This window comes from Typopeltis vanoorti, chromosome 20 (assembly GCF_054136105.1).
Source record: "Typopeltis vanoorti isolate ZY-2024b chromosome 20, IOZ_Tvanoo_1.0, whole genome shotgun sequence".
In the NCBI taxonomy this organism is placed as follows: Eukaryota; Metazoa; Arthropoda; class Arachnida; order Uropygi; family Thelyphonidae; genus Typopeltis; species Typopeltis vanoorti.
In genome coordinates, this window is record NC_143568.1 from 111,394,551 (window position 1) to 111,538,102 (window position 143,552).

Below are 143,552 nucleotides of genomic sequence, written 5' to 3' on the forward strand. Positions count from 1 at the left end.
GCTGCTTGATGGCTGCAAGCCAAGATACTTTAAGGAAGTTTATTTTCGTCAATGCCGATTCGTATCAAAATCGCCTCCAAAAGTTAGATAGGACCAAAACGGCCTCACCTACCGTCTATAAAGGAATCAAAGGCGTTAGTGGGTTTGTTTTATTTATTTTTTTTATTCATTTTGGGCGCATCCAACGAGTTGATTATAATTCTCATTATTTCTTTACTGTCATCGGGGAACATTCAAAGTGGGGGATTCCCCGATTCGTTCGTCAGCTCATATATTTACGTGATATATGAATATTAATGAGATTTCTACGAAGCTAAGTCATGTGGCTGCGGTAGGCCAGTCAACCGATGCAGGGAAAATGGATGCACGGAAGAAGCCTCTTTTAAACTGGGTCGAAGTTCTTGCATGCGCAGTCGATAAACCCTCCTCCCATCTCAGACATCTTCGAGTCTCGTCTATTTCGGAGGATCCCAAGTCCTCATGCGTTCTTGAAATGAGTTGAGGCCTTCTGTTAGTAGAGCACATTTCTCGTTGTTCACTGTGTGTGTGTGTGTGTGTGTGTGGCAGTGGGATTTTTACGTTGTGTTTAGTTTAAAGAGGGAGCAGAGGCGAAAAGTACTGAAAAACTCCGTTTTTTGTGTTTGTGGCTGAAAGAGCTGAAGGTGGAAGACACTCCGCGTCTGACTTCAAACCGGAGATATTATCGGAGATATTACTTTTCATACGAGGAGAAATAAGACAGGGGTGTGTTCGGGGGGTCAGGGAAATTCACTGAATTATCGGCACTCTAAACGAGAAGAGCGATTACAGCTTAAGGTTACACCACTGGCGGACGGCTGAGAACGCCCTAGGATTGCGTTAAATGAAAAACAGAAATGGGGAAGGGGGACTCGCATCCCCAAGCCATAAATGGGATTTGAAGTTGCAGAGCAGTAGGATGAGATGGGATGGGATGGGAAGGGGTGTTTGTCCACTGCGATGAATGGCAAAAGAGGACTCCCAGTTCCGATAGGCATGTGGACAGACGACAGCTTTCTTAGTTCGGCTAAGATCCGATAAAATGCCTTCGAAAAATCAAGAGCGAGTGCACAAATTTCCCTATGGCACGTGTCGGAAAGAGAGCTTCGTGGGATGGGAGATCCGCTGTGAAAACGAGAGGGGTCGAATCTCTTTCACTTGTTTCTGGACAGTTTAGGTGCTTTTTTTTTCTTTTTTTTTTTTTGCACAAATTTCATGACCTTTTGGGGCACAACGAAGCTTCAAAAATCCCTTCATTATTATAAAAATCATGTGGATGTTAAATCCAGCGTTATTTCTAAGCCGGACAAGAAACTATAAAAGTTTCGTATGAAATTTGACCAGAGAGCTTGCGAGAATACATTTGCCGGTATTTACGAGTGGCCCTAGCCGGACCTTATAGGCGAGATGATCTGTCCCCAAGCGTCCGTAGAGAGCAAAAACCCTCTTCAATACTAAGGAACTCGAATCGTCGGAGAAGTGTATTTTCGTAAGCGAACTCTCGGTCGGTGCGTAAAATTGTTTACTGAAATAAAGTCCCTAAAATAAAAAACAAAACAAAACCAAGTCCCTTCTTTATATTTTTCTGCAAATCAGTTGGAATAGTCGGGATGTGTTGTGTATGAAAATAATTCTTTCTTTCGTTAAAATTAATTTAAAAAAATGTCTTGCACCTGGCGGTTCATTCGTGAACTGTGAATTTAAATCGAATATTAAATTCTTAAAATTTGCATGCAGCAATCCTCGCATTTCTCTCTCCGTGCGTGCGTGTGTGCACGTGCGCATACACACACACACACACACACACACACACACACACACACACACACACACACACACACACACACACACACACACACACATATATATATATATATATATATATGTATAATTTTTTTTTGGAAGAAACCTTAAGGAGCAAAAACTCTCAGCGTTGAGGAACTTGAAACGTCGGCGAGGTGTATTTTTCGTTGGGGCGTAAAAGTATTCACTGAAATGAAGGGCATCCGATTTATGAGCTTTGCGGCATGGACTAGAGTTGGTCCACTCCCTGGTGGGGATGGGGGTGAGCAGCGCACACGCCACAATGATGATGTGTTTCCTGCGTTATTAAGTTCGTTTTCTTAAGTGGCGCCTTCCCGCCCTTTGTGGCGAGGAGTCAATCGCTCCTTTCATCGGAACAAAAAGAGCTCAAAGCCACAAGGCCATTCGAATACACGAACTATCACGTGCATCCTTTTTTCTTTTTCTTTGTCACAAGGAATGGATCTTCACAAACCCCTTCATTTTTCTTTTTTCGTTTCTGAGTTCATTTACGATTTAATAAAATGTTAGTCGGTGCAGCACGTTTCAGCGACGACCTTCGTGAATATATTTCTGATGATTGGGGAAATGTCATCAATCCGTCTTCGATGCTTTCAAAATAGGATAAAATTCCACGACCTGCGTTTGCAATGACCGATGCACTGAGAAGGTATTTTACCTAGAAGACCCCCTAAGAGGTTGTGGCAAGAACAAAGATTCGCTAACTGGAGGCGTCTTCTTTGCGACAGGGCTGACACACGTGATCATAATATTTCGGACAGCATTTCATTGATGGTCGATGTCTCAAATGCCCAAATCGGTTTCTCCGAATGGATCTTCGCTCACGTAATTTTCCTGTTTGGCGCATTATTCAGATTTTTTTGGCAGTAATTAAAATTAGTTAATTTATTAAATTTCTACAATTGCTTCTGTTAATTAAAACGAAAGATTGCTGAAAATTCGAACGTAAAACTGTATTTGCTAGAAAAAAATCTGAAGTCCGTTTTTATGTTGTACTAATTGGGATTTTATAAATAACACTACGACACATTTGCAGGTTTTAATGCTTAAATTAAAAAAAAATACTCAATAAGCCGGCAAAGGTTGGTCGATTGGTAGAGCCTCTGCTACTAATGGCTCAGTTAAGTAAGTTTGAGCGCGGTTAGTAGTTGGAAGGGGGACAATCGTTCGATGCAGTCGGCACACTCTCCCTCGATGAGTCTTTGGACTCTCTGGAGGTGTCAAAATAATAATAATAATAATAATAATAACTGACCGTAATAGCTCGTATTAAAGTGAAGGTATGTTGACACAACACTCAAATTCCTTCACACCAACCCACGTCGAACACATCATAACTGAGAGTGATAGAAGGATGGTCTCCTGGCAAACAGGATTTCGGCATCGTTTCCGACATAAACGACATCGGATATCGACACGCACGCGTCTTATCTCATCCTATCAGTGGTCCTAGCAGGCACTCGAGCGCCCACGACCCTTCCAAGTAGTCTTGGACTTCAACCTCGACCGTAGGGTGGTTAGCCCCATGCTTCTCGGTGCTTGTGGGATGAACACCCCCAGGATAAACTGGGGAGAAAACCCTATACTGTCCACGCCCAAGACCGGCTAACTTGGCCATGGCTGAGAAAGATCCTTAAGTTCCTCACGTTACTGACGGGAATCGAACCCAGCACACTCCTTTCCCACTACACTCACACGTGACACGGAGCGAAAGCAAAAGTCACAGAGCTTGCTTTACGTCGAAGAGTATGAAAGAGACTCTGAGGATGCCGCAGTTAATCGTGCCGACATCTCTCGATTACCAATTGTCGATTGTTCTTATTTTGAACGTTTCGTTTTTGGAAATTGCGTGTGTTCTTTGGCTTGTTTGCCTTGCAAGATAAAAAATTCCTCCACCTCCGTACGAGACCGACCGACTTACTGAAAGGTCCTGATCGAGGTATTGCACGTCCTAGACGGGATTGGAACCCAGGTCGTTTTAACTGAACGGTATCGCCGACACAACGACGGCGGGCGAACAGTCACATAGAAAAAGAAAAGAAAAAACGTCACCTCAGATGGGATCCCCTCTGCGAAGAGGAAGACGTGAATAAAGGAACAGAATTCTGCAGGGAAATTTAATAACAGCTTTCGAAGCACCGCTGAACAATACGGGAAAGAGAAAAATAGCAGATTAACAGAAAACTTCATGCGTAACGATAAAAGGCCGTCATCAGCACCACCCACAACCAACCAACCAACCAACCAACCAACCAACCAACCATGATGACCAGGAATAAAACGGTTTTTCCTGTTGCAAATCTTACAAGCGAAGCTTTTCAACAAACGAGTCAAACACGCAAAGCAAAAAGAGACTTCGACTCGGCTTTATGAAAATAAAAGAAAAAATACGAAGGGATGTTTTATAGCTCGACTAGGCGAGGGATGCTCGTGTTTTGAACATTTAAAATCTTCAGGAGCGATCTTGGGAGAAAATGTCTTCGACATGAGAAGCCTCGACGTTGCTACTTAAAGATGCTCTGCATGTCGCGAGGCCTTCTTCTTTCATTTAGTCATCTTAACACGAAGTGGAAGCTTTTCTTTTTCAGCTTAGAGCCGCGGGAAGAAGCTGTTTTTAGATTAGCCGTGCGCACCTTAGAAAGAGTCGGAAAAAAAAAAGTCGCAATAAAAGAAGAATGTACGGGGACGAAGTCAGTCTGTCTTTTGAGCAGTGCAACACCAAGCAACCCCTTGAGAAACGAAGCTCCAGATTTCGTTCCCGAACTCATCGTTATCGTAACGGTTCGATTGCTTATCCTCAGACTCAGTCCAAATGAAGCTAATTCGCTAGATTACGATTTGAGGTCAGCCGTGTCCATGCGACCTTCGCCTGATAAACGAATCAAGTCGAAAAGTAATCTCAGTGCCGCAGTTACAACCGGATAATCGAAGTAATCGCGGACATCGTCTTGAAGTACACTTGTTAAGGTCCGTCGTCTTCGTCGTCCTTTTCTCAAAACTGTTCCGTTCCTTCATGACCTTCGTGGGTCATTCTCGGCTAATTTTCGTTCATCAAAACTCTCCCCGTCGTCTGCATTTGTTTCGGATTATTTTCTCCTTTTGATAGTGTGCAATACGCATGCGCGTATTAAGGTAGCGCGCACATCCCCAGCTTTAGCATCGCGCGATGAAAGCCGAGGGGAAGCGAGCCGTTTCGATGCACACCTCAGCCGAGAAACGGACGACCCTCGAGCAGATGCTGCTCACGTGAGACGCTTCTCGGGGAAAGCCGCGACTGCTCCTTTCGTCCTCTTTCCACGATGCGACCTGTTGACGAAGAGCCGTAATCGTTTTTGACCCTTAGAGAGAGCGATGACGACCGCGTGCACCCCGGACACCCCCGTCCCAAACAGCGGCGGAGTGCAGCTCCCTGAAGTCGAACCCGAGAGGGAAACGTGGAATAAAAAAGTCGACTTTCTTCTGTCGGTCATCGGGTTCGCCGTGGACTTGGCCAACGTGTGGAGATTCCCGTACCTCTGCTACAAGAACGGAGGAGGTGGGTGGTCCCTTTTTGCTCTTTTGAAAGGACTGCGAGTGTGTGTGTGTGTTAGTTTGGTGGGACAGCTTGCGAAAAAGTTCCTGAAGTTGCTCTTCGCGATACGCAAAAAGCCCTTCAAATCGCCCAACAAACTTATCGAAATTATGCAAATTTTGCAGCGCAGGAAATTAAAATTAAAATTTTAAAAATGTGTGACGTTCGTGTAAACTTGTTTGTGTATCTAACTGGCGAAGGAATTTTTAAAAGACAAAAAGAAAAACCACTCGAGCAAGTCAGAAGGAAGTGTGGTTTGCTCCTCTTAAGGAGTTTCGTGTCATCCCCTCGTTCTTTTTTCTGGCTACGCCGCAGGTCATTTAATTTCCTGACGCGATCTCAGCGAGAAAAAAGGTTTTTCTTTAGTTTCCCACCTACAGAGATGGATGTTGTTTGGGTTTACACTGAAGGAGTTTATTTTGCCAGAGAAACCGTCCAGTATGAAACCCAGTAACGTACCATCAACTGAATGACCCTTATAAAGGTCATTTCCTATAAGACATTCGAACCAATGTCTTTCCAAAAAAAAAAAAAAAACAGGCAAGCGCTGCCGATTATGTGATTAGTATCACTTCCCAGCCGAAGGTTCATCGTCGCGTTATGAAAAGGGTAAAAAAGATAATCGAAAGGTCAACTCAAAAACATCATCCTTAATAACTTGAAGAGTAGCGAAGTCGATGGTTTGACCGGAGATTGAAAGCGCTTGAAGTACTTTTAGCACTTTTCAATTTAAGATTTCGAAAAGCTATGGAGTGTCTATCATCGCAATGCCCGTGCAGCAGCTAAAAAGACAGGAACCTCCGTCAGGACGAACTGAGTTGAAATGTTCTCTGCAAAGTGAAGAACCCTTTGGAACGTTTGTTTAAAGTTCAATTTTTTTTTTTTTTAAGAAAAAAAATTACACTGAGAACAATTAACGACTGTGCAGCCAGACTTCTCACTTCCTCTATAAAAAAAAAAAAAAAAAAAAAGGAAAAGGTTAAGGGGTGATCGTTCATTCTTGGGGCAAAGGCACTTTTCCTAAGCTTTGATTTCGGTAATGAACGTTTCGCACTGTGAAGTTGGCTGGAATTATGCACAGGAAACGAAAGCCATGATGAAAATGTCTGTTATGGTCTACTTAATCGTGTGTGTTCTCCGGCTGGTTAGTCTCTTCAGATGAGGTGGTTGTTTGTGGGTGTTTCAGACGTTTAGAAGTTTAAACAATTTAGATTTTTGATATTTCAACATCGCCTGCTTTGGTGGACGAAACAAAAGGGATTTCAATTTCAAATATTGGATTTCAATCTTTTCTCTTGCATTTCACTGTCCGTTGCTGCGTTATTCGGATGGCAACTGAGAAGAAGGATATTCCTTGCCATCCTTTGCGAGTAGATTGGAGAGCAAGATGACTCAGTTTACATTCTTATTAAATTGGTTTGTCAATTTTTTTTCGAAAATGCAATCGGATAACTTAAAAATTAAACTTGAAGATTCGTTCAATATCCAACGCCACCGTGAAGGTCACGACTCGGTTCGCTAATTTAACTGGTATAGTTTAGAAGTGGTGGATGTCGCGTCCCCACTGCAAACAAACAAACAAACAAAAAAAAAAACGCATCCTATGCGGTCGTGTAAACTCCGTCACGCAGAATGAGGGTTCGAATTCTTTTTGTTTTGAGTAACCACGTCTGTTCACACGCAACATGAATATGAACTGCGTTACAAAATTATACGAACACCCCGTTCTTCTCTGGTTGTCTTCGTTCTAGTAACAAACTACTCAATGCGTTCCCTAAGATGGTCACACGAAAATGCAGGCTTTTATCCCGCAAATCAAAAGAACAGGCGTAATTTACAGACACAATATATTTGTCGCATAATCCCAACCAGTGGGGGCCCGTGCAGAGGTACTGCGGAACTGCAGCGCCCCCAATTTTTCTCGATATATAAATATATTTATTAATTTATTTATAGTTACTTGTAATATTTAATTTTATCATCAACAATCCTATACAATTCTCTTATTTTGTATAAAAAAATAATAAAAATCCATCTTGTAGCACTTAGGAGGACGCTAGCAGCACTGTGTTTACCACAGTGTCATACTACTACGCTCGCAAACATATGCACGTCATAGTGAGATGCGAGCTATTAGCGTAATGCGGCACTGTCCGTCGCGCAGTTCCACTGTTGTTTAAATGCAGTTTGCGCCAGTAGTAGAGTGTTCGATGGTGTTTACTCCGTCTCTTTAAATATTTGGACATTACAATTAAAGGATTTAATTGTAATCTCCAAAAATTGTAAATCCATTCCTTTAATTACAATTAAAGGAATGGATTTACCACGTCCGCTTCTGTCGGTCGGATGGTGGTTCGTGCAAGTGGTAGTTAAAATAAGGGCGTCAGTGACCAACTTTCCTTTTGAATGCCTGCCCGGGAGGGAGGGAGGGAGAATGACCAAAGGCGTGTTTGAGTTGGGGACACAAGCGTGTGCACACTTATCGCGACATAACGCATGGGTACCCAGTGGCGAACAAACTAATCCGAAGAAGCCGAATTTTCATCAACGTTTTGGTTTGGCTTTTGTTTCATTTTACATTTTAATTTTGGTTTCCAATTTTGGTTTGAGTGCTGCGTGTTTTAACTGTCTCTACGATGTTTACTAATAGTGTCGTGCGTTTTTAAGAGTGTAAACAAATTGACATTCATAAATTTACAGTGTTTTATTCATTTTGTGGAGTATGAAATGGAACCATCGCACAAAAGAAAAGCGTTTTAAGATAAGTACTCTATCTCAGCACACCTTCCTGACTCAAAGACAAATTGCCAACGAGTGTGGTGTTGCTTTGGGTTCTGTTAATGCGATTTTAAAGTGGTTTATGGAGACAGGTATCTTTTCTCCTGACAGAAAACGAAAATGTGGGCGAAAAAGGAAAACTACACTAACTCAAGATCGTTTACTAGTTTGCAGAAGAAAATCTTCGGTTCATTTGGCTGACTTAAATAGACCTGGAAGCTACTGAAATTAATGTTTCTGACATGACAGTCCGAAGAAGGTTGTAGGAAGCAGGCAGGACTGCCCACAGACCAAAAGAAACAACTGTTGACGAAGGCCAGGCAGATAAAGAGGATCCAGTGGGCTTCTTCTACTTGAGAAGTAGAAGAAGGTCGTATTCTCAGATGAGAGCCATTTCTTTGTCCAAGGAGAGCGAGCGCCCTATGTTGTTCTCAAATCAGTGCGGAGGAGACTTCTCCCGCCCACCTTCAACAAGCTCCTAAACACCCACCCAGCGAAACAGATGTTCTGGGAATGGTTTACATTATGATGAAAAGTGATCGACACACGAATGTTGGAGAAAAGAGTGGTTCCACAGATTCAGAAATACAAAGAACACATCTTCCAACAGGACCTCGCTCGATGCTCCAAGGTTAAAAAAAAAAAAAAATTGTGAAAGAGTTCCTCAAAAATCCCAACATCCAATTGCTTCAGTGGCCAGCTAGCTAACACTCCTGACATTAACCCAATGGAAAATTTGTGGGCGTAGTGAAAAAACGCACTCGGGAAATTAGATTGCGATACAAAAGATAACTTAATACAATCCTTTACAAAAGAATGGTTTCGAGATGCAGAAATAATAAAAACATCTATGCTGGTAGAATGGATGCCTCAGCGAGTTAATGAACTTATTAGGAACTGAGGAGCACATAAATTATTAGGGAAAGTTGGAGTTCAATTTTTGTATTTATTTTCTTGCGAACTTAAAGTTTTTCTTTAAAATGTGAATATTCGGATTAATTTGTTCGCTCGTGTATATGTGTATATATTTCTCTCTATCACCCCCCCCCCTACACACACACAAGCTTTCTTTCTTCTCCAGAATCTCAAAATCCACACTATTCGGATTGGAATTCCATTCAGAGTGCAACAAGTTGAAAAGTTCTAATCTAGCTTGAGGAACTTCCCAATTCCGTGCTCATCGTAAGAGGACTTCATCCGTGTTGTTTCCTAGTAGTATTCTTCTATGATACTATTCCGTACAGCACCGCCATCTTGCGGAGGTATACGGAATTACTGATCCAGATATACCGCATAATTTGGACAAAGGGATTGGTTTGCGGTTTTTTTCAATTGGGATTGTTCAACCATAAACAGAAAGCCGAAAAGACAGAACAATCGATTATCAGTTGGATTTTAATAGTTCTTGCGAAATAACTTCATCGTTATCATCATCATCATCAGACCTCCATGGAGTCAAAAGACTCATCGCGGGAGGTCCTACTGTCACACACACACACACACACACACGCACGGGTTTATCATAACCCGACTTAAAAATGGTCACCGCCTGCGCACCCACAACACTCTCAGCTAATGCATTCCAATCACTCTTCGTGCAAAAAATCGACTCTTCACACCCACGTCCAGGGATGGCCTCTCCTTCTCCCCCTGGTCTATGAAAAATCTCATCCAAAGACCAGAAACCAACTTAGCCAATCGTCTCTGGACCCTCTCCAACATCTCATCGTCCCTTTGAAAATCTGGCGACCGAATTTTTGCACAGGAATCCATATGCGGCCTGATCAAAGTCTTGAACGATGGAATCCCAACATTTTCAAATGAAAATAAAACAAGGAGCTCCATTAATAAGTGTAAACCTTGCTTATGTATCGTACAGCTTTTAGAAGTTCGGGAGATAAGAAGAGATGTCTTTCCCTGAGATATGAGAAGTTGTGTCCGCAATACTGAAATCGAGTCAAAGTCGAAGTTTCCTGTTGCAGATTTTATTCGCAACAGGAAAACGTTTTCTTTCTATTGCCTCTTAACCATTCAAAAAACAGAAAGTATAAATATGATAATAATTCGGAAAACTGAGTGGCAAAGTGACGTCAACGGAGGTCACTAATAAACTCATTATCATCACGTGTCTGCTGTGACCTTCGTGAGCTTGACTGCTGCATTGTGTGCCCTCTTTTGAATGCCAAAGTATTGCGTCAGCTGTTGCTGCGATAATTTCTCCGCTTCGTAAGTGTCTTCGAGTTCTTCCTAAACACGTCCTAACAGCCGTTTTGTGTTTCTTGCTTTGATGAGGTTAATTCGTGGAAGCCCGCAACGGTTACACGCCAAGTCATTAGTTTTATTAAACAAAAAGCTGACTTAATGTGACACGTGCTTCGATCTCGTTCTGGCTGATGGCAGCGGATTAAACCAGCATCTTCTTTTTTTGAAAGGGGAAAAAAGCCCTTCGCAACGTTCCTGTGTATTCCGACGAACACTGTTTGTCCTTGAGGGGACCGATATTTCGAATTTGAACCGCACGTCCCCCCGGGGGTGGAGTCGGAGTAGCGACCCATCACGCTTATGAGGTCGACAAGACACCTTTTCCATTTTGAAAATTGGACAGCCGCATCGCTTCCTAGGGGAACGTTCCCTGGAAAGACTCCTCCTCGGTTCGCCTAACAACTCGGCAGCGTTATGGAACACCTTTCATTGTGTGGGCAATCACGAGGCGCGTGCTTGTAATCGCGACCCTGACAGGAGCTGATCGATAGAGCCTTTTGGCGGTTTTCGCTTTCTTCGCAACAGTCGCCTCACTTCTTTGCTCGCGCGAGCCACGCCTCGCTAAACTCAAACAATCTGCGCCTTTGTGTGACGTCAGAGTTATGGGCTCGCGATTACTTGGGATTAAAAGCGATTATTAGACATTCATTTTTTATAATCTTCTTACCTCTTCTAAGTTTTAGTAAAACTGTAGAACAAACGATAAAATCTGTGGCACGTTCTGTTGAGGACCCTTCCCAAGAATGACTGATTACCTGGAAGTTGAAGCCCATTTTGAGCTATCTCAAGCGTAGAGTAGTTTATTTGCAATTTTCACAAGATCTGAGGATTCATCCTGCACATGCGCATCTCTAGTGCACGAATTCCATTAATGCTTGCATTATTTTAAGGTAGGATCTCCTTCGTAAGTCTTTGGTGGTGAGGAGAAAGAAGACCGTAATAGTCGGAAGAAGCATCCAAGAATATTTTACCTAACAAAAGACGCTGCTGTCGTTTATCAAAAAAAAAAAAAAAATCTTACATTGCTGTGCAGCAGTGTTTCTCAACGTGGGGCGTACGCCCCACAGGAGGGACAATCTGAATAATTTGAAAATGTACCTATTTATACATATTTCTATTATACTCTTTCAGAACTTGTCTGACTATCATGCTAGAGGGGGGCATCAAAATCTTTGAGACGTTGTGGTGGGGTATGATCCAAAAAACGTTGAGAAACACTGCTCTATAGGAAAGAAATTTGAGTCTTACACATGAGACATCTTAGGATTTTTAAGTTCTTATTTGATTTTAAAAAATAAAAAATCTGTACATTTTTATTGGTGCAGCGTTTTGCCACTTTGGGAAAAAAATTTCGGGAAAAACTTGTCAAAATTTTTGTCTCACTCAACAGCGCTCACTAATGGGGAAGTGGGGCGGGGTGTCCCTTCTTCATACGCTCGTCATGAACATTTCCCCATAAACGTCCAGATTAATGACAACAACACCAACATATCGTTTTAGTTAAATCTAAATCGAATTGAGTTTCTTTACATTTCGCATTCAATAATAAGAACATTAATTGTCATCACCGTATACTCCGTTAATGGATGAAGAGAAAATAAGCAAGGTGTAGAATCCCTTTCTCCCCTTGCTGAGGGAAATATGCTTCTTAGGGCAGAAGCAAAACTTTTCGGAATTATCAAAAAACAAACAACATTGAGAGAGGTTAAAGAACTCAAGAGAGAGAGAATCAGGTTTCTGCAGTATAACATCGTAGGAGCGATTAAATGATAGAAAGTGAAAATATCATGTTGAAAGAGACGCGAGTGAGTTTTGTTTGGTCATAAAAGGTGAAACGCATTAATTGCATATCACCACTGATGTGAACATTCCAGGAACTTCAAACAGAAGTTCGAGTTCATACCGGGAGAAACAGCGCCAGACTGTTCTACTCCACCAGAGTGAGCAGTTGGGATGGCGCAAATCAGATTCGGAGAAATCAGAACATGCCGAAGAGCAACAGAACGGAGAATGAAAAAAATAAAAAAAAATGAAAAAAAGGTAAAAATTCAGATGTCAGACAGATCACAAAAGTCAAATGCAGCGGAATTGAGATTGCAAGATGAAAGATGGACAGTCCCTACTACACTTTGGATTTCCATAGAAAGAAAGAAAGAGATGCAGAGGACGATAGATCAAGTAGGAGAGGAGATCATACAGAGCAGGAAATAAATGTTGCTGTTACTGCTTTTCCAAACAGTAACAGCAACTCATACCAACAATAAATTGAGCGTAAGCTACTCACGGCATCTGTCGCCACCCACATTGCCCATCCGATTGGAAAAGAATGGAGCATCATCAGGCAATCTACAGACCAGTCACCACACTGTTTATATGAATGTGGTCTGCGCTGTCCATTGCCGTGTTAATGTGTAGTTTATATGTAAATGCCCTTTGTAGGAACCGAGATGAGATCGTTCGTAATGTTAACGCCCTTTTAATTCGAACAGAATCGTCCATTGACTTCTGGTCGATTCTGTTCAATTGCAGAAACTTCTGTCGCTCTCTTCCAAACACAGTTTGGTCTCTTCTTGGTTCCGCGGGTCTTCTTCCGTGCGTGATGAAGCGATGTTCTCAAGTTTTCATTGGCTGATAATGTCGTCAATCTTTTGCAGTGTCAAGAATGAACGGCCATTTAATGCATCCTACGATCACACCTCTTTCGAATCCGGTCGGTTCTCGACATGCCGTTGGCGTACACAAGATGTACGCGCTGCTCTATGATGATGCCTTTTCTGCACGTGGCAATGTCCTTCGGAGGGACGCAGAGAAACTGGATCAGCGCTTTTTAGTCAGTCTCGAAAGAAACGAAAACTGTGTGGAGCAGAACAGACTCGCTGCTCAGAAGAACACGCGCTGTTAGACACAACCCGCTCTGCAGACAGGATTAATCTCCTTATCAGAGCATTAATTACGTTTCTAAGACGTTACTTAGTTGTAACGTCACGTGTCATGTGTTAAGAAGTCACGTGACATGCTAGGCCAGGTAAGTGGTCTCACTTGTCACGAAGTTTGTCGAAAGAACAAATCTCGTGAAGTTTTCGAGAAAACTCAAGAATGCTAAGCTGTGAAAGTTGGAATGAATTTTTCTTTTTTCAAAATAATAATTACGGCATTACAAGTTTAGTTACAACAATTATTTTGTGGTTGCTTTTATGAGCACTGATTTTAATGCCCAATTAGAATTAAAAAATTTTATTTTTTAATTCTTCAGAATTAATAAAAATTATTAAATAAAAACGACTGTGCGGAACCAATTGAAAAAGAGTGAAAATCTCTGTTAATAACGTACAGTCTTTTTTTTTTTATCCTTTTTGAATTGTTTCTGCAGCAGGGCCGCCGAGAGGGGGTGACATCTGAGACTCTTGTCGCGGGCCTGGCATCGAAAAGGGCCCGACCGTCGGGCCCCGACGTGTCACATAATTGTGTTTATAATGCATGGTTTTAATTCTCGTAATAATACAACTATGATAAAGGCATATCGAGAATGAAACTGTGTTTTGTTTTAGACAGACGGCTACGCTCTTAGTGTCTTCGGAAGACACTGATTCTCTCTGCCCGGATCGCTGTAGTTATAGCAGCTGATGACGTCAATAGGCGTTCGTGAAAGGTTGTTGCAGTCGGCTGCGCTAGCGCTAGCTAGTAATTGCATTCACGGTTATGTTTCCTACGAGAACGCTTCATTCTTGTTAGTATTTTGATAGACGAAGGTTTTGTGATTGTTTGGAAAGTGTGCAACTGTATAGTGTAGGCTGTGCGCTGAAAAAATAAAAATAAGTATTCTTATTAATTTGATTTTTTAATTATTAAAATTATATTTTTAATAATAAAAATTTGACCAACAGATATGTATCATCATAAATCTCGAAATCAAAAACGAAAAGAGAAACTTGTGGTCCATGCCCCACTTAAAAAAGTGGGGCCTACCACAGACTTGTCACGGGCCCGAAAATTTCTCTCGGCGGCCCTGATCACTAGCGCAGTTCAACAATTATGTTGCAACTAGGCCAGAAAGATATTCATTCGTTTAATTACGGAAGGATTTTTTTTTTAAAGTCCTTGTTCCATTGAACTTCTTGGTGGCTTGTACTTTTTAGAAGCTTTGTGGAGAAGATCGACAGAAGATGGACACACGTAGAGGTTTATTGAACTACCCACGGACATAAAAAGCCACTTCGATATGGAAATCGGTTATGTTTGTGTCCTGAAACGTGTCTTATTTTTACAGGAGCTTTCCTTATTCCATATGTGATCATGCTGGCAGTCGGAGGCATCCCCTTGTTTTTCATGGAACTCGCCCTTGGCCAGTATAACAGAAAAGGTGCCATCACGTGCTGGGGAAGGCTGGTCCCGCTGTTTAAAGGTGAGAGCCATTCTTATTTCAAATCGAAATTAAGTAAGCAAAACTGAAAATAATGGAGTGCAGTAATGTTTTTCTTATAAATAAATCGCCATTTTTAATTGATTATTCCTACACATTACAGTTATCGTTTACATAACGAATCCTCGTCTTCAGAACATTTCCATTACATCCTTTTCTTTTTATTGCCTAGTTTTTATAAACGTATTTTCTTTACGTAAATAGACTAATAATAAATAAGATTTAATGCCTGAAATTAAAAAAAATTAAATTAGTTTAATAGCCACAAGAATAATCGTTTTATCATTAATACTACGGATAAAATACATTAATTGGGCTTGTTTTGGGACATAGAATTCCTCAAATGGCGATCTTTCTGGTACATCTGGTTGAAATTAACAAGAGCGACACTCAGTGATATTCGTTGGAAAATTATTTAGAATCGTTAAGTGCAATTTTTTTTTTTAAAATTAAAACTTTAAATGTCACGCATTTGAATGTACCCTTTTGGAATTTATAAATGTGATTTTGAAATGTAGTAAATTTGACTTTTAGAAACACTGTCCGCGATAATTTATACACTTCGGTTTCAGAATTATGCCGATTGCTTCGGTTTATGTCGCAGACGAAAGTGTCATAGTCGAAAAATGATATTCGGGTATCAACTACAGAACTGCAGCGATCGTTGCAAAATGTACATAATGCTGCGCTTCAAATTATATAAAAATATACTCATTAAAAATACGACAATATTGCAATAAAATCTTAAAACTTAGAAGAAAATAAATTAAATAAAGCCGCTATTTTTAAAATATGAGATCTTGAATTAATCTTGACAAGATTAAATTTTGATCTGTACGATGAAATTTCATTAAAGTACGGCTTAACAAACGCTATCTAAAGTAACAGATGGCGCTTAATGTAAATCACTGAACTGACAATAATTACAATGACGCATTATAGGGTTTTCTATGGCACCAGTGCATGTTTGTCTCATTATGAGGAAACGGTTTATTTTTAAAAAAGAAAACATTTTCTTAACGGAAAAAAAAAAAAAAGTGAAGCTCAGAATAAATTGCTATCCCTTCATGAAAGGTAATTCTTACACATTCTCTCAGTCATGCATTTTCACTTCAACTCGCTAATGACACATGCAGGAACACTTTACGTCCACCCCTATACGAGCATCGCCTTTGTTTCCAGATAGGGACAAAAGAATCGAGGCTAATTACCAGACTTTTTTGGCTTTTTATCTTCCAATTCCAGGAGAGACCCTCTCACCCCTCCTGGCGTCTTGTTAGTCAGCTGATTGACTACCCCACATAAACCGTGTCACCTTCTCAGCATTAAGAAAACTGACGCAAGCTTATTAATTATTTCTATGGTTCGCCGAGTTAATCCTGCCTCTCTTTACCCAGATTACGAGCCCGGGATTAACAAAGGTGATCTGCAACCGTATCTCCAGCACTGCAGAAACGAGGAAGTTCGGCGCTAGCTTAATACGAACTATTTGATCTTCCAGTGCACTTCGAGAACATTCGCGTAGCAATAGAAATTAGTATTTATTGCTGGGTGGGTTGCACTGGGATTCATCAAAGGCTTCAATCTAGAGAGCAATTTACCTATAAAGCCTTGAATTTTCCTGACATATTCAGCTGAGGAGGTTATCTCGACTGGGTTTCAGAGAAAAATAATTAGCGAAGTTTTATCATAAAAAAAGGGGGAAAAAAGAAAAACGAACTCTAGCCTTAGGTAGGCGATTTATCAAGTCAAATGCTGGCTTCGTTTTCGATCTATCACCTAAGATTTTTGAAGTAAAATCCAGAAGCCAACCAGTAGATTTATTAGAATACCTCTTCGTTGGAGAAAGAGTCGCGATCCAAGCTAAGCAGTCAAATGAATGTTTACTTTATTTATTGAAAGTGAAGGAGCGATGCCGAACGAGCCTGCTGGTTTGAAAAATTCGGAGTGCATTCCTTTCATAGGTGGTTCTGTAGCCACGATGAGTCCAAGGCTGTGTTCCCCCACATTCCGTTCAATGTTTTGGAATAATCCCCGAAACATTCAGAAAAGCCCGTGCTTTAAATAATTTAGAGGCATTTAATCGCTTCATTAAGCACACAATTTTCGCTCATTTTATTTCTAATGGCGAATGCGAAACGTGTGCTAAATCGACAGCTTACACGTCAGCGATCTTGCGACCGGAGGAGTGAAATACGCCCAAAGCATTCTTATCGATTTCGGCCCCAAACGGGAAGTTTTATCACAGCGAGTCAAGCCGAGAGCACATCCAACGAATATTCCTTGATGGACTTTCGTCAAATATTTTTAAGTCAACGCAAAGTCAAAAGAGGTTTCTTTCTTGCCCATTACCTTTCCGAAGGGGGGGCATTTTAGCTAAATAAGCAAGCTTGGATTTTGCTGAGGTGTGTAAGCAAATGCAGGTTTTCTTTAATGCTGCCTAAAGATGTGCTTTGAGCGCAACTCGCAAGAGAGAGAGATGGGGGGGGGGGAGCTTCATTATCATTACAGTCTAAGGGCAAATTTAACGCAGGCTATTCTCACTAATGTGTAGCTAACAGAAGCTGAAAATGAGCTGGCAAGCAAAGCGGAATTTTTCTCACTACTCTCGCGACAAGTTCGCGATGGTGATGTCGTTATTCTGAGAACGGTTCCCTAGCATAAATCGCGTGAGTTGCTACATAATTAAGAGCTGTTAGAAACGACTAAAGCACTTCTCTTTTGTGGTCTCCCTTTATTTTTATTTATTTTTATTTTTTCAGGTGTGGGATATGCCGTGGTATTGATTGCCTTTTACGTCGATTTCTACTACAACATCATCATCGCTTGGGCCCTGTACTTCTTCCTGGCTTCGTTCACCTCTCGTCTCCCGTGGGCCAGTTGCAACAACGCGTGGAACACCCCTGACTGCGTGGAAGTGGACTCCAGCAACGACAACTTCGCCAATGCGTCCGCTTTCTTTAACACGAGCGGTCAGAGCTCCGAACACGTGTTGCCGAAAGGAGGAAGTTCTACAGAATTCAACTTAACTCAGGAATTCAATCTCACCCTAAGGAAAGTGGACCACCACAAGAGTTCTCCAGCCTCCGAGTACTTCAAGTAAGGAGTTTTCGATATACCACTTCCTTCTCTCTCTCTCCCTTCATTCTACAATCGTCAGTTTTAACATTTGTTTTTTCATTCCTCCCCACTCATGAAAGCAGTACACTTAGAGTATCACGGAAACCGGATCAGGGTGGTTACTGATTTCCTAATTATTGAAAACTGATTCTGCGATTGACGAACCGCATTATTATCAAAATAAAAAATAAAGTTATATCATTTTAAGTAAATTGCTTTAATTTTTTTATTTCTTACGAATATAATCTGATAAAACAGAAAAAAAGAAGTTATTTTTTATTTCATTCCAATATGTGTAGCTCAGTCGAAGTGACGCTTCGACTGAGCTACACTTCTTTTTCTTCGACTGGTTCCCGAGTAAGTCGATCTCTTGCATGGGAAAGCAGGTTTTTTCTCCCGTAAACTCGGGATTTTCGTCCCGTAAACTTAACCAAATCGACCGTAGAACCCACATTATTTCCGACAGTAACATTTTTTGCCAGCAAAGGTTGGTCGATTGGTAGAGCCTCTGCTACTAATGGCTCAGTTAAGTAAGCTTGAGCGCGGTTAGTAGTTGGAAGGGGCCCAATCGTTCGATGCTGTTGGCACACTTTCCCTCGATGAGTCTTTGGACTCCCTGGAGGTGTCAAATAATAATATATCCTGTTAGGATTAGGTACCAAGAGATGGCAGCACTTGTTTTCCCGTCTTTTTTTTTTATCGGTGGCTGCTATAATTAGTGATAGACATGGGCCAGCTTTCTCTGATTGGCTACCGGTGGGGATTGAGCTGCCCACTCAATCTCCAAAAGCTAGGTAGGGTTAAAAGGTCTCGCCTACTAAAAAGGAGTTAGCTTATTATTTTTTTTTATTATTTCAATATTATTTTATTTTCTAATTATTATTTCATGTTGTTCCTGGTTTGGTAAACAAGTTTCGCTTAATCTGTAAATTGTCAGACACACTTCTAAATACGGCAGATTGCGGTCCTATTAATTAAACTTATCTTTTATATAATTCAGTTAATTTCAATGTAATAATACGCATATCTGTGTAGCTCAGTGGAAGCGGCATTTGCACTCACCCAGGGGCGAATGCTGGTCTTAAAATTCACGCTTGCTCTTGTTATCATTCAGGGAGTGTGATTGAAGTCTGATTAGCGGAATAATGAATTATTGATAATTTAAAACTAGGTACAGGTAACCCTCGTATAACGCGGATGTTATGTTCCATAGAAATGCCGCGTTATATAAATCGCGTTATGCGAGACTCAGATCACATACGAAAAGTAGGGTTAGGTTCCGAAATCGTTTTTTTTCCAAAAAAAAAATATAACAACAATGACATATTTTTAACAAAAATATTTTTTTATTTAATTCAGGTAATTCATGTAAGTTAAGAAAACATATAAACTATGAAACAAATACATGGCATAAAAGTATAAAAATTACAGATTGTGCTTAAACTTCATTGCACATAATGCATAAATGTTTTAGGCAAAATAAAAATAAGCGCATATTTTAATCTTTCATAGCACGAGGATTTGAGGATTGGTTAATAAACACTGGTTTTGTCATGTAATCAGCTGATGCATTATTACAAAACAGTAGAGCAGGGGTCGCCAAACTTCTTTGACTGTCGACCCCTTCAAGAGTTTCTTGTTGTTTTATCGACCCCCTATATTTTACTATTACGTAATTATAATAGGACAAGCGAAAAAAGACGCTATTATGAGTTTTTAGATTGTTTATTTTATAGTTACAGTGTTTATTGTGTGTATAATATAGTATATATTATTATATTACTATTACTATCACTAGTAATATCACTGGTATTACTAGTGATATTAATAAACTACTGGTATTAATATCACTGGTATTACTACCAGCCCTGCTGAACTCTTCAACATAGAGAAGTTCAGTTCGTGAATGAATAACGATTGAATTGCAATATGTATGTTGATGAATTTTAGAACATTAACGCTCACTTGTATGTCGATGCGCAAAAATGAGACCGGGATCGAATACGTGTAAGTAAATAAGAACAGCGCACGTGTTGCAATCTCGCTCCCACCGCGCCGGCAGGGCAGGAACCACCAACATCCGCTTATTGGTAAATACGTCATTTTGGCCTACTTGATTGGCCTCAGTAACTATTTTCATGATCTTACTCCATCTTACAGGTCCTATTCATGGACCTGTAAGATGGAGGTACTGATCCCACGATTCACTCTTAATTGCGTTGTCATTACCTCCATGTCTTTTGTCATGGAGGTAATCCAAGCTAACCGAATTAAATATTACCCATACAATGATGTCTTATATTTTTCTGTCGACCACTTTGGCGACCACTGCAGTAGTGTAATTCTGTCTTTGGATTAGGGTTGCCATCTTTTGGTAAGTCCAAAGAGGGACACACTTATCGAATACGAAAGTCTTCCTCTCCTCTAAATGTAGAAAATGAAAAAGCCAAAGTTGAATATGTAATTCTAACCTTATAAAATATTAAAAGATTGAATACTTTGGTACGGTATTAGTGATTTAATAATATTTGTATTTTAATATATAAGTTGTCCCGCTTAGGTGTAATTCGGGAATCTTAAAATTCGGGATGTCCCGCCTAATTCGGGACAGGTGGCAACTTTACTTTGTAAACTTTGAATCCAGGAACCGATCTTTCATTTTTCGAAATAAAGGTGCGTTTTTTGCACTTTTTTCCAATATAACCCGGATTCATCTTCACTGAACACTGGTCTGCATTATAAATGTTTATAAACGTTGACAGTTTTTTGTTTAATAAGATTTCCATCCAAAGGAATTTTCTTTTGAATGCATTTTCTTTCCAAATCATTAGAGATTTCTTCATTTTTCTCTTAGAAAATGGCGTACACGAGCAACGAGCTTTCCACTTACTGTTGACCCAGCAATAAACACTTTCTCGGATTTTATGCTCATTGGGTTTGCTTGTTTGAATTGTTGATTCATTTAAATTCAAAGTCCTTACAACAACTGGTTTTTCTCCATTTTTCAACCGATCCATGATTTTAATTTTTTTTCTTCGAGACGAATTTTCTTTTCAATATTCATTTCGCCCCCCTTTCAATACAATTTGTGGCCATTAAAAATATTTTTTTTTACATAAAAAAGCATTACATATTAATTATGTATGTAACTCACCAGAAAATAAAGTGCTCAGCTTGAGATGAAGACGCTTATGATTTTTAATACGCTTTCTTGGCAGAAAACGAAGACAATTTTCAACAATAAATACTTTAAACAATTGCCGTACATGCTTGCTAAAGGGTGTTTCCACTAATATAAATTCCCTACTTATAACTACCTGCGCGATACGAGCAGACACAAATTTAACGAAGATAAAATTTGATTTTTAAGTCGCGCCGTGAAAAATATATGAAAAGATAAAGGGGTTACTACAGTTTTAGACCGCGTTGTATAAGTACCGGGTTATACGAGGGTTACCTGCACTGACCATTTAAAACTATGTATCAAGAAATTTATGCACATTTAATCATAGAAATTCAACATTTATTTTACAAATGATATTCTATCTTTTTCAATTTAGCTACTGGAATACAAATTCTTCCCTTCGGTTCTTCTTTATGAACTGGTCAATAACATCGTCATAAAAAGTTGGTTGTAACTTAATTTTCCAAAGCAACACGCCCGCTTGTAAAAGCTAGATGAAGCTCACTGGCTAGAGCTACGTTGACTGCGTATGGCCTGTGTTTAAGCAAAAGAGTGAGACGACGTCAAATGGTTATGCGCGCGCATGAAATCACAGTGCTGCTGCGAGGACCTGGAAGCTCTGACAACCGAGGAAGCCAAGGGAGCTTTCACTAGACGAGCAAGCATCGGCCTTCGATACACAACGCAAAGTTCAATTATTGCCGCGCAAGCTTAAGACGTCTTCTGTCTACAAAAATAAAAGCCTAAATGGAATGCATGCATTTATTAACAAATAAATAGTACTTCTTTCTCAATTAATGAGCTTGCACAGCAAGCATGGAGAATTCGCCACTGTACTCGCCAGAGCTAGGCTGCCCGAAGATTTGCACTTGCCAGCGCCTTAGAACTGAACCCAGGTTCAATAACTTTTCTAAGCCATTCTTTGACCAGTTCCCTAGTTAATCGATCTGTTACGAGCAAGTTAGCTTTTTCTCCCGGAAACTCGGATTTTTCGTCTGCAAACTCATCGACCACAGAACTCACGCTATTACAGACGACAGCATATCGTGTTAGGAGGGACCACGAGATGGCAGCACTTATTTCCCAGTTTCTTCACTGGATACTGCTTAAAATTAGTGATAGTCTTGGGCCAGCTATCTCTGAATGGCTAACAGTGGAACTGGTAGCCAATCAGAGATAGCATATCATATATATAATAATATATATATATATATATATATATATATATATAAATTCTTTAGACTTGAAACATAGTTCAAGTCTAAAGATGGTATAATACCAGGGCAATTCATTGTAAAGGTGGGTAAAGCTCTGATCACTATTCTTAGTATTTTCCCATAATGTAAAGCTACTCGCTGAGGAGACCTCAAAAAAGGTTGAAACCGGTCTGGATGGTGACCCCACCCATAATGTATTGCAGTATACATCTTTTAGTGAAATGTGCTTTACATTATGGGAAAATACTAAGAATAGTGATCAGAGCTTTACCCACCTTTACAATGAATTGCCCTGGTGTTGTACCATCTTTAGACTTGAACCTTGTTTCAGGCACAAACTTAATTGTTTGCATACTTGGGATTAGGAGTTAAATAACCATGCTTATAAAATTACTTGGTAACCCTAATATACAGTATCCCCAAGTTAAAAAATTTATTACATCTATATCTCCTCCAGAGATTCTTATTAAAAATAAAAACATCTTGCAGCAACTTCTATAGGTAAGGTTGATAAGGCTCGGTCGACCATGAGATTAATACCAGAATTAAGTCTCTTGGAGGGTAATGGATGGCAATTCTGTAGCCAATGAAGTTCTAACTGAGGCTCGGTTATTGCTGCTACCCTCCTGCCATGATCAGAGCTTTAATAACCTTGGTATTTAGGGTTTAGCTACTCACTGAGGAGACCTCAAATAAGGTTGAAACCGGTCTGGGTAGTGACCCCATCCATAATGTATTGCAGTATACATCTTCTAGTGAGATGTGCTTTACATTATGGGAAAATACTAAGAATAGTGATCAGAGCTTTACCCACCTTTACAATGAGTTGCCCTGGTGTTGTACCATCTTTAGACTTCAACTATGTTTCAGGCGTAAACTTAATTGTTTGCATACTTGGGATTAGGAGTTAAAATAACCAAGTTTATAAAATAACTTGGTTATCCTAATATATATATATTATATAATATATAATATATATATATATATATATATTATATACTGTATATATATGTATATATATTGTGGGTTGCAGAAATTGGTTGATAGGCAGAAAAGAGGTGATATGATTGAGACAATCAAATTACTGAAGGGTTTCTAAAAGATTAATTCAGAAGATGTTTTTGATAATAGGACTGGTGGTGGGAGGACTAGGGGCCATACATGGAAGCTGGGCAAGAGTGTGGTCAGTAAGGGTGTTAGAACTAGGTTTTTTACTTGGAGAGTGGTGAATGAGTGGAATAAGCTGCCAGAGTCTGTTGTGGGTGCCATGACTGTAAATGAATTCAAAGCAAAGCATGATCGACACTGTGTGAACACCGAATAGTTGTTCTTGACATGTTGTTAGGGCCTCCCTCGATGAGTCAGTCGACTCCTTGGAGTTGCCCGTAATTTTTTTTATTTTTTATTTTTTATTATTATTATTTCTCAGATAAATTACATACATTATATGAAGACAAATATGCATAACAAATACTTTCCCGTACTTAAAGTTTTTTTTAAATACTAGTAATAACTGTTTACAACATATATTATAATAATGTTCATAACGATGATTATTACAGATGTTTCTTTGCAATTTTACACTCTATATATACAATATCAATGGATATAATCACTCTATATTGCATACTTTTGTTACAGTTATTACATACATTAGATACATTTGTTTACATATGATACATTACTTACATTTGTATACATATGATACTTACATTACATACATTTGTTTACATATAATACATACATTAAATACTTTGGTTTACATGTGATACGTACATTACATGCACTTGGTTACATGTGATACGTTTTGGATGAGAATTAATTTCTCTGCTTTCATCCTCGAAGCTTATATGTAAGCTTATCTGAGGATGACACCAGTTGGTGATTATTTATTCATTTATTCATTCATTTATTTATTTTTCCCTGTGTTGGGAAGCTACGAAATCTATGATTGAGAAATTCGCGCGCGCGCACGCACGCGCACACACACACACACACACACACACACACACACACACACACACACACACACACACACACACACACACACACACACACACACACACACACACACACACAGTAACTTGGAATGTATCGATGCGTCGCTGAACTGGAAGCCAGAACGAATATATTGTGTTTCATTAAGTTTGTATGGTATTTTGGGTGCGTGTTTCTTGTTCGTAGTCTACTGTAGTTTGTAAGGTTTCTGTATTCAAAAGGTAATTTGTTTATCATGTCTGGGTGTAGAAGTTTCGCGTGGCCTTTCGGTAGTGATTATTGTATTTATATGTGATATGATTAGTAGTCTGAGGTCTTGTTATACGGTATGTATTTCTGACTGTCCTGTAGTTGGCATCGAAATGATGTTTTAGGCAAAAGCTGCATAGTGACATAAATGTTTTGCTGTCAGTATTTTGGGTTCTGACATTGCGATGTACTGTATATAAGGTCATGATTTTCTCTTTGGTCCCAAAAGATCAGTTTTATCATTTTGTACTGTAGCGACATTAATCTATTTAGTTTGTAGAGTGCACAGAAAGCATGCGTTGTTATTATAGGGTATCTTAGTATATTTTGGCATACTGATTTGTATATTAGTGTTTTTAGGCGTATGGGAACTATGTCTTTTAACCTGTAGAGTTTGCCACTTATTGTTCGGAGTTTGTTGTGTAGATGGTTTATGTGGCTATTCCAGTTCATATCTGCATCGAAGTAAACTCCAACGTATCGTATTGTTTCAACCTGAGCGATTGTAGTGGTTTTGCTGTTCTGTGTTTTTTTTTATGTTGGAAAGTGAATGTTCGATGGTTATATATTTGTTATCGACTGGTCGATTCAGTGGATTTCTGATTATCATTAATTTTGTCTTATCTGAGTTTAGGTGTATGGAGGTTTTCGTGAGCCAGTCTATGATCAGATTTATGTCATGTTGCATATTTGTTTGAGCTATGCTTGCGTTATTATGGATGGATATTATTGCTGTATCGTCTGCGTATTGGAATATCTTACCTTTGAGTGGTAGCTGATTAATATCGTGCGTGTAAATGTTGAATAGAGTTGGGAAGAGTACAGCTCCCTGTGGCACTCCACAGGTTACTGGTAGTAGCTCTCTGCTTCGGTTTGACCCGATACGTGTGATATGCTTTCTATTTTGGAGGTAGTTTGTAAACCACCTGTGAAGAAGCCCGTTTATTCCAACATGCCTCAGCTTTTCTAACAAGGTTTGATGTGTAAGCGTATCGAATGCTTTAGTTAGATCAATAAAGACTACCATGGCAATTTTCTTTTTGTCTAAGTCGGTATTAATTACTTCTGTAAAGTCTTCCAAGAGAGATGTTGTTCCCTTATTTTTCTGAAAACCATATTGTGTTTTGGGGATAATTTGAAGGATCTCAGTGTATGCTGTGAGTATCTTCAGTATGACCCGCTCCATAATTTGATTGATAACTGGTAATGTTGCTATGGGTCTGTAATTGCTGATTAAATTTCTTTTTCCTTGTTTGTATATGGGTGTGATTATGGCGGTCTTTAGCATACTTGGTATCTGTCCTGTTTTAAATATTTTATTTATTAATTTTAGTAGGATAGGACTCAAACTAGTTGCATGTTGCTTTATATCTTTAGGTCTTATATCATGAATTCCTGGGCCTTTGTTTGGTTTGGTTTGATTTGATGTATTGCAGAGAGAAGTTCTGCTTCTTTTATGGTTGGGAACCATAATGTCTGTTTTGATTGTGGTCGAAGTAGAGGGTCTCGTTTTGTGATTGGGGGAATATTTCTATGTCGTTCTTGGATGGAATCTGCAAAGTATTGGTTAAAGTCATTTGCTAGTTGTTGGATAGGTTTTGCGTCTTTCATGAAGCTGTGTTTTATGGTTTCGGAGGCGGTGGTGTTGGGAACAAAATCTAGCATCTCATTGATCAGATGACAGGTTTGTTTCATGTTGTTTTGTGCAGAGGTTAGTTTGTCTCTGTAGTAGCTTCTTTCTGCATTTCTGATTTGTGTTGTAAGGCGATTCCTTGTTATCTTATATTCAGTTTCTAAAGCTGTGTTATTTGGATATCGCTTTACTTCTTTCCATAAAGCGTCCTTTCTGTGTATTTCTAGGATTAAGTTTTGTGTTATCCAAGGATTTTGTGTTGTTTTTGAACGAATTCGGACTTTCTTTGTAGTTTTCTTATATATTTCCTCCAGTGTGAGTTTAATGTTGTTGTATAAGATATCTGCTAAATCTGATGCCAGGTGTTCCCAGTCTATTTTTCTTATTTCGTGGTTGACTATTTCTTCGTCTATTATTGTTTTCTGTAGCTTTTCTTCTGTGGGACATTGCATAGATATTGTCTTGGTGTGCAGGTTTAGAGCAGTGAAGTAATGGTCTGCTACTTTGCACTTTGTGACTGATGCAGTGTAACTGTTTGGTGGTGCTCGGACGTTTATATGGTCTAGACAGGAGGCAGTGATAGTATTTCCGAATATTTCTTCTCTAGTACATGATGTTATTGTTGGTATTAGATTATACATGGATAGAGTGTCTAGATATTGTACAGTGTTGTTCTAGTTTTCGTTTGCAATATCTATGTTTATGTCGCCAATTATCATTAGGTATTCGGTTGAGCATATTTCTTGGCTTGAAAGCCAGCAACTGAGTTCGTGCAAGAATTTTATCATGTTTAGGTTTGGTGGCCTGTAAATAGCATTTAGTATTATGGGATGCTGTCTATTGGTGGTATTAGTGATTTCAAGGTTTCAGCATGCTCAAACTGATAGGCTATTTCTTTTGCTATTAATTTTTATTTGATAAATATTGATATTCCACCCCTCTTTTTGTTTGGCGGCATGATCTGTGTTGTTGGAAGCCTGGAATTTGGAAAGCAGTCGCTTCGTCATTAGTTGTAGATACTTCTGTTAGAATCATTATATCAATAATATCAGTGTAATTCCTCAGATAAGCCTATAACAATAATCAATGTTTTCGGATGCTTCTGATGTTAATATGCAAGATTGAGAGACCTCTCACTTGTACTGTGTGTTGTTTCCATGCATCAAGCGATTCGAAAGTACAATTACTGATGTATTCTGATGGTTTCACATTAATTTTTGTTGTGTTGAGATTTTCTTATTGAACTAAGTTGGAGTCTTTTGTTTCACTCTGGCAACCTGTCTATATCTTCCGAGCTTTTTATTTGTATAGACTTTGAAGTCTGTGACTTTTTCAAGAATATTTTACCGTCTTTGATCCATAAAAAGTGATACTTTTTTTCTGTTTTTTCTTTTCTTGCTTGGTACAAAAGATTCTGATTGAAAGGTATTAAATACTCAGATAGAAAGATTGGCGTATTGTCTTGCGATGCATTTAAATCCTTGACTACTGGTTTTTTCATTCTGCTGGCTTTTATGAGATTGTCTCTTGTAGCCTTGCTTGTCAGACGAACTTTGACTGGTGCGGGTCGTGGCGAGCCTTGTTTTCTATTCTTCCTGGGAAACCGATTTATGGTCTGAATATCATTATGCTCTAGGGGGATGTCAATTGCATGGCCTAACTTTAAAACTACAATAACAACAACAACAACAACAACAACAACAATGATGATGATAATAATAATAATAATAATAATATTTGGCACAGACGAGTGGAATTTTTCCTCCTGGAAACTCAGGTTATTCATCATATGAAACAGGCCACAGAACGCAAGTAATTGAAAGGCATAATAAAAAAAATGGCCCGCGTTGAATTTAGTTTGTTAAAAATGTATCAAATTTTCGAAGCCAGCTGATTTTTTACCCGAGAGGGGAATACAATTTCAGTAAATTCCATCACCAACACAACGAATTTGCATCAGCAGTCCGCTAAGGAACTGCAATAAAATAGCATTCGCCAATGAAAGTGGAAAAAAGTAGAATGAGTGAAGTAAAAGGAAAACTTAATTAGTCAGAGATAGTTTTCTTTAAACTAAACAAATCCATAATAGTTTACCATTTTAGAGGAAATTAAGAAAGTTATATATTCCCTATATGTTATATAAAGATTCAGTAATAGCCCAATGAACATAGTGGTACAAATGTACACAGTTTTGAGTGTACAATTACATACACTCATTTGTTTGTACGATTAGCATTCCTCGGCAATTTCCTAGGAGTATTTTTTGTTTATTCAAATTCAAAAATCGTTCAAAAGAACGTGTTGGTCCAACAACCGGAAAACGTTGCACATTCACAAAGACAATGTGACATCTTCTCTTTAGGAAGACATGAATTCAAATTTTCTTCAGGACATGAAGAACCTTTATTTTCAACTCTCACACGTTACAAATTCTTTACATTTGTGAAAGTTTCAGCAATTATAGACATGATAAAAATATACACGACGGGAATGCATTACGTTATTTGTGGATTGACATCTCGCACCATCTAACGTCTGCAATTTTTAATTGGCACTGGGAAATTAATAAAAGGATGTGTGTAGAGTAGCTGCCACACACACTAAGGCTTATGTCCTTAGCTAGAAGGATTTATGCTAAGCACCCTTATACCGAGGATCCGCCTCTTCCTAAATATGAAACACAGGGTACGTACCTCTTTCCAAAGCATCTGTGGGCTCTTTTTGCTAACAAACTTGTTCTTCCAGGATGGCCTTTAATTTCACTGGCACAAGTGTTAGGTATAAAAATGTAATGGGAAAATACACACATCGATATCTGTTTGTTTGCTGAATAATATTTCGGATCCACAAAAGTAAATATCGAGATGAAAAGTTTCCAAAAGTGGGGGAAATTCTCTAACCAAAGTAATAATGTACGCTCTGTTTTATTTAGGTCAATGGCCAAGACTTGCCTTCGAACATCTTCCGCCGGGTTTGGGGATTGCTAAACGCAAAATAACCACGTTAACTAAAGAACAAATCTCCCGAAACCTGAAATTTAAATGTCTGTTTGAAGCTTATCAAGTGATAAGTGAAAATTTCTGGGAATGATCTGTGGATGATATCATTAACGGTTACTGAATCATTTGCACTTTGCAAACGAGATTCCCCCCTAAGTGTGATTCCACGCAATCCTCAAACATCGCGAGATTTGCACGCATCGTTTTAAGATAATTTAGTGGCTCTCAGTGCTCACCGGGAATGTCTTAAATGATCTTTCCATTCGAAATTAAAACCTCAACGTTTGCGCAAATCTTGTGCGTCTGGTACAAAGTAGGAAGAAAACGGGGTCCTACATCGTCTTATGCTTTTTTCCTCCCTTTCTTTTTCAATCTTTGACTTGAGTATGCAAAATGAGCAGTTTCAGTGAATAAAATGCGAGGGGATGACGCTCCTTTCCCGTCGTGTTTATTTTACGCCGACATTTGGTTCTTGCTGAAATCACCTTCCATCAACATCCCCCTTCTCTGTTCGCTCTACGATCCTCGCGCCACAGGGAGGGTCATTTCCTGACTATTAGCATCCTCCTATCTCCTAGCGGACACCCGAGTGACGGATCAATTACGATGAAGTTCGAGTGTAGCTCGATACCCTTCGCATATGAACGCCGACCATCGAGAGTTTCAAGGCGCTTGTGTGAGTGCATTAAAAGAGACCCACAACATTCTCGTACGTTTTTGGTGACCTTGTTTCGCGTCCATAACAGAATAATTATTTTGAAGCGCATAAAATAAAAATCATTGGGGATTGTCATAACCTCATCGCAACAGAAATTCAGTGTCCAAAGGCGTATATTAAAATGCAGTAAAGCGATGCCCGTTTTAGCAATAAAATCGGGAAAAAAGACTAAGAAATAGTCTTTCTAATTGACTGTTATTTTGTTAAAAACCTTAAATGAACTAACTGGGAACGTATAAACTCGTGTTTGTCTTGCAGACTCTTTATTGATAAAAAATAAATAATTATCCGTTTTTTTTAACCAGATCTGCGTATAACATTAAATCTGTTATTATAAAATAAACGCTATTTTATACTTTAGTAATTTTTTTGTAAATCTTTATAATTTTATTATTTGTCTATAATGTTATAAACGCGATTTTTGCTGAATACTTCGCAGCTGTGTGAGAGGGCGCTCTCGGCGTCTACCAAAAACCAACAGATATGCGATTTGTGCGTGCTTTATCTCGTGAATTAAGTTCGCCAAATAAATTAAATTTACTAAATAATTAATTAGCGACTCAAAGTTTTAAATCGATAAGGACTGTTTCGATAATGAAAAAGAATCGGAAATATGCGAACGAAGTTTAACTTCTAATATAATTTAATGGCAAATATAAAATCCAGTTGAATACACAGCTCATTTGAATTATCCACAGTTTGAGCTCGATTTAATTTTTTTTCGAAGATCATTTTTTTTCTTTATGGTAATCGTTATCTAAAGTTTTGATGGATTCGTATTCCTTTTCTCATAGCGGCTTCTGACTTCTGGTTGATGTGAGGTATTATATAATGTCATTATAAATTTCGTTTAATCACGCCCAGTCAGTAGTTCTGTCGGTTTAGTAAACAATCCCACTCACGAACCGTTTTAAACCTTTAAGACAATCTGAGAGCATATATTTAAACTTTTCCAAAGGCAAGCGGCCAATGAGGTGTGGTAATTAATTGAAGCTCATCCTTCTGGAACCATTCTCAGACGATGTATGGTGCGTGCTTTGTCCTTCTTGAGATAACCGTCACCGGATGGATAACACGTGAACACGAGCGGATGCATCTTCGTCTGACTATGCCAAGGAAACAGTCTTCGGTGTTGCCTCCCGGTAAGACTCCATGGGTTCGTGCTGCTGTTGCAATACGTTAACACTGCTGCCAACAACGTGCTAGTTCTGATTTGAATCGTGCGGATCAGCATCCACCAGTCGACGCTGGTGCCTCGCTCAGTCGCTCATCTCTGGAATGTTCTTCTGTCTAATTGGCACCTTCTGAAGGAACTCGTTTAACTCGAATCTTCGGTCGAAGTTAGATCATGTTTCAAACACTGAATCTTTGATCAGCTGAAGACATTATTTATTCTCGAAAGCTTTTTATGCATTTGATAAGTTTCTATAGCTTTTTTTTTTTTTTGCCACGTTTAACGTACTGCCTCAGATATGATGTTGAAAGTCAATGTAATATCAACCATGTCGTTTAAATCAACATGCTTTTAATACGCCAAAAAATCAAGCTTTATTGGGAAAAACTGAAATGTTTCTCTCCAGCGAAGCTTAGTGAAATGGGGCTGCTCCAGTAAGGTGTAGGTGGATGGAGGGTGGAGATGGAGAGTTGTAGAGTAGGCGTCCTCCCTCGATGAGTCCTCGTACTTCTTGGAGATGTCACGAAATAATAATAATAATAAAATACTAATAATAAATCCAATCAATGAAATTCCGATTTATTTCAGAAAGATATATTTTAACGCGATCTTCAAGATGAGCCAAGAAATCCTTCAATTTATATAAATCAGGAACAAATGAAATAGAAAGAAAGACGAAACATTAAACTGCGAAATAAAAGGTACAAGAAGATTAAAAGCATGCAAAATATCTCCGCACCGAACACGACAAGCCAGCAGCATTAAAGAGGGTGTGCTGGGGTTCCGAGGAGATCGTCATCAGAAAAAAGGGAAACCACTCGCGAGGTTGCGATTCGGGTTTCAAATGGGGGCTGCGCGAAAGAAGTTTTAATTTACTGGAGGGTTTCGCTTTTTGGAATATAAAAAAAAAAATTATTATGTTTTTCTAGTATTTCTTTCTCTCTATCGCAGCTTCGCCCTTCTAGAGCTGCACAAAAGTTCCGGCATCGACGAGATCGGAGTGGTCAAGTGGGACATCGCGTTGTGTCTGCTCGCCGTCTACATCATCTGCTACTTCAGCTTGTGGAAGGGCATCTCCACCTCGGGGAAGGTGAGTACACCAACAGGAAACTGTTTTTCAGGTGGCGGGTTGGGCTCTTACTTTCGCACCCCCCTTCCCCCTTCTGAGTGTGAGAAGGCGCTTTCCCGGCCTGGTTGGTCGAGTGGTCAGCGTATCCGCTCTCCAGCCGTAAGGAAAGATAATCCGTAAATGAAATTCTACTTATTTCGTTAATTAATTCCTATTTTAATTATAAGAATTTCTTTATTTTTTGACACCAGATGGAGCGCGCAAGGGTAAATGAAAATGGCCGAGAGGAACAATCCTACGTATCAAAATACATTGGGAGAGAAATATAATGATGGAAGAAGGAGCGTACGGAGACTGGTGGGACTCGGTTTCAGAAACAAGAGAGAGAGAGAGAGAGAATATCGGGGTCTTAAATATTTCTCAACGAGGGCGCATCTCAATTCGATTTTATTTCAGGAATCGACGAAGTGACCTTCGCGGCTTCTTTCAGCGAACGGAGCACAAAAGGATCCTTTTGGTTGTCAGTCCGACTGCGCGTCTCATCCGCGACATTTTTTAACCTTCCCCCCCCCCCCAGGAGTGCGTTTGCATTCTCCCGACCGTTAATTGGGGCCCTTCTTTGATGCGGAAGGAAACTCGGCAGCGGCAAGAAGAGGTTTTTCGTGTAAGCGGCGTAGCCACGGAAAGCCACGTCTAGCGACGCGCGTGTAATTACGTGGCGGAGAGGAGAATTTTCCGCAAGTTTCTTTGAATGCGCTGCAGAAACGCCGTGCGTGTGCGGATTAAGGGGAAGAAAGACCCTTAACCGCGTCCGGCAGGCCTCGCCGTGTGGAGCGCGTGCATTCCGAATGGAGCTTCGCCCCTCGTAAAACTCATCGCTTCCGCCTTTTCTCGGAGCATTTCGGCTTTGTTTAATGGCGAGATTTGCATGCACGACACTCGTTCTTTTGGCCGATTCGCTTCCTAATGGGGTGGCCAACAATGCCTGATAACCCTCTCTCTCTCTCTCTCTCTCTCTCTCTCTCTCTCTCTCTCTCTCATAGTAGCATCACAGTTTATGGTTTCGTTTCCAAACGAACTTTCGGCTGATGAGGTTTCCGCGTCTTTAAATGGGCCGAAGACGAGAAAGAGGAAATGCAACCGATTATATTTCCGCAATTAATTGTACGAATGAACAGCATGGTGATGGATGCAGTCACGAGACAAGAAAGAAGTTTGCCGATCACCTGCCCCTGCACTGCGAGACTCGAAAATGTTACCGACAGCAATGATCGAGACTCACGGGGGCTGAATTGCGGTAAAATTCGAAGTAATCTGCGAATGATGGTTGGCCCACGTGCTGCCGAGGAAATTTCACGGGTGGGAGGAACCGAGCTGTGTTTACGATCCCAAAATGTTTCACCTTTTAGTCGATCAAAGAAAGAGGTTCTTTCATCGCGAAAACTTCGTCATTCTGACAAGGAAGAAAGGAGAAAGAAAATCCCCAAGAATACGCAGAGAGAAAAAGAACGGAATATGAATAATGAAAGAGGAGAAAAATCTCACGCTGATGTTGCTTTTAGACTCTTGGTGGGTTCAACAAAACGCGGATTCCAAATTTTCAGTGGGCCCGAACATATTCGGAGCTAAACATCCGATCATAAGGAGAGAAGAAATATCGTTTGAAAAACTTCTTATTTAAGCCCCCCCCTCCCCCCTCTCCCGCTAAAAATAAGCGACATTTGAGGAAATGAAGACGTTTGGAAAAGGTGATGCCGAGGGAACCGTTTGGTCATTGCTAACCCCGAATTATCGAACAAAAATAAAAGTAGATTAATAATGTTGCTTATTTAATAGTTAATGGCAGTTAGGATTAATTAACTTTAATTTTAAAATTAAAAAAAATCCAAAATTAATTTTAGGAATAATAAATAACCAGTTACTAAGAAATATTTCGTAAAAATTAAGTACGAAATGCACTTCGCGCTAATATGATCGATTCACAGCGATCAATCGTGGTGGATTTTGACTTGATCGTAATGGACTGTTGCTAGGGTCGGTTGCGGGCGTGTTTCTCACAGAAAAACAAACGCTTTAGCTGCCCTCCAACACACGATGATCATCATCGGCGAAATCGAGAATTTTCCAATGCGATGTTTTGTCGTTCCGAATGATGACGGTGCTTGTGTGTCGTTGCAGGTGGTCTGGTTCACCGCCTTGTTCCCGTACGTGGTGCTCTTCATCCTCCTCATCAGAGGAACCACCCTGCCAGGAGCTGCCGAAGGGATCAAGTTTTATCTCACCCCCAACTTTTCGGCTTTGGCGGACGCTAACGTAAGTATTTCGCTTCCTTTCGCAAACTTTTTCTTTCGCGTGCAAAATTGTTTCTTCTCGCTACGGAAACAGTTGGAAGAAAATTCGGTCCGAATTCCACCAGACTGGTTTGAATTCCGACCGAAGCCAAACAGACTTCGACACGCGTGTGTTCTTCCTGCTGCTTTGCGGATGAAAACTAATTTGAATAATTCTCACCAAATACGTTTCTTCCAACAAAAATATTTATAATTAAAATCCATTCTTACCAATAAACAAAATGTATTTAGCAAGTTAGAAAAAGTTAATGTTGACTGACATTGCGCAGTCGCAATGTGGAGATCATGCAAATCCATCTCTGATGGATTGGCATAATATCCGCTATGCACAGAAACATTTATGACTTTTCAACTCAGTCAGTGCTGACCAGTCTCGTCTGTTTGTAGGTGGCGAGGTAGTTTATCATTCGTAAAAAGGACAAACCGACCAGAAGAACACACACACCATTTCACAGACAGACAATAATGCATTTGGCCTCCTCGGCTTTTTAAATAAGACAGTTAGCTTTCGCAAACAGAATGTAGTTAAATATTACGTAGTTTAATCAAATGAATACGTTTTCTTAAATTTCACAACACAAAAATCAGGATCGTCATAAAAATCCATTTAATAATTTTAAAAAAATTATTGGAAGTGACGTAGCATTTCATCATTCAAGCATTCGCAAATCTTAATTCGTTCTGGGCCATTATTCATTTGAATTCCTCTCTCCCCATACACGCCACCCCCTCATAACAGTAATTTCCGTGACTAAAAAAAAGAAAGATCGTCAGTAAGAGATAAATTCAGCGTAACTCGCAGCCCTCAATTCCCATCCTCATTTGTTTAAGTGGTCGCCTAGCAACGAGATGCAATACGAGAATTGGACATCGCATCAGAAATCCTAGACCAGGATTTCTGACGCGATGCAGAGGATCCTGCACCCCCCCTCCCCCCAAACTAAAAGTGTAGAGGATCGTGTACATCTTTTTGGGTGTGCATACGGCAATAAAATCTTTTGCTAAGCGATCAGCGACAGTTTTCTTACTAATTTCTGTTCGGAATTTGAAATGTGGCCACTTAAAAAAATACAGCGCGTGCCTTACCCTCGTCCTACCTCTTTTGCGTTTGTTTCTTTCGTTAGGTGTGGGTGGATGCAGCCACTCAAGTGTTCTTCTCTCTCGGACCAGGATTCGGAGTGCTGTTGGCTTTCGCCAGTTACAACAAGTTCCACAACAACGTGTACAGGTGCGTCGAACCGTTTTTTCATTTAAAATCAATATCAGAATCGTTTCCAAACAACCGTTGAATGAAGCAATTTTTTCCTTGGTTTGCCTTTCAGAGATGCCCTTCTTACAAGCCTTGTAAATAGCGCAACCAGTTTTCTCTCCGGGTTCGTCATATTCTCCGTGCTGGGATACATGGCGCAGAAAGTGCACGTGGAGGTGAGAGACGTCGCAGCCGAAGGTAGGTAGTGCTGCCATCTGGAGATTCCTTTTTAAAATAAAAATAGATTTTTAGGGATTGCGCGATATGTTGTAATTATCATTATCATCATTATTATTATTATTATTATTATTATTATTATTATTATTATTATTATTATTATTATTATTACGTGACACCTCCAGGGAGTCCAAAGACTCATCGAGGGATGACACCTACTCTACAACTCTCCATCTCCACCACTCAATCCATCATCTACAACAACTAACCGCAACGTATTTAAATAGCAAAAATATTTTTGTCATAAAATGCACCAATTAAATCGCACACATTCATCTGAAATGCTGTTACTGATTTAGCGAAAATATAATTTAGATAAATTAATGATACGCTTATAAATCTGTTCTTCTCATATGATTTTTTTTTTTTTTTATTTGTGATGACTTCGTTTGTAGTTGTGCGGTCCCTCTCAACGCAGCGAAGTTCGATAAACATCTTTCTACCCCGTTTCCCAAGATGACATTTTTTTGATGGCGTCAACTTTTCTGTGGCGTTTTTCTTCGCTCTATCCTCGAGGTTGGCGGACAAGAGAAAAAAAAAAAAGATGAATATGAATTGACCTATATATATATATATATATATATATATATATATATATATATATATATATATATATATCAGGGGCGAATATTTTAGGTGTGCGGTGCTCATCCACGAAATATCAGCATCACCGATATTATATTTTAGCATTTATTCCCGTTAATTACATACTTCGCGCGATTCCTAAAATTGAACACAATATACTGTACTAATGCTTCATTGCCCTCTTCGCGAGGATAATAAAGTATTAGTGCTTCATGAAGAAGGCCCTTTTCGCCACGTCACATTCGCGTTAACAGTCCGGTTGTGCTTTCAAAATGCATACACCTTCGAGCCATTAGAAAAGATGTAAAGAGGGCGCAGCGTGTCAAATTCTTAGCGTCGTATTATTTTTAAACCGCTGAGAAGGCGTGACTAGGTGAGCTTAAATTATGAGCTCGCTCAGCATCTAGCGGCTGTGATTGGTTATTGTGTCGACCAATCTAATTGAATGTGGTCATGAGTTGAGAGATTACTATATCCGATGGCTTTATTACAAACAGCTGTCACACGTGTTTTCTGGAACTGAAAAATTGAAAGTGAATGTGAGGAGAAAAATGCTAATTGTTTTTTTTTGTTGTTGCTTGCGCAGTGCAGCATCTGATGAGGTTGCAAAGTTTTTTTAACGGTATAGAGACATTTTTATTCTAGTCTTCGGAAACAACAGACAGTAAAAAATATCTATCCCTGAATAAAAATGAATATTCTGTGTATTATAAAACGTTGTTGATCTACAACAAAAAACCATCATATGTGAGATTGATAAGACAGAAGAACTGCTGATGCTAAAGGAAAAAAAAAAAGGATGTTATGTATACTGAGTCTCAGTAAACGAAATAAAATTCTTAGAAAACGGAGCAAAATATACACAAACCAGAGAAATACATAACATGGGCAACAAATTTTATGGGATGATTTGATGCTCCATCAAACCATATTTATTATTACTATTATTATTACTATTATTACGGGCAACTCCAGGGAGTCATTAGACTCATCGAGGGAGGCCCCAAATCATATTCATCACAACTATCTGACATTCATACAGTATCTATCATACCTCGCCTTAAACTCATTCACTGTCACAGCATCCACTACAGACTCAGGGAGCGCATTCCACTCATTCACTACTCTAAAAGTAAAGAACCCAGCTCTAACACCCCCTGCTAACCACACTTTTGCCCAGTTTCCATGGATGTCCCCTAGTCCTCCCACAACCAGCCCTGTTCTCAAAAATATCTTCTGAATTAATTTTATAGAAACCCTTCAGTAATTTGAATGTCTCAATCATATCTCCCCTCCTCCGCCTATCAACCAATTTTTGCAACCCACAAATCCTCAACCTGTTCTCATACGGTTCATTCCACAGACCTGCTATCATCTTGGTCACTCGCCTCTGGATCCTCTCCACATCCTCCCCATCAAGAAGAAACCTAGGTGACCAAATCTGAGCACAGTAGTCTAGATGGGGTCTTATCAAGGCTCGATAGAGAGGAACAATAACCTGCTTGTCTCTGCTTGTCAACGTATTCTTCAGCAACCAAGTGATTTGATGAGCTGTTTTGGTCAATTTTGCAATGTGTCCCCTAAATTTCAATTCCCTATCCACCAACACTCCTAAATCTCGTGCCTCATCAATTTCCTGGAGCAGGGTTCCACCAATGAAGTAAACTGCCTCCAATCTTTTCACCCCAAAATGCATAACCTTACATTTTGCCACATTAAACTGACATCCATTCTCCTTAGCCCAGACCTCCAATCTATCCAAATCATCCTGCAAAATTTTGACGTCATCTGCATTCACTATTTCCCTACCCAACTTCGCATCATCCGCAAACAAATGTACTGTTCCTCTCAGATCATTTCCTATATCATTTATGAACAAATTAAACAGCATTGGTCCAAGAACAGATCCTTGTGGCACACCACAAGTCACAGGCCGTCTTGTGGACTCTACTCCCGAGTAAACCACTCTCTGATATCTCTCCGTCAACCACCCTCCTATCCATCTCACCAACCCTATGTCCATTCCCATATGCTGCAATTTATTGATTAGAATTCCATGTGGAATCCTGTCAAAGGCCTTGGCAAGGTCCAGTAGAATCACCGTAAACCCATTGCCCTTATCCAGTTCAGCCGTCACTGTGTTATAATACGTGAGCAAGTTACTGAGGCATGACCTACTCTTCACAAAACCATGCTGTCCCCGATACAGTATCCCATTTTCTTCAATCCAATCTTGTATTTTCCTTTTGACTATTTTCTCTAAGACCTTTACAATGATTCCTGATATGCTAATCGGTCGGTAATTTACAACAGCAGTCTTGGAACCACCTTTATGCAGTGGAACTATTTTCCCCTCTTTCCACCCGCTCGGGACTAACCCAGACCCGAGACTCAAATTAAACAAAATGGTCAAGGGTACTGACAATTCTTTAGCTGCTTCTCGTACAACACGAGCTGGTATACCATCCAATCCCACAGATGTATTGATATTGAGGTTATGCAATAGACTACTCACCTCCACTTCATTAACCACAATTCCCGTATAATCTACTGGTTTATTCGTTTCTGCAATGTCACCACCTTGATGATATACTTTTGCAAAGTGCTCACTCAGTAACTCAACTATCTCAACTGATTCAGTTACCTCCCTACCATCGGCATTCTTTAAAATCAATCTGCCATGTGCATTTTTCCTTTTACTTGCTACATATCTAAAAAACTGTTTAGGATTCTCTTTAGCCTGCATGGCCAATGTTCTTTCGTAATCCTTTTTTGCTTTTCTTACCACACTCGTCACCCTTCTGGCCTGCGCTTTATACCGTTCATGTGCCTGCCGGTCACCCTTCTCCTTAAATTCCCTCCATAGTTGTTTCTTTTTTTGCAACTCAAGCTTAATGGTGTTATTCATCCATTTAACCCCTACTTGATTTATTATTCGGACTCTAGGTATACAGTCAGCCATTGCTTCATGCAAGCACTTCTTAACTACCTCCCATGCACTATCAACTTCTAGTCCTTGCAGTTGTACATGCCATGGCACTGAACCAATCAAACTCCTAAGCTTGTCATACTTTCCCGCCCGATAATTCCACATGTACCCTGTCTTAATTGAAAATTCTACACCTTTAGCCACCTCCCAAGTTAAGACCCTATGATCACTCTCACCGATTGGTGGCAATGTGGTCATATTTGTTACAGCCAAATCCTCAGATGTAATTACTAGGTCAAGCACTCTCTGACCCCTAGTATTTTCCATTACATGCTGTCGCAGATAGTTATCCCTTAATAACCGCATAAAATCCAGTTCCTTCCTCCCATGTGTCCTCTCCTCACTCCAATCAATGCGACCATAGTTGAAATCTCCCATAATAATCACCCTCCTTCCACCCATTTCTTCTATTTGCTTGTGCATACTGTCACCACCATCTTTTCCATCACCTGGTCTATAGCAGCACCCAATTGTATATTTAGTTCTGCTGGCCACAATCTCACACCAAATGGCCTCAAATGTGCTCTTTTCTCTATCCTGCAATTCAACTTCTATTCTCCTTGGCTGGAGCTCATCAGCTATCATCAACAATACTCCTCCCCCCATTTTATTCTCTCTGTCATTCCTGAACACACTATACCCATCACATTCAATCCCACTAGTTATATCATCTACAGTCAGCCATGTTTCACTAATACCTATAACCTGTGGTCTGGAAGTGCCAACCATGGCCAAAAACTCTTCCTTCTTGTTCCTAATACTCCTAGTATTAGTGTACATGAATTTAAGACCCCCATTAGCCCCAACCCTACCTTGATGCCTTATATTAACTATCCCACTCTGATTTGTTGTCCTTATTTGCTCTGGCATATTATATTCATTCTTACATTCAACTGCCTCCATAAGGACTGTATCTCTACCACCCCCCTAACAAATCTAGTTTCCCTGAATTTGCACATCCACTACATTCAGCAACACTTTCTCAAGTCTTCTTACACCGTAACCATTCAAATGCAAGCCATCCATCTTATATAGATCCTTTCGCCCATCAAACTCACTCCACAAATTCCACACCACTCGTCATACATAACCCACGCATAAAGTCATTTGCAATTGTAGCCCTCCTTTAAACATTTCACTGTCATACCGTGGCAAAAGACTAATCATTCTAACTCTCTCACTCTTTTCTTTTGTTACCTCAAACAATTCATTCAGGTCTTCTATCATTTCCATTTTATCTCCTTTCAAATCATTCGTACCTGCCACAACAATCATTTCTTTCACCCTTTCCTTTTGCTCTCTAATAGACGCAGTTACGTCCTTTATGGTCGCACCAGGTTGGTACGATTTTGTCAAATCCTCTACTAACACACCTCGTACTAACGAGTCTCCACACAGCACTCTATCCTTCATTTTGTTCATGTTCACATTCATACGTCTATTTTTCCTGTCATACCTTTTATTATTGGTTGGTTCATTCAGTCTACTTTTGTTCATGCACTCTAGCTGCTGTTTTGCTCTTTCTATCGCACTATTCAACAACGCGATCTCACTCAATGCATCTATCTCATCTTTTTTGTTCTCTGAGAAACCATTTATACTAACATTCACACTTTCTACATTCACACTCTCACAATTTTCATGTACAACTTTGCCGTTTCTTGTCATATCCCTATTTCCTTCATTTTGAAGGTTGACAAAAATATCACACTCACGATCCGAAATACGCTTCAATTCCGCATTCTCCCTACATTTTCTACACACATTCAATCCTTTATCATCATCTAACCACACTCCGACCGCACTCCGCAAAGCGTACATTTCACAGCTAGTACACTGACTCTGATACTTTCTCTCTCTCATGTTTAGAATTTATAGGATCGTGCTATTCGCTCCACCCAGCAAAACTATAAGGCAGACATCTCACAAATGATAATTATTAATTATTCGTTTACCATTAATGAAAGTGTTTCTACTCACACTTATTCCTTCCTATTCTCACATGACTTATAAATGATGGTTCACATATTTTCCTCTTTGAGTATTTCAAAGATACCAACCAAATATAGCATTCTTCTTCATTGTGGTTTTCTAATTAATTCTAAAACAAATTGCCCCCCTACTCTGCTCAGAAATATTCAAATCTATCCTGCAATTAATTGCATTGGACCAATTGAGATGAGTGCTGATGCGTTATGCCCTCTCAAAACTTTCACACATCGATAAAATGCAATCCCACAGTCATGGGCGTCCTCAGGGTGGCACTTCCCCCGGGATCGAATAAAAACTTCGGCAAATTATAATGGTAAAATTGATTGAGATATGTAATCTTACACCCTCTACCCTGGGAACGCTTTGTCTGTCTTAAAATTTTATTGTGGGTTGGCCTGTTGTGGGGTAGCCATAGAACACGTGTTTTATGGCAGCAATAAAACACGTGTTCCTGTTTCGGGTTCATCTTTTTCTGATTTGTGAACAGTGACCGGTTAGTTTGCCCTGTCTAGTAAGTTACAGAGTGAAGTGTGAATTGTAAATTTATTTTAAAAAAATCATTTCAGGATATATATATATATATATATCCTGAAATGATTTTCGTGAATTCTCCGACTCCACGCTCCTGGTTCCTAAGATTTTCATAATGTGAATAAAATGAGTTCGATCCGCGATATGTGGACATTGGCGGTAAAAATCACCCATTAGGCATTTCGTGAAGCCGAATTGAATATGAAGACGAAGCCAAGTAATATCTGGCCGCTCAACCAACTCCCCGTGATATTTTCTTTTCTTGGCAGAAGAGTTTTCAGTGTCGGAAAGCGAAGGTTTGCCTCAAATGTCGCGTGCAGAAGAGTCTCAGTTTTCACGTTGGAGACTTTCAGTTTCTTGTTGACATTCTCGTTGTCTGGTGATTATTTATAAGGAGAGTTCGGGCAATAAAAGTCCACTTCTGTGACGCAAGAGCTTCGTAAAGGTATGAGTGTTGGACTCTGCTGATGTTTTGAACTCGTCCGTTACTTAAGCCGAAACAGCAATCAGCGGAGAGATTATTTCGCTCCTTTTCGGATCGCAGAGGCCGACAGTTGCATCGCCCTGTTTGCCTCTCAACCGAAGCAAAACATACACGAGAAATCCAACTTTCATCTTGGTTTCAGATGTTGCGTTCAACATATACGTTCTCTCTCTCTCTCTCGATATAAGCAGTGAGTGACAGATGGAGTGGGTTTTTCTTTTGTGATTTGAGTGCTCCCACAAGCGAGCAACCAGAATGTTGCGATATTTATGGGATGGCATCGACGGAGACAGAAAGTTAATCCAGTTGACCATTCGTTTATATTCTGTCCCATCAAATGACAAACAGAGTCGAGAGACTGCAACACAGTTAATGAAACCAAAGTGAACGAAATCAACCCCCGTCTTAAGAAGCCAATTCCTGTGTTTGGAGTGGATGATTTGTGTTAGGACGGGTAAGAATGCAACTTCCACTGTGAACCTTACAAAAGAAACTGTAAACGTGATGATGATGCTGGAGGAGGAGGATACAAAATATGGTGCAAAATTGCCACAATCTATTAATAAAGAAACTAAATATTACACAACCATCGTGGATGCTAAGAAATTCTAAGACTTTTCGAGTTTAGATAAAAACTGAACTTAATGCACCATCCGACCGACAAAAGTTACACTTTTTTCTTCCTCGTTCAACAAAATAGTAGTAAAATTGAAAAGACCGATCTTTTTAAAAATAGAAGAAACTAGTGGCGCCACTTGTTGTATCATTTGTTGTAGAAAGCGACAACCTTCATTAGCGTTGTGTCAACTGTTTATGACATTTGTTTCATTAGAAGCCGAGTTATAGTGCCAAGAGTGACAGTGGGTTTTGATGAAGGATCGGAAAATCAGTTTCAAACAGCTGCGATTGACTTTCGTGTTAAACTTGGCAAACGTTTCGAATAAACGCATCAAATGCTTCAAAAAGCATACGGTGATGAATGCTTATCCCGGACTCAAGTTTACGAGTGGTTTAAGCGATCGTGGTCGTGAGACGCTTGAGGACGACGAAAAGTCGGGCCATCCAAAAACTGGACTGAGCGAAGTTGACATCCAAACAGTGAGTGATTTCATCAAAGAAAACCTGAAATCGCCCGTGAGATTGATTGAAGGTGAATTGTGGATTCCAAAATCAACTGTGCACAACATTTTGACCGAGAGTTTGGGCTTTCGTAAATTGAATAAGCGATTTGTTCCCCACAAGTTGACCGACGACCAAAAATGTATCGAATTGAACTCTGAAAAGACCAAATTAAAACCTCTCGTAAGGACTCAAACTTCCTTGACACGATCCTTACTGGCGACGAAACGTGGTGTTTGGAGTACGAGCCCGAAACAAAGCGCCAGAGTGCTGAATGGAGACCACCAGAAGAGGCGCATCCGAAAAAGAGTCTTCGAGAAGTCAAAAGTAAAGACAATGCTGATTTGTTTCTACGAATTCCAAGGACATTATCCACAAAGAATTCGTTCCGCCTGGCCAAACGGTCAATGGTGAGTTTGATCTCGAAGTTTTGAAGCGATTGATAGCCAGAATTCGTGGCGTACGGCATGAATATCGTGCGACCGACCGTTCGTAAAAACACACTATCACTATAACTCGACTTCTAATGAAACAAATGTCATAAACAGTTGACACAACACTAATCAAGGTTGCCACTTTCGACAACAAAAAGATACAACAGGTGGCGTCACTAGGTTCTTCTATTTTCGAAAAGTTCGTTGGACAGAGGGTGTACAAAGCATCAGACAGATGTGTGTTGTAAATGTCAGAATCCAAATGATCTCCGTGAATCACAGTTGAAAATTGTATCTCGTAACTTCATGAAACGCACACCTTTCAGTTAGTCTTAATACACACAAAACGCACGATGAGCAAATTCGCAAATCAATATTGAAAAATAGGCCACATTAGGTTCATGGTTTTACTCGTGTAGAAGGAAAGAAAGTTAGAAACCGGAGTGCTGCTTATTTTTTTAATCATCTGCATGAAAGAAAGAAAGAAAGAGAAAAGAAGACATCTTCTGTGTGTCAATTTGGAAAATATCACTAATATTTCATCTACAGGTCACACACGCACGCACGCACGCACACACACATTATCGTTTAGTAATTTGGCTACAACCTTTTCCCATTAATCTTCCCAGAACTTTACGAGAAGCAAACCAGGACGAGTTGCTGTTTGGAATCAACGGATTCCAACGTGCCTGGTTGTTCTTCGGGAGAACGACTCTGCCACCTCCGTATGATACAGGCTAACTTCTCTTCAACTGAAAACCCTTCTGGTACTAGACGGAGGAGGGTGTTCTTTTCACCGACAGGGTGTACCAACCGAGCTAAGGAGGATCAGTTGCTGGGTGGGAAAAAAATGCAGTCTTACGTTCACTTCTCTTTCCATTGAGATATTCTTATGAAACGCATCGAAACGGAAAGAAACCTGATTCAGCTAGGAGAAGCGCCGTCAGCCGCATTAGCAACGATCACCACTTCTTAACACGCAATTTGAAAACGCCTTTTTGAGTGCACCAAAAAGACAAAACATGTGAGCTCTGTTTGGGAGAAGAGCGACATAATCCAAGCACGGTATTCACTAGAGAACATCCACTTCAGTCAGCGGATTTACATCAACAACAACAACAGACGCACGCTGGCTGATTAAAAAAAATAAATAAAAAAAGCGGATAAAATAGAATCTGAGTCCACTTTGCATCGAAGAATTGTGAAGAAGCGAATGGACTCGTTTAAGACGGATCCTCGAATTCTGAAGTGCGGTCAGCGTAAGTACCACTGCGCGGCGAGATAGCAGAAATAAATCAACCCCAGTTGCTCTTCTAACGATACAAAATAGTTAACTGGCTAAGAAGTATTCAAACTGAAATATCCAATCTATAATCCGATTGATTAAATTCGGTTCAAACTAAAACTGGCTTCATTGTTTTCACGATTAAAGAGATGGCATTTCTTATTCCTTTCACAAAGTATTCGTTATTATTACTCAGATTAGGGTAATGCGCAACAGACGCGAATTAGCAGAAGGTACTTTGCAAATAAACGTTTATAACTTTTACAGGTTTTGAAGCCGAGTTTTCATGGGAGGTCGACTTTCCACCATTTTCTGGACGCAAATTAGAAAAAGAACAAAAAAGGATTTTAAAATGCTTCTTTCACTATAATCTTAATCGGAGAATTTCAGTGTCCACGCATTCGACTTCTTCAGTGGTTATGATGATAATAAGAAGGGATTTCTTGATGATGTGGAATGTTTCAGGAGGGCTCCAATTGCTGCTGCTCGAAGAAGCGAAATCTCCTCCTGACTTGAGTGGAATTAAACGAAGAAGAGGCGATTCTTTTTGAAAGGTCTTTTCAAAGGTTTTGCGTGCTTGGTCAGTGGAATGACCTTGGCGTCCGTCGTAAGCCAGACGATGAGTGAAACGACTCGTTCGTTTTTCTTGTGTTCAGCGCAATAAGGCTTCAAAATGGAGAAAGAAGCTGACTCGGGTCCGATATTGTATGACAATGCGAGTTTCACGTGAGATGTCTGGAATTATGATCGAGGCTGTGAGAGCGTCTGTTGTGCGCCTTGCTAGCCTGTTTGTCCATTTTAAGGGGCGAGAAACGAGTTCCTGGAGTAAAATCCTCCTGCCCAGCACGAGAACAGCTAACTCACCTCCTAAAGAGATCTTTTCAATCCAAGGATATCGTAAATATCGACTGAACCGATGCGGAGGCTTACTTGCTGTTAGAGTAAAGCACGGATGACAAGCGCTTTCTAATTCCTAGTATGGCCATCCAAACTTCATCTGTTCCCTAAGTTGAAAGAACCCGTGGGAATCGCTTCGCCCCATTTTCTGAAGTAACTCGACTTATCGAACACAATAAGAAAACAAAAAAAGTTTGCTGGGAGAAATCCGAAACTAAACCTAATGTTGGCCTGTAAATGCATTTTTCTGTTTGGTTTAACAACAGAGAGGAGAACTTTCGAACTGAGTCTTGTACGAAGCCAGACTAAGTTCTCGAGGGACTGAGTTCGACCTTTATTTTCTCCTATTAGAGATTCGTATGGTTCGAAGGCGTGTTTGTTCACCGGGTCCTGTTGTTTCGTTGCAGGTCCTGGTTTGGTGTTCATCGTCTATCCAGAAGCCATCGCCAGGATGCCCGGGTCGACATTTTGGTCCATCATCTTCTTCCTCATGCTGCTCACCTTGGGTCTCGACAGTTCGGTAAGCTCGCTCTCCGCTGCAAGGCGCGCTTTTCGTAAAGACGTCGCTCAGCATCCTAAACTCCTTCTCTTACAATCTTAATGAGCTTCCTGTTCGGAATCATTTATTTTAGTGTAAATGAATAAATATGGATTCGTGGTTTAAACAAAGGCAAACAAAAAAGTTGTTAATAAGAAATAGTAAAAAAAAAATAGTTAAAAGGAATTAGTTGAATGTGGCAGAAATGATGAGTTGAATTTCATTACGAAAGGAGGAGATAAACGAATTTCTTCTCGTTGCAGTTCGGTGGGTCGGAAGCCATCATCACCGCCCTCAGCGACGAGTATCCCGTGCTGAAGAAGAATCGCGAGTTGTTTGTGGCTTGCCTCTTCACCCTTTACTACTTCGTGGGCTTGGCCAGCTGTGCTCAGGTGAGTTGCCGAAACTGACTTCAGTTCGCTCGCTTTCAATCCGCTTAGTTATTTTCGGCCAACGGACGATCATTCATCGGTTGATGCATTGACATCCCTAAAACGCAATACAACTTTTGGTCGGATTTTTGCAGGCGTAATCCGTGCCAAAGGTTTCTCTCCACAACATCTGTTTCCCTTGCAGGGTGGCGCATACGTCGTTCAACTCCTCGACAGGTATGCCGCAGGGTATTCCATTCTGTTCGCCGTGTTCTTCGAGGCAGTGGCAGTGTCGTGGATTTATGGTAAGTAGCAGACAGTGTCTTTATATTTCTGGGAAACGTACTATATCTTCGAGTTAAAGAGATAATATTTAATACTCTATCCCGGCGATTTTCAACCTTTTTCTTAATATGGCACACCTAGACTAGTTATTAAAATTCTGCTGCACACTAAAATGTATTCTTTTAATTTTTTTGACGATCTGGCAAAAAATAGGCATAATTTTGATTGATTTACATACAAAAGATAATAATAGTAATTACGTATCCTTTTTGGGAGCTTCAAGGGAATAAATGCGCAAATTACGACATTATTTCTTTGAATTAATTTGTTTTCACAAATCTCACGGCACACCTGAAGACCTCTCGCGGCACACCGGTTGAAAATCGCTGCCCTATCCGAATATCTTCAATTTTCCTCAGTGTATTTGACAATTCAAAGAGTACGAAAATTTCCAAGTTTTATTATCATCGATCAAATATTCTGAGAACTGCGAGAGAACAGTTGAGAAGAAGCATCGAAAGCATTTAAAAGGACCAAAGTGAGGAATTGAGACCAACTTGAATCGAACGGAAATCCGGTGAACTCCATCGCAAGGAGTCGAACAGAAGGTTGCTCAACACACTTTTCTGTGATCGAAGTCAAGCGATGCTAGAAATTTTATTATGCGCTGTTAGAAATTTTAAGCCTGAAGTTTTGAGGGAGTTTGGTGGGGAGGTTTAGAATTATGGCCAAAGCAACTGAGGGCTGTGTTGTGAGACACCCGGAGACCTGTGGGATGGTCCCTTAACTGCGCGTGAAACAAGCAAAACCAAGCAGAAGCGTTGCTTTTGCTTGTTTGCTGATTTGATTTGCGTACAAAACTGACAGTAGAAAGAGGTCGCCTCAGTCGCGTTAAGTGAAAAAAATCGATTGTAAAGTCTGATGACCACGAAACACGCGAGGGGAACGTGGAACAAGGATCAGACTTAGTCCTGTCTACATTTCATTACTATGTCACTTGTGGTGTTTAATTCCTTTTCTAATCTTTCCAGGAATCCGGCGTTTCTCCCAAGACATCAAAGAAATGTTGGGTTTCGAGGTCGGCATCTGGTGGAAATTCTGCTGGGTCTTCGTGGCCCCCGTCTTCATCATGGTCAGTAATCGATTCGTCATAACAATCCTCGTTTCTAAAAGTTCGATTTTTAAAATTCCACTTTTAAAATTTCAATGCCAGTAAAAACGTTCTCCGAAATCAGTTCGCGTCGCACATTTTTCCGCTTTCGTTCGATTCTACTCGTCCTCAATAATTAGTTTCAGTGTTTTGCGCATGTGAAGGATCCATTTCGCTCTCTGCAAAGGAAAGCTCATTAAAACTAGGGAATACGGCTTGGTGTTGTAGTGAAAAATATTCAGATAGAAACGAATTAATGGGAAATAAGGGGATTTTAAGGGGGGGCAAGTTTATTTTTATTTCACATTTCGTCAGCTGTCAGCGGTAATTTCAAGAATCCTTCTGGGCGTGCTTAATTCGTGTTAGCTGCTTCCAGCTGTCCACAATACCTTCTGCGATCAGTCCCTTTATCACCCCTCCCAAGAATGAATGAAACAAGTGGGGGAGGTAAAGAACATCTCTCCATTACACCCCTCCCCAGCAAGGGTAGCGGCAGTTGATGATTTGTTAATTGGATTCAGTTTGTTTGGTTTTAATTCAAATGCAAGTGAACCGAGAACAGGAGCTAAAACATCCTCGCTTTGGGCTTTCATGCTAATTTTAAATTTAGCCCACATTTTATAATTCCCGCATTATTATCATCTTTATTTTGGCATTCCCAGGAGATAAAGCGTTGTGGATGACAGTGACACGAATTCCAAAACCTGGGAAGCACGTGCGACTCACAAATGTCCTGAAGGTCGATTTCATGTTTGGGAATCCGAACAAAAAAAACCAATCCACACAGTTCAAGACAGACCAACTCAATACCAGGAGATAAATACGCATAGTGAAACCACGTTCCGAATAATAAATCAAATGTCACTGCCTAAGTACTCCCTCTCTCTCTCTCTCTCTCTCTTTTCGACCATGCCGAGTTCATTGCTCAAAAGTTTGATTAATCTCTCCACCCATTAGCCCCCAAAAAAGTTAGTGAAGAGGGTCAGACCGAACAAAGCTGCCTTCTGCAAGAATAGAAAATATGATCCAGTCAAAGAGCAAGGGACGATTGAACTGAAGTTAGTTCAATGCCTCTTTATTTCTGTCTATTGAACCTCCAAAATGGTTTCGTAAGCCTTCCTTCAGCGATTTTTTCTGGGTTAGTAGAATGTGTGGCGCAAGTGCGGTTTTCTCCCGTCAGAAATTCGGGATTTTAATGTAGCAACTTCAGAAAATCGCTCACACTAATTACTGATTACGAGAAAAAGCCTGCAAGCACAGGCTTTTACAAATCCCGCCGTGGTCGTGGATTTGAACCCGCCATCTGTGGGCTGGAGAGCGAGTGTGCAAACCAAGCTGGCAACTTATATTCAGTTTAAGGACTAATTCTTGGCTAGACTTTTAAAAACACCTAAAATTCTGAAAAATCAGTTTAATGCAAATAACAAACCACACCATTTAATGGACAAGCATTATATGTAGGAGTATATTGAGTTCAGTGGATTGGGATCTGTTGCTGGATGGCAGGAATATCGACAGTGCGTGAGAAGCATTTAAACAATACTGAAATGATGCGATATCAGAATTTGTCCCGAGAGTGCGACGAATAAATAGAGCAAGAGACAAATGGATGTGTAATCTTATTAAGCAAGAGATTTCGTAAGAAAAGGACGATGTGGAAGGAATACCGTCTGCATAAGGATGACGTCCGTTATGAAAGTTATAAGCAGCAGGGTAGAATAGTCACAACTGTTGTACCGAAAGTAAAGTCTGAGTGTGAAAAGAGACTGGCTCTGCTTGCTAAAGACAACCCACAAGAATTCTGTCGATATGCTGCAAGTAAAAGAAAGAATGAATATGAAAGAATAACTCTTCTAAATCCAGACGACATGAAGGTTATAGATGCAGAAGAGGTTGTTCAGTTAATGAGTGCCCATTTCTTTAAAAGCTATCAACCTGGTGAACGACACATTGAGCTCACTGTTACCTCTTCACTGGATGAAGAAACGCAGGTGTGTGAGGCCGAGGTGTTAGAGATGTTGCACAAACTGAATAAGGATTCAGCAATAGGGACTGACGGAATATCAGCACGTGTGCTAAAAGAGTGTTCAGCTGAATTGATCATTCCTTTGACCAGGATGTTTAATACAAGTCTCAGAACAGGGAAGAGTCCGTAGGAATGGAAGGAATGTATGGTAATTCCACTGCACAAGGGTGGTGCAAAGACCGATGCATCCAACTATCGACCAATTAGTATCTCAGGAGTGGTGGTGAAGATTTTGGAAAAATTGGTTATGGCCCGCATTCAGAAATGAGTTGACAGTGAATATGTACTTGGCAATGAGCAACATGGGTTTACTAAGGGAAGGTCATGTTTTAGCAACTTGCTCATATTCTATAACAATGTTACCATTGAATTAGACAAGGGGAATGGATGTACCATGATACTTTTGGATTTTGCTAAGACTTTTGACAGAATACAGCATGGTAGACTGTTGCATAAATTGGAGAAAATGGGTTTGGGTTATACAATATTAGCATGGATAAAAGGATGGCTGACTGATAGATATCAAAAAGTGGTATATGGGGGATGTGAGTCTGCAAGGTTTAAGGTAACAAGTGGTGTACCACAAAGATCAGTGCTTGGTCCACTGTTATTCAATCTGTACATTAATGATATTGGGAAGGATTTGACAAGTGACATACAGTTATTTGCTGATGATGCAAAGATAGGTGGGGTAATGAGGACTGCTGCTGATATACAGTCTTTGCAGAATGATTTGAATAGGCTGGAATGGTGGGCAAAGGAAAATGGGTGTCAGTTCAATGTCAGTAAATATCAACTCTTTAACTTCGGCATGATTAGATATACAATGTCGTATTATGTCGTATTATGAGGCTTGAGATCTTGGAGTGTTAATAGATAGGAAGTTGAAGTTCAGGGGCCATGTGGCAAAGATTGCAAATACAACTCAAAAGATAATTGCAATGCTTAAACGAACGTTCACATGTAAAGGTAAGGATGCTATTTTGCCCCTTTATAAGGCCTCGATAAGTTCTCACTTGGATTAATGTGCGCAGGTCTGGTCTCCTGGTTTCCTTTGTGATTCTGATATGTTAAAGTAAAAAGGAGAGTGTTAAAAATGACATCAGGATTGTGGAATACTGATTATGAAGACAGATTGGGAATTTCTAGACTGACACTAGCAAACAGGAGAAAGAGGCGAAATATGATTGAGACTTACAAACTTCTAAAAGGGTCATACAGGATTCAATTGATGGAATTTTTCAATTTATGGAGAGTGGGGAAAGGACGAGAGGGCATCCTTGAAAGCTGATAATGAAGGCCGCCAAGAATGGTGTGAGGGCGAGATTTTTCTCTCAGAGGGCGTGATTTGAACGGATTTCCATTGGGTGTTGTGAGTGCAAGTCGTGTGAGTGAATTCAAGAATAAGTATGATAGCTGGTGCGTGTAGTATGTAGCCTCCCTAGATGAATCTCTGACTCCCTGGAGGTCTCTCTTAAAAATAATAATAATTATTGGGTTGTTTTTCCATCCTTCACCTTTATTTCCGTTTCTCAATGAACAAACGTTTCAAGAGATCCCTTGTGCAGTCATCGCTGAACCACTCACTGAAAACATTTACTCGCTCCATTTGATTTGGTGTCCCCCCCATACTAATTCCTTCCAGAAGGATTATCATCATTATATCTCTATGGAGTTAGAAGCCTAATCACAGAAACTGCGCATTATTCCCACTCATTATTCCCATTCTTCTTCAATGTCAGAGCACTCGCAACTCATTTAAATCATCCCGCACGATATTCACTTCATCAATCGTTTTCCCTTCCCAGTTTTGCATCACTAACAAACAAATGAATAACAGAACTTAGTAAATAATAGAGCTACTCCCGGATCTTAGAACAGAAGCTAATTAAGAAGCTTAATTAGCTTCTGAAATATAAAAACATTTACTTAATACTGAAGATATCTTATTTCCAATTCTTTAACAACTACTCCTGATATATTAGTTAGCCTGTGGTTTGCTACTCCTGTCTCACCCTGGAACCCTGCCGGAGATGCCACTTAGATTGACCAACTTCGTCATGCCAATTCTCTTGCACATTTTTGTAGCACACGAGCAGCCCCACTGCTGTGTTCACATTCATATTTTTTAATATGCTGACACCTCCTGTTCATCTACCTCACATTTAATTTGCATCTCGGTCACATCAGCAACTGCAAAAACTCCATCTGGATGACACACCTTTGCAAAATGATCACTCAGTAGCCCAACTGTTTCTTCTGCCTCTGTTACCTTCCTACTATCAGCATTGATTTAATTCATCCTTCCGTAGTCATTTCTGCTTGATACGCAATGAGAAAACTCTTTTGGGTTTACTTCGGACTGTTTGCCTAATTCTCTCTCATAGTCTGATTTGGCCTTCCTTGCCATATTCGTCGCTCTTCTTTCTTGCACTTTGTACTGCTCATGATTAGGCTGATCACATTTTCTTTATATTTTCTCCAGAATGTTTTCTTTTGATGCAGTTCTTGCTTTATATCCGTACTCACCCACTTGATTCCAACTTTGTTTATCCTCCAGACCTTAAGTATTCCGTCTGATACTCTCAAGCAACACTGACTTTCTTTTCTTGTAGCTACATTTGAACAAACGTTCAAATAGACCATCAGCCATATCTGATTCCTTTGGTCCATCAAATTTACTCCGCTCATCCATAACAACCCTCCTTCCCAATCTTCTCGCTGACAATCCTGGCTCTTCTTTTCAGTTCTGTCCTGCCATACCGAGCCAGCAGACTCACACTCTTTACGTTCTTATTCTTCGTTTTTGCTTTTATCAGCAACTCGCATCGAATCATTCCTAAGATCCAAAAAGTCAATTCTTTCTCTTCTCAGTGACGAAAGAAACTAACAGCAGCATCATCGCACTTCATCTTCGCACCTGGAAACAAGCTTTCGTCGTGTTTTCATTAAACACGCCTCTTATCGTTCGCTTCTCCGTGCAATATCTTCTCCTTACTCCCCGTTTCTCTTTCTTTTTATCGCTTACCTCATTCACTGGAAGTGAACCTCTCGCCTCCTCTCATCCCAACTTTCTGCAGACAACAAATTCAGATGTTTTCGATTGAAAACAACAGATGTTCTGATTGTATCGAGCAAAATAATCAGAGGGGTTCTCTGATTATGAAATGCCACTCTTACGGATTTCAAAATGTTTCCTTGCCTGCTTATTTAATTCGTTTCCTGTTTTAATTCCATATTTTGTCGATCTGATTAGTGGATTAGAGAACACGCCCCACTTTTCACCCAAGAAGTTGCGAATTCGATTCGCGCAGCGGATATGGATGGATGTGATTGTTTTTGTGGGGAAGCTGAAGTTCGCCCCCTGATGTGACCATAATGTCCTTCCTGTAGGATGGAAATGGTTCGAAAATGCAGGTTTCGTCTGTACAGAAGGGTTTCCGGGTTACAGTTGAGAGGACTTTATGATCGGAAAAATTGGAATACGTTTATTTACTTAGAGACCTAAAATTTTTTCTGGGAGTGGTTTATTTTATTTTTGTTCAGCCATTTCCCAGGCTAGTCAATCTTTTGCACACAAGGTAGTTTCTTCCAGAAAGTCGAAGTTTTCACCATCCAACTCATCGTTCTTAGAACCCACTTACAATTTCAGCCAATGCGTGTAGTATTAGAATTCTGGACCACAAAATGTTTATTCTGAGGTGATCTTGTGTACTCTCTCTTGAGACTGCTAAGAACGAAGATTAGCAGCTAATCTATCTTCCAAAAATTAGAGAAAAATACCTCGATCGATAATACTAAGCGACCCACAGATGCTCGGAAGGGTGGTCTTGCAGTCCAATGGGGAAACGATCAATCAAAGGAGTGCAGGTTAGTAGCGAAAAAGAGGTAAAGGGTTTCGTGGACTCCCAGTGCAACAGGGTGGCCATTTATGCTGTCCTACACTTTTGTACACTTTTGTTAGTGTAAGTGGAGAGGATGGCTAATGCGTCATCCCAGCTGTGAAGTTGAAAATGGAGCTGATTCTCCAGGCACGGTTATTCCCAGGCACTGTATGCTAAGGCAGCATCAAAGAACACAGCGATGTGTCCTTCAACATGACAATGATGCGAAAAATTTGTCAATGTCCTACACAGAGCCCCGTTCTCGACCAAACTTTGGGAAAGATGTGGCCCTGGGGTGTGACCAAAAGCCATATTTACATTCCCAGTAGAGCGGCAACACCAAGAATGTAAAAACGTCTCTTTAAGACTTCGTTAGTTCCCTTCTCGTGGCCATTTCGCTGGAACAAAGTTGCACTGACTTCGATCATCACATTTCCTCCAATTCACACCGGCCATCAACACGTCGCTTGTTACTTGGAATGGTACACCTCGTCCATGCCCGTTCGGACAATTAGAGGGTAAGCACTTGTTCATATGAGAAATCGCGACTCGAACGGAAGAGAAAGCCGAGATTCTTTGAATGCGGAGACGGCTACGAGTTTCTCGTGCAAATGCTGGAAACGCATATCGGTTGAAAGGTTATTGTTATGCTAAGAAGTATGTTTTTTTTCCAACTGAAGACCTTTTTTCTATCTCTGTTTGTTATCTACTTTCATACATAGAGAGAGAGAGAGAGAGAGAGAGAGAGAGAGAGAGAGAGAGAGAGAGTGATTAGATTCGACTAAGCCGAAATCTGAAGCAGCAGTGGAAAACTGTATGTGGAGCACATTATTTAAAGAGTGCTTGTAATGAGGCTTGAGACGTTTTGCCTGACGATCAAGGAGTGCAGTCTCATCGTATATACTCGATTGCACTCAGATAATACTTGCATCGTTTACAGAAAAGGAAGTTGAGGTTTTCTCTCCACTAGAAAATAATTGAGACTGCAATTTGAGTCACATTTGGATAGCTGATAGATACGAGGGTGGTTTGAAAAGTTCTCGACCTCGACCACAGATGGCAACACTATCAGCACAATTTTTTTCAACGTTGGTACATGTGGTATAAGCATCTGTGAAATTGCAAGCCATTCTATTGAGTAGCTTGTTTTATACAGCTGTCTGAAGCAAAAGTGTTGTGTTTATCCCTTGAAATGGATAAAATTCAGTATCATGCAGTTATAAAATTCTTTGTTAAAGAAGGTTTCACAGCAAAAGAAACCCATTCAAAGTTCTTAAAGTTTACGGGCACTCTTCTCCTTCATTTTTGACAATTAAAAAATGGGCTGCTGAGTTTAAATGTGGCCGTACCAGCCTTGAAGATGATCCACGTGAAGGATGTCCAAAAAGTTTAACAACACCTGATCAAGTGCACGATATGGTATTGGATGATGACCGGCGAGTCAAAGTGTGTGAAATTGCTGGGACTATAGGCATTTCAAAATAACGTGTAGGATATATTTTGCATGAAGAATTGCAAATGAAAAAGCTTTGTGCAAGATGGGTTTGCGCACAGCATATCAAAAACGCACTCGTATGAAAATGTATGAACAGTGCTTGGAGCATTTTAACAAGAATAAAACTGATTTTGTGCGTCGATTTATTACTACGGATGAGACTTGGATTCACCAGCACACATCAGAATCCAAACAGTGGACAGAAGCCGGTTGTTCAGCGCCAAAGAAGACAAAGACAAAGCAGGAAAGGTCATGGCATCTGTGTTTTAGGATGTTAAAGGCAATTTGTTTATTAATTATCTTGAAAAGGGTAAAACAATAACCGGGGAATATTATTCCGATCTTTTAACCAGACTAGACGAAAAAATTCGTGAGAAAAGACCCGGTTTGCAGAAGAAAAAATCATCTTTCATCAGAATAATGCACCTGCCCACAAAGGTATTTTGGCAATGGGAAAATTAAGGGATCTGCACTATGAATTGTTGAAACATCCCACCTATTCCCCAGATTTGGCTCCCTCTGACTTCTTTCTGTTCCCAAAACTAGAACTCTTCCTTGCTGGTCAGCGTTTTTCTTCGAATCAAAAGGTGATTGCAGCTGTAGACGGGTATTTTGCAGAGCTTACTGAGAACCACTACAGGGACGGGATAATGGCGCTGGAGCATTGTTGGAATGAATGTATTAGTCTTAAGGGAGATTATGTTAATAATAATAATAATAATAATAATAATAATAAATCAGCTAACGCCTTTTATTGCCTTATAGGGAGTAGGCGAGGCCTTTATACCCTATCTAGCTTTTGGAGACTGAGTGGGCACTTTAATCTCCACCGGTAGCCAATCAGAGATAGATGGCTCATGTCTATCACTAATTATAGCAGCCACTGCTGAAGAGGCAGGCAAACAAGTGCTGCCATCTCTTATTACCTAACAAGATATGTTACTGTCTGAAATAATGTGGGTACTACTGTCCATTTTCTTGAGTTTCCAGGAAGAAAAACCCGCTTGCCAGTGACAAAGATCGACTAACTTGGGAATCGGTCGAAGAAAGGCTTAGTTCCTCCAGTCAGCGAGTAGAGTTGAACTTAAGTCTATCTTCGAGCGACCAAGCGCAGAGGATGCAAGCGCCACTTCCACTGAGCTGCACAGGCCTTTGGGAGATTATGTTGGAAAATGAAAATAATTTTGAAACTATAAATTCGTTTTTTCATTGGGAGGCTGAGAACGTTTCCGACCATCCTCGTAGGTGCATCGATAGATAGATCATCAATGGAAAATGAATCTTTTTGTTTTCCCCTATTTTTTAAGCTCCAGACCAAGACTCACGAAGACAACTCGAGAAGATCTCATATCCGCTAATGTGTGCGACCCTTCGTGTTTTTATTTTCTTTATCATTTCACAGTTAATTTTTGATGATCAAATTGTACTGGAATTGCATAAACTTTTCGGTCGATAATATGGAAGTTGCTTAACTTTACTTAATGCCTCATTATGGGCACTTGCTGTATTCAAATATAAATATGTTCAATAAATATTCGTTCCTCTTGCAGTTTATCATCGTGTACGGCTTGATCAGCTACGAACCGTTGACCTACGAGGACTACAAATATCCCATGTGGGCCAATGCGCTGGGGATGTGCATCGCTGCGTCTTCGGTGTTGTGCATTCCCGGCATGGCCGTCTGGCAGATAATACGCACTCCCGGCACCCTTTCTCAGGTGAGTAAGGAAAAAATTCTGTAAATCTAAAAACGCTTAAGTCGAGAAAGGTTAAACCAGCCTAAGTTTCACTCAGAGTCTTGATACGCACTTCCGCTTTCGCTTGTTTTTGTGTTCTTTATTAACCGAGTCACCCCTGGCTGCCAAATGAAGATTTCGTGGATTACTCGCTTCTAATCCAAGACCGGTTTATTTTTCATCCCTCATTATTTGTTGCCTTAATAACTTTCATTAAACGCCTTACAATAATAAGTATGGAAGAATCCCATTACGGCACTCGAAGACCATGTACGATGGTGGAACGTGTTGCAGTAAATGCATCACAGAATACTTTCGTGGACTGTGCAATCGAAATTCTCCACAGCATTTTAACACCGGTTTCAGCATTATCCTCAACACTGAATGGACTTCAATATTTAGATTTCTCGTGCTAATTTTTTCTTTTTTTGTTACATATCTGAAAACGATTGCAGGACTTCATGGACTACACTTGGGTGAATGTTTCACATGATCAGCTTCCTTCACTCGTAGAAAGGGCGGATGACTTAAGGACAAGACGTTTGGCAGAAGTCGTAGCTGAATATTTGAATGCTTCGGTCTTACTCAACAGACGATTATTCATCGACATTTTGAATACTCAGGCCTTTCAGCCTGGTGGGGATCATCAACTGCGCAGAACATAATGGCTACCGTTGGGAAATGTAAGAGGTCTGGAAAATCTCTCAGCGATTCCGAATGTGTCACCAGTGACCAGGTGCTGTCACGCTCATCAGAAGAGCAACAAACTCGACTGAAGTGTCCCTTACTTTGTGTAGGCGAACAGCAAATGGGAAAAGATGAACTGGATGCAGAATCAAATGATTTGTTGAAAGTTCTGTCCGAAGTCCGTTTGATGTGAGATAAAAGTAACTAACCAGTCATCTATTCCTTAATCTGTCGAATTAGTCAACACTCACAATCATCTTCCTGGAGAACGGAAGGGCTCTGCAGAAACCTGGCAAAAGATTTCAGGTTTGGTGCGATGTTAGGCACTCATCGCAAGTCCTTCCATCAAGATTGAGATAAAAAGCCATTCGGTGGATCCGCTATTCCCTTCTAAATAATTATCCAATCACCTAAACGGCGATTTCAGTAACAAACGACTTCCAACAGCATTTTGAAGGAATCATCTCTTCGTAAGTGAACGAAACGGCATCAAGAATTTTGGTCTTCGTTCTATTCAACAGTTCAAAGTGCAGCCGTCTGTTTCAATTAAGAAGAAGTCATCTGTTTCGATGGGAAGTATAAAGCCGGAAACTTGGAGGACAATTTGGAGTTGGTTTCGTGGCACGCGAAACTGTTAGAGAAGGATGGTAACAGTGCACGAGAAGTGATCACTTTGATCTATTGCGATGCTAATCCATTTAACTCAAAAAGAAACAAAAGAAGAAAATGTTCTGGACGGAATATAAGTGAAGTGTGAAACGCCAAGTTAACGAACAGTAAAATGTTCCGCACAATGCAGAAGGATCTCTGGATTCGTGTGGAAGGAAAGTCAGATTGCGGGAGAATCACACGAAGTTTTGCGAGTGAAAAGAAAAATGTTATCTTTAGTGAATGGTCTGAGGATAACTGAGCCCGAAGAAATAGTTGAAGTATTTTGCACGGCACTTCTTACGGGAAGATCCTACTTTTGCAGTTTACTCTGTTTCTACAACAGTGACAGTCATTCTATGGTATGCTTTATTGGACTAGGAAGAAAGTGTTTGACAGAATACCGCATGTGTTAAGTAAACTAGAGAAGACGGAGCTGGTGAAATAAATAAGACGATGGTTGACCAAGAGACAGATCAAAGGAGACATTATGGCGGAGTACAATCACAAGATAGACAGGTGATCAGCAGCGTGCGCAAGACTTTGGTCCACGGCTGCTTCATCCGTGTGTTAATGTTATTGGAGGTGATTTGATGCGTGATATTCAATTGTTTTCTTAGTTGGGGTGGGATATAAAAGTGATATAGAGAGATTCTGCACGAAGACTTGAATAAGCTGATATGTGGACGAAGGAAAATGTTTTCCCCTTTCAGTGTGGCGAGGTGTAAAGTTTTGCACTTTGAGTTGAAAAGGTTTCCGTGCTGTGCATTAAATTGATGGAGTTGTGCTAATAGAAACTGAGAAAGAGATCTTGGGAGTCATAATTGGCGAGGAACTAAAGTTCAGATATCAAATTACAAAAATTGATGGGAGCGGGGGGGGGGAACAGCGATTCAAAATACTCGAGTAGCAGAAACAAATAAGTCGTTATGCTTCTTTATAAGACCTTAATGCTTCCATATCCGGAGTACTGAAAGATTTGGTCACTGGGGTATTTGGGGGATGCGGAAGTGGTGAAGAGGATTCAAAAACAGGCGACAGGTGATGCGTAATGATTCGTATGAGAATAAACTGAAGAGATGCGAGTTGCAAAAACTGGTTGGGACGGAACAGCTGGGAAATGATGCAAGCACATTAGGGGTCATATTGTATAGACGGAGGGGAATTTTTCAGTATGTGGCATAAATGTCATAATTGGCTGTTGAGTAAAAATACAGGAGGGCTAACAAGGAAGCTTATGATTTTTTGCTATCACGGTGATGAATGAGATGTTGTCAGTTTAAGGAGAAGTATGATGGATGTCATGCTATTAACGATTAGCATGACTGAGCCTACCGCGATGAGTATTTGGACTCCATAGATATTCTCGGTTAATAATGAGTGGTTTTTTCTTCTAAAATTCTAAAAAAAACTTTACTTCATATTCAAGTACAAAATTTTGAATAACGATATGTGTAACCTAAGAGCAACCGCTCATCCGGGTTACCACATGAATTCGGTTAGAGCAGTTATATAAGGTACCATCAATACATAAACCGAGAAGGGTAATTTGTCGATATATACAATATATACAGGGAAGACAGCTAACATACTAATGTATAAAGAAAAGATTTGTTTAGGTTTTATTCCAAAACCTAACATTAATTAGGTTTTGGAACAAAATGAAACAAAGTAGTTAATAGCATTTCAATTTTAAATTTCACACATGACACTGCATCTTCGAACAAGAATATGCTGGAAACCATAAAAACGAATAATTTATGCAATTATTTATACAATCGAAATCTATCTTTAGGCAATAATCCAATGAAATTTTCAGTTCTTCTTTGAGTGCCACTCGTATCGGAGTTCGGCGACCACCTTGGCAAATTTTGAGCGATTCGCAGCCACTCTGAGCAGTCTCTCAGAGTTCATGCCAGTCCACTGTCTGATGTCTTCCAGCCAAGATTTTCTTCGTCTTCCTTGTCCTCTTCTTCCATTTATCTTCCCTTTTATAATCAATTGAAGTATCTTATATTTTTCATTACGAAGTAGGTGACCAAGATATGCAGTTTTCCTTCTTTTTATGGTATCTAAAAGTTCACATGGTTTCCCCATTTGTTCCAGTACTTCCTGATTGGACATTTTTGCTGTCCATGGGATTTTTAACATTCGTCTGTATGACCACATCTCAAAGGCTTCAAGTCTTTTTATTGATGTTGTCTTCAAGGTCCAAGTTTCTGCACCGTACAGCAGTACAGACCATACATAGTATTTAACCATGCGTACTCTAAGCTCTAAGTTTAAACTGCGGTTACACAGTGTTGATTTCATCAAGAGAAATTTTTTTTCTTGCCATTTCAATTCTAACTTTTATTTCCATTTCTGGATTGCATTCTTCATTTAACCAGCATTCGAGATATTCAAACTTTGCCATTCTTTCTATCTGTTTTCTGTTTAAAGAAAGTGCTGAATTAAAAATTGATTTTTTGCTTATGACCATGAATTTAGTTTTGGTGATATTTATTTTTAATCCCATTTTTCACTCTCTTCATTCACTAGTTCCAGAAGATCCTGAATATTGGCAGCCAGGAGAGCTGTGTCATCAGCATGTTACTGATGATTTCACCATTTACGCTAATCCCTTCCTATTTCATATTTCAAAGATTTTTTGAAATATAGCTTCTGAGTATATGTTAAAAAGAAGAGGTGACAGTACACATCCTTGCCTTACTCCTCGTTTGATGTTAATGGAGTCTGTAATAATGTCATCAACTTGAACAGATGCCTTTTGGTTCCAATATAAGTTTTGAATGATCCTGATGTCTTTACCATCTAATCCAATTCTCTTTAATAGTGCAATCATTTTAGTATGTTGGACTTTATCAAATGCTTTCTCAAAGTCAATGAAGCAAATGAATACTTCCTTGTTTTGATCAATACACTTTTGGAATAAGATTTGAGAACAGAAAGAGCCTCTCTTGTTCCCAAACCGTTTCTAAAACTGAATTGGGTATCACTGATGGTGTCTTCACATTTTCTGCATACTCTTTGTTAAATTATTTTCAGAAACATTTTGAGAACGTGACGCATTAGGCCGATCATTCTATTACAAGTTTTCTCATTTGCTTTTTTAGTTAGCGTGATGAAGGTCGACTGTAACCAGTCTTAAGGGATTATGCCTGTAAAGTAGATCTTATTAAATAGCTTTACTGATATAGCAATGTTGTCACCTTCTAATAACGTTACTATTTCTGGTGGTATTCTGTCAGGGCTTTACCGTTTTTAGCTGAGTTCAGCACACATTCTACCTCTGATCTTACAATGCATGCACCTTCCAACTGTTCATAAGTATCTGCCGGGGTTTTTGTCTGCTATCAGAAAAGCGTTCTACATATTTCATCCATTCTTGCATTTTGTCATCTTTTTCGGATATTATTTCTCCCTTTTTGTTTCGAAGGACACATAGTTGTTTTTTCTTAAATATACGTGAGGTCTCTTTCAGCTTTTTGTGTAGATTAAAACTGTCATGCTTTTCTTGTAGAATTTCTATTTCTTTACATTTTTCATCCATCCAGATTTCTTTTGCTTCTTTGATCTTGTCTTAATAATTTTTTAACCTCTTTACATTTTTGTAAAGAGGTTCAGAAAATCATTCTGGTTGGACTATGATTTTTATATGATCTGCATTGATCCACGAGAGAAAGAATGTCGTCAGTTATCCAGTCTTTATTTTTACTGCTCTATCAGGACATAAGGTATTGGTATATTTCTCTATGAAGACAGATTTTAATTTGTTCTTCCATGATTCATCAACCCTCATGACGTCATCATTCTTGCTGAGTGCTATCTCTTGATTCAGATCTTGACTCAGTGGTTTTCTTATCTCTGGTTTTTTTAACGTTCCTAGATCAAACGTTTCTTATTGATGTTTCTTACGTATAGCTTTCAGTCTAATTTTTAACACTGTCACCAGTAGATTATGATCAGAAGCAATATCCACACTAGGATAGGTTTTGTTTTATTCGAACTTCGAAATCGTTGATTAATTAGCAAGTAATCAATTTGGTTTCTGACTATATTGTGTTATTATCCTGTGACGATCGCCAAGTATATAGCCTTCGGGATGGTAACTTAAACCATGTGTTTGTGATTATTAGTTCTTCTTCATGGCAGATAACATGGCCTCCTCTCCCATTTCTTGTTTCCAGTCCATGTTCGTTAACTACATCTCCACTTCTACCTTTCCCAACTTTAGCATTGAAATCACCCATGACGATGTTAATATCATGTTTCTCTGTGTTTTTTATTAGTTCTTTTAATTGGTCATAAAATTCTTGGATCTCAGTATCACTCTTGTCAGCAGTAGGCATAGACCTGTATAAGATTGATATCTAGTGGCTGACCTTTCAGTTTTAATAACATCATCCTAATGGATGAAGGTCAACTGTGACTTATTGACATCTTTGGTTAATATTATTCCAACTCCGTTTTGATGATCGTTTTCACTACTCCCAGAGTGGTACATTGTTATGTCATCAACTTGAATTTTGCCTGATCCTGGCCACCTAACTTCACTCATTCCTAAAATCCAAATTTCTAGTTTTTTTTTTTTTTTTCATTTCCTGGATAGTTAGCTTACCTGTTCTGACATTCCAGGTTCAGTTAACGATGAAAAATTGACAGAAGTAGAAAGATTCGCCTACTTGGGAAGCGTACAACACAGAAATGGCCAGTCTAAACATGATATTAAAGCACGCACTGCTAAAGCAACTATTGTAATCTTCAGAAGTTACAGCCGCTTTGGAAGGACAATAAAATACAGCTGGTTACAAGATTCTACCTCATCGATACCCTTGTTATCTCCGCTCACTACACAAATGTGAGTTGAGCATTGCTGAAGGAAGATCAGAAAAGACCTTCGACATGAAGTGCTACAGAAAAACTTTTGAAGATACCATATACGGCACACATAACCAGGGCCGGTCTACCGAGGATGCAGGACGTGCATTTGCACTGGGCGACAAGTTTTTTTGGGGGCGGCAAAGTTGGCATAAACTATACGAAAAATAATGGAGAAGGGGTAGCAAAATATGCTACTGCAGAGGGCGACAAAATTCCTAGGGGCGGCCCTGCACATAACAGATGACGAGGTTAGAAGGAAAATCCGCTCCATTACCAGAAGAGAAGAAAATATCACCTAAAATACGTCAGAAACATCTCCGGTGGCTTACCTAAAATAGCACGAGAGGTCTTAACTTCTGGTAAAAACATCGGGAGCGACATAGGATCACTTGGACAGATAATATGTGAAGGGTAGATCATGCCTCAGTAACTTGCTCAAGTTTTATAACAAGGTGACGGCTGAACTGGATAAGGGAAATGGGTTTACAGTGATACTGCTGGACCTGGCAAAGGCGTTTGACAGGATACCACATGGAATTCTAATCCGTAAACTACAACATATGGGAATGGATATAGGGTTGGTGAGATGGATAGCTGGGTGGTTGATGGAGAGATATCAAAGAGTAGTTTATTCAGGAGTAGAGTCCGAAAAACTGCCTGTGACTAGTGGTGTGCCACAGGGTTCTGTTCTTGGACCACTGCTGTTTAATCTGTTCATTAACGATATAGGGAAGGGTCTAAGTGGGTCAGTTCATTTGTTCGCTGATGATGCAAAGTTGGGTAGGGCGATAGTGAATGCAGAAGATGTCAAAGTCTTGCAAGATGACTTAGATAGATTGGAGTTCTGGACTAAGGAGAATGGATGTCAGTTTAATGCGACAAAATGTAAGGTGATGCATTTCGGAGTGAAAAGATTAGCAGCAGTATACCACATTGGTGGACCTGTACTCCAAGAGATTGATGAGGCCAGGGACTTGGGAGTGTTGGTGGATAGGGAGATGAAGTTTAGGGGGCACATTGCGAAAGTAGCTAAATCAGCTCATCAACTCACTTGGTTGTTGAAAAATACCTTGACAAGCAGAGAAAAACAAGGTATTGTACCTCTGTACCGAGCCCTGATAAGACCTCATCTCGACTACTGTGCCTAGATTTGGTCACCTCGGTTCCTTCTTGATGGGGAGGAGGTTGAGAGGATCCAGAGGCGAGTGACTAAGATGATAGCAGGTCTATGGAATGAACCATATGAGAACAGGTTGAAGATTTGTGGGTTGCAGAAACTAGTTGATAGGAGAAAAAGGGGAGATATGATTGAGACATTCAAATTGCTAAAAGGATTCTATAGGATTAATTCAGATGATATTTTTGAGATCAGGACTGGTGGTGGGAGAACTAGGGGACACCCATGGAAGCTGGGCAAGAGCGTGGTTAGCAGGGGTGTTGGAGCTGGGTTCTTTACTTTTAGAGTGGTAAATGAGTGGAATAAGCTGCCAGAGTCTGTTGTGGGTGCTATGACAGTGAGCGAGTTCAAGGCAAGGTATGATAGATACTGTGAGAATGTTGAACAGCTGTGTGAACATGATGTTTAGGGCCTCCCTCGATGAGTCTAAGGACTCCTGGAGTAGCCCGTGGTAATAATAATAATAATAATAATAATAATAATAATAATAATAATAATAATAATAATAATAATAATAATATTAGAAAATGGACTAATTCTTCGTTCTCCACCTTGTAAAGGAGATTCCAAGACAGAAACATCTGGAGAGAGGATGTTAGGACTGTCACCTTTATAGTAAATATTATATAGTGCCTATCTAATATTTAGGTATTCATTATTGTTTTTTATGAATAGCAGTAACATATGAACGTATAAATATCTAATGTTTAGGATAGCGTATTTATAACAGGCTATTTAAATAATGCAAATTATATGAACTGATCCAATCTTTTGTTCTTTATCCTTCAGCGCCTTCACATACTGACCACTCCGTGGAGAGACAGCCATTCTTGTAACAGCGCTAATCCTGAAGTAATTCAAATTAAAGCAGCAGTCGAAGTTGACAGCCTGCCTGCAACGCCACTGTAAAAAAAGACACTGCCATTTGATTCAAAATGAAAATATGAAAATCGTAAACTGCTAAAATCGAAATCGAAAATACGAGAATAGAGAATACAAGAAAATTATTATTTTCTTATTTATTCCACTGTTCTTCCATAAAGTATACGAACTATTTTTTTGTTTGCTAGACGTTTGAAATGTTACTCGGTGTATTTTAAAGAATGCGTATGCATATAAACAAATACTGTTTTCGTCTGTTTCAACGATGCGCTCGCAGCGCCATCCTGCTGGAATTCTTGTACAAATAAATATATAACATTAAATCTACGGACTGGATAATAACTTTAGGGTGTATAGGTTTTCCTTAATATCATTACATGTACGATTACATAAATGTTGTTTATTGCATTTCTTGAAATGATATAATACGCATAAATATTAAGTTTTAAAAGAGGTATACCTCTTTTATCTTGGATCTCAGTACGTGGTTAAAAAGTAGAATTTTAGAGTGTTATTAATCAATTATATGAAGCGTAAATTACAAAGAATTTAATGGCTGTTGAAGGATATTTGTGATTATGCAGTTCTTCTGAAGCAAAATGATTTAGATACGTTTTCATCATATTCTTGCATTTTGATACATATTCATATTTATTGCCTTTATTATGAAAATAATAAGCAAACGACCGTTCCTGGAAATCGAGTTGTTATTAGAGACATGCGCTTTAGACACACTATTTTTTTAAATAATTGCTTTACACATCTAAAGAAAACTAAATATAATTTTCACTCCTATATACGCTGAGTTAGCTTTGCATTAGGAACACGCCCCAGATTTACATATTCGGCACGATAACGAAATACAAAGTGATATCAAGGTCACGTGCGGCTACTATAAATGGGCACACCTATCCTCTGTACGTAATCAGTAAATGCTTGCCAGCAATGGGGAAACGTGGCGAAGAAGCCAATTTGACTGGGGGCATATAGTTGGTGCCCGGAGGGCAGGTGCCAGTATTTTGGAAACAGCCACACTTATTGGTTGCTCGCGTACTCCTGTATAAAGGCTATACCAGGACTGGATTAACCATGGACAGACATCCAGCAGAAGGGCTCACACTAACCAGCCACACGTGGTTGATCGTAGAGGTGAGCGTCGGGTGTCACGACTGCTATCTCAGCAACGACAGGCAACAGTCACTCAGCTCACCGGCCAGTACAACAGCGGGGCAGTTCGATCCATTTCCCCATTCACCATTCACCGTACCTTGCTTCGCCTAGAGATCCACAGCCAGACACCAACAAGGGTCATGATGACGGCTAGGCATCGCAAGCAACGCCTCGCATGGGCCAAGGAATGTCAGCAAGGGTCCCTCGAAACTATTAAAACACTTTGCCACTTGCCTGCTATTTATTTTCTCTATTCTTACCAGTCTTTTAGGCAATTTACAAAGTACTTTGCTTTCTTAAACTTTCTCCGTATTCTCAACGAGACTTATTTGCTAGGAACTTTCGATATGATCTCTTTTGTTACAGAATTGCATCTTCAACTTCGAATACCTGAATCTGGTTTATAAGAAATTTGCCCGACTTTGAAAACTTGAAAACAGCTCAAAAGTGAAGAGTAGAACTTCCAGTTTGTATCCTGAACCAGTGCGAAGATATTACTGCCAACTATAACATACCGGATGACACTTTTCTTCTGTCTTCTCTCTGTGAATTTGCGCACACGTTATGCTGGAACATGGTGTAAATCATTGCTAAGCGTCAGAACCGGCGGTTGGGTCTTTGGCGCCCGCATGCAATTTCTATCTAAGCGCCCCTGTAACGATGCGGGCGTGTGTGGTTCTTTCACGGTAATAAAACTTTAAATTATTTGAAATTTCTTAAATAAATTTTGACAGAACAGAAACACGTTGGTTCGCTAAATGTAACGAACCGGGGGTGTTGATTAGGCAAGATAATCGTTAAAAACCAGAATATTCAAAAAATTCTTAAGAGTTAAAGCAAATTTTGATAAAGCCACTTCACTTTAATCGTTTGATATAATGATACAGGGATTATAGCCTTCTCACCGACCCGAATCGCTAACAAAATTAAAATGAATTTTAATTAAGGTTAAAAGTTATTTGAACTAAAGTTTAAATAATTCTTTCATTTTTACAAGTCAGTAAATTCTTAGTAAGTTGTAAAAATGTTTTAATAATTTTTATAAGTGGAACTATCTTTTAGGAAAATAAAATAAACTCAAGATAGTTGAGAAAATAAGAAAAGAATTCAGAAATAATTAGAACATTTAATATAAGTATTCAAAAAAATAAAATCTTTACAGAATAACAGAAAATAAATTAATTACATAAATATACTTGAAATTTTTTTATTAAAATTTTATGGCTTTTGATTTCATATTCACAAAATTAGAAATAATGGTCTTAACGTCTAATTCCGCACATATATCGTTTTCAATAGTATTAACGCCAAACTAACAAGCTTTTTTGCATACTTGTTCTTAAATATGTTTAATCAATTTCAACTTGGAAAAGGAACGTTCACCGCTCGTTGATGCTAGTAGTCAAATTGTCGTGTCTCCTTTCGTCGTCGAACTTCCGTACCAGTTTTAAATTCTTGTTCTCTATCCACCTCTTCACTCCATCTACCTCTTTTAGAACTTCTTTAAAATTTGTATCTGATCGATACTCTTGTAAGAATATTTTTAAGTTTTCGATAGATTCTAAAGCAAGTGTAATGTTCATATTTTTGTCTTGAAGCATTTTACTCACAGGTTTATTCTGTTAAGTAAATCGTGCCAAGTTATACGAGAGCAAATAAATTTGTAGTCCTTTATTTTAGCACATAATGTTTGTGCTTCATGCTGAGTTTCTTTATTAAAATTTTCATTATTTAAAATTTCAAAAAAGTGCATCGTAAATTTCTCCTAATTGATATCGTAGAGGGCGGATTGTATTAATTTTACTTTCCCATCGCGTTTTTGATGACTGTTTCAATGTTAAATTTTTTACAAACTTTAAAAGGATTGCCCAATGTTTGTAGGAGAATGAAAAGAAATTGTATATTTCTTGAATAATTGCAAAGAAACTAATTGTATCTGCATTCACTTTGGCTGCATCGTTAATGATTAAATTTAGAGTATGAGCAGCACATGGCACGTAAAAAGCTCGAGGAAGGATTTTTGTTCAAAAGGAAATTTTGGGGCCCATATTATTTTTCCCTTTCATATTTCCCGCATTGTCATACCCTTGACCTCGCATGTCTTCAATGGGAATGTTCCATTTTTCCAGTTGTTCCATTACTGTTGCACATAAACCACGTCCTGTGGAATCTGATATATCTACAAAACCTAAAAAGTTTTTCCTGATCTTCACAATTCCATTATCACAGGAAACAAAGCGAATAATAATGGTCATTTGTTCTGTTTTACTTGCATCGGGTGTGCAGTCTAAAATTATGGAATAATATTTAGATTTTCGAATTGATAATAAAATTGTATCCCTGATTGTGTTATGTAAAGTTTCCAATATTTCATTTTGACTGTCTTTACTCAAATAGTGTTCTCTATTGTTTCGATGTAGGGCTCTTTCAACATGATTTTTCCATAACGGGATCAAACTTCGCAAACAGTTCGACTAATTTTAAAAAATTGCCGTTATTCCTTTCATATGATTTATCAGATGATCCGCGAAAAGCTAAATTTTGGCTACCAAGGAATGTTATAATTTCAATCAAGCGTTCTAAAACACTCGTCCAATGTTTCTTTTCCATTTCATACATGCTTTGAGTCTGGCAATCAATAGTAGTTTTGATTATTAAATTTTTATCAAGTTCCTTCCATTTTAAGAAACTTTTCATGTGAGCTAAACTAGTCTCATGTCTATGCAAAGTTGTACTTACATTTCTCCAATCGTTATAACCTTTTACAAGACTACTTGATTCAGTACGTGCGAAAAGTTTGCAAGAAAAGCAAAAAACAGAATTTAAAGTTTCGAAATAAATGAGCCATCTTCTTGGCATCAGCTCCCCGTTTTCCATTTTTCTATTATAATACGTGTCGTCAAATTTACGACCATATGTATCTCTGGGATATATTATGTTTTTCTTTTGAACAGGCCCGATTTCAATTAAAACACTCGTAATTTTTCATCAATATTTCCCCATTCACCTGGATCTTCTAAATTTACAGAGACTAGACTCACTACAACTAAATCTTCTCCTAACTGTTTTTCACTTAAATCCTGCGTCTTGTTATCTTGTTCAGTTGCAATAGTGTTTTCATGCAAACTGGATGATGTGCACAGTTCTTCAACTCTGATTTCTGATGTATCGAGTTGGTTACAATCTGCATCAGAATATTTTAATAGTTTAACACATTTATTAAGAGCCCCAGTTTGTTTCTTATTATCTGCTTCTTTCGCAGCATGACGCTTATGATTTTGTGCACCGAATAACTTTGTTTTAATTTTTGATTCCATTTCTATTTTATACCCACAAGAAATTATTACACAACACGACACTGAGACGAAATAATAGTCCGCACTGCGCTGCTGTCAGTAGCCTACTGAGATGCGTACCATATGACTGGTTAACTAGCAACAAATGTTTTGTACGAAAATTCGTTTCTGCGCATAAAAACCGTTCACCGTTTCACTTTAGATAGATTGCAGTAGACACAACATTCTGCAGGCAAGCATTTAGCCTGCGCTAGCTGCAAAATTGTAATCAGCCGGCTGATCAAAGAGACGGCAATATACAATTTTTAAAAAAATTTATTTGGTGTATCCGGCCTTATTTATTTTAATATTGATCATTCTAAGAATTTTTTGTTTTTATGATAAAAATTTTGTTTCCTAAAAATGAACTTATTAACCATGCCCCGGCAGTGGCGCCCGCATGCCCGCTTCCGCCGACCCTGCTAATCATGAACAGAAAGCCTGTAGGTGCCTATCATTATTAGTGGCTCTGTTGTTTCTCTAAATTTTTTCCAAGCATTTCTGTCTGGTATTCATTTCTGGCTCTGATGTTTAGATCTCGAACAAGGACAAGTTCTCCATTTTAAAGGTTTAATGTTGATTTTAGAAGTGGGTGTTAGAAATGTTTTAATATCATCTTAAAGTTTAATCCTAAGTTGGAAGCTAATTATGTAAGAAGTGAATATCAGTAAACGTTGTACAGTTATTGCTAAGAATGTCTGCTTTTCGAAATATTTCAGATACTTTTTGTACTACTCGAAGCATCTTATTTCTAATTCGGTGATTGAAGCAAATTCCAGCCAATTACAAATGATTTCCCGCATGCACTTGAATACCCTTGTGTTATGAAACTTGTTGAGTAGTAAAACTGTGTTCACGTGGTTGAATCAACAAAATTCTACACAAGGAAACATAATTGCAAGTCTGAGGATGCTTTCGAGAGCTAGAAAATACTTTGCCACTTATTAATTAATAAATAATTAATTATTTATTAACTGGACCACGATACGTACATATCTAATTGTGCTACAGTCACTAGCTGCCGAAAAGACAAATTAAAAGTTATCCTAACATTGGATACGAATTGGACCACGTCCAAAATTGTTTTTTCTTTCAAGGAATTAACCCTTGAAATCCTTTTATATTTTAATTTTTGAATTAATATATTTTTATTATAGATATCATACACGCAAGTCCTATAATAATACCATTGTGAGGGTGGTTAATTATTTATTAACCAGTTAATATGTTAATTTTGTGATGCAAAAGATTTGAAACTCAACAGTCTCGTGTTCATAATAACACAAGTACTGTACTTTATAATAGCTCTTAAAAAACTTAAATTGTTTTTAATATAGGGGGCGCTCTTTTGATTTTGCTCTCTTTCAGTACACTCTAAGGAAGTGCAAAATTAGATTTAACTTGGGAAACGCGTTCGTTAGATTTTTATGGTTGATTTTCATTACACCAGCGAATTAAAAAGGCGGTGTGGGGGGGGGGGGGAGAAACAAATTCCACAGAAAAGAAGGAAAAAATTTAGAGTAGAAAAAGATTAATATTTCTGATTTATAATGAGTATAAATAAATTTTTGTTCAAAGGTCATAAAAAATTAAATTTTCAACTTAGAAAGATTTAAGAAATACTAAATTTCTGGAAATACAAAATTTTATTTTGTATTTCCAGAAATACAAAGCTGTTGTTTACGGCAAAGCTCGCCTGGGAGCTTCACCGTAGAAGGGCGAACACGTGATTAACCTAACTCGTTTTCCTATTTCCTGCTGGTTGCCTGGGAAACAGTAAATGTGCGCGAGTGTTATTTACGGCACAGTTGCGTTATCGTCATGTTACAAACTAATAACGGACAAACATTGCGTGCCACCAGCGAAAACAATGTCGGAAAAATTACCAACTGCAGCTTAGCAGTGCATTTCGGGCTGAATTTTTTAAGGCAGAATTTGATTTGTTTTCCTTTGAACCAAGTTATTATTATTATTAAACTGTTAATGTTGGGACCTGTTAATGCATTTTGAACTGTTAATTTGACTCGAAGTATTAACGTTGTTTTCGCGAATTCGGTGGTTCAGTCAAACTTAACAGGGTGCGGTTATTTTTTCTGCAAAAGTTTGCTGCGTGTTGGGCAGCAGTTTATTAATGTTAATCACTGCTTGTGTTAGTCGCTACTTAGTTACTGAAAAACGTTTATTAATAATAGTCAATGGTGGATATGGCGATGTTTTTTTTATTTATACTCATTGATAAATTCAATACGTACATGAAAGCAAATAATAATAATAATAATACGAGTATATACAAGAACCTCTGTTAATCATGAATTAAATCTACGTAAAAACAACCAGGGGAAAAAAAGAATGGAAAACACATAATTACGATGATTGTGATCAGATCAAGAGTCGCGTTCTGCAAAGAGTCACTGTTATTACAACAATTATTGGTTGATCTCCACTTGAATTGGAAGCGTTAATAATAATAAGAAGAAGAATAAGAATCTGCAGCACTTTGACAATAGCGAAAAACATCTCACCACGAATAAATAAATGAATAAAAAAAAAAAGAAAACGTCGTTTTCTTCTTCGCCTCCTCGTTTGTCGCATAGTTCGATCGTTTTTGACTTCACTTGTTCTATCTACTTTTTCTAAAAGCAGGCGATCCTTCTGCCAAAAAAGTTTCTTCGATCCGTGATTCAAGAAACAGCCGAGTAGCTGGAATTGAAAAGCGGCTACTTGGCTGACATTATTGTTTTAACCGTTCAGAATGAAAATTGCCCGCTGAAGGAAATCGTAATACCGAACTGCCAATAAACATAATAACAACCAAGTTCTGTTTCGCCAGCCTCGTACTTTTTCAGTGCTTGACTCACCTTTCTTACTCATTGATTTCTTCCCCTATCAGGAATATGACCCCCTAAGCAGACGATTTTCTTAAGAATACTGAAGAAGAAGAAGATGATGATGACGAATATCCGATTCTGATAACAACAGTAAAATGCTGTTTCAGTTTGAGCGTAGATTTGGATTGTTTTGTTATATTTTTAATTATTTTCATTTATGCATCTTGAGTAACCCTGGGACCTTCGTGTTTCAGAAAACGAACAGCATATCTTAAACCTTAAATAAATAAATAAATAAATAAATAAATAAATAAATAAATAATAATAATAATAATAATAATAATAATAATAATAATAATAATAATAATAATAATAATAAAAAAAAAACGTTGCATTTTAACGTGCGCGCGCACTGATTCAGCTGAGTTGGGCAACACTAGCCGTCGCGGCAGGTCATTCAGTCCCCGAATTGACCGAGCGAGAAAGAAAAGTGAGAGAAAGTCAAAAGTTTTAGCTTCTTATCGAGAGGAGAAAATACTTGAGAAGTTCAGCTAAGGCATGAGAACGTAATAATGATACGAATGCCATACGAAAGCATGGGGATGATGAAGGATAGAACTGCATGCATTGGGTTCGTGTGTGGATGGGAAAGCGAAAGCTGTTCAAAGGGCCAAGCAGACGGCTGATGATGCTACAAGTACACGAAAAAGCCAGGAGGTGACATCTTAACATATTAGGGACAAAGGAGTCGAGTTCGTTTGCGAAATCGAGTGTAAACGACGTAGCAATTTCAGGAAGAACAGAAGACATCGGAGAGGTGCCAATGATAATATCAGATGATCTCAGTCCAGAAAAAAAAAAAAAAAAAATCCGCTAACACCTTTTATTCCCCAAAGGGAAAGACCATTTTAGACCTATCTAACATTTGGACACTGAGGAAGCAGTCAATCTCCGCCGGTATCCAATCAGAAATAGCTGGTTCAAACGAACAACGATCTCAAACAGCATCCGCTGAAAGAGGATGGAAAAGAACCGCCACGTCTTGTGGTCTCAATATTATATTACTCTGTTATGGAATGAAAAACCCGAGTTTCCGGAGGGAAAAACCTGTTTGCCCACGCCAGAAAAGGACCAAATCTGGAACCAATCGAAGAAAGGGTTGGAAAAATTTCCTCTAGTAGGAGACTAGCAAATCAAGCGACCTCTTTTTTTTTTTTTCTACCACCAATATTAACCTACGGCTGAGAAACACAGCAAACAATATGCGTTTATCGTACAAAATTATCACATTTGAAAGAAGTAGCGAGAAAATATTTTGGACCATCTTACAATCAAAATAGTGGACTAGATGAGCAAAGACATGATGAGGAACTACAACGGAACAGCTTCAACATGCAATCATTTATAAGAAGCGAGAGAAGCGGGCGGTTTGGTCGCGTTTGGAGAGCAGAGTTGATAAAAAAATACAACGAAAATAGAAAAGAAAACCTCACAGGAAGAATCGGAACATGATGGATGGATGGATGTAGTAATAATGAGAGACTTAAGACTTTACACCAGATGTAATAATTTATGACAGTGACCGATGGCAGCATTAGATCTAAATGGTCCATTAAACTGAGAAGAAGGCGACTAGAATCGAACTTAGAACAGTCTTTTTAGGACGGCCTAGCGCTATGGATGCGACGACATTTCCAAGGTGCTACACAAGGCTTTGAGTTCTAATTAGGGTAGAAATTCACGAAACCTTATAACGTTTCGTGTAGCAGTGAATTTGAGGATATCTGGTGGGAAGTGGAGGCTAACAGGACGAAATGTATGGTGGGATGTAGCTGCAAACTTGGCAGTTTAATTGTTGAGGACGATGAATGCATCACTAGATTACCTTGAAAGGTACTAAATTAGTGTTAGAAGGGGGGACGGGCGCTTAAGGATGTGACTGTTTTGCCACCATTTGGTGACATGTCAAGCTATACTGGACTGAAAATTAGATAAATATGCGGATGGTCTCGTTAGGACATTCTATGCTACCGCAAAGCTGTGTGACAAACTCGGAAGAATAAAATCTTTTCTACAATGCTGTCCAGCAGAGATGCTTGGGAGAGGTGATTAAATGAGGCAGTGACCCTAGAGTTCACCGTACAAATAGAGTGGGAATGGGTGTGCAATCTCATTGTACAAGAGACCATAAAAAGAACACGACGCAGAAGAGAGTTGTGCGAATAATAGCGGAAGCAGTTACGAAATATTCGAACAAAAAATTTGCGAGTATTGCACCGAAAGCTAATTTGGGTGGGAAAAGAAACTGGCGCGCACCTCGAGGCAACCAACCGGAAAGAATTTTATGCTGCACGTAAAAGAAGAAATGAATGCAGAAGAAAACTTGACTGAATGCTCAGATGAGAATGAGTGACCACTTCGCTGAAATCTACGAACCAAGCGTACGTGACAGAGTGCTGCCGCCGCTACATTGGACGAAGAGGAGGAGACTCGAGAGTGGTTTAACCGGAATAACAATTTGGGTTAAACAAGTAGCAAAGGTTTACTAAAGGATCTGCGCTCATATTTTATGACGATGTTACTGCAGAGATGGGACACCAGCACATGTGCTAAAGGAATGTTCAGCTAAACGGGTTAGACCCGCGACGTATTTGTATAAGTTGAGTCTCAGCTCAGGGACGAATGCAGGATAGTCCAGCTGTATCGTGCAGAAAACTGATGCCTACAGGCAGCGGTTCGGTTGTGAAGATTTTACAGACGTTGGAACTTTGCAAGGAACAGCAGAGGTTTACTCAAGGAGGGATCTGCGTTCGTCTTTTATAACGATGTTACGGCAGTCGGAGGAAAGAATACTGTTGGACTTTGCTAAGGCATTTTGATAAGATACCACACGAAAGGCTGTTGCATGAACTGGAGACTGTGGGAGGGGAAAGAAAATTTGTTGCCGATGGACAGATATCGGGGTATGAGGGATGTGAAGCCACTCGAATTAAGGGACCAGTGACGTAAATCAGGGATCAGCTCATTATTTAATTTATACATTAATGATATTGGAAAGGGGCTGACAGAAGATATTCAGTTTTTTATTTATTTATATATCAACCCCCATACACACTAGCGGTACCAAGACCTACGATACGACGGAGTCGTGTGTGGGTAAGTGAGAGATGGAAGAGAGGAATTTGTTGATGCTCTTTTTGAAAACCTGAATAGCCATTGGGAAAGACAGTTCGCGGAAGACAAAGAGCAGAGGCGTGGGAAGCGAAGGCAGAGGATAAGAAGTTGGTTCGATGAGTTTTGAGTTGAACTGCAAATCGGTGTTGACTGGCAGCTGCTGATGTTCGTATGTGAGTACGGGAAAGTGAAGGGAACGTAGCGGCCAGTTCGGAGGAGCAGTGTTCGTAGAAGAGACATAATGCAGCAACAGAACGTCTCTGGGAAAATGACCGGAGGGAGGGAGGGAGGGAGGGAAGCATCGTTAGTTAAGAGAACTGCTCGCTTCTATATACATTCCAGCATTCTGAAGGAAGTCTGTGGTGTACCACCCCAAATGGGAACAGTATTCTGAGGGTGGGCAGGTTTGAGCCTTATAAAGTGTCAGGAGTTGAGGGGGAGAGAAATGATGTCTGGAACAGAAAAGAATACCGAGTTTATTATTTTTTTTTTTTGAGGGTGAAGAAGCTATGGACTTGATGCGTTAGTGCTAGGATTGACTGGACGTGAGAGTTAACCCAAGTTGAGAAAATTGGTCCTGTTGGAGGGAGGAACATTGTCGAAAAGTGAGGGAGAGAGCAGAATGGACTTTCTGAAAATGAGACAAATTTTGGGGGGATTAAATTTCACCAGGGTATCCTCAGGCCGCTTGAGAGTAGAAAGGAGATCAGTGTTTAGGAGATCGGTGAAAGAAGATCTCAAAGCATAAGAGCACTATAAAGGTTCGAAAATGAAAAAGAGGAGTGGAGAGTGCTGGCGTCAGCAAAGCAGCGATGAATAGGACTGGATGTCAGAGAAAGAAGATCATGAATATGTAGAAGGAAGAGCGTATTGAGTCCTGGAGTACACTAGCATTAATTGAGAAATCTGATGAAAGAAAACGATCCACCATAATTCGCAGTGAACGACCAGAGATGAAGCTGGCAATCCATTTGCAAAGGGAGTGAGGAATACCATAGGATGGGAAGGAGGCCACGATGCCAGACTCGATGAATTGCCTTGGAAATATCTGGACCGGATACTTGAGTTTCTCCGATCTATTCCATGGCTTGCATGCAGAGATAGTGATGCTTGCAAGGAGATTCGCTGCGGAACGAGAATTGCAGAATCCATATTGATGTGTGCTGATAATACAAATATAGACACGGCAGTCTGGAGATGCTACTGATATTCAGCATTTACGGGGTGATTGGAATGGACTGCAAGTGTGGGCGAACGATAATGGCTATCAATAAGCATAAAGTTATGCACTTTTGCATGATGTGATATCCAACACCATGTTATGTTGATGGATGCTTGGAGTAACTGATGAGGCTAAAAGATCCTTTAATTATGTGGATACAAAGTTAAAGTTCAAAGGTCACATAACAAAAATTGCAAACACGACGCAAACGACCAATGCGATGTTTAAATGAACGCCGACAGGTACAAATAAGAAGCTGTGGAAAGGGGTGCAAAGAAGAGTTACAAAGATTATATCGGGATTATAGGATTATGAGGATAGATTGAGAGTATGTGACTGCAGACACTGGTAGACATAACGCAGAGGGATGATGTGATACAGTTCTATAAAACTGTATCATACCACCCCTCTTCATATTAAGGATTCTTCTATAAAACTGTATCATTGAAGAGGCGATTTGGGACAGGTGGAATTCTATAGCCCAAGTTTTTAACATAATAGGCGGGAGACTATCAGGAGGACTGGATGCTTTGTTTTTGTCCACATCATTAAGGATTCTTCTGATTTCGTTCTGGCGAAGACCAGGGTAGGTATGAGGGTGAACAGTTCTTTGTAAAATGGAGTGGAGGTGCTTTGTCTTGGTTATGATTATGTAAATTATCATTAACTGGGAGAGAACGACGATGTAAGTCGGCATTCTATTGGAGTGATTTACATACTATGGTACCACCTGGATGTGAGGGTAGGGGAAACAAGAATGGGCAAAAGTTAATCACATCACGGCCAGAACGAGGCGTGATTGTCATTCAGATAGGAAACAGCATCCAAATTGAATTTTTTTTTTACGGCTGCTTCCAGCTGATATGCAGGCGGATTTGGTTTTGAGACATTCGTTGTATGTCAATTTTTTTTTTTTTTGTAGTGCGTTAGGACGTTTATTCGATGCTGGGTGGGTTGGATGGGTAGAGGGATGAAGGGTTTCATTCCAGTTGTAATTATTTCTAATATTCCGCCTGAGCAGGTGATCAGAAGAATTGTAGCAGTAGTCCGACCAGACTATGGAGAGCAGAAGTCATGGAGGTCATCCCGTTTGAGGTGTCTTAGTGTCAAAGGACATGAGACTAAGATTTGTTGGTGGATAGTTGCTCCATAGTGGAGACATATCAGATGGCGGTCTGTTACCGAGAGGAGAACTGAGATGTATGTTTCGAAGAGGAGCTCGTAAGAGGTCGGGTGCGTTGGCAGGTTGGTAGGCTGTCTGTTGTTTGTTAGGTCGTGTTAACGAAAAATATCTTGGCATCCCTTCCAGCTTTAAGTGGAGGAGTGGAGCCGACATGAGTCGTTGACGTCACCAAGAAGGATGATCTCGCTATGAGGGTATTTCGACTGCAGGAAACCTAGCGAGAGGCCAGAGTGGTTAACGAATTTGGAGAACGACAGCATATGAAAAAGGCAGGCTGGTTTGATGGAGAAATTTTGAGCCAAAGTAGATCAGACGGGGATTCGAAATTTTGCATTCATCAGAACTGACAAGAGATATCACTTCTGATGAAAATGCCACGTTCATGGCGGAAAGAGCTCTGCAATGAGGACGCCGTGGCTGTTGATGATACCAGGTGGGGTTCTGAAAGGAACAGTATTTCTGGTTTAGATGACTGTAGGTGGCGGTGGTGCGCATCGTTTATTGGTGTTTACGGCTCGGATGTTGAAGTGGATGCGGAAACGTTTTTTTTTTTTTTTAGTAAGAAGCGATGTTTGTGTTTTTTTAGTTCGACTTCTTTTGTTTTCTATTATCTAATTCTAACAAAGCCAAGCTACTCTTCAGTGTGACATAATTCATTACATAAAGGGGAAGAAGACAAGAGAGTGCATTGGGAGGCGATAGACATACCGCCACACAAAGCTCTTTGTCCACTTACTCCTTTATTGTGGGTGGGAGGGAGGGATAAGGCGTTAGAGGTTTACTTAATAGGCTAATTTAGGATTAGGTGAAAGTTTTTGACGAGCACGAAAATGGCCCACATTGGGATGTTTCTTCTGTTCATCGCTTCGTAACAGGAATTAAACAGTTTACCATTTCGATTTTCCACTTTTGGGAATTTGCAAGAATGGCCTGTTTCTTAGATACAAGCTCGCCTATTTTTTCGCCTTTAACTCCTAAAACACGCTGCGTGGGCGTGGACTCCTTGAAGATGTCGAATGCGCTCTAAGGAATGTTAGCCAACGTACACTCGATTGCATCCTGCACTTCAGAAACACTTCATTTTCCTGTCTCAGAAGTTTTTTCGCATCAATACCACGCACGAAAAGTGTTCATCCTGTCGCATGCTGGCCACGAGTGGTCTAAGAGGAGAAGGTAATCAAGCTCCCTTGCTCTAGAGAGACCCAACATGTGGTGTTTTCAGCCATTTCCATCTTTAAGAACTGTGATGGGAGTCGTGTGCTAGCAGCGAGATCCGTCTTAAACCTAAATATTTCACAAACGTCCACAGTTGGATCCGAACCACCAGGTCAGCAAGGCTGGTAGCCAGTGGACAGCGAGTTCCATCACCCAACTAAAGACATTCACACATCCGTAGTGGGATCCGAACCGACAGCTAAAGAGTAAGGACGTTAACCCCCAGGTCAACGAGGCTGGAAGCGTGGTTGGGCAAGCGGAAAGATCTGGCAGAGGTTAACTGGAGATCCGTTGAGAGAGTAGGCTAATGAGATCAATCCCGGTGATGTTCGCTAAAGCATTTTCAAATGCCTCGTGTGCATGTGCCTTTTGGCATTGCACACGAGTTGTTTCTGTTGGAAGTAACTCTTAAGAGATACACCGAATGTGAAGGAATGTACTAGTAGGTGCACGAGTAGGGTCTGATGTTTGCACGCAGTCCCACCGATATAAGGAATGCAACGCATGCCAACTAATCATCTTCCTCCACCACTGTTCCGATTAGTTGCCAGCATATCTCGATCATATGTTTCCAGTCGAATAACCGGAACCGGGATTTCATCAGTCTCATTTTCTTTCAGCTTAATAAAAAACTGACCAGGTATCACCAGGTAAATTGTCACTTGTATCCCCCATTTAAACATTGCAGATTGTAATAATCTCTACTCCAGACGATTGCATTGCATGCTTTTGATCGACTATGGTCGCTTTTGTAAAAATTTGGCATTTTGGGGCTGTTAACGTTATCAAAGAAATGGATTATCATCACGACTCTCTGAGTGACGTGTGAAGCACTGGATCTCGTTAGGTTTGAATTAAGGCTGAAGCAGTTATGGCTGCGCATTTTGTTTGTTAACCGCGTGTGTTCTTCTGGCTAATCTGTCTGTTTTGCAGAACGAAAAATCCAAGTTTCCAGGAAGAAAACCCTCCAACTGTGTACGAGACGAAGCACCAGCCATTTATTCATTCGTTCTCAATCCACAAACGAGCTTGACTCATCGGAATTCAGAAGCACTGAGAACAACTCGTAGGCGCGCGCGCGTGTCTTTGTTCGATTAATCATTATTTGCTAAATGGTTAGACAAAAGAGCCTTCATTTTGGAAAATAATTACGCAATCATCATTCAAGAATGTTGATCTGGCACTAAGGAGATTCAAAACATGTCAAGCATCAAAAGGTGGCACCAAGGATTTAAGAAAGGGAATTTAAAAAAGAAAAAGATTCTTAAAAAGTTGTCGACGACTCCACTTATGTAAGTGCCAAGCGTTATTCGCTGGTTCGTGCGGCATCATTTAATGACATTGAAGAACTGGATCCGGACAGAGAAGGGTGGTCTGGAGGCAGCAAGGAGAAATGATCGACTATGACAAGCGAGAAAATTTCCCTCATTTCACGAATCTTCTCTACGGAAGCATAAAGAAGTCTCACGAGACTTCTGGTGGGCTTCCAAAATGATCGAATCATCGTGAAGAAACCCTGTTTTCTTTAATGCAAGAGCATGAGATTGAGAGAGTTGGAGAAAGTCCATCATCCCTCTCCGCTTCGTTGATTATTTTTAAGTCCGCTTTTCATAGTGGGTATCTGACTTTGAAAATGTTTGTTGCCCACAAGCCATCCGCTCTTTTACTGAAAGAACAACAAGAACTCAATAGAAACTCAATTCAACACGCATTCCACAGAATGTTCTTTAGGTTTGCTGACGTAAGCGACGAACATCGCGGACTTCTCTTCCAACAGCAGCAGAAATGTGAAGTCGCCTTCTTCTTCGAGTACACATCTTATGTGCGCTATAACGAATGGATACTAATAAAATGTCACGTACTGTGACTGTCAAAATCATCAATAGTTCCAAGTGGTACTTAAGCGCCCACAATCTTCAACGTACTCCTGGATTTCGTGCACAGAATTCTCGGATGGGCAGTTGGTTCATCTTCCAATTGTGATATTTTATGGTGAACTGGAACGCCCACAATCTTCTTTTCCCAGTATGAACTGGGATCTCCAAATATCACGCGGAAGGATGAAGGCCGATTGTAAAACGTAATGTTTAGGGACAAGCAACTCTTCTTATATTGCAGCAGATTCGCGGAACAAACCCGAATCTCATTTTGACAAAACTCCGTCACACTCGAGGTGGAATGTTGCGGAAAGAGGTCTCGTGACTGATCTGCAAATGTTTTCTGATTTGAATCCCGTAAAACCAACGAATTAAACAGCGGTGGTCATGATGAAGGAAGAACGGGCCCAAGATAAGCCCCTCATTTCATTGTAGAGGAATGTACAGAAGAGTGGAAAGAATGATCAGGACTTTCGGGCATCTGCAAATAAAGGAACAGTACACGGATATAAAAATGAGTTACTAATTAAAAACTGTACTTTATTACATGATAAATAAAACAGGTCTCTGTTCGGGCCTGGCCCAATGGAAATAATGCTTACATCAACAGCGCTAGACCACCCGAAGAAACACTGCTCTCATTTCGATTCTAGCCGCCAACTAGAACTTTTCCTAAGCCTTTTATCGACCGGTTCCCCAGTTAGTCGACCTTTGGCACGGTAAGCGAGTTTTTCATCCCGTAAATTCAAGAAAATTGCCGACAATATTGTTAAGGATCACGAGACAGCGAGCAGTTTGCCGTACTTTCCTCCCCAGAGTACAAATTAAAATCACTAACAGCGTTGGGTCAGCTATCTGTGATTGGCTAAGGGTGAAGGCCAGCTGCCCGATAGTATTCAAAAGTTAGGGCTAAATGGCCTCGCTTACTCCCTTAGGGGAATAAAAGGGGATTAGAAAATGAAAAGTAATCTTATGTGACAGAATTCCTTCTGACACTGATGCATGCGGAACTCAGTTTTGGTACCCACATCCCTTTTGTTACCCTTTTGTTACTCAGTTTTGGTACCCAGTGGAGAGCGTGCTGCACAATATTGAAAAGAGCACGAAGAGAGCTCTTCCGTCCAAAGTATTTGAATGAAAGAGCAGCAGCAAACGGGCAACTGAAATCCCATTCCAAGAGCTTGCGAGCACCCGTGAGTTTGTTTAATCCCGTGCGTTTAATCTTAATCTGCAGGATTAAACCAAAACTTGATTAAACTTGTCTGTCGAGATTGTTACGAATGCCTCCTTCAACCGTGGCAAGCATCTACTCGCCCATCGCAGACAATGCAAAATATTCAATTTTTGCATTAAAAGGACAGCAATTCGTCTCACTTAGCAAGGACACCGCATTAACCTCGTGTCTAATCGGCGACGAATTGCTGTCCTTTTAATGCAAAAATTTGGATAGTTGCTTGCTCTCGTCACTTGACTAATCGTGTTGCATCTCTGCTGGCGCGCGGGGGAGGGGGGGAGGGCAGCCTACGACTCCCCACATATCATCTCCGGCTTACTCTTAACCTCGGGAAGACCGCTTTGATTCTAATTTGATCTAATCTTGGCACGAAAGTATTACAAATATTTCTGCCTCTACACCCAAAATATTAGGTTTTTCTCTTTCTCTCGAGGCTTCACTTGAATATTCCTCCCACATCCGCAGTGGTGCCCGTAAGAGCTCTAAACTACTATGCAAAGAAAGGCAGTAAAATTAATTGATTCTTTCTCTCCCTCCCTCCCTCCCTCCCTCACTGTGTTCAGTTTTTGCTACCTGGATCTTCTATAAATACTTCTATAAATACGCTGTTCATCAAAATCGGGATCAATAATCCACCCTTCTGCCAAATCCATCTAAACGCGTGCAGCAGCAGCAGCCAATCAACACCTTTTCACAGTTCAGCTCCAAATCAACAAAACATTCTTTTCTTCGTTCATCCCTTTCAGTGATACCTTCTTGAACGGTCGCCCATCAGGTGTATTCCCAATGAATAAAATCCACAGCTTTTCAAGTCCAATGTGAACAAGTCCCTCATTGCTCCTGTATGGCACCATTGGGTATCAAACCTTTGGTGCATGGGTTTTCTATACAAGAAGCCGTTATTTATTGTTTAAATAGCTTTGTATTAAAGATTTTGTGCACTCTTTCGGAGTCGAATTCAATTCACTTGAGTGTCAAACGGGTGAAATATGTCTCCAATGTGGAATGCTGCACGCCAACTAATAATGCGGCACCACCCAACTGGAGCGTGGTCTGGTCTGTGGTTGTACGAGCGCTCCAGCATTGCCTATAAGTGAGACGGCCTCAGCAGAAGGAAGGTGCAAGATGAAAAGAACCTGTGGGCAGACTAGTAAGAACTTTCCTTCTTCTTGGTACATCTATGGTAATATTTTATTTCATGAGGTCATCTTAGTGTAGTCAATCTAACTCGTGATGTTTGCCACTGATAAGTTAATTTTTATTTAGGTAACCACGTTTAACGTGCCAGTCAGTCTGTAATTGGAGCAGCAATTCGCCTACTTGTATTTGGAGCCTTCGTTCGGATGTCGCTGGTATCCAGCGGGCGAACAAACACTGCGTCCCTGTTAAAACAGCTGGCTGATTTCAAGAATGCAAAACATGAACCAAACATCATACGCATTCAACTTGCAAGTTCCAATCCCTCTAGGGACATCGATATTAGCGAAGGTCTTTAGGAGAGATGTCACTGCACCACCACCACCACAACATAATGGAGTCTAAGTGGTTTGCAAACGTTCTCTCTAGTAGGACTTTGGAGTATTTAATTAATGCAAAAGTTCGAATTTTTTGCGTAGAAACGTGGGTTAGCATTGGATCTTCATCTACCTTGTAAGTTAGTCGATGCTCCCACAAGCAATTGTCCTTTTGGTGTAGAGCAGAGCATGGCTGGTTTCAATTGGAGCCAAACAAATGATTTTGGGCTACCTGTTGAGTGCGTGTGATCTCGAGCTAGTTTGCCAATTTTGTGTGATAAAAAACTCCTCCACCTCCGCATCGGAGTAGCTACGACGCCTTGGGTTAAAAACTTTTATAAGCATTCCTTTTGTTTTAGCGGAATGCTTGAGTGCGTTTCATAGAACTGCTGGAAGACGAGGAGAGTTGTTGAGGGTTTCGTTATGCTACACAGCGAGAAGCAAGGTTGATTTATAACAGCATGCCTACGTAGTAGGGTTTCGTGGGCTGCGCTGACGACATCTACCAAGATTAGAGCTTGAATGACATCATGCATTTCAAAAGGGTGTAGGGAATTCGAAGAATTTGTCGACAGTTTCGAACTGTGCGTTGTTATCCTTGAAGAAATGAGGAGTTGAAAGATGAAGAAAATTCAGTTCAAATGATTACTGGACTGTGTGTGGATCTCGCGCCAAGATTTTTTGGGAAAAAGGAGGAAGGTGGGGATTTCATGGTACTTCCCCGAACGTAAAGTGAAGTAGAGAATATGGAAAAAGAAGAAGAGTGGTTCGAATACCTCCCACAGCGGAAGAGGACTTTTTTTATTTTTTGAGGTTAGCAAGTCATGGACGTGACGTGTCAGAAAGGGATGAAAAAGTTAATATTAACCGGGGATGGGATATTGTCTGAAATTCTGACTGCTTTCCCGGATAAGTGGGATCTGTTTGTCTTTACGGTTCAAGAAAGAAGATTTTTTTGTTTAAGTGAAGTTGATTTGATTTTGATCAAATCCTTCGGCAAACCTTTTGAACAGCAAATCTCGAACTGGGAGACCAAACCTGAATACCGCGAATGGCTTTCTAGTCTGAGATTAGAAATCCTCTCACGACGATACCTGATTAGCAGCAGGGAGAAGAAAATAGCATCCAATCGTAAAACTAGAAGAAATCCCGAGGATGTCCAACAAAGTACAAGCCACCGAAATGTCAAAGAAGCAAAACTTAAATTCCACGAAACGTGATGAGACTAACAAAAGGGTAACACGAGATGCACTGGGTGTCGCATGTGGCACCGCCTGCGTTAGAAAAGTGTTCACATTATACGTTATGTCTCAAGGGGAAGCAATAGCAATGTCGGACATTTCGACAGTAGATTTTTTTTGTTGTTGTTGTTTGGACCGGATGGTTGCAGGCACACTTCCAAACTATATACGGAACGATACACAATAGGAGTTTCATTTAGCACGCGGGTGTTGATTACATTCTGGGTGTATTATTAGAGCCAGAAGACTGTTTTCGATATTAAAACCGGACGTGAAGTTTCTAATCTCGTTCTAGCAGTAGATCAAGGGATTTCAGATGGCCAACGCAAGAGGTAACGGGGATTAGCCATCTTCTTTAAGCGATAAATCAGTACCATCTTGGTGAGGACAAGAAACCAAAAGAAATAACGAACTGACAAATAGCCATAACTGGAGGGAGGTCGTACGATGGTCCTTTGGGGCACAAAGAAACTTTCTGGTTATATCCTTTTAAGAATGAAATTTATGCAAAAGTCTGCAGATAAAAAATTGGGGATATTCAGGGATTGGGAAAAAGTGTGATTTATATGGATATAATATCGGAGAGAGAGAGAGAGAGAGGGTGTTACAGTTATCCATGGAAGAGAAGGTTGGTCGAGACTTTTCGATGTTATCGGAGTTAGAACGGATGAGAGTTTTTCTTGTGCGTGTGTGTGTGAACAGTGAGTTTTACTATCGCAATTAGAATATAATATGATAGCAGCTGATATCCTGGAAGTGATCCGGACTGGTGTGAAGCTTGTAGAAACAAAAAAGGGAGTGATAGAAAGAAGAGAGGAGGTGAAAGTGGGTCTTGTGGAACCACGTCATAAGGTGCAAAGTTCAACATTCGTCTAATATCACGAGTAATATGCGACCAGAGAGGAACCTGGAAGTCCAGTTGCAGAAGCAGAAGATAGACCACATGATGGAAGCTTAACAGGCCTTTGTGCCAATCCCCACCAAGTTCCACCACTTGGAATTCCACAATATTTGTTCAAATATGAATGACATAAGCAAGAAGATCCTCTTGAGGAAGGATGAAAGCACATCTCAACTGAAGGTGCGTTAATACCAATTATATGGGGGAGGTAACAGGGAAACTTCGGTTGCGCATTACGCAAAAAAAGACAAAACCAAGGCCTTGATGGTAGCAGTGTCGTATTATGAGATAGGAGGATTAAGTAAGAGAGATGGTGAGTTGTAGTGGAGTAGTGCCCTTCCGCGATGCACGATGAGTCCTTGGACTCATTGAAGGTGTCACCTAATAATAAGTATCCAGAGAATATATGCACAGAAGACAAACTGCCCTAATCATTGCATTATTAATTTTCAAAGAAGCCTACCATTGAGCTAACACGTAAGGGCAAAAGATGTGTGAACACGATTATACCATTTATGCGCTGTGTTGACAAAAGTTATTTGGACAAGTATTTGTGATAAAAAAAAGCCTATTAATTGCATTTCTAGTACCGGATGGGACCATCACCTTTGGCCTGAATGATAGCCACTACCCTTCGGGACATGCCTTCAACCAATACGTAGCAACAGGAATATTCTTCCATTCCTCGTGGAAAGCTGCCCTCATCGCTGATGACAGTCGCTGTGGTCTGGAGCGAATTTGGCGTTCTAATTCGTCCCAAAATTGTTCGATGGGATCCAACGCTTCAACGTTGTTTTGTGGAACCAGTCTCGGACATGCAGTGAATGCAGCACGGCATGGAGCACTGTCGTGCTGCAACATGCAAGGGTCACTACCGAAGTTGTCCAGGATGCTCAGCTATCAGATCATGGCTTTGGGCACGTCCACCAATGGACCAAGCCCCATCCAACTGAAACACCCCCATACCATCACTGAGCCTCCACGAAACTTGACAGTTGGAACGATGCGGTCCTGCCAGAACCGTTCCCTGCGTAATCTCCATGTCCAAACATCAGAGTAAAGCATTTGGAAGAGTGATTCGTCGCTCCACAGCCCCCTTTTCCAATCCCTTTTTCCAGGAACAGTTTGAAAGACCCCAATCCAAACGTTGTTTAGTGTTTAATGGGATGATATGTGGCTTGTTTGCAGCAGCTCTGCCATGAAAACTTAAGGCATGCAATTTTCTGCGGACAGTTCTAGACGGATGCCACTGCAGCATTTTTCCGGTTGACTGCTGGTCCACTGCTGACGATGTGCGAGATGTTCGAACATTCCGAGACAGTGGCCTCCCAGGGCGATTTCCTGCGGTGTTAGCACCATCAACTTCCCATCTACGAATTATATAAACAACGGTGATTTTCGGTATACTGAGACGAGTAGCAATGTCGTGGACAGAAAAACCACTGATGTGACACCCAACTACCATCCCACGTTGCAAGTCTGTCCGTTCAGCTGAGTGTGGCATCTTGACGTCGAGTACGGTGCAAAACAAGCAGCGCATCCCACCTTTTATTACAAGACACTCCCTGAATATTTGCATGTGGTGGGATCCGAAGTTTGCATGCCACGTAAGGTGTCCAACTAATTTTGTCAACAGCGTGTATTTCTTTTAATAACCATGCGGGGTTTCTGGAGAAATTCGTGGGCTCTCCGCTCTGATGACCGAACTGTTTATTATCTCTCCGGCCAGGAAGATAATGAAGAGGAAGACATTTTGATGGTTGAAGATTCGTTGCTCTCTTTTCGCGCAAATGTTAACACATTTTCTAACAGCAGGGGGAGGGGGTGGTGTCAGCGAAGAAAATGAAAAGTTGCTACAAAACAGGAGCGAATTCCAACATTCAGAATAATTGGAGTTTCATCGAGGTAGATCAACTTTATCCTTTATTAAACGAAGAGCTCATTGTTAATAAATGGATTACAATTTCATTGCGAAATTGTCATAAAAATAATGGTAATAATTTTTATTCTTAACGAGATATATTATTATAAATCTTTCATAAGATGCTGTCATTGAAGTCATTCTCAGTAGTCGTATTAATTAGCAATAGATGGCGCCACCTTCAAACATGTTTTACAATCAAAAGCATTCTCCACTAGCTACTTCATAAACATCGCTTGCCGAAGACTTCATACATTCCCAATAACGTTCAGAATAAAGTTTATAATAAGCGCCCACTTTTTCGTTCAAAGACCAGTTAATTAACGAGGTTACTGAAGCGTTGAAATAGATTACTGAAAGGAATGCGAGGAAAACCTAGTTCGGCTTCTAAGACTAATTTTCGCCCTTTGGGGGTGCACCTCGTTAGTATCGCATGGAATCCGAAGGAAGGGGGAGTTGCTAGCAATTTAAAGGCGGCTTGTTGGCTGCTACTAATTGGGTTCCGATAGCACGTTTGAAAGAAGGAACTGTTAGGGCGATTAAGCAATCACGCGTCGAGTCAGGGACGAGGACGAACTGCGAAAAGTATCGCAGTGGGCTCCATCGGTAAGCTGGAAAAGAATTCACAGAAATGGCGAATGGATGTAGTTGACACAAAGAATTTGGGACCCTCGTCTCGGATTGATTGTAGATGTAAACGAAGACAACAATAAGATGACTGATTCGGGCAATGATTGTCAGAGAAAGAAAGAAAGAAAGGAGAAGCAACAGCGGGTTAAACTTCTGAATTTGGAGTCGACCTCAAAACAGGTTACGACGAAGAATTTGAACCCTTCGAAATCGTCACACCGAAAAGGACGAGAAAATGAAGGAGGTGATCACCATTTCGAGCAGGATTAAATTACATTTTCTATTGAAAAGAAAAACAATTCTTAAAAATAAAAGAAAACTTAAAAGAGAAATAAAAGTATCAAAATAAAGTTCTAATCAAAGAGCCTTCTGACTTTTATTCCCTCCCGAAACAAACAGCCAAAAATATTCAGCACACCTCCCTTCATGATAAGAAATGAAACGAACCCAAAGAAATACAAAACTCGAATGAAAGAATGTTTAGGGTAGCGAACAAATTAAGTTCATTCGCTCTACGAACTTAGAACATACTTTTCTTATTTCTGCATCTCAAAACCATAGTTTTGTAATGGATTGTATTAAGTTATCATTTGTATCACAATTCAATTACCCAAGTCTCTTTTTCCCCATGGCTTACAAATTTTCTATTGATTTAATTGTCAGGAGGGTTATCTGGCCAATGAAGCAATTGGATATTTGAGGAACTCTTTCGCTTGTTTGAAGTGTGGTACGGAGCGAGATCCTGCTGGAAAATGAGTTCTTTGTCCTTCTGGATCCTTTCTCCAATACTTTTATGTATTGGTCATTTCTCATCGTACCAATGCAAGGACAAGTGGTCCTGGACCGTAATGTGTAAAACAACCCCAGAACATCTTTTTATCTGGGTGTTTAGGAGCTTGTTGAAGGTGTGCGGAAAAAGTCTTCTCAGCTGCTGATTTGTGGACAACATATAGGGTACTCTCTTTCCTTCGACTGAGAAATGGCTCTCATCTGAGAATGCGACCTTCTTCCACTTCTCAACAGTCCAATCTTTCTACACCTTTGCCCATTGGAGCTTCTTTATCTGCCTGGCCTTCGTCCACAGTTGTTTCTTTTTTGGTCCGTGGGCAGTCCTCCCTGCTTCCTACAATCTTCTTCGGACTGTCATGTCAGAAACATTAATCCCACTAGCTTCCAGGTCTCTATTTAAGTCTGCAGAAGACAATCTCGGGTTCATTTTGCTTTTCTTAAGTAGTAAACGAACTTGAATAAGTGGAGTTTTCCTCCGTCGCTCACAATTTCCTCTTCTGTGAGGAAAAAGGTACCTGCTTCCTAAACCTCTTTAAAATCGCATTAACAGTACCCAAACCAACACCACACTCGTTGGCAATTTTTCTTTGAGTCAGGAAGGTGTGCTGAGAAAGAGTACTTATCTTAAAACTCCTTTTTTTTGAGAGATGTATCCATTTTATAGCTCCACAAAATGAATAAAACACTGCAAATGTCAGCTTGTTTACACTATTAAAAACGCACGACACTATTAGTAAACATCGTAGAGAATGTCAACACATGCAACGCTTGATCAAAGAAGTGAACTAAAACTAAAACCAAACACTTGACGAAGATTCGGTTTGTTCGGATTAATTCGTTCGCTGCTGTATTTTCACACAGAAATGAGGAAGTTTTGTTCGGAATAATAATAACAGAGATGACTGGTGTTAGCATATTTGTATTCGAAGATCAGCCTCATGAGTAAAATGCTAAATTTAAATGCAACTTAAACTACTTTGTTTTATTTTGTTCCTAATTCATGTTACGCGACTTTCTCCGCAAACAGTAGCACGTGTCCTGCGATTTTGTTGTTGTCGCGTGGGATTTCCCCAATTTTCCTCATCCGTCCTTCAGGACCGGTTCAGCCCTCCAATGGAGGATTTCAAAGGATGTATTTTTGACTGTAGGAGGTGCGTGCGATTTTGTTAAGTTATTACACAGAGGGTGTTTCCCAAAGAATGACCCAATTTCAAATAATTATATTTAATAAAGAAAATGTGGTACGAAATAAATTACCAAGTATCAAGTGAGGCCTAAAGTTTCACTTACCAGAATTAAAACCACAATTTGTGTTTCGTGGTTGCAGAGATATACCATTTTTCCAATCGGGACATTCTTTTGGAAACGCCCTCTATTATAATAATATCGTGTGTGTAATGATGGATGCATTAAATAACTTTTTCTGACTTGGCGCATACCATAACCTGAAAAATAAAAGTAGCAAGTTAAACATGTGATTACTGTAATATGAAGCTCAGAATAAACAATAATAATAATAATAAATTATCCACGCTGCGGACTAACCTTGCAGTCATAACTAAAGGTCTCCACTTGGCTGCCACCAGTTTACAAAGTCGGAGCTAAAAGAGCTCTGGAATCAAAGGCTTCAGAGGAAAACGTCATTTCTTAATCCATTGGCCTTCTTTACTCATTTTTATAGGACCACCTGAAGACAGATGAAGCTACAAAGGACTGCAACAAATATTGGGCTCGGGTCAAGAGCAAAATAATCTGTTGATGTTGAAAATAGTTCTTGTATGGAAATGCTGCACGAGAGAGGGAGGGAGGGAGGGAGGGAGGGAGGCTGTTCCACAGAATTGAGATGGAAGGAATGGAAGATGTTACACTGGGAGTAGTAGGTTCGGGGAGTACGATTGAGCAGCTGTTGCTCGAGTTCCTGCAGAAACTGGAGGCATAATGGATGCTTGTGCTGTTGACCGTGGAATTATCTGCGGATGAGACCCAATGCAGAAAGGGATCTTCTATGGGAAAGTGGCTGAAGAGAGCCTGCAAGAGAAGTGTCGTTTATCAACCGAAATGCACTTTTCTGAACAGCGTCAAAACATCGCGAATATTCAGGAAGATCCTCATTCCAAGTAAAGGTAAATGAAGTTCTCTGTCGCGAGAAAACGGAGCACACTGTTTCAGAAGCATTGAAGGTGAGTACAGTGTTGTTGCCCCGCTGCAGGATGATCAATGTTTAGGTGTTCTTGAAGCTTGAGATGTTTGTGGATGAGTGGAGAGTGCCATCGGGTCATTTCTATGTAAGGGAGAGGGTAAGCCCCGAGGAACACCTGCATTAAGAGAGAGAACACGCGAAGTGAATGATCTGCAGGAAAAACTAGAAAGCCACTTACAAAGGGACGAAGGCAGACCATACAATGGCATTTTGCTGAGAAGCCCTCAGACCTTATCAAGTACCTTGGAAATATCAAGTAATATATTGTATGGATAGATATCATACAGGTTTAGATTAGCGAAATCCATATTGATGGTCGTTGATTAGTTGATAGCTCTCCAGATGCTGAAGAAGTTGATGCGGACCTTTTCCATTACTCTGGACAACACTGACGTGAAAGCAACGGACGGATAGATGATGGACGCTTTTTTTCGGAACTGGCTGTATATGGGCTTGCTTCCATGCTATGCGGTGGAGGACAGTTGAGTAGCATATCGATGACAAAGAACACGTGTTAGTTCAGAAACATCTCTCGAGCACAGCTGGTGGAATCCCATCAGAATCATAATCCTTTTTTTATATCCAGGTTGTTCAAGATTTTCTGTCGTCCTTCAGGTGAAAGGTTAAAGAAGGTGTGAGAGTTGGACGAGAAGAATTGTGCCAGGTCAGCCTTATCTTTGGGTGATGTTGCAACATTTCAATGAAAGAGGTGGAAGCAGAAGAGGACGAAAGTTGCGATGGGACCAGAAGGAAGGAACAACTACCATTGTGGGTGAAGCGAATCTATTTGTAAGAAATGAGATTCACAATTTATAAGGAACTGTTTTGCACTGCAAAAATATCCAAAGTGGCTTACAGATCCCAGGAGGAACGTGCGAGTAAATCAGAAATGGCTTGAAGCTCTTTCTGTTTCCAGTTCTTAAGAGACCTCTCCACTGCAACTGATGAGACACTTTTTAAGAAACCATTGTGTTAATTCTTCTCTTCAGGGTGTTTAAAAACCTTCCAAGAATTCGCTAGCAAAACTTTAACCACGGTATTTCCTATCGTAACGAACCTTGATGAGATGTGGAATTCACTTCAGGTTATTCAAAGTGGAGGTCCAAATATTTTATTGAGTTTTTTTTCCTAATTAATCGACCAGTGCAATGCTGAGTACCACCTCAATTCGTTTTAGTTCCTTTTATAGTTATATTGGCGTATCATCCGGCTTTGCTGATGATAAGGAAACAGTTTTCTCATGAAGTGACTCTTGATGAGAAAACTGCCAACTTTAAAGCCTAACAGGGAATCCGATTTTTTAAGCGTGGATGCTTTTGAAAATAAAATCAAAACGTGAACGTGCAGAAAACGAAATTTATCCCATTCGAACCGTAGGGTAGAGAAGCAACCCCTCCATTTAAATTGCATGCCACGTCCTGCAACTGCAGAAGTGACTGTAGTTGCAAAACCATTCGGAGGGGCCACAGCTACCAGCATCTGGGCATGCACGTGGGTCATAAAGTAAAATGGAAAAACGTAAACCCACATCCAAGCCAACCAACGGAGGTCTGCATTGAAGGATAATAAACGCGAAGCCTCACCTAAATCGTAATATCATCGTAATTGAGCGAGCATACTCATCTTCTAACATCGAAATCCACACAGGATTAGCCTCACCGAGCGGCCCCGTACCCCCGGCAGGATCTACTTTTCGAGGTGCTCAGGCAAAAAAAAAAAAAAAAAAAAAGCATCCAGCAGCGCCATTTCACCAAAACTTATTTCCTTATCTGTTAAAGCTGATCAGCAAGTTCTTCAATCCATTCCATCAGCATTGCTCAACCACTTTTATTTTCAACGTCTCGTGGTCTGTGTGGTGTTCAAAAATTCAAAGGATGCCTCGGCGGATATTGATGAATGCTGGGTCATCAGCGAATGACATCATTTTGCCAAATAAGCAGCGTTCACAAGCCGGCTGGACTTAACTCTCTACGGCGCATCAGAACCAGGATGGCTCCTGTTCTGTTCTTTATGGAGAGAGAGAGACACTCGGGGTCAGCGGGGTAGGCAACCGAACGCATTCATATGGAATAAGAGAAATTAGCCAAACACTAAATTAGCTGCATACAAGACAGCGTTGAAGCCAATTTTAACTGATGGATCCGAGAGCTGGCTTAGAAAATAAAAATGTGGACCCAAATCAGAGGGGCCAAATCCGTTCTGGCTAACAAAAACTGTTTTCATTGTGGCGTTTCGTTTTCTTTCCATTGTGCAGGACGCGCACACGTTCTGCCTTAACCTAGTCATGAGCTGATCCGGAAATACTCAGAATCGGATATTTTCTCCCGACTAGATGTCGTGTTGTCTTCTTAAATGAATCCCATACAACACGGGTGGTCCTTTCGTGAACGTGCGAAACAGGTCACGCGATTTCATTACTCGAGAACACTTTGCGCGATGGATTAGGCTCTTGTGTGCAGCACCCGTTCGTTTCCTTGATGCCTCTAAACTCATCGACATGAGTTTAGAGGCATCAAGGAAATTTTGGAAAAGCGGCTTCAGCGAAAGCTGAAGCCGCTTTTCCAAAATTTCCAGAGCTGAAATAGTCCGTTTCTTTCTATAGACATAAAAAGGGTGTCAGACAATTTATTTATTTTTATTTGATCCTGTTTGAGTCTTATTTATCTGACGCTACTTAATCTTCGGGGACAGTCCTGCTTCATTCTTCCACGTAAATGCACACATGGAGAAAAAGAAGAAGAGAACGGGATTCAACGAAGCTAGAACTTCGATACGGACTGGCATGAAAATGATATTCGCGGTCTCGGAAAGTAACCCGAGGTCTTAGGGGTGTTCACACCGCCCCACGAGTAGCAACAAACCGCATACGTGACTATGAAATAAAAAAAAAAAAATAGAAATAGAAATAAATAAAAGAGGAGAAGAAAGGAAAATGGAGATGGAGTGAAACCCAAAGCGCCAAACTCTTAAATTAACGAAGGAGGTTTTTTCTTCGTAATTTTTCGAAAGACGAGCACCCCCAGAGAGTGTCGGTGACTTATCGATTACGACTGTGCAGAGTCACCGGATAAGCTAATTACCATCTCTCTCTCTCTCTCTCTCTCTCTCTCTCTCTCTCTCTCTCTCTCTCTCTCTCTCTCTCTCTCTCTCTCTCTCCCGTCCGTAAACAGCAGCCCTTAACAAGCGAATTGGGGGCCCTCCTTTCGCGATTATTTCGTACCGAACGCGTTTAAGTAAACAAACGCTCCGTCCGAGTCTACAACGCATCTTCGGCGTCCATTGTCACACCTGAGACGCAGAATTGTCTCCGCACGACTTTCTTTCCGTCGGCATTCCCTTGGCATCGTTACAGGTGAGCTTTCATCGCGTGCCGCGGGTGCAGTCGCGAGCGAGTAGGCACACTTTTGTCCCGAACACTCTCTTAGACCTAATTATTCGGCGACGCGACTGCTCGGGGAGTTTTTTTGTCCCACAATAAGACGGAAACGCACTCAGCCAAGCGCGGTTCCTTTCTCACCTGAAGCGGTTGTTGACTCTCTCCGATTGCGACTCCTTTCCTCGAGACGCCTTCCCTCGGTGAGTGCTGAAAGGGGGGAAATGGGAACCCTTTGTGTGCCTTCCTCTCGTATCAAACGTCTTGGCGTTCTTCACAACACTTTCTCGAAGAGTTCCTAAGAAACCTCTCTCGAACGTTGTGTACTCAACTCCAAATTTCTACTTTCTATTTTTCTTCTTCGTTCTCTGATTGTGTTTTATTTGAGATCTTTCGAAGATGTTTTTGTTTGCAACCCCCATTCCTCCCCCCTTCTAATTAGCGGATATTCTCCGCTGAGAGCTTGTTCGTCGATCCACGCAAATGCTGTTTTTGCGAACCCAACTTCTTCTTCCCTCTTAAACATTTCTTACAGTTGCGCGACATTCTGTAGACGTATAAAAGCTAAATTGAAGTCGATTCCCACTGACGCTTAGAAATTTCCATATGAAGAGAGAGAGAGAGAGAGAGAGAGAGAGAGAGAGAGAGCTGAGAGCTGCTAATGCAGGCCGAAAGATCGGCACCAAGTTCGGTTTCATTTCTCCCGAGGTGAGAGCCCCAGGCGATAAGAATTCCACTGAACTCTTATCATTCCTTCATTCAAATCAAAATAATTTAAAACCCACTGCTTGTTGGAGGCCTGAAGTGGCTTCAAATAATTCGTCTTTATTCGCTGGAGTCGATTCTCCAGGTTATCTCACCCGCGGTGCTTTAAATGTCCTGTGGACAGACGAAGGCCCTTCGCTGACCCGCAGCTTGACTTAAGAAGTTCCGAAGCAGAGTTCGTTGCCAAGAAAGCAACGAAGGAGAGCAACCGATGAAAGCAACGGAAAAATGACCCGGTTCGAATCCGTCATTTTTCATGTGAAAGAGAATTAACTGATCTCATGGGGGGGGGGGATTTTCCTCTCGAAAGATGAGAGGAGTTTGGGAACGAAACCTGTTGATTTCTAGAAGTGCGAGGAATCTTCTTGCGTTTCCTCTCTGATTCCTCGAGCAGCAGCGAAGCACGTGGAGTGGTCCGACGATTACTGATTTTGTGTATCGAAAATCATACTGAATCCCTTTTTTTTTTTATTTCAATCGGTAAGCCATTAGGTCTCCATCTGTCTGTCTCTCTAGAGGCGATATTCTCCTGACACTAACTGGTATTCTTCGTTACGCTTCAACTAATTCTAAGTCGGACTGCGCTGAGTTCACTGATTAAAAAAAATCAGAAATGCGTCCCTGTGGTTCGGTGACTGAAACCTTTTATAACCCGTAATGTCGGAATAATAATTTTTATCACATTCTATTTTCATATATTAAATCGCATTCGGTAATTTTCGTATTCATTTAATTACGTTTGATGCAATAACTTTTTTTTTGTTCATTTTAATAAGGTTTATAAATATAATTATAATAATTTGAATAAATAAATAAATTTTATTTTAATTACTGTTATGTAGATGGCGCTGTAAGTAACTTGGAATTAAAAGAGAAACACGCGCACAAAAAGTACGCATCGGACTTCATCATTCACCAACTAAACGAACTCGTTTTCAAGATTGAATTCAACAGTCATCGAGATATCGCCTTCCGGTCAAAGTTTATTTGTGTGCTGCGCGAACTTTGACCGGAATGTACAACAGAAATAAAGGGTCTCGTATGAAAAAATAAGCAGTTACGTGACGAAACGGAAGTCAGAAATATAAATCAGCAGAGAGAAACATTTTGAATAGAAATGAAGAAATGATGACAGCGAAGCGATGAGAACAACCAACATTGCAAGATGAAATACAAAGTTTATAAAAAAGTGTACAAACCGGTTCTTCACTTCAGTAACCACGAAGGAAAAAAAAAAAAAAGAACAGCTATTGTCTCGAAGCAAGCATTTCGTAAGAGTGTCGCTGAATATTTTGTATCTTTTGGTGAAAAGAAAAATCCTTTGCGGAATATTCATCAAGGGGAAATTTTGGAGCGATTTTGTAACACTGTTTTGGCATTTGTAGCAAGTTATTTTCTCTCTCAAAACAAAAAATCAAAATCAAAACAAAAAAATAAAAAATGATGGTACAAACCCAAAGCAATGGTATTCAAAGTTAGAAGTGCATTTTAATTAGAAAAAAATCCTTAAGTTGTAGCGTGATTTCTAAAGTTATCTCTTGGAAGATATTCTTCGATATTAAAGGAAGAAATGCGCAAAAAATCCGTTTTCTTTAAAAGGGTGATTTATTAACCAAAATAAATTTTTTACCGTCTTTCATTCTACAACGGGATCAACTGTTTTCAAGAAAAGCAGATCAGCGTCCTTCCTTCGCTGATAGTGGGCTCAATAAACCAAGTCATATGAGAGAGAGAGAGAGAAAGAGTACAGCACAAAACCATGACCGTTTGGTGGTCCTTAACGCTCGTGTTTTTTTTCTGTAATAACAGCGTCAGTCCTACGGGCCACTTTTGAGATGCGGGGTTGAAAACCGAAGTGTGTGAAGACAACTCGAGAGTGACAGAGATGGAACCTGTCGAAGAAAGGAAAAGTTCGCGCAGTCGGGGTCTGGAATCGAACCAAAAATGGGATTTCTTTCATGGGCGTTAAACGTGATGAAGTCGCTCTTAGCAACACACTCGAGGAGCAACTTCGAAGAAACCCCCAACAGAGGAAATATTCACATCTGATAGGAAATGCGATTCGTGTTTGTTTCCAATTAAAACTTCATTCAGAAATATTGAAAAGATGAGCAAGCAATCATTTCCACAGCGGAGTGATGAAAACCCTGATTCTATCACTACATTTTATAATCCCTGCGTTTTTTAATCAAGATTCAAGATGGATGCGTGTTTCCCATAGATTTGATACGCGTGTGGAATTTGGTTTCGCATCAAATCCACGCAGGAGAGGCGCTCACGAGCGCGTGGCACAAGTGGAGAAGTGATTAAAGAGAAAGAAGAAGTTAATCTCTTCGTGTGTTTCTTGAACAGCAAGATGTCACCATCCTTACAGAAGTAACAGATAGAGACCGATCAGTAATTGGGATGATGGAGGTTGAAGCTGAATACACGGATAGCGACTAGCAGAAGCTGCACGTGTTCAGAGGAAATGGCGATTTGGACAAAGGATGAAAATCATCCAGAAAATCGGCAAACACCTTGATAGACGCGTGTGTGTTTCTGGTCTGTTTGGCTCTGCTGTCGAATTAAACAACCGGGTTTCCGAAATAAGGCTGGAAACGTGCGATGCTTCATTGGATCTAAAGAATGGCAAAGAGATCAGTGTAAGAAACTGGTTGTGGAAGAAGATTGTGTCTTCAATTGATGTACGCTTTGGTTTACGTTCAAATGGAGAGGAATGGGGACTGCTATCATTAGCAACGCTGGAGATAAGATATGAGGCAAGTGAGAGAAAGACGTGCAGAATGAAGAGTTCGAAATGAATGAAGAGGGGGAAAAGCACACAACATTAGTAGGGAAATAGAAAGAGGGACACGGATCCAATCGCCATGACACATATAGTGAACTGCAGGAAATCGATGCGCATAGCGGTGATCGCACTTGGCATTTACCTTTGACTGGTGAGCCACCAGACAGAACGCGATGATAACCACATTCTCGATTGAAGCAAGAGCGACGAAACGAAAATTCAGCACGTAATTATAAATCGTTTCTTCGGTGAGGTGTGAATGGCTTCCAGAGATGGTTGGGTAAATAAACGATGAAGGCTTCAACAGGCTGCGTGGAATGGGCATTAATTCTGGAGCTCAAATTGAAGCACAACTGGGAGATGCCATGAGGACCACAAGAATTTTGATATCCAAGCTTTTGCTGATGGTTTTCTGGTGAAGGTCCAGAGGCCAATGGGCGATGAGCTATTCCTGGTATAGTAGGAGATGATTTATTTTGATCGTCTGAGGGGTTGGAAGCGAATAATGATGCCAGCAGGTTGCCCTTAACTTTAATGTCACCATCTGGATGTGCAGGAGAGAGAGAGAGAGAGAGAGAGAGAGCGATGAAGAATGAAAGGGCATGAGTTACACTTAGCAATCATTGCAGGGATCCAAAAGAATCAACCGCCTTTTGAAGAGAAGACAGATTTCATGAGTTTCAAAGGCGAAATGTTTGAGGCTGCAGTGATGAATGAGCTCGAAGTTGGGTTTTTGATTTGCGCCAACTGAAAGACGCAGAATTGTTCGATCTTGAATTTCACGCTCGCAGTAAAAATCAAGATTCGGAGGGTGGTTCGGAATAGTGGAAAGGGTGTTTAGAATTACGGCCGAAACAACTAACGTTAGAAGGAAAAGGTATTAGGACCGCCAAATAAGTTTGTTCTAACCCACTTTTGAGTGACCATCCCCCTGGGAAGGTTTCTTCGTGTTTTACAACCAAAACTTTTCAATCAAAGCCATTTTCAAACAAAAAACATTCGCTATTGACTAAGCTATGGAGGATGAGGATTTTAGGTGGAATTGAGAGGGACATTCAGTCATTCGAATGGGTTGGATTACAAAAGTGAAATCGGTAATCAGTCCAAGAGAAGGGGGGGGGAGAGTGGAAGGCGTCGCATTTGACATATTTGCAATTCGGAAATTTACTAGAATGAGTTGGTGAAGGACGTCCCATAGCCAAGGATGCTTGAATAGTTAGGGAGTGGGTTAGCGAGAGGAGTAACTACCGTGTACTGGGATGGATATCTGGCTAAGAAAAGATCAAAGAGGTTAGTAGGATAGCGAGGATTATCCGATATTCTGATGGGTGGAAGGTATGACCCCTCTGTGTTAAGTCACTGTTAACGGGGAATTCCTAAATCTCAGAGACAAAAAGACTTTTGTAAGGGTATTCTGCAGAAAAAGAGGCATCGATTTTGAGACAGGGGACAGAGCAAAACGAGGGGATTCTCTGCGCTTGTAAAGGAAGGAATCACGTAAAGCTTGCTTCGGATAGCCGAGATGAGAAACTGGTATTGAGGCTGGCAGTTCAGGTTCGAATAGAAAAAAAAAAAGCCTGTCTTCGATGACTGCAAGCGGCCCTTCGATGACTGGTGGTGGGACCCACGACTTGCACTGAAGTGAATGTAAACGAGAGGGGAGGGTGGTAGCTGTATTTCGTTGTGTTTTGTTGTCTTTTACGTGTTAATAACATCAAGTTCGGTTCCTGCAATCAACAGCCTTCCCAGTTACAATGTATTACTCAAGTACATGCCCTTATTACTACTAATGATAATAACTCTTATTACGTGATGACGAGAAATAAAGACTCAGGGACTGAAGAATATAAGATCTAAAATAGAAAACTCAGGAACGCCATTTGGCTGGACATGGAGAATTATCATGCTAACAAATGTAAAGGGAAAGAGAGAGAGATAGAATTCCAGATGAGAATTATGAAAGGATGTTTTATTTAGTTTGTGAACTAAAGCAAAGTCTAAGTCCAAATTGAATGTCATCTGAGACAGGAATGGAGCATGGAACAGAAGAATTGGAAATCAAAAACAAATGGAAAGAATACTGTGAGGAACTGTACAGCAGAGTGGATAAAGAAAATGTGGAGCCCTCCCACTAGGCAAATTTTGATTTGGAACCTCCTCCGCTTAGGCATTAAGTTGAAAGAGCAGTTAAGCAGCTTAACAGCAATAAGGCCCCAGGTGCAGATGGAATCCCAGCAGAGTTAATTAAGGCCACAGGGAACGGAGGGATAAGAGTGTTTCATAGATTGATTACAAGGATGTGGGAGACAGGATCAAGGCCTAGAGACTGGAAGAAGTCAGTTTTCATACCACTACATAAGAAAGGTGATATGAAGGCATGCAAGAATTATAGAACTATTAGTTTGACATCTCGTGCAAGCAAAATTTTATTAAAGATCATACTAAATAGGATTGGGGCCAAAGTTGAGGCAGAGATGCCCGAGGAACAAGCTGGTTTTAGGAAAGGTAAGGGCACCAGAGATCAGATACTTTGCTTTAGATAGATCACAGAAAAGTATAAAGAATTTTGATTCCCTCTGGTAATGTGTTTCTTAGACTACTCCAAAGCTTTTGACTGTGTTGAGCATGTGAAACTGTGGGAAGTAATGAAAAGAATGGGTTTTCCTCAACACACTATCAGGTTGATGGCCAATTTGTATAAGGAGCAAGAAGCCTCTGCAAGAACAGGTGTTGGATTAACTGACCGGCTTCAAGTTGGAATAGGAGTTAGGCAAGGATGTTTACTTTCTTCTCACTTGTTTAGTATATATGCAGAGGACATCATGCGAGCTTTGGACAGGAATTACGATAGGAGGTAGATTGATCAGTAATTTCAGGTATGCTGATGATGCAGTACTCCTTTGTAATGACATGGAAGAACTAGGACTAATTCTTGACAAAGTTAACAAGATCAGTAATAACAGAGGACTTCAACTCAATCCTAGCAAGACAAAGATTATGCTCAAAGGGAGAGGAAAGTTCCTGAGAAACAAGTGTACCTAAATGGAGAAAGAATGGAGGAACTCAGTTCGAGTACCTGGGATCCGTTATTGATGTGAAGAATTGTGTTTAGAAGAAGATTAAGAATGGCTGAACTAGTCAGAAACGTGTATAAAATCGGGAAGGATGGATCTATCTCCATGGGCACAAAGTTGAAGATTTTGAATGCAGTTGTTTTGCCAACAGCGACTTACGGATGTGAGGCCTAGAATCTAAAGAAGTCTGATAGAAAAGGACAGGTGTTTTTGAGATGTGGTGTTACAGAAGGCTGTTGAGGATATCATATACTGAAAGGGGGTCAAATGAATGAATGCTGGAAGGGATCGGCAGAACTCTAAGGTTTAAGATATTGGACACATTTAAGGTTCCTTAAATATCTAGGACACATTGAAAGGATGGAAAGAGGACTTCTCAGAACAGTAATAGAAGTCAAAGCTCCTGGGAAAAGAGGAAGGGGTAGACCATCGATGAAGTGGATGGATGGTGTGTCTGATCTTCAGAGAAAGAGAGAGAGAGCGATGAAGCCTCCGGAAAAGCATAAAACAGGACCACCTAGCGAGCACGGAGTGGCCCAGCACGGAGATCGCAGAAGTTGATATTTCAGTGATTTGTGTAGTGCCACAAAGCTTGTCGATTGACGAACCAGGGCATATATTATCATAAACACAGCTGCTGTGTATATTGGACTTTAAGTCTACTAGAAGAGGTCTTTGATAAGTAGAAGAAACGCCGTGGGCAAGTGAAGAAGAAAGCATTGTGGAATACCTGCATTAAGTACAAAATTTGAGGATAAAGATCCAACCATCACCACACGTAACATCCATCCAGATAAAAGTCTAGCATTCCGACTGCAGAAGCCAAACCACTAGATCTATCTCGTGAGATTTGAGCAGATGTGGGCCACCTAAGAAAGAATTGATCAATAGCGAAAGAATCCACACTGAAAATCATTTAGTAGTCGAGAGGATTCCAGGGCGCAGAAGTTAAGCGGTAAAAGCTTTTTTTTTCATTATTTAGAAATAACTCAATTAAGCGAAGTTGGACGGTAATTGTGTGGCAAAGATGCGTCGCCTTTCTTAGGAATAAGTTGAATACGAGCTCCTTCCTGGCTACAGGAAAGATCGGGAATATGCGAGAACGAAAAGGCGACGTGAGGAGCAGTTCTTGACCTTCAGAACAGTTGGAGGAGTCCATTAGGAAACGTTTATGGTATCCAATTGGAGTCTGATTTCACAAACCAAAGGATCGTTGAATATTCTGGGGTTGGAATGAGAGGAGCGCATCGACCGAGATCTTGTAGAGAAGCGTTTGCTGCCAGTTCATGTTGAGTTTTTTTTTCCTTTCAGGATTTTACGTGCGATGTCTTCGCTGTTTGCCAACAAGGTCGAGACACATTTTAGTGCATTTAAATCACAAACGCTTCACCATGGAAAACCAATCACATGACTGTTTGCCCCTCCCAAATACACTAGTAATACGTCTTCCGAATGGTTCATTATCTTTTTCTATTCACGGGAAACTTACGAATGCACGGAGATATTTGCATAAACACACCATCATCCAGCATCATTTAGTATGTTTATACTAAAAACACTGGAACAGGTGTTTTTCTTAAGAGTTAACTCCTCTGCCTTTGCCACACTTTTTAGACGACGCCTGTGATCTCCAGAAAATAGAAAATACTAAAATTCCCCGTCTTCCCTAATACTCAAGACCACAGCAAACTATTACCATCCCATACATTGAGATCGCATCCGATTATCCAGAGTGCTAATAAATGCAAGCTGCGCACTATGTTTAAACCATATATGATTCCACTTGGATTCGTGTAATGTCTGACAACACGTGGATGAGAGATAACATTGGAAAAGAAATCAAGATTCGATTGGGGACTGTCTAGAGACAAACAACATCCACAGAATACAGAAGAGCTCGGGAACAGAACAATTTGGCATCTGTGGAGCGTTCTGGTAGGCGAGAGATCAATTGGTTTGAGATCACGAGCGATGAATGTCTGGGCATCCCAACTCGTCCGATCACCGCAGTTTGAAAAGGAAAGCCAAGTGGAGTCGCTAACATTCGCGTACAAGGAAGAGGGTCCCACCATTGGTTTAAAGAAAGGAAATCGAAATTTGTGGATGGCATCAGGAGAGGAATTTCAATGAACGAGGACTTTTTTAGTTGTAGCGAGGGAGAGAAATGTTCAGCCAGTGAAGATCAAAAAGAGGAGATCGAGAGGGATCTTAAGTGGTTCTTTGACATGTCGGACACTGATAAGCAAAAATGCCGCGTTAAGTGAAGGAGGATAATTGGGAAAAGCGAGGCGAGTGAGGAAGGTTAAACTTTGAATTCCTCTCAGGAAAGGTGTTGCGGTTTGGGTGGATCTTTTGAGTGAGATGAACTTGGTAGGAACGTGGAATGGACAGATTCCTTACTAAGCCATGAATGGGCAATTCCCCTTCTTTTCTCTCCACACACACACACACACACACACACTACTATGTGACTCCCTCCAGGCACGCCTGGCAGAAAGAATAACGGCAGCATGCTAGCTGACCTGGTAACCTCCTGACGCGTTACCGTTAGGTGTTCGGTACTGCGCGGTACATCACACGTAACGGCAATTGAATTAGCAACTTTTATTTAGTTTCGTCTTGAACCTCCTTTATCCGTAATTACGGCATATACGCGGTTTAGATTCCACCAGGTGTTCGACGGCATCTACATCTACGACATACCAGGCGTTCAGAAGACAGTCCTTTAACTGGCTGAGATTCGACTTCGTTGTCGGATCTGTTTTTCTAACACGTCCCACACATTCTCAATGGGGTTCAAATGCGGAATTCTGGCGGCCAGAGAAGATGGTGGAAGTCGCTGTCATGCTCGCTAAACCACTGCTGAACAACTCTTGCTCGATGGACAGGTGGCATTGTCGTCCATAAAACAACCGTCACCTGCTGGATAAAAAGTCAACATTGCAGGATGGATTTGATCGGCAACAATGTTCAGATATTCCTTGGAGGACGCTCGACTTTCTAGCAATATCAGGGGACCTTTCCCTCCTTACCAACAGAACATGGACCACCTCCAGAACCTTGAGTCATGTTTACAAGGCAAACTGGGTTGGTTCATTGCTTCGTGGGACTGGTGCCAAACTCTCTGAACAAGTTGTACCGTGACTCGTCGGACCACGTGACTTTTGACCAGTCTTCCAGTGTCCAATCACAGTGTGTCTGACACCACTGTTCCCGTGTTCTTCGCAGAAATCTGTGGTATAGGCATGCAACTACCAATCCTCTTCAATTCCCGGTGCACACAGCTCGGTGAGATATGGTCGGGAAGAGCCTTCATGAAATGTTTTAGTCAATTGCTGCACACACGAAGTTCTGTTGGTCCGTACAAGCCCTCTCAGATGACGGCGATCTTTTTTTTTTCTGACAGTCTTAGGACCACAAGTAATGGGATCTTTTTTTCCACTGATTAAACACACGGGATATCTCACCTTTTGATAGACCTGTCAGCTGCTATTTTCAAAATCGTGGCTTCAATTAGACTGGCACCTACACTAAGCCCTTTATCGAACTGAACTCCGAAAGATTCTTTGTTTTTCCCATTACGATCAACACTATTGACGATTATTTGACATTTGACATTAATGGCTTTAGAGGTGAAGCAAGATGCTTTTCATATTGCCCGCTATCTGTTAGGGATACAGTGAGGGAAAAATTTTATGAACAGTTTGCTCGCCCTGAATGGGCATGGAGATTATGTATCGCTAAAGGAAATTAAAATGGCTTTTGGTCTTTTATGTTTGGATAGATCCGTTGCCTCGTAGGCTACAGCTTGCTGAACCAGATCATTAAGGTGTGTGAACGTTTTTAGGAAAACTTTTGTTGCTAAAGAATGTAGGAAAGAGAAAATATAAGGAATATTTGTATCTCGATGAAGTTGATTGTTTTTGATAAACCATGGGGCGTTTAGAACCATTCGCAAGCACGTGTTTTGTAGACGTTGCAGTTTGAGAATGTTAGTGTTGGAGGTGTGGCTCCAGGCTGGAGAAGCGTAAGTGACTATGGGACGAATCGTCAGCTGGAATAAAAGTAATTTGATTCCGATGTTTAGCTTGCTGTTCCTGTTAATTAGGGGGTAGATCTGGGCGATGGCTTTAGATGCCTTTGCACACGTAGTCTTGATGTGCTGGTTAAAAGTTATTTTTTTGTCGAGCAAGACACCAAGGTATTTTGTTTCTGTCTGCGAGGGAATTTTAGTATTGAATAGTAAGACGTCTTCTGCAGGACATATCGATCTATTCATGAAGAGAATGATGAGCTTTTTTGGGGATTCACTTGTAGTCTCCAATTGGAGAACCATTCTCTAACTTTAGAAGGTTTTGTTGAAGCTTTTTAGTGAGAAGGTGTGGCAGAAGAGATCTGGCTAATAATGCTGCATCATCTGCACATAGGGCCACGATGGATGATATTGGGTTGTGCGGAATGTCTGACATATATATAAAGAGAGAACAGTAATGGAGCCACTAGGGATCCTTGTGGCACTCCAGCCAAGATATGCCGCTGGGATGAGGTAGTATCATTGATCTTGAGTTGCATGCTTCTATTCTGTAGTTGTGATCTAATTAGATGTACCATTTTCAGTGAGATACCGGCTGAGATAAGTTTCTGTAGCAATCCGAAGTGCCATATTTTGTCAAATACTTTGGATAAATCAAGAAAAACAGCTCCCGTGTATTGATTCCAGTTGTAGCTGGTGGTAATATATTCAACTATTCTGAGGATTTGCTGGGTAGTACTATGGCGTTGCAGAAAACCGAATTGCTCTTTAGGAAGGATGTTTAGTTCATTTACTGAAGCTTGAAGTCGTGAGAGGATGACCTTCTCTGCAACCTTACCCAGGGTGGAGATGAGACTGATTGGACGATAATTTTGAAGCAGGTGTGGGTTCTTGCCTGGTTTATGTATAGGGATTACATCAGCCTGTTTCCAGGTGGGAGGAAAGTCAAGATTGCATTTATGATTAGGGTCAGGTGCACTACAGCTTTTCGGGGCAGCAGCTCGATCATTTTATTTGTGATGCCATCTGGACCAGGAGCTTTTTTGTTCTTTAAATTCTTCATGATATCGTATATTCCAGCAGGTGATGTGTGTGCAATATGGTCAACACCAGTATCGGGAGTTTAATGAGTGTGTGAATTTGAAGTCCAAGTTTTCATATGAAGGTTTGCACTGCTCTTTTAAATTTTTTGCTGTGGCGTCTGCCTTTTCTGCGTCTGTGTGAACAAGGCCAAGGTCAGAAAGTAGAGGGGGAAGGGATTGCCTTCCTTTGTTTCTGATATTCCTCAGTAGTCCCCAGATAGAGTAATCAGTAGATGAAAGAGAAGTTCACTTTGCTTCCCATAGTCGATCTCTGTAATCCTCGAGTGTATCTCTCACTGCCCCAGTTAATCTCTTAAGAACTGTTTTGTATTGTGGTGCGCAGTATTGTGAAATCTTTTCCTCGCTCTATTTGTTTCCCTGATCAAGTTCATAATGTCTTCAGGCAGACGACCAGGCTTGGGGGCAGATTTGTAGGAGGTGGCTGCCATTATAGCGGAGTTAATTTGTTGGGCGAGGCTGGTGACTGCGGTTTCGACATCTTCTTTTGAACGTGGATGACTATTGACGATAGCTGACCAGCAGCACTCTTAAATAGTTGCCTAGAACACGCGGTGCTGCACGTGACCGATGATTTTGTATAAAAGTGGGAATCTAGTAGCCGATCTTTGTGCCTACGTCAAAGCTATCTGCTGAAGAATGTGGGATTTTTCCGTGATGTACGAAGCGATGCGAAACATCATTCATTTTGTATTCCGAAAGAAACGGGGGGGGGGGGTTGTAACTAGAACCTTAATCTGGATCCAAACGCTTATTGGAGAACTGACGCGACGTAAAAGAGCAAGTTGCGGTGTGTTGCAGTGGAGATTAAACTCGTCTGGCGATTCGCAGTAGCAAAAACCTTTGACGTTTGCTCTGAGGGGTCGCATCTTCTCACGCGACCACGTTAACTCCCTGCTAGTGAGTTTCTCTCAATGAATTGGTGCGAAGCCAGTTTGGCTGGGCGATCTGTGCAGGTCTGCCTGCTGTGGCGGCGTAGATTTCGTTGCTCACCGAATTTTATTCAAGTTTAAGTTCCATCGGCGTTTTACACACTTTAGCTTGGACGCTGCAATATCCATCTTGGCTATCCCCAGAAGAATGTCTTTAATTCCTCCTCCTCCCCGTATTTAAGGACCAGTGGCAGTCACGTGATGATAAGAAAAGACGACCGAACATATCAAAAGCCCTGAAAAGCGCATATTTGGGGATTAGCAAAGAGGGATTACGAAATGAGGGGAAACCACGCCAATGCGAATAATGCTGAGAAATAAGCGGAGCCCACGTGATGATTAGAACATGATTTGTTGATGTCATTTTTATTATCCAAATTGTTTTTATCCTTTCATTCGCATCAAAGTTTAATAACATAAAATAAATTAAAAAAAAAAAAGATAAAGAACGAAGTTTTTTTCAACTGCAAAAAGAAAAAAAAGGAGATCTTCACTCATAACATTTCCCTGTACTGTCGTTTTCGCAATTTGTCGCCAGTCATGTCGTAAAGGAAGTGTACTTGTAATTGTCGACAGCTGTTTGCACTGGTTGACCGAAATAAGGTAAACGCCAGTACTGTTCCGTTGCAATAAGCACGAGCTAACGTTCATTTAAAATGGCGGCTCAACAATTCGTTGATTAAAATTGAAAAATCGAGCAATAAATTATTTTTTTGTTAACAATTGGATAAATAATCAGAGCGACAAACGCAAAATCAGAAATGCCCGAACAGGAAGTCGTCTGCTAATGTTTTCCATTTGGCGTTGAAATGCGCCGCCATGAGCGAAAAATTTGAAACGTTTTTTCTCTTAAGCGATTGTTTTTACCCTCTAAAGAGCATGCGGGGGATGACCAGAGTGAACTCGGTTCACGCTCTGAATTTCGGTTTAAGCCAAACTTTGAGAGGGAAGATCGGAGATAATGTAACCCCTCAAAACACAAACAGCGTTACGTCATCCACCTTTTACCAACTTCAGCCCGTTCGAGTTCCCATCCCGTATTTTATGTTCGAAAAGAGACGCCTTTGAAGATTAAAATGAAAATATTCGGATCGGATCGCGAACAAATTTTTCTCGCGTTTCTAAATCGAGCAAAGCTGATCACTCGAATCGTCTGCCGCAATCGCTCGCTTACGAACGTTTTCAACCGAAGCACGTGACACTTTCTCGTGCTAATCTATAAACGGCGGTTATTATTATTTAAAAGCGACGTAATAATCGAGTTGGATGCAAATAAAGGCCGCGTGTCAGACATCTCGCTCACATTCTGGAAAACCCCGCGTGCGAAATACGAAGCAGCAATGGCTCCTCTTACGTCTGCATAAACCACCAATACTTCCTCCAGCGCCACCTGCCACTACTACGAGGGGAGCTTCAATTTGCCTTTTATCATCATTTTGCGAGTCGGTTTTCGAACTGTGGATCGGTTTGCTCAATAACACGAATCGGTGAGCGCGCGCACACACACACACTAGAACTGCATAATTAGCGTTCGTATTGTACGAGTAGAGGCAGCAGTACGTCATTCCATCTTGGTGTCGTTATGGACGACAGTCGGAAAGGTCACAGCTCCCCGAGTATCGATCAGTTCCCATGACTCAACGCTACATCCGGGAGCCTGATAGCAGAGCACCGCAGTCGACGGAGCAGGCAAAAACAGGGAGGAGGAACTGAATTCGCGTTCGTTGTCTGTCCTCGCACAATCCTGAAAGATGTCTGCTTGCTGGAGACCCCGTTAGACCCTCTGGGCCCCCTCCCCGGCGATGCATCACTCAGGTAAGTGTCGAGGAGATCTTTAATGGCGTCTTGTTGTGTGTGGGTGCGTGCGTGCGTGGATTTGAGCGTTTTGTAATGCGACGTGCCACTCATTCGCCTTTTCTCTCTTTTTTCTCTGCGGCGCCTCCTCCACTCGACCGACCTGAACATCGACTGGGCTTCCGTTCCTTCCCGTAGAGGTAAGCGATTCATTTTTATTATTTTGTTAACGTTGAAAGGTTTTTATTCTTGCGCGAGCCGTGACGTGACGGCAGGTGTTGTGCCGATCCCACCCAAACACCTAAGACTAATTCGCAGTCGGAGGAAACAGAACTGTCGGATGAGGTCGACCGAAAGGGAATTGCGGCTTTTAAATCAAAGACCGAAAAGAATAAATTCGTTAATATAAGTAAAAAAAAAAAAAAAAAAAAAAAAAAAAGCACGTGAGGTATCTAAGACGCCGTGGATTTTTCGTTGTAGCAACGTAAATGAAAGCTCTGTGGATAAAGAAGGGTGGGCGACACAGCGCGCCGTTTTTTTCCCCTCTTTAACCCGATGTTATCCCCACGCAATGATGGCGTGTTTATCTTCGCCAACTCTCCAGCAGATCCAAGGACACCTGAAGTCCGGCTAATAGCCGAGGGAGGGGGGGGAATCCTCTGCCGACACCGATGGCATTTGTCCGTTGCAGCCCAGGAGGATGCAGAGGGATGTTCGCCGCCGTTTTACTGCTCCCCTCGTCGTTCGAAATGTTTTCGTTCGTTTTAATTGTGACCTGCGAACATTTTCATCAGTCATAAACGCATAGAAATGATGCGCACGTTTTCTGTTCAAAACATTCACGTTATCGTGTGTAGAGGGAGCTAGTGGGCGCTTCCATGCATCATTCGGAGTATAAACTTAATTCAATTAAAACCATTATTTCTTTATCGGGATGAGATTATCGTTTTGCGCAATTCAGCGTTTGTTGCGTGAAACGAGAGCTTGAAAATTGGGTTTAAAATTATGCGACGAAAACTAAAAAGTACATTTTTTATAAGAATAGAAACAGACCATAATTGTTGTTACGTCATCGCTGCAATCGGCTTACAGAATTTCGAAATCGTTCGTTTTGAGTTCTTTCAAAAGTGCCTTTCCCTTAATCCGACTTTTCCCGAACAGTTCTGTTTCTTCCTCTGAAGCCTCAAACTGAGAAAAATGTTCCTTCTTTTATTTTCTTACTAAACAAGGAAGAGCGAAATTAATAAAAGCTCGTCGTTTGCGACTGAATGCAAAGAAGTCAAATATTTACGCCGTGACCTCCTCGCCGAGCATTACAATCGCGTTCAGGGTCACGTGGTTTGAATCAAGCCTTTGTTTCCGACTGCGTCGCGTACCTGATCACAATGGGAAACACAATCTGCGCGCGACGATGTCGTAATTGCTAAACTGGGTCACGGAATAGTATGGAAGCGAGAGGGTGACTAAGCTTTCTTTCACGGCACGCGAACACTACCTCTACGAGGGTTACGACTGCGCTTTCAAGAGGAAACGAAAGAAAGAAAGAAAGAAATGGCTTTGCAGCCAGCGGACGGCAATTTGCAATTCATTCCGGGACTGATTCCGAGTCAAAACTCTTCTGCGAGACCAAAAAAGAGAAACGGGGGGGGGGGAGTGTTCGCCGAGGAAATTGATTTCCAGTCTCGTGCGACGGTCACTTCGCTTGGAGCCGTCCACCAACTTCCGTGTGGTCGCTTCGTTTCATCAAGCTGGACGGAACAACCGCAGTTCAGTGTAACCACACGCGCAGGGAGAGAACCCCTCGCAACTAAGAAGGGAATTGAGCGAAGAATAAACTGCGTGAAGGGACGAATCCATTCGGATTCCTAAAAGCAACATTCAGACGTAATAAGCATTTCGCATTCAGAGCGCAACTCTCACTGCGGAAAGTCCCTCGTCACGTGACACGCACGCCGAGGGGGGGGGGGTGAAACGGGGTCTGATCTGAGATCAGAAAAAGTTTAGAATTGAAACCAGAGTGTCTGTTAAGTGCTGGTTCTTAATTTTTGTTCTCACGAAACCCTTTTGTTTGGCTTTTCGTGATTGGCCGAGTTAAGACGAGAAACGTGATTCTCCCCCCCACACACACACCCACGAGGGCCCACAAAATACATCCCAGGGTCACAATGCGTGTGCACACGAACCACGAGGACTGTTTAGCAACGAATTCTTTTATTAAGCGACACGATGGGGGTCATCGGAGTCGTGCGGTTTGACCCGTCGTGGTTTTGTCAGTTCCCTCCTCCCGCATGCATCTCTCCCAGCAACCCGGAAGAAGAGCGGCAACAAGGTCGTGGAAGTTCCGACCACATTCGGTCCAGTACTGGATGACCTTCAGGACCCTTCATCGATAACTTTTAAGCTCCTCGCGCGGTGAATCAGCAGCACTTCTTGAATTATGGGAGGCATGAAGTGGCTGACGTGTTGGATCTCCGGAGCAAAGTCTCCGGTTTTTTCCTCTCTTCTTACATGCGGTGCAGGTGACACTTTTGTGGCCTGTCAAACACGCGGTGAGGACTCAGTCTCACCAGACGAACTTGAACCAGTTAAGTGATTTCGCAGGTGATCACCAGAGGGCAGCCTATGGAATCCAACCCGACGGCAATCTTGGGAGGCTTCTTCATAGCAAATTCTCAGCCTGCCACTGCAAATTTGTTACGAAGTTGCTATAATAATGCCTTGAACACTCCTGCTAAGCATCCACTTGCAGTATCGAAGCGAGCCTGTTGTTTAAGTCCATCCCACAAAACGGGGATAAAAGTAATCCATCCAGTCATCGTCGCACTGTTCCCACCCTCTTAGCCTTCTGAAAGTAATCATCGTCGCTTTGTAGAGTTGAATTAGCGTTTAACATGTCGAGATTTTTATTTCGACAGAAACGAATGCCCTTCAAAAATATCACTGCAGCGTACTCGACTTATTCTGAGCCGCATATCGCAGTGCAATAATCACGTGTGCAACCTAAGAGCAACAGCTCGTCCGGGTTACGATATGCATAAAGTTACGAGCATTTATGTAATTAATTTTCATTATATACACATGCGTACATCCATATAACATACATATTACCATAATATAATAAAATCGCAGGAGACACGCTAATATGTACAGAGAAAGTTGCATAACATTAATTAGAAACAAAATAAAAGAAAGCAGTTAAATAGTATTTAAATTTTACGTTTTACACATAAGACTGGATCTTTGAATAAAAATATGCTAAAAACCAATAATTTATTCAATTATTTTGAACAGAGCTTCCTCATTTCTGTGGGAAAATAAATACTCTTTGATTAGCGTTTTGCAATTGTTTGGGTTAGTTTCATTTCTTATTGTTAAAGGAAGTGTGTTGAATACTTTTGGAGCTAAATAAGTATGACGTTTGTGTGTTGCTTCTTTATTTGCTTTCGGAACTAAATATTTTAGGCCCTTGTGTCTACTAAGGAAAGCATTTTGTTTGATATTTACGTATTCGTTGTTGTTTTTTATGAATAGCAGTACCCTATAGACGTATAAACATCTAAGGGGTAGTATGTTTAGTATGGTGTATTTATTACACATTGCAGTATCCTTCTATTTGTTTCTATTTGAGATTTGAATTACTTTATTCTGAGTCGAGACTAAAGGTTTCAGCGTAGTGCGATAGATTCCTCCCCAACTTAATATACCATATTGTAGTGTGCTCTGAATCCAGAAAGAACATAATATTTTTAGCATATTTAAATTTAAGAATCTGTTTAGGTAGTAAAAAGTCTGTTTAACATAATCCTTATTTTATTTACGACATCGGAGATGTGCGGTTTCCAGCTTAAATTACTATCAATTTTTAATCCCGAGTAAGTTATTACACTGACTTTTTCTATTTTCTCGCAATTGCCATTTGAATTTGTCCTGCAATTCCAATTGTGCAAAATTAATTGTGCAGTGAAGTTCATTTTGCCAGTTGTATTTCGCGAGTTAAAATTTACATATTTAGTTTTTGAGACCTTCAGACTGAGACTATTTGACTATTTGACTGGAACCAATTTGTTACTTTCAATAGATCAGCATTCACGATGGTTTTCATTTGTTCGGCTGTGTCTGTGGAGAAAATTAGTACTGTATCATCTGCAAAAGTATTTATTTTACTGTTTAGTTTAAGATTGCAGAAGTCATTGATATCAATATTAAATAAAATTGGTCCCAAGACAGATCCTTGTGGTACATCGCAGTCTACTGTTTTGGAGCTGCTACAGCTCCCCCCCCCCCCCACCCCCCCCCCCCCCCACCCCCCCCCCCCCCCACCCCCCCCCCCCCCCACCCCCCCCCCCCCCCACCCCCCCCCCCCCCCACCCCCCCCCCCCCCCACCCCCCCCCCCCCCCACCCCCCCCCCCCCCCACCCCCCCCCCCCCCCACCCCCCCCCCCCCCCACCCCCCCCCCCCCCCACCCCCCCCCCCCCCCACCCCCCCCCCCCCCCACCCCCCCCCCCCCCCACCCCCCCCCCCCCCCACCCCCCCCCCCCCCCACCCCCCCCCCCCCCCACCCCCCCCCCCCCCCACCCCCCCCCCCCCCCACCCCCCCCCCCCCCCACCCCCCCCCCCCCCCACCCCCCCCCCCCCCCACCCCCCCCCCCCCCCACCCCCCCCCCCCCCCACCCCCCCCCCCCCCCACCCCCCCCCCCCCCCACCCCCCCCCCCCCCCACCCCCCCCCCCCCCCACCCCCCCCCCCCCCCACCCCCCCCCCCCCCCACCCCCAAGGTGACCATGGCGACCCGATCATGACCAAGGAGAAGACGACGGTAAGTCCCATTCTCGCAGTTTTATCCCAGGAGGGGTGAAGGACCCTCCCTTTTGTTTTAGGCGTGGTATTCGCAATTGCGGTTCTGATCGCCGAAGCGACTGCATGACTCCCCCCTCCCCGCTGCACGAGATCGATTTATTGGCACCTTCTGGGAGACGGAAACCCAGGGTCGGGCATTCACCTTTCGGTTTTCGTTTATTGCCGAGAAATTATTTGCGTTCACCCCCCCCCCCCCAATGAACGTTTCCTAACTATGGGGGTGCTTCCCCTAGAGGGGATTCAGTCTCGGTCCGGGGGGGGGTTAACCTATAATTTCAACTGCTGCCTCAGCAGAACGAACAGTTTTCGCAGCGCGTTTGTTTACGAATTTCGTTCCGATAAATTAAGCCCGAATATAAAAGACGAGTTGGAAACCTTCGACCTGTCAGCATATGGATTGAGTGATTGTAAGAGCGCGAGATTGTTTTGGATGCTGCTGGAAGACGACGAAATGATTGCCACGCTGTGAAGGAACGTGTTGTAGCTATCAGAAATGTTTTACACGATAAAATAAAGATGGCGCTGTTGGCATTTTATGCGCAATTTTGCTGCCCCTTTCATTCCGACACTCCCGAATGCTCTTTCGGTGATGTCACGGGAACATCCGAAGGCAGTGCGAAGTTCTTTTGGGTGGTTTTCTCTTTCCCTTTACTGCAATAATAAAAAAAAAAAGTTCTTTTCGCCCTCAACGGGGGTTCGACCCCACGTATTCTTGACCATCGTCATCGATCCGGACTCAGCAACTGTTTTGGACGAGGAATTGATTGGGTGACGATTTATGAAAGGCAGAAGAGAGAAGTCATCGCTTTTAAGACTTGAACGAAGGAGTGGATGCGAATTTGAGATCGCGTCGGGCTCACCCCGAGTTAAGTTGATTTCTGTGTTCGTCGCACCTCGTTCAGCTGTTCTGTCTGTCGTCGCCTCGCGAGCAGCGGAATTTCTTCTCCCTCGAACTAACAACGACCTCTTTTAATTCGTTCGTGGGGGTGCCAGCGGGGAGAATCGCAAAGTGCATTAAACACGTGACCATCAATGACGCGAGTTCATTTGTGAGCGGCTTGAAGATGCGGAAAATCCACTCCCGCCAATTCCTGGAGGGATCTCTCGATTAATAAAAAAAAAAAAAAAAAAAGCACTTGGGTGCGAGAGTGTTTGTCGCGACATTGGAAGACTTTTCTTTCGTCCTATTCTTAATGTGGGTTCAGCTGAGTGTGAAGACTCCGATAGGACGCACAAAGTCGCTTCTTTTCAGCGACCACCCTCGTGAGAGGACATTCCGTTGCTGCACGTACTTAAATGCGCTACTTGAGCGAACGAGACCCGAAAGCAAGGCCCCGTTCGGCATTTATTACCTCTCCGTCACCGAAGTGATAAATTAAAAATTCCGAGCTAATTACAGTTTCGGTGGAACTTCACTCGAGGCTGAATTCACGAGAGAACGAGTTTGGCATCGCTCTCAGCTCACGAGATCTTCCTCGCGGCCTTTCCTTCTCTCTCGGCAGCACGATGGGAACCGCACTTCTCTCGATGTCAGCAGAGAAGACGATGAGGCCGCGCCTGCTTCTTCCGGTCCTAATAAATGACTGCGTTTCACCGGTGCGTCCTCCAATAAAAGCAAAATGTCTCGGACGGTTTGTAACCATCTCGAGGTGGAAAGCGTCGAGCTGAGCCACACGCCACCGTCTCCTCGCTTCAGACATTCATTTTCAAGTCACTCGCATTAAAAGCTTTCGCGTTCGATGCAAAATTTTCAAAATTTCGGGTTCGAAATGTTTTGCATTTCGCAAAATGGGTTGCTTTAGACGTTCTACCTATTTCACGAAATCCGTGTGAAAACTTATCTGCAGCGTGATTATTGCAATTTGTCGTCTTCATTTTGGCGACTTTTTAATGGCAAAAAATCATTTGAAACCCGTCTGTCATGTCCAAGTTTCCCATTCTGTTACTTCGCCGGAATGTTCTTGAAATCATCTTAAAAGGAAACCCGCATTCACTTCGTATGTCTTAGGATTTACTATGGGGGGAGGGGGAAGAATACAAACTGTATTAAAAGAGTGACAGTGAGGGATGGACGGGTGGCTGATGCGACGAGAGTGTGGGTGACGTTTTCGAGTTTCGTGTTTGGAAATTGAAGTCATTGCGCGGGTGCGTGGACTAAGCCGCACCTGGACTACTGCGCGCTCATTTGGTTTGCCGAAACGAAGGTCAAGGCGAGTGTGTACGAAGCCTGCGGAATGTTGCCGATGAGGACGGACTGAATCCCCGTTAGCAGAAGAGATGGGACCGACGCAGAGGGGCTGCGGGGGTTTCCGAAAGGAGTAGACGATGTTAATGAAGTGGCGTATGGAACGGAAGGGCCTTCCCTTAGGCGAGACCCAAACACGCGGCAATGACGACATTTTCCACTTTTCCGAAGCGCGCTTACTGCTTTGACTTACGGCGATATCGTTGCCGCCATTGCGCGAGCTGACTCGAAACACTTGAATATTAAAACAGTTTTCTTTCTGCTGAATTCTCCCACTAACCGTTAACTTTCCATTCCTTTAAGGGGGAGATTGGGTTTGCAACCCTTCCGGAGCAGGTCCACAGGAAGTCCGTGAAGAAGGGATTCGACTTCACGCTGATGGTCGTAGGTAAGAACACTTCGTTAGCAAATCCATAAGAGCTTTAAGTAAATCGAGAAGATTAAAGATGACGCGAAATTTACACTTAATGCCGGTTTGCACACTTTTTTTTTTATTTCATTTGTTTTATTAAAACGCTTCAGTCAAGAAAAAAAAAAAAAAGTAAAACTCATAAAGTATACATTCGCAATTTCTCTTCTTGCTTTTAAGATGTTCCCAAAGACATCTCGGTAAAAAACGAACTTAAACTAACTTAAAGACGCGAAGTTCTCAACATCCAAAGTACTGTGTTGGTTATTTAAGAAAGAGACGTTAATTCCTTTCTTTCGACGGCACTTTATTCGCAGGCCACCCTGAAGCGATGAATAAAGTGGGTTTTACGGTCGGAAGATGTTTCTTGCAACGCGAACAACCACCACGAGACTTTAAAGCGCGTTACATTTTTGGTAAAATATAAAGTAGTGGAAAGACGTGCTAAAGTTTAATCTTGTTGCAGGAGAATCCGGCTTGGGAAAATCGACCCTCATCAACAGCCTCTTCTTAGCTGACCTCTACAAGGACAGGAAGTTACCGACAGTGGAAGGTGCGTCTTTCTTTCAAATTCATCTTGTTTGCCGTTAAAATACTCTTAAGTATATCCCGATTAGTATTGTGATTTCTTTTTTTTCGGGGGGGGGGGGTGATAACACAGTAGTGGGTCTTCAAATGATGACCTCGTGTGATGAGGTATGCCTGATCCTTAGAGGTTGTCTCTTCTTTTCAGAGCGTGTCGACAGGACGGTGGACATCGAGAAGAAGGCGATGGAGATCGAAGAAAAAGGGGTGCGGCTGCGATTGACGGTGGTGGACACTCCAGGATTCGGAGACGCCGTAAATTGCGAAGAGAAGTAAGTGGATTCGTTATGAATCGATTTGCCTTTCACTAATCTGGATTCGCATTTGTTTGTTTCATTTGTTTCTTCGTTCTTTCTTTCATGTGTGTGTAAATTATAATCCGTTAACATTCAACCTTCAAAAGCAACCCTCCTCCCGACGATTACTCTCCTGAACTCTTCTCGCATCCCCAAACGCCAGCTTTAACTTTTCCTTCCGTAATTTGTGATCTTCTACGGTGACAACGCAAAAGCCCCCAATTTCGCCTCTTTTTCATCGGGCATTCTTCTCCCTTTCTTCTTGAGACTCCAACAGGCCGATAGACAGAAAGTAATGGATACCCTTCTGAAAAGATAAATTAAAAACGTCGAACTAAAAAATGGCACGTGGACCGCAGATTCCATTCCGAAAGTAACAAGACTTTGTGCTGCCACCAACCATTCCAAAGGTGCTTAACCCACCGAAATTGGACTCCGGATGCCAGAATCCGACTTCATTGTCCCAGCTGCAATGCACGGGGAGATGAGATGGTTTCGTAGCACGGAATCAGTTCAGTGCTTTTTTTTTTTTTAATTAAAGAATTCAAGTGCGGGGCTCATTTCTTGCACTAATCCTGTGGTGAGAAAGGGTCCACAGCTCAGCTGGAAAGACGTGGGTTCGAATCTTTGCTGGAATGCGAGGAACCTTCATTGCGACATAACGAGGTTCATGCTGGAGTGGGGGGTACAGTAGCGCACAAATTAACCCGGACAAGCCGAGTTTTCGTCAAGTTTCTGGCTCGCTATTTTGATTGAGTGCTGCGTGTGTTAACTGTTTATTAATAGTGTTGTGCATTTCAACAGCGTAAACAAGTGTTGTAATTCACAGTGTTTTATTCATTTTGTGGAGTATAAAATGGAACCATCTCACAAAAGAAGAGCGTTCAAAAATATGAACTCTTTCTCAGCACACATCCCTGACTCAAAGAAAAATTGCCAACGAGTGTGGTGTTGGTTTGGGTACTGTTAATGCAATTTTAAAGCGGTTTAGGGAGACAGTTTTTTTCTCCTGACAAAAAACGAAAATGTGGGCGAAAAAGGAAAACTACACTAACTCAAGATCGTTTACTACTTAAGAAAAGCAAAATGAACCCGAGATTGTCTTCTGCAGACAGACTTAAATAGAGACTTGACAGCTAGTGGGATTGATGTTTCTGACATGACAGTCTGAAGAAGATTGTAGGAAGCAGGGAGGACTGCCCACGGACCAAAAAAGAAACAACTGTTGACGAAGGCCAGGCAGATAAAGAGGATCCGGTGGGCAAAGAGGTGCAAGGACTGGACTGTTGAGAAGTGGAAGAAGGTCGTATTCTCAGATGAAGCCATTTCTCAGTCCAAGGAAAGAGAGTACCCTATATGTTGTCCACAAATCAGCAGCTGAGCAGACTTTTTCCGCACACCGTCAAGCTCCTAAACACCCAGCTAAAAATATGTTCTGGGGTTGTTTTACACATTATGGTCCAGGACCACTTGTCCTTGCATTGGTACGATGAAAAATGACCAATACATAAAAGTATTGGAGAAAGGATCCAGAAGGACAAAGAACTCATCTTCCAGCAGGATCTCGCTCCGTAGCACACTGCAAAAAAGCGAAACATCCAACTGCATCAGTGGCCAGGAAACTCTCCTGGCAATTTAAACCAATAGAAAATTTGTGGGCCATACTGAAAAAGAGACTTGGAAATTAGATTGCAATACAAAAGATAACTTAATACAATCCTTTATAAAGTATGGTTTCGAAATGCAGAAATAATAAAAATATCTTCTACTTTGGTAGAGTGGATGCCTCAGCGAATTCATGAACTTATTAGGAACTGAGGAGCACATAAATTATTAGGGAAAGTTTAATTTTTGTATTTATTTTCTTGCGAAATTAAAATTTTTCTTTAAAATTTGTGTTCGGATTAATTTATTCGCTCGTGTACGTTTTCCACCTCGTGAGACAAGGTGTGCGTCGTTGAGCGGAATTATGAGGGTGTTCTGCAGAATTTAATCAGAACAAAAGCGCAAAGTCCCACTGATGCTGGAGTTTGGGGATGTTTCTGATAGACTGGACTCTGAGCTGAGCCAATCTCAGTCCGGTCGAGCAGTTGTGAAGCCAAACGATGAGTTGCAATCCCACCTAAAGAGCAACGTGAAAGAAGCGACCTTCCCGAATCTCGTGGTTTATCGCAAGCACGCGTCAAAGATTTAATAGGACTAAACATCGTGGGGTGGGCCTTCTTTTTAAAAAAGCATAATATTTTGGATTTTCGCCTTTGGACGTCCTCATGATTTTAGAACTTGATGGAAGCGGAGTCCCCAAAATAGTTCACCTCCCCCTGGCTACAGAATGTGTGAGATCGCAAACGTTGCCAAATGCACAGACAGTCGATTTTGCTGTTTGCGCACGAGATCCCAATAATCCCAAACGACCACCCAAAGCAAGTCCATTTGCATAATAAGCCCCGGACTTTTTTTTTCATTTCTGCACTTATCCAAAGTAACGTTCGGTATTTAAAGAAAGTTCAAATGCTTTCTCGCAATGCGCGCAGTTCTTACGTAGGTGAGGATTTTGGATCCAACAGGCGGATATTCGATGGGCATCGGGAATTGAACATTCTTTCCCAATATTCTGATGAACTCGTCACGGGTTCCAAAGACAGCGCAGGCGCGAAAATATTTCGAAAATGTTGCACTCGGAAAACATTTCATTGGCAGTGGAGTCCCTTTGGGGTCCTCATCTGAAGCAGGAACTCAATGTCTTAACTGAAGTTTCGGAAACGAAACGAGAGAGAGTTCGAGGGGAAGTTTTGCTCGGGGGGGGGGGGGAAGGGGTCGTTTCTTCGTGTTGCTTTCGTTATCACACTGAGCGTAAAATAAGGACGACCTGAAAATCTTCCGGTGGGCCGGCCCCTTAAGCAGCCATCCACGGAACAACTCCATCTCTGTCTCTCGTTCCGAATTCCAGTGCAAGGAAGTATTTTCCGTTAACAGCGGGGTCACAAGCGAGTCAATTGTACTTTCAGTCCCCAGTAGCGACAGCAATTGCACGCAGAACCTCCTCTCGTTTGAGCCAAGAAAGGTTTGTGACCGTCGTTAATGCGACCCACATACGACAAGAAGGGAATGGGGGGGGGGGGGGTGAAGCGACACGCAGTTCATCGTGTCGTCCTTTGTGCCCACAGTTTGTCTTGTTTACCCGGACGTGACGCAAACGAGACATCTTTTAAGGGGCGGTGCTAACAAGGCTTTTTTTTTTTTTTTTTCCCCGCTTGTGAGGAGGTGAAGTGAAATGTGTTTCCGTTCCCATTCTGGAATTTCCACGGAATAGCATCCCAGTGCAAGATGAGGGGAGCTTCTTTGCCTCGTGCAGAAGTGTCGATTGTCGCAGTCTTATTCTGTGGCTTCGAGTTGTCTTATCCGAAGGGTTTCAACGCGTTGAAATGATTTCGATTCGCTTCAATTCTTTTAACGCTTTTCTTGGGGGTGGGTTAATGTGCGGAGCCACTTTCTTATCTTTGCGTGTGTCCGCTTCATCAGAGCAGGCACATGACCTTGAAGCGGTCATGTGTGACCACTACAGGATTCCAAGAGTGTTTTTTTTCTTTTTTTAAGTGCCCTCCCCCCACCCACGAAGAGCTGCGAAGCACCTTGAGTGGATCGAGGGGGGGAGGGGGGGGGCGATGATCCAGAAACGGTTCCGAAGAGACGAAACAATTTTTCCCAAATAAGCAAGATGTTCATTTCACGCCCGGCGGTGAAAATCACCCCCCCCCACACACACACACACATACCTAAATTGAAATCAACCTTTTTCTTTTTGGCAAGCGATTTCGAATCTGTGGATTTTCGTTCCGCCCCGAAGCATTCTCCGGGATTGCGTTCAAACTTTTTCTCGTCTTTACGCGCTGAAGAAAGCAAACACGCGAGTCAGAAGTTTGTTTTAAGACGAAGAGAAATGCGAGAGGACTCTTTGAATTCGTGACTGAAAAGCTTTTCCGTTCAAGGCTCATTTAGCCGGTCCCACGCGGAGGGGGTCGGATGTTTTCTCTCTCGGAAACTCCTGCTTTTCGTCCCTCAAACATACGCCGTTGCCACTCGTCATGCACGGTCGTCAGTTGCTTCTGGAGTAATTTCAATCACCCTGCCTGCCTCTCTGGAGCAGAAGACGACCCCCTGCGTCACTTAAATTCGTTTCATGAGAAATATTTTTAGGAAGTTGAAACGCGGTCCGTCTGAGATGTTTTGAAAACACTTCCGACGGATTCTCCAAAAAGGTTTTAATGGAAAATATTTAAAAAAGAAGTCAGCGCTCAATTTGAAGACGACCATCCTGAATGATGGAAAAAGAGATCGTTGAAGCTCCCTCTGACTTCATGCGAGTTCATTTTAAGAGGCGCTTGGGGTTGTCAGAGATGCGAGAGCTCTTGTGGCGAGCGCTCATAAAAAAAAACGTCTTCACAGATGTTACTCTCAAGAAGTTCATTTTTATATCGCTTAGAAATTGTGCGTCCTTCGTTTCTCTGTCTTTCTTAGCCTACTTAACACGGAGAGTCCAGCAAGTACGAAAAGGCACACGAAAATTCCGCAAGAGGCGAAACCAGTTTCGCCGCTGAATGTCTTCTCGTGCAAACTAAGAAGGACCGAATTTTCTTTCCCGAATTAAACGGTTCGTTCCCCAAAATACAACTTCGTAGGAGGATCGATAATATTAAGGGAAAAAATTAATCGGGATGTTTGTTTTCCCTTTCTTACCCAATTCTTCTCGGATGGTTCCATCTTCGTTCTTCGATGCGAAAGCAACGCCGAAGACATCCAAGAGTGCATTTCGCAATCGCAATGAAAACAAAATGGCTGCCTTGAACAGTTGAGTAAATCGAAGTGGAGGTCAGAGGGATGGGTTAGCTTTCTGCATTCAAAGGACAAAACGCCGACCCCCCTTCACTGTGAACTTGTCAGTGTGTGTGTGGGGGGGGGAGGCAAATGATGTTACGCGTGTGTGTGTCGCAATGATTTTAAACGGACGAATGGCAACTCCCTCTCGCAGCTCATTCCACGTTCTCGACACACAAACATGTGGATTCCTGCGGATGTGTTTCCCCTCCGCACGTCGATGACAAAGAGGAATGATTCCTCTTTCCATTCCTCAAAGATATCTCGCGCCATCATTTTCCAGTGGAAAACACCAGCGGATGCGCAGCAATGGCGGAAGAAGTTCAGAGCAGACTTAAGAACACCATCAGCCTCAGTTTTCGCTGAAGAAAAGCCCCCTAACGGTATCCCATTTTGGAAAACTTTCCAATCAAAACCGGTTTTCTACTCCACACTTTTTCACCCCTTTCTGATTGGAGATGAGTTTTAAGTGAAAATTGGTGACCCTGTCTCGTTGACCCAGTGGACGCTGTCCACTCGATCACATGAGTCACTAATTTTCACCTAAAACTCGCTCCTAAGCAGGAATAAAAAGGACTTCTCCATCTCTGCCCGAATCTTAATTGCACCTGCAAGACGTGGTTTAAACTACTCGTATACGCTAGGGCGCGCCTCTGTCTTCAAGTGGTCCCTACTAAGGGTAACTCGTGAATGCCTGGGGGGGGGGGGGGTATTCCTCTGGTCAACTTCCCTTACGAAACTTTCATAGTTTCTACATTCGGCTTTGAAATAATGCTGGATCGAATATTCACTTGATTTCTATAATAAAAAGGTTAGCTTCTGGAAAGTAGATTTTATCGCTAAAAAAGACAAAAGAAAAAAAAATAAACAAAGTAAAATACTTCGGATTGAAGTTTTACTTGTGAGTGTTATGAGTTTTTTTTTTACAATTCCGGCCGGAGCAACGATCGACCACTCTGCTATCATAATTGAGCGTGGCTGACTTCTTGCTTCTTTTGTGGGATGGTTCCAGGAGGGAGAAACTTTCCCCCTCCGAGTTGATGGCTAACCTATAATGTGAAAGGTTTCGAGCCAGGATTGGACCCTCCACCAGAAGGGCATCGTTGATACTCACCGAGCAATCAGAACAAGAAAGAAAACACATCAGGAAAACGAACACTCCCCGAGGATGCATTTCTTGGGGTGTTTTTCTTGTTTGGTTTGTTCTCGGGGTCCCTAGCTGGATCCTGAGCACTCAGCCGGGATCGTCCTTAGCGAGTCGCTAGTCAGCTTCATAGTCCGTTGAGATGGCGATGAACATGACGGGGATTATTCTCCACTGTTTGTGATCCGTCAACGATAATGCACCCGAATCTTTCCATCTTCAAGACGTCCACGTGCCGAAACCTGAAACCACTCTCGAGGGAGAAATGCACGGACAGAAACACGAATCCCACAAATCGAAGCGCATTCCCGACGTGATTCCCGTCTCCAGGTGAAACACCCCTCGCACTTCACAAAGATCCGGCTCTTTCGTGTTTTCACTTCTCGTGAGGCGCATTTTCCCTCTTTTCGTTGTGCTAATGGAGCAGGTCTTGAACTTTTCTTTAAGGTGCCCATCACTTTGTTCCTCGTTGTGAGCACCCGAAAATAGAAAGGAATTATTGCGAGGTGGGGGGGGGGGCAATACGGATGCGATTCTCCTCCCGGTTTCACATTTGTTTTCTTAAGAATGACTTGCGGGACCGAAGTAAAGTGTGTTGTTTTGGTCTCTTTCGCAGCTGGAAGACGATCGAGAGGTACATCGACGACCAGTTCAACCAGTTCTTCAAAGACGAGAGCGGACTCAACCGAAAGAACATCTTGGACAACAGGGTTCACTGCTGCCTCTACTTCATCCCTCCCTTCGGTCACGGGTAAGTGCGTCCATCCGAAAGCGCTTTCTTATTGCTGCGTCCGAAGCATCGAGTGGTTCTTCCACAAACATCACGCGAAGCGACCTTAGGGTGAAAGGTCAATAACACCGTTCTCGTGGTAAAGCATCGCCTCTTTGGGTAGTAACAGGCCAAATTATCCGAGGCCAAAACTAAACAAACAAAATGAAACGCCGCTCATCCCACCACGAACGCAAACGCGAAATTCTTTTACCTTCCGATTTTGAACTTCCGCAAATCAACGTTCATCAGAAGCACTCGCAAATCGACGCTGTACACGAGTGAAATGCGTTTTGATATTGCGAAAGGGGGTGGGGGTTATCAGTAGACACCGGTTAAAAGTCGGACTGATGTGGGAGTTTGCCCCATTTGTTGACTTTCCAGTTGGCTCCAAAATTGTTGTTATGGCAACACTTCAATTTGACACGCAGCTGATAAAAGTAGTTTACGGGGGAAAATAGGGAATACCATTCCTCCTACGACTCTGTCTGATCTCCCCCCCCCCCCCAATCTATTAAATACAAAGCAAATAGACTTATATGGTCCTCGCAGACAGGATTAAGCATTTGCTCAAGGGCGTACCATTATTTCGGTTAATATTAACGAATATTATTAATATCATCACTCGGATGATCCCATTTAAGATGATGCCGACGTGAGACAAAATGGACAATAAATATTCCCAATAATCAAATCGAATATCTGACATTTTATAGCTTGTCAAATATGAGCCATTTTCTCCTAAGACTAAGTAACCCGTCGCTCTTTCCCCCCCCCCTCCCCCCGTCTTAGCCGAATTTGTCCTAATCACAGATCAAAATAATCCATCAGTTACTTCTCTATTGATCGTATTTTTTCTATGAATCCCACGCGGTTAGCCTAGTGGCTGTGTGATTCGCAACCCTATGCCTGGGGAAGGAGTGTCCCAGGTTCGATTCCATGTCGAAGACGTGAGGAATTTGAGGATCTTCCTCAGGCATAGCCAAGTTGGCCCGTCTTGGGCGCGGGCAGTAGGGTTTTTTCACCAGTTTATCTGGCGTTTTTCATCCGCGCAAGCAGGCAAACCGGCCCCATGAACGCATACGGAACTACAGCCATAAATACTTAATCCCCCATGAGGGGGGGAGGCTCAACTCGCCCCAACAGGAACGGGGGAGAAAAAGGGAGGAAACTCCATACGAATAAATAAGTATGAATCTCACAATAAAAGGACGTAAACCGATACTTGCGATTAAAATTAGCCATTCGGAAACCTTCCAAGCCACTTCAGGCGTTTAATAAGTGGAGTGATGGGATCACACCAGGCGATGAAACTCATCATCCACCTGAAGACAATCACATACATCCATGTCGTAGTAGTCATATATCGCAGTAGGATTCGACCCGCAGTCTGTTTCAGGAGACAGAGTTATCTTTTAATATAAATAAAATTTATATTAAAATTTTATTTTAATATAAAATTTTAAAATGTTAAATTAATATAAAAACTACTACTAAACTACTTATAAAACATTTTAGAAGTAGTTTAGTATGTAAAATGATATTTTTTACATATTTTATAATCGAGTAACAGCTGAGATGGATAAAGGAAATGGCTACACGATGATTTTGCAAAGGCATTTGACAGAATACCACGAGGAACTCTGTTATGCAAATTAGAACAAACGAGGATGGATAAGAGGGTGGCTGCTGTGTACATATCAAAAAGTGCTTTACGGAGGAGCAGAATCGGAGGAAAACAGGTGATTAGTTGGGTGCTGGGACCATTGCTGCTTAATTTGTACATAAATGAGCCTCTAGCTTCTCTAGAGATGAATTCAGGAAATAGATAAAGCTAGAGATTTAGGGGGGAGGGAGGGAGAGAGAGTTAAAGTTTAGAGGACATATTGCGAAAGTTGCTAAGGTAGCCCATAAGATTACCGCTATTGAAGAACACACTAACAAGTAGAAATATGGAAGTTGTTGTTTCTCTTTATAAGTCTTTAATAATACGCCCACATCTGGATTACTGTGCTCAATCCCTCTGTTTTGACCCCCTCGATGTCTTGGGGACGAGGAAGCAGTGAAGAAGATTCAGAGGCGAGTGACCAAGATGGTGAATGGCTTGGGAAATGTTCCCTATGAGGATAGATTGAAGGTGTGTGGATTCAGAAGTTGGGTGATAGGAGAAACAGAGGGGATATGATGGAATCATTTCAGTTGCTTATAGGATGGATTCAGGGGACACTTGGCTAGAGGGACCAGAAAGGGATCATCCCTGGAAGTTGAATAAAGGTGTTTTCGTAGGGGTATGAGGACTAGATTTTTTGCTTGGAGAGTGGTGATTGAGTGGAATGGGTTGCCAGAGTTAGTTCTGAGAGCTTGTTTGTGAATGGATTCAAGGAGAGGTGTGATGGATATTGAGTTGATAGATTGGGGTCTCCCGCGATAGATTTTCGGATTCCGCTGTCCGATGATGATGATAATAATAAAAACATATATTTATTGAGGTGTACTACTAAACGTAAAAATTGCTATTAAATATAAAAATCATTTTATACTCATGGATTTTTGTTTATCTTCCTATACTATTATCAAATTCAAATTTTTTTTTGTTTTTTTCCCCGCCGGTAGTAGCTTTATCTTGATTTTAGCAGTCTGAAATGTGCAATTGTCCGAATGTTACTCACGGTCGTTTGTCTATTCTCCGTGTAGCCTTCGTCAGCTGGACATCGAGTTCATGAAGCGACTGCACCAAAAAGTCAACATAGTTCCAATCCTAGCAAAAGCCGACACCCTCACACCGATGGAGATCCGGAAACTGAAGGATAAGGTAAAGAACTCGGCAGCGATTTATTCTTGCCATAAAAAAGCTTGCGGTTAAGTGGTATAGTTGAAAAATATGGCATATGACACACCTTTTGGCAACTCGTATAGGTAAATATGACCTATGACCATTGCTTCTGCCTTTGTATCTCCACGTTTGGGTCTGCCTCCCATGCTGGATGTATACGAGAGGCTCTGCTTGGGGTAGGTTTTTGCCTGTCTCTGAGTGGGGCCACTGCTGAGATGATGGCTCTGTCTGGTGGTGGTGGGGTAAGCCTGCCACTGGGTAGAGCCAACGCTGAGAAGTTCTTCTCGGTGATAGGGTGAGCCTGTCACTGAGTGGAACAAAGCTGAGTTGGGCAATCTTTCGGGATCGTCTAATTTTTACAGAGGTCTTTACTTAAATACACCTCAATAAAGGTCGAAACCGGTCTGGGTAGTGGCCCCTTGCCTTAATGCATAGCATCATACATGTCCGAAAGGAGATGTGCTTTGCATTATGGGAGATACTAAGACAAGGAGTGATGAGAGCTTGGTCCACCTTTACCACGAGTTGCCTCAGTCTTGAAAATACTTCAGGCGCAAACTTTGTTTGCTTACACTTGGATAAAGGAATAAATTAAATTTAGTATAACGTACTCTAATCTGCATATTTTTAGTAAACATTATATAAAATATAACGTTCATCTAAAAATAAAATTATCTGAATGAAAATTTTATTCTAATAAAATAAAAGTAAAATAATAAACATTAAAATAACAGTAACAGAATCAAATAAAGATTATTTTTTTATTACTGTTGTATTAATATATTAGGCGCGAGATGGCGCCACTAACAGGTACTTCTTTTGTATAATTAGATACTTCGGGAACTCGAGGAGAACCAAGTATGTATCTATCAGTTACCGGAGTGCGACAGTGACGAGGATGAAGAATTTAAACAACAAGACAGGGAACTGAAGGTATTCTGTTTTGAAACGTATGACGATATAATATTATACGACGTTAAATTCTTTGATAGAGCTCACCTGCATTCATTTTACTTTGCTTTGCAAACAAGTCATTTCGCACTTGTCACAATCAAAATATTTTCTTAAAAAAAAAAAAAAATTAAACGTTTGCTAATCGTGACAAATTCTACTTCTGCAGGATGTCCAAAATAATATGACAACAAAATGCAATAACAAATGAGCATCTTCTTTTTCAGCTGTTTTGCATTTCGTTGAATTCGAGGACACGATCTTTTGTGCCTTTTTAAGGGGGGGGGCGATAAATTGGGCCATTCTCACTCGTGAATTGCAAGTGAGCATTTCTCTCTTCAGAAATAACTAAATTCGTGTTTTTCAATTACTTTTGCATCGCTGACCCGCAGATCGAACACGGAACTGTTTTGAGGTCTTCAACAAAGCGATCGAGTGGGCCAAGAAATATTCACTTAAAATGCTCTTCAAATATTCCGCCTGTTCTGCTCGACTCGACTTTTGACGATCTTGTAAAATTAATTCCTTGCACTTGGGGGTTCTCGGGCCATTCCAAATCGAGGGGGTTTCATCCAACTCCGATGGAACAGAAGCCGGGATTTTAAGCTGTCCAAATAAATGATGTAACCAGTGGGTGGATTCTTTCGGATGTCCCTCCCCATTGAGTAAAGGGCCGCTCTTTTCTTTATTACACATCTTTAGAGGATGTCTTATCGAACTCTCGACGAACCAACTCAAAAGATGAAGGCGATCTTTTCGAATTTTTGTGATTCTGTCTCCAACTAATCGAAAACATTCTGAAGGCACCGCAACTTAAAAAGCTTCTGTTACTTGAGAAGAGAACCCGAATCGGGACCGCTCTTTCGCTTACATTTAACTGTAATAATAACGATAAAAACTTGGCCAGCAATCGTATTGGGTACTATCCCTGGGAAGAAGGGGGAGCGGAAGGGATGGAGCCTTCAAATGAGAGGTTTCTCATTTTCTTCAAGGAATGATCGTCTTTAAGTAAAATGAAGTCTCAAAAGTAAATTGAAAAACGAAACGGACCCTCAAAACGCAACCTTTTGTTTTTTAGTGTTAAATTAAAAGAAAAAATTATAATGAACGAAGTATGGAACGGGATTGGGAAATACAGTTCGGATTTTATTGAAACCCCACTTCGACATTTTCGAAGCGGTCCCCGATTAAAACGAATTTCTCACACTTTGTTGCCTTAATTAATCCCCCCCCCCTTCTCCTCCTTTCACTCCATTTTTCCTTTTCTTGCAGGAGAGCATCCCTTTTGCTGTGATTGGAAGCACTCAAGTGGTCGAAGTGAACGGCAGGAAAGTTCGGGGGTCGACTCTATCCCTGGGGGATCGTCGAAGGTAAACGCATTTTCTTTCTTTTTTAAGTATTCGTTTCGGTCTTAAATGAAAGAAAAAATTGTTCGTCCGTTTCCAGTGAGAGAGCGAAGAATGAAAGTGACCCCTCGCTGATGCTTTCGTGTCTCGTTAAAACCGGATATCCGGTGCCTTTGTGAGGACACCGTTGGGATGACCTTGAATCGGAAATCGCTTGACCTAACTTGACGGTGGAAGTAACTCAACTTTGCCCGCTTCCTCGCGCAACGATAATCCACGGGAGTGTGTGTGTGTGGGGGGGGGGGGAATCCTTAAATATCACGTTTGATCAATTTCCCACAGAGTTTTTCGCCACCCACTTCCCTGTCGGATAGGGAATTGCCCTTCGGCATTTGCGATTATTTCGGCCCCTTCGCCCCAACAATCCAACTTCATTTCTTCTTTTTTTAATTTCAAAACGATTGCGGTTTTTCTTTGCTACGCTTCAGAATCTGAAATACTCTCGCCGACAGGAGCAGTGGTGTCCAGAGTAGTAAAGGCGTTCTTTGCGTTTGACCCGAAGAAAACGAAGGAATTAGGGAAAGAAAATTATCTCAACTGTTTCAGGTTGAATAAACGAACGACGTTTATTCAACCTGAAACAAACTGCTACGTTAGGAAACTAATGCTAACCATTATTAACGTCCGTCGGCTAAACCCGCTTCCTCCCTCGAGCCATTGCGGTATGCCATCGCAAGGAGGACTCGTTGTGCGATCACTGATTTGGCGCAAGCACTCTCACAGGCACGCGACACCATCTCATTAAACCAACGAGATGGGTTTATACCGAAGGGGAGGGCCCTTCGGTATAAACCCATTTGAGTTTGAGGGAATAAGCAAGCGCCATCTTAACACCTATGAATCCAAGAAAATAGGCGACCTCAAAGAAAAGTGCTTTTGCGGTCCAGAAACAATTTTTCCGGTTCTTGTCTCTCTCGGCTTTCTTTTAATTGATTTATGACGTCCTCCCCCGAGCTTTTTCTTCCACGAGGGGAGATCGACACAGATTAACTTACCCTCCGTTGAATCGACCTGATGCAGAATCCTTACATCCCGGGTGGGATTTGAACTCGGATCTGTTTTTCAAAGCTGATTAAAGACGTTCCTGTCACCACACCTGTCTTTCCGAATGTCAATCCGCAGATAAAATGACCGTGGGTCAGATATTCGTGGAAACCTGAAGTGGAACTCTTTTTTCAAGTTCCACTTCAGGCCACCAATAAGCAAGGACATTCAGAAGAAGAGAAATATTCCAGCTTCGAATTAACTGCGAACGTCTTATGCATGGTGCGTGATAATAATTCCAGCGGGTTGTAATTCGGTCTTAAACCTACCTTTACGGAGTGTAGAGAGGCGGTCTCAGTCTTGATCCAGACTCAGCGCGTGGGCTTCTTTTGCTGCCGGATATCCAATCGAAGCATTTTCCAAACTGCCGCGTTGTAAATTGCACGTGCATGCGTCTTGCTTCTCCGTTGGGTGCGGACGGTTTGTTTTCGATTTATTTTTTTTTTTCATAAACACCAATGAATAGTCTTTAACCCCCCCCCGTACTACTCAACCACGGAGGGTGCGGACGGTTTGTTTTCGATTTATTTTTTTTTTCATAAACACCAATGAATAGTCTTTAATCCCCCCCCGTACTACTCAACCACGGACTCTTTTTTTTTTTTTTGGAGCGTCAGCGACGTGTTTTATTAATTGAAACTTTTATCTTTTTCAGTGGAAAACCCGAAACACAGCGATTTTCTGAAGCTTCGAACTTTTCTCATCAGGTGAGCATTTCTTTCTTTCTTTCTTCCTAACTAAGAAATTAGCGAATTAAACGTTTCTGAAATTTTTGATCGAACACTTCAGAAAACAGTCACGTGACGATGAAATATTATCGCATCGAGGACTTGCTCTTCGCATAAAGAGCACGATACGATATTTGTGCGACCTTCAATTCCGACCACTTTCTTTCTTCCTGCTCCCCCCCCCCCCACAAAAAAAAACTCAGTTCAAAAATAATCGATGCCAATTTGACATCACGTGATGATGATGCTGCCAATCGCATCGCATCTGGTTTCTGTTGCCGCGCTAATCTTCTAAGGAAGGGCAGCACCGCGCATTCAACTCACATTTAGCATTACTCTGAGTGTTTTATTTGCAACCACGTGACCGTTTTATTTACTCTTTTCAGCACCCACATGCAGGATTTGAAGGATGTCACTCGCGACGTGCACTACGAAAGCTACAGAGCCCAGTACATCACCAAAATATCGCAGCAGGCGGCCCGAGAGAGGAAGTGAGTGCTTCATTTGAGAATGAATTAATTTTGCAATCAAAAGGGCGTGATGAGTCTTCCACTTGCAGAACCAGTCCGTCGGATTGTTTGTTTGCTTAATAAGTCGATTCATTTTGCGTGTTCAGCCCTTTCTCGACGTCAATTATAAAACGGACAAAGTGCTGGGACACCCACCCGATAACGGGAAAAAATTTGAACTTCCGTCGTGGCTGCGTTTGCAAGGAGGAGACTCTGAGGCGTCCTTGGGTTAATCCAGAGCGGTGGAGTGAGAGGGATTTTATTGTCTTTTCAGCAAACTGCGGAGGGATTCCGGACCAAACTTCGAGGCCGTGTCAGAAACAGATCGACTTCTGCAGCAAAAGGAAGAAGAGGTGAGGACAAAGTGAATGCGTAAGTTTAGTGTAGTTAGTTAGCTGGGGAAGAAAAACAATGTCTTCTTACTATCGCTTAACCTTTCAGGTTTTCTCTTTAATTTCGCGTGTTTGCTGCTGAAATGTCTCAGTTTAGGGCATCGAAATCAGTAACGATCGTGCAGCGTCTCACGTGTTCACTGCACATGCGCCTTGAGTTTGCGTCTCCTAAGAGTGGTGCGGGAAGTCGTACAATTTTCTAATTAATTACTTATTAAAGGTTTCGTATAGAAAACCCAAAGGGTTATTAAAATGCCAACTTTGTTCGACCTTATTTCCCTCGTGGCCGATTATTCGGCCCAGCACCAAACCCAAGGAATGTCTTCTCGCGAGAAAAAGAACCGAGGTTGAGGAGATCACGACAGCGCGAATGGCGACGTCTCCTAACAACGCGAGTTTGATGTACATTGCGTTCTCACAATTCATGGTCGCATATTCGCCCCTGGAGAATTACGGAACCTGTCTTTAGGAAAAGCTCCTCACACACACACACACACACACACACACACACACACACACACACACACACACAAATGCCCTGACGTCAACGAACCGAAAAAGCACCGACTGATTGTGACCTTCGAGTTAGCTCTTCCCGCTGGTTTGGTCTACTTTCGGAAAGCTAAGCGAAAGTGTTTTTCGAAAGGGGACCTCGTCATTGGAGATTTCGTGGAAGAAGCCTCACGAAAGCCTTTCTGCTCGGGATGGGCGTTTCCCCGCGGAGGTCAAAATGATTTAAGCGATGTCAGAAACAAAGTTTCGGAGGTGTTGGAAGGACAGAATCGGAAGATCCAAAAGCAACATCTCGAAGGTGATATTTGAAGGAAGAACAGTTTCAAGAGTGCCAGAAGACTGAGTTGAGTTCTTTGCATTTGCAGCTGTTCTCCCGCCCTTTTTCTGGGCCTTTCTGATAAAATTTGGAATTTTTTAATTTCCACAAAACGATTAATGCATAAACCGATGATGCGCTATTTTATTAAATATCTTCATTTACGTGTTAATATTTCGTATAAAGGAAAATTTGTGTTTAAAATTTTAATGACGTCAATTCTAAACAGAAAGAAAGGCCCAGCTCGTCTATCACGTGATAAATTTACTGACAAAAATACCGTTGAGAGGTCTGGTCTTTCAGTCAGAGACCGCCCATTGCAGCCTGAGCACGAAAAATATCAGCACGAGTTGATATTCGCCCACAGCGTGAATCGTACGCAGATGTTATCAGTGGCGTAGCTAGGGGAGGGGGGGGGAGGTACGGGAGGCACTTTTTCACGTGAGACGCAATTTTATTTTCGACGATTCTTTTATTTATGTTAACTTGGTAATTTTTGTTACTTAATTAATAATTAGTTTTTAAATGTTTTAATTTATTCGACGTCGTTTTGACTTCCTGTAATATTTTTGGTGTGCATTGAGAGAGGCGGCAAAAGCTCGAGCTACGCCACTGGATGTTACTGTGGACAGTTAGGTTAGGGCTGCGCATGTCAGACAGATTTCACTGGCGCGTAATTCGGGCACTTCCACCATTCAAAAGGAGAAATTCATCACGGGGGGGGGGGGGGGGCAAACCGCACTGCAATGAGCGCAGGTGTTCTGCCATAACAAACGAGTTCTTCCCGTTGAGGACGGGGGTAAACGTAAAAGGTGCTTAAAGTGTTACACTTGAAGCACCTTCGACGTCTCATTTCTAATCTGATATCCTGTTCTCAGATGCATTTCAACGATGTAATATAAGAATTCCTATTTCAAGAATACGCTTCGATCAGAATGTGTAAAATCAAATCGAATATTGATTGCACGATAGATGTCGCTGTCGTCCATTTGATTTATATTTTATTATTTATTTAGGATATCGAGTGCTAGACATTCGGTCTGGCTCGTATATTTAAATACGTTATTTACTTCTTTTAATGTCTGGGCTAGTTTTATCTGCAGCGCGCGCACACACACACACTGTACAAAATAAGGGAAGCAGACGACTTCGGGAAAATATACTTTGCAAAAGGAAGTTGGAATATTCGATAAAATGGCGTTAATAAAATGCGGATAACATAAATCAAGTACCAAATATGCATTTCTATAGATAATATTTCTAATAAGAACGCCAAATCAAATCCGAGCTGTTAAATGGTCCAAGCAAAAACGACTCCACAAAGTGTTTGGTTCCGTTTTTCTTGTTCTGCCAGAGGGCTTTTTAAACACTTCAACTCGCTGGTGATGATTTAGAGTTGAACGTAATCCCTTGGAGATCCCCCCCCCCCCCCCATCCCGTTAGACTTCGAATTTTCTTTGGTTTTTCCATTTTAAATTCGGTATTGTGGAAACGCCATTCTTAATTCGTTTAAGCCACGAATAGAGTTTCGGCAACTTCCGTCGAGCGATTCCCAAGTGACTTCAGGAAACCTAAGAGGCGATGAAGCCTCCACTTCCGCAGCCATTTCAGGCGAACACCCCTGCGCAGATTATGGAAGAAAAGAAATCAAAGTTCATTTTCTAATATCGATGATCACGTGATGTTGCATTGACGACTGTTTTTTTATTTTTTACCACATGATGCGTAACAGGGGAAACTCGACCTCTCAGCCCCCCCCCCCCTCCTTTTTAAGTGATCACGAAAATGTCTATTCTGAACATTCAGACAATCTGAACTTTATTTGATTTTTTTTTTTTTTCTCTGCAGTTCCGCTGTAACGTCACGTGCAAATCGACAACCCGAACGAATGTCGTCGCCTTCCCCAAACAGAAACCAAAGACGTCGTTTCAGTTGACACACATTCGACATTTCAGTCGATGTTGTCCAATTAAAATGGCTTCGTAAATGGGTTCAGTTTTGTGGTTGACATTACGACCGCCGCAGTAACTAACGCCTAATTAAGGCGGTGCTTATAAAAGAACGCTGCTTTCCTAGACGGGATTCGGAACCAGGACTCTCGCGAGGTGTGTGTGTGCGCGCGCGCGGGGGGGATTATGTTTCCATACGCTGATAAACGAAAGCCTCTTTCTCGATTTCAATTAAAAACGAAGTGGACTCGATTAGCGCGTGGTGTGTCGTTTATGACGATGGTTATTCCGCTTCAGGATTGAATGGTCGTGTTGATGAACTGGCAACCGAATCTGCCCTCGAACCAAGGGTTGTTGTGGGTGGATCAAACCCCACCGCGATCATCGCATATTTGCGAATGACATTGTTTGACCTTTCGTAGCTCAGCATGAGAGTAAATCGTGCAACTGAGTGGCTTCAGGTATCGACTTAGAGCGTGCACCATTCAAACCCACGGTCCTCGCTAACGGATCTGCTCAAGTGGACAGTCTTTTGTGGGCGGGAGAAGAAAAGAAACAACGTGGGGACTTTAAGGGTCTTCGAATTAGATCCCTCCTGTCGGGGATGAAAAAATGTTACTAAGGGGCCAAAGTGGCCATTCTGGATTACTTTACAAAGCCAAAAAAAAAAAAAAAGATTAACTTATACTCCGATATTCTCCAAACTTTTAGCTCCTCAGCTTAAGATGGCAGCGTCAAGGGTGGTCCCAAGTGTTCATTCAGTAATCAACGCATCGAAATGAGAATGGCGATTTCGTTTCGCTTCTTCCCTCAGATGTTCGGGAGAACCATTTCTCCGAAACTTCAATCCAGGACAGCAAATGAAGGTTTTCCGCCCAGAGAAGACTCCATTTCGTGATATTTCACTCGAGATGCGCCCCCCCCCCCCTGATTGCACGACTGTTTCACAACTGACTTCGGAACCTTCCTGTTGGTTGTCTCCAATGGAACCACCACCCACGAAAAGGTTATATTTGGAAACTGCTGCGTGGGCTAAGCACTTTTCTCCTGTTTTATTTCATTTAAATTTATTCTTCGCACAGTCTGGAAACCCTGCCCCTGAGACCAAACATGAACCTTTATCAAGCCACTTCAGGCCTCCACTAAGCAGGGAAATGGTCTTATGAAAATGAACAATGAAATTCATCTCCCGCCTAAAGACAATCCCAACCCCCCGTGGAGGGATTCGCATTGGTAGCTCGTCGGATGGAGACGGATCCACTAACTACTCGGGCCGCAGGTTCATGTCCCGCTGGGCTTTTCTTCTACGGAGCGTTTCTGCAGTTTGTTCTCCGTCTGTCAGCACGTGGGCTTGCGAGATAAATTTCCTCTCCCGGTACGAGACTCCGCTTATTATTGGGATCCTGGGGTGGGGTGTTTCTGTAGAGTGGGTCAAAAGAGGACGCCTCGTTGCCCATCCTCAGTCAACCCCCCCCCGCATTTCATCGCGACCTTGTCTGCAATTCTAATACTCATCGTTGCACATCGTGAATAAATCCCGTAAAGTAGCGGAAATGTTTCTCTTCGGAGTCCACCGGATTGCCTTCTCGTTTGTCTTCCGTAAATGGTTAACCCTTTTTCAAATCTCTTTTCTCCGTAGTTTTTAGCTAAGGTTAGAGCAAAGCTTGCGTCGTTTCCTTTTCGGCCTGAAGCCAACCTGATTTTCTCTCCAGTCCTCGATCGTTTCCTTGCGTGCATCTGGTGACTTCATAGAAAAGTTGAGGCCGCCACGCCTAACCTTCCTTTCCCGGTCCATTCCAGGGCTCAGCCGTTTTCGCATCTTTAATTTTACTCGAAGGTCATTCCATTGCGGTTCGTTGCAAACGACCTCTTCCGTTGTGTGCCGAGATATAACTTTCGAACGATATTCTATCATTGACCTGTTCTCGCTCTCAAATCCGTATCTATCACAACCCCTACACCGTCGTGCTCGATGTATATCCATCGCCATTCTCAGTGTCCGACTTGTGCTGCAGTTCCCAGCTGAGCGAGAGCTCACACGCTGGGCCACAGTAACGACGCCATCCGTGCGAAAAGTGTTTCAACTCGTCATTTCGATGACGTGGATGAGATTTCGTTGACTGAATAAGTTGTTTCTGAAATTTTAGTGCCTAATTAAAAAAAAAAGCATAAAATACTTTTTTGTAAATTAATTACTCAGAATCGTTACAAATTGTGATAATTATTTCATCTGTGAGAGGGAGTGGGGGAAGAAAAAAATACCGCCTCCTTGGAAGGCGGTATTTTTTTTTTGATAGATATTTTTTTCAGAGTTTAATAACACGAGATGATTTTGGGGTTGTTAACAGGCTTCGAATGTATTTTTTTAAATTTCCTCGTCCGATGACTGCTGTGTTTTTTCCCCCGCAGATTCGGCGAATGCAGGACATGCTGAATCAGATGCAGGAGAAGCTGAGAGCCGCAGGCAATACCACGACCGACAACAGCACCGACTCCGACAGTCGAAAGGATAACGACAGCGTTGTTAACCTGTGACACGAGGGTTCGAAAATCAAACGGAAGTGATGACCTTTGCTCTTTAAGAAAACGCACCAGCGGCACGTTCGCTGCTAAGACATTATCGATACACGGAAATGTGGACCACTTTTTGTGTTGTGCGAATCCCCCCCTCCCTCCCTCCCTCCCCCGGGGTCATCACCCGAGGAAGCGAGTTAGTTATTACGATATCAGCGGCAGTTTTTTATTGTGCAAAATCCGACCGTTCCCTGAGTTGAGCTCACCTTCAGCAAAAATGTGTGTGTGCGTGCGTAATGTTAAGTAGGTGGGCAACATTCCTATTTATAAACCTTTGTGAATGGCCCTCGCATATAAATGCCACGTTTTCCCACAGCTTCCTCCCTTTGCCTAATGTTAACACGTGTGTGGAACTTTTTTTTTTATGTCGTCGCGATTAATGTTTCACGCGCAGTGATTGAGCCCCTTGAGAGATCCGCCTTAAATAGATGTAGAATAAGCTGTTCGTTATTCGTTGCGAGTTCTCCTCAGTGGAAGCCAAAAGAAGTCCGGAGATGGAAGGAGAAATTCGGCGCTTATTTCGCGGAACATCCCCCAGTCGAGATCTAAATTAAAGGGGGGGAAAAGGGTTATTTCCCTTTTCTTGGAAATGCTTTCTTCCTTGTCCGTTCAGTGTCGAACCCGCTTCATTTCTGGAACGCAGTATTGAATCCAAGTTTCAAGCTTTAGATTCAGTGACGTCATCGGCCTACTTCTGTGCGAATACAAACTCGTTGCGATTACAGCTTGGCGTTACTTTGGTCTCCCTTTTTGTGGATGGTGGGTACTTTTGTATGCCCTCCCCATCTGTCTATCTTTTGACACGTTCCTTTTTTTTTTTTCTTGGGCGTCTTGTCTTCGTCTTTTCTTTTTTTCTCTTTTGCATCTGTCTGTCTGTGCATTTGTAAAACAAATGCACACTCGCCGTGTTTTGGTTTTTTCTGTTCCTCTATTTTCTATCTTTCTGGGTGGTTTTGTATCTTTTCCCTCTGCGCATGTCTTCCTTGGGTGCGTGCATGTTGTGCGTGGGGGCGGAGGAGTGTCCACTGCTTTTGTCTCTGGGCTTTTTTTTATGTTTGTTGATTTGTGGTGTCCCTTTTTTACGCTCGCAGGTTCGTTCTCTCCTCACAAAATGATGTCATTTTGTCTTACTGTTTTGCTTTCTGTTCTTCTCGGCATCTCTTTCCTCCTTCCTGTCTTTGCGAGTTCATATCAACCTCGCTCTGCCCACGTGTGTTGCACGCACTGTTTCGATCCAGCTGTTGTTTTGTGAAGTGGGTGGTAATTTTTATTGTTCAAAAGGAGGTCGTTCGCTTAGCGAGAATACCTGCAACCAAGGTGTGTGTGGAGCTTTCACACGCCCCCTTTCTTTATCACCGCAACGTCCATGCTGATGTTTCCTGCCACCCAACAGACCAATCTGAAGGGAGAAAGAAAAAGAATCCCAATGCGATTTGTGCATTTTAAACCAATGAAGCTTCCAATGACGCTTCCTTGGTTTAAATTATGCTGCTTAAAGAAAGAAAAGCTCGAAGAGACTACGATTTGGCGGAGTTAGAGGATGCTCAAAATTCACGAGCATTTCCTATTCAATAATTGAATTTGTTGGAGTTTAAGCTCTCGGATCGATTTTTTCTTAAGAAAAACATTTCAGTTTAAATTGGGCCACGAAATGGTTTCTATCTCGATCTTGCTTCTCATATTTTCTTTCTTGCTCGACTGTTATCTTTTCGATCAAGTTTTATCGCTCTCTCGATCAGAATGCTTCCAGTGACGGATTGTGGAAGTGAACAACACGTTCTAAATAGCATGTAAAAAAAAAAAAAAAAGTTTTGAAGCTATCTTTGATGCACAGTTGGAGAGAAATGTGGCGCAATACCCTCGAAGAAATCCTCCTCCCTCTCGGATTAATTATGGAAGGAGTTTTTTTTTTTTTTTTTTTTGATACTGTTATTTATAATGGTTGTTGCGTTTCCATCTTAACAAAAACGACTGCAATCCTCCGAAAGCCAAATTTGTGGTGTTTGGAGCGATGTAGGTTAAATCAAGTCATGTGATCAAAGTTGATTCAGCTCTTTTATTCACTCCTTTTAAAAATCGCTGTTTTTTATCCTGGTTGAATCGACACTGCGGATTATCCGGATTATCCCAGTGCTATTTGGAAGCCAAACACGGCTCGATGAGAAGATCTCTTTATAGTTCAGGCTTGTGGCTTTAACCTGCGACACAGTTGAGAGCGTGTGTGTGTGTGTCAGCTTTTAGAAAAAGGATTAGCGAACTGATTAAAGTGAATTCTGAAAAAGCGGTTCGTTCGCAGTCGTCTTGACGGAGCTCATAGTTGCACGTGAGATTCCTCTTTGTTAAGGTAGCACCAACTCGGGTGAGACGGTGCGCTGAATGGTGATGTGTTCGCCTACTTATTTGTAGTTGGGTCGAAGACGACCACATTCAAAACGACCGGGGCTCAGCCTTGTTGCGTTTTCATTGCGCCCCCGCTAGAAGGGCAGGAAAAACATCAACAGGAAATGTCGAGAGTCCTTCGACGGCATCGCTTATTGGAGAATTTGCATCCTTCGCTCCCAGCAAAAGTTTCTGCGATGTTTTTAAATTAGCCACTCCTGAAAACAATTAAAAACGCCACAAAACTTCGCTCGAGTCTTTCGCTAACGAAATCGAGCTGTCATTTGCGAGACGAGTTGTTTTGGCGCAGTCGATGTTTATTCTTCCTCGCGCAGCTGCGACCACTCCGGCAGTTGAAACACACCGAGATAGCGCTTCTTAATCTGCGAGCGGAGGTCTGGAAATCAAACAGAAGTGGAGACCTTTGCTCCTCGAGAACAGTTGAGTAGCACGTTTCGCTACTCAGACGTTATCAACACGACGGAAATGCGATCGCTTTTTGCGAGCACGTGCGTGATTTTCCCCTCCCCGGGTTGAGGTTCGAGCCGGAGCTGCTTTTCTGAAACAGCCGATCGTTTCTATTTCGCTCGGTTTGGATCGCCTTCAGCAAAGCGTGTTTGTAAAAATGGGAGAGAGAAAGAACGGGTTTGTCTTCGATCCGTGTCTCGCACCTTGTCACGATGTCAATGTTTTTCGTGGACATTCGGCCGAAACTTGAAGAATTCGGATTTCAGGTTTGGTTGTTCAATAAGAGTCGAGCCATCGCGCCGTTAATTCCTCCTCGCCAAAAAGGGCAGCAAATGAAAACTCTGATTTAACTAAATGGTCTTCGACAACTCTGTGAGTGGCAGAGGAAAGGAAGACGAAGAGATGTCAAAAGCCTTTAATCTTCTCTTTCCGAATGAATTCCACCCAATCTGATGGACACATTTTGGCAGTCGCTGATGAAAGCATTTGTGCGCATGATCGTCTTTTTTAACGTCTCCTCGTATTTCTATCTGTTTGTGTACATCAAGTATTTCGGGGTGTTTCGATGCTTGAATTTGTCTTCCTTTTTTCCATCGCATTTTTTTAATTCTGACCTTGTTTGTGCGTCCTTTCATTTTTCTAAGTCGTTTTCAGGTCGGAAACATTCCGTTTTTTTAATAAATAAAACTTGTGTACAGTTTTTATACGCAGAGCTTTTTTTCATTTTCTATTCGAACCGCTTTTGCACTTTCGCCTGATGTTGTCACTCAAAGTCTCGTGAGTGTCCACGTTGATATTTCGTGTCGCGATTTCAGCCGAGAGCTTCGATATTGCGCGTATCCTAAATATCTCTCTGTTATCTGTGAATCCGTGTCGTCGCCTGTAGCTTTAGCTTTTCCCTATTCTTAATAAAACGGAGCGATAAAAGAAGGAAGAACTCCTTCCTGCGAATAAAACTACTCATTTGGTGTGTGCAAGAAAATGTCCTTTCGGTGCTTTAAGATGGGAAGGTGAAAAACCTTTTCGGATATTAAAAAAAAAAAAAAACTTAGCATGGATTAAAATATTTCTGCGCTTTTCTTTCTCGTTGAATTATTTGCAGAAGACATCGTTTGTGGAATTCTATCCTTTGTATCCCCTAAAGACTCTCGAGATTTGGCAGTTGTGAAAATAAACGCTTCGTTCTTAAACTCTCTTAAAGATTATCACAAAATTAAAGCAATCAACGCATCTCCCCATCCGACTGTTATTTTTAACCAAATCGAGCGCCGAGATGTTTGGCTTTTTATCGAAATCTTTTCTTGTAACTGCGACACACTCGTCAACACTTGGGTAGTTTTGTGAGCAAGTGCGGGGGTTGGTGTTTTGGCAACACTCCTTTGCCCTTTCGTTTTCCAGAAGGAGTTCTAGCTGCATGTTAGAGGAATACCCTTTGTTGGGATTCCCCTTTACTTTTTGCTGGGATTATCCTTTGTTGAATTAACATTTGTTAAAGAAATAATAAAAAACATTTTTGTAGCCCAACTCAAGGTGCTACGACGCTGTATTACGATGTGTTTGTGTGTATTTATTTGCGGTTGGGTCGAAGATGACCATATTAAAAACTATTGTGACACAACTTTGTTGTTCTTGTTTTTATTTATTCACACCAAAACCACAGAATGTCGTCATAATAAAAGGAAAGAACATTTAAATGACAACACTTATATTTCTTCATATTTCTCCAACTCAACGAACTCAATTTAAATTTGATCGCATCGTTTCCATCTGCACATCCACCAGGATCCTCGGACTTCGTGCGACCGCTGTTTCCTGTGCGGCTTTAAGATCGGAAGCAGAATTGAGAAAACGAGCTCCTCAACCG

At 41.3% G+C, this 143,552-nt stretch overlaps 2 protein-coding genes across 2 annotated transcripts; both read left to right on the plus strand.

Moving 5' to 3' along the window:
• The first annotated feature begins 5,193 nt into the window (after positions 1-5,193).
• Positions 5,194-66,214, plus strand: DAT (Sodium-dependent dopamine transporter). Its single transcript, XM_090409959.1, has 13 exons — positions 5,194-5,377; positions 14,721-14,855; positions 17,636-17,972; positions 32,117-32,255; positions 34,413-34,547; positions 35,710-35,813; positions 35,908-36,032; positions 46,795-46,907; positions 47,189-47,317; positions 47,502-47,601; positions 48,613-48,713; positions 57,687-57,854; positions 66,058-66,214. The coding sequence occupies exons 1-13, from the start codon at positions 5,194-5,196 to the stop codon at positions 66,175-66,177; spliced, it is 1,890 nt and encodes a 629-aa protein (XP_090266085.1). The 3' UTR covers positions 66,178-66,214.
• A 44,322-nt stretch (positions 66,215-110,536) lies between these two features.
• Positions 110,537-143,306, plus strand: LOC150095798 (septin-4-like). Its single transcript, XM_090410668.1, is given in 13 exon segments — positions 110,537-110,646; positions 117,852-117,936; positions 118,424-118,510; positions 118,691-118,814; positions 125,474-125,608; positions 128,321-128,438; positions 129,291-129,392; positions 130,683-130,748; positions 130,750-130,780; positions 132,516-132,567; positions 132,975-133,079; positions 133,372-133,450; positions 138,677-143,306. Coding segments are annotated over 12 exon segments (1,035 nt in total). The 5' UTR covers positions 110,537-110,646; positions 117,852-117,926; the 3' UTR covers positions 138,803-143,306.
• Positions 143,307-143,552: the final 246 nt, after the last annotated feature.

Bases quoted from the DNA above. Each gene is read 5' to 3' on its own strand.
- DAT (XM_090409959.1), top strand. From the start codon at position 5,194: ATGACGACCGCGTGCACCCCGGACACCCCCGTCCCAAACAGCGGCGGA. The intron at 34,548-35,709 runs GTAAGTATTTCG...TTCTTTCGTTAG, and splicing joins CGGCTTTGGCGGACGCTAAC to GTGTGGGTGGATGCAGCCAC. The intron at 47,318-47,501 runs GTGAGTTGCCGA...TTTCCCTTGCAG, and splicing joins GCTTGGCCAGCTGTGCTCAG to GGTGGCGCATACGTCGTTCA.